This window comes from Camelus dromedarius, chromosome 2 (assembly GCF_036321535.1).
Source record: "Camelus dromedarius isolate mCamDro1 chromosome 2, mCamDro1.pat, whole genome shotgun sequence".
Taxonomy (NCBI): domain Eukaryota; kingdom Metazoa; phylum Chordata; class Mammalia; order Artiodactyla; family Camelidae; genus Camelus; species Camelus dromedarius.
In genome coordinates this window covers 82,324,304-82,468,482 of record NC_087437.1, presented here as the reverse complement: position 1 = coordinate 82,468,482, position 144,179 = coordinate 82,324,304, and the positions used below count along the sequence as shown (strand labels likewise).

Below are 144,179 nucleotides of genomic sequence, written 5' to 3'. Positions count from 1 at the left end.
CATTCGCTTGTCAATGAGAAGTTTGTTTATTTTGAATTTTCTATTGTTAGTTTTCTATAAAGCTTCTTACATATGTATGCCTTCTGTATAGTTTAAAGAATTTCTCTTAAGTATATATACAAGTAATTTATTTGGGATTTCTAGGGTATACATGTGTTCATTTAAAATTACAGGAAACATCATACATCTAGACAAAACCATTGCCACAGTGTACATTCATCAGCAATGTAAAAGAGTTTCCACTGATCCACATTCTCTCCAACCCTCAGTACTATCACATTTTCTTAGATTCTGCCAAGTATATGCATAAAAAATGGTATCTCATTTAGGTATCCCTTTATCTCATTTTCTTGGTTTGCTTTCCCTGGGTAAGTCTGAATATCTCATGTGTGTTTCCTTCACTATAATATGTGTATTCAAATCTTTTAAGTATTTTTCTATTGGCCTTTGTCTTTTTTTTTATTAATTTGTAAGCATTATTGGTATGTTTTTGAGGGTAATTCTTTGTCCTTTATGTGTGTTACAAACATCTACTATCAGTTTATATTCTGCCCTTTTACTTTAAGAAATCTTTTAATAAATATAAGTTGAAATCTTAATTCAATTAATTAGTCTTTTCTTTTATAATCAACATGTTATCTTCTCTAGAAAATAAATATTTTGAAGTATTCCTTTTCACATTTAATTCCCTAATCTACTTGAAGGTGATATGTGTGTGTGTGTGTGTGCGCGCGCGCGCATGTGCACACGTGTATATGGTTTGAGACAGAAATCTAATTTCCTTTTTTGCCATATAGGTAACTGACTCTTCAATCTCCACTTACAGGGAAGTCTCTACTTATAACAGTGACTTGGCTTTCTACTTTTGTCCTACATGAAAGTGCACATATGTGTGTTAATGGGCTCTGTATAATATTCTATTGGTTTATTTTTCTATTTCAGCACTAATATTTCACTGCCTTAGTTGCTACAGTTCTATAATAAGTATTGATATCTGGCTATTTCATATTCTTTACTTCTCTTATTGAAATATGCAGGGTTACTCACTACTACTTATTTTTCTTATGTAGATATGTATTGGTCATTTGTTATTCCATATAAATTTTAGAATAGGCTTGTCATATTCCATAAAAACCTTGTTGGAACTGTGATTGGAATTATATTGAACAGAGAATTGGGGGGAAATTAACACTCCAACAACATTGAATATTTCTATCCACGTATATAGGATATATCTCAATTTATTTGTATTTTTCCTATTATTATTCAGTAAAATTTTATTAAATTCTGCCTATAAATCTTGCAAAACTTTATTGGGTTAATCCCTAAGTTCTTTATAGTTATTTTAGCTACTGTATATATTGCCCCTTGAGTTTTCATTTTCTAAGTATTATTCCTAGGATACAGAAATGCAATTGACTTTTGAATACTGAATTTATATCAACCAACCAAATTAAACTCTTATGATTTTTAATAAATTATATCTGATTCTACCACATTTTTATATAGACACTCATATCATTTGTAAATATCAATTTTATTTCCTCCTTTCAACTTCATGCTTTATTTGCTTATTGCACTATGTAGTACTTCAAATACAATTTTTTCATATAAGTGGTATAGTATTACTATACAGTGCTTGGTTCCAAAGGAATGCCTCTTATACTTTCCAATTTTGGATTATGTTAATTTGTTTTTATGGATATGTTACCAGATTTAGGTAATACTCTTCCAATCTTACCTTTATTTTTGTTTATTTGATTCCATTTTCACTTTATGTGTTCTTTAAGTTCAGAATTTTTTAGACCAAAGAATTAATATAGGGACATACTCTAGATACAATCAATCTAAAAACTTCCATCATGGATTTTTTTTTAGTCCTTTCTTTACCTATGGAATATTATAATGTATGTGTTTCACTAAACATTTTATTATATTTATATGTAAAAGATTCATAAACAGCGTCACAAACTTAAAACGTCTATTCAGGTCTTCAGCCCATTTTTAAATCAGGGTTTTGGTGGTTTTTTTTTTTTTTTGATGCTGAGTTGTATGGCTACTTTGTATAATCTGGCTATTAATCATTATTAGCTGTATCATTTGCACATATCTTCTCCATTCAGTAAGCAGTCTTTTGGGTTTGTTTTTTTTTTTTGAGTTTCCTTCATTGTGCATAAACTTTTTAGTCTGATGTAGTCCATTTGTTTATTTTTGCTTTTGTTTCCCATTACTTGAGGAGATATATCCAAAAAATATTGCTAAGACCAATGTCAAAAAGTATATTGCCTATATTTTCTTCTAGAGGTTTCACAGTTTCAGGCCTTATATTTTAGAATTTAATCCATTTTGAGTTTATTTTTGTATATGGTGTATACTGTCTGGTTTGATTCTTTTGCAGGTAAATGTCCAGTTTTCTGTATACCATATATTGAAGAGGCTGTCTTTTCCCCATTGTATGTTTTTGCCTTCTTTGTCATAATAGATTCACTGACCATATAAGTGTGGGTTCATTTCTGGACTCTCTCTTCTTTTCCATTGTTCTATGTGTCCATTTTTATGTAAATACCATACTACTTTTGATTACTGATTACTGTACCTTTGTAATATAGTTTGTGTCTTCATTATTTTTCACCAGTGTCTTATAGTTTTCTGAAGTACAGGTCATTTACTTCCTTAGTTAGATTTATTCCTAGGTATTTTATTTTTTGATACAATTATAAATCAGATTATTTTCTGAATTTTTCTTTCTGATAGTTCATTGTTAATGTACAGAAATGCAATGGGTTTCTGTATATTAATTTTTGTATCCTGCAACTTTGCTGAATTCATTGATAAGTTCTAACAGTTTTTGGTGACATCCTTAGGATTTTCTATGTATAGTATCATGTTATCTGTAAACAATGATATTTTTACTTCTTCCTTTCCAATTTGGATTCTTTTTATTTTTCTTATCTGACTGCTGTGGCTAAATTTAAGTATACAATATAGTATTGTTAGCTATAGACACTATGCTCTATAGTGGATTTCCAGAACTTATATATCTTGTATACCTGAAGTTTATACCCTTTGAACATCACCTCCCCATTTCCCATTTCATGCCCCTTGGCAATTATTATTCTACTGTTTTTATGAGTTTTACTATTTTAGACTCCATATATAAATGAGATCATATAGTATTTGTCTTTATGTATCTGGCTTATTTCACTTAGCATAACGTCCTCCAGGTTTATCATGGTGGCAGGATTTCCTTCTTTTTAAGGCTGAATAATATTCCATTGTATACACATACCACATTTTCTTTATCCGTTTATCCATCAATGGACATTTAGGTTGTTTTGATTTATCTTCAATATTGTGAATAATGCTACAATAAACATGGGAGTGCAAATATCTTTTTGAGATCCTGATTTCAACTTTTTGGAGAAATACCCAGAAGTGGGCCTCCTGGATCATAAGGTAGCTCTAATTTTTTGAGGGATACTGTTTTCCATAATGGCTTTACAGCTGCAGTATACAAGAGTTCCTTCTTCTTCACATCCTTGCCAACAATTGCTATCTTTTTCTCTTTTAATAATTGCCATCCTCCTGTGTGCTCAGTATGCAGGAGAATGCAGGTTTCTGGCTACAGAGGGGCACATACACAGTGGTGGGTGTGCATATCAGCTCCCTATTAGGCTACAGATGAGGGGTCCTACAAGGCTCTAGGTGGGGCTCTTGGTGGAGACCTTGAGCAGATTATAGGATCTGTGGCCTATTGTTAAGATCCACTGGGTACTGTAACCCTATCCTTTTCTCTTTTCCTAGCCATCCATAGATTTCTTAGCCATGCCAATCCCTTCTGGGTAGAGTTAGATATAAGTGAGTCTCATGGGCAACATCCTACAAGGCTGGAGAAGCTGGGTGCACATTTTGTTCTCACTATTGCCCCTGGAAGAAATAAAGGACTGAAGCATTCTCTCTTGGTCCTGAGCTGTGCTCCTTGGGAGTGGGGTGACACGAATAAAGTAAAATTGTTTCTCAATGCATCTATTTTCAGATTTTATAATCCGCAAAGGTGCTATACCCCCAGTTTCCCATAAAAGTGTTGTCATCTCAGAGTGGTTGTTAAAATTAATGTTTCTATGGGAGGTATGAGTGCTGGAAACTGCTATATCTCCATTTTGCTGGCATCATTATTATTATAATGGATTATAATTTTATTTTAAATGAGTTAACCTATATTTTGTTTTAATTTTTGAGTTTTAATTTATAGTATACACATATCAGTAGATATAAGCTACTTAACAAAATAACTTCAGGGTCTTCAATAATTTTTAAAAGTGTAAGAGATCCTGAAATCAAAAAGTTTGAGAGCAAGTCATCTCATATAGAATACCCATCACTCAGGTAAAAACTAATAATAATCCCATAATATCATTAAATATTCCAGTTAGAAATTAGAAGAGAAGAAGTAAAACTGTCACTATTTGCAGATGGCATGATACTATATATAGAAAACCCTTAAGTCTCCACCAGAAAACTATGAGAACTAATAAATGAATTCAGCAAACTTGCAGGATATAAGAGTAATATACAGAAATTTATAGCTTTTTAATACACTAATAATAAACTATCAGATAGAAAAAGCAAGCACACTTTTGTTTATACCTAGGAATAAACTTAAGCTAATCTAAAAACTATAAAATACCGATGAAGTAAATTGAAGATGATATAAATAAATGTAAAGATATACCTTATGTTCACAGATTGGAAGAATTAATGTTGTTTAAATGTCCATACTATCCAAAGCAATCTACAGAGTTAATGTAATCCTTATCAAATATCAAGGACATTTTTCACCAAGCTATAAGAGATAATCCTAAAATTTATATGGAAACTCAAAAGTCCATAAATTGCCAAAGCAATCTTGAGAAAAAAGAACAAAGATGGAGGTATCATATGCCCTGACTTCAGACTATACTACAAAGCTACAGTAATCAAAACAGCATGATACTGTCATGAAAACAGACACATAGATCAATGGAACAGACTAGAGAGCCTAGGAATAGACCAACACACTCATGGTCAATTAATATATGACAAATGAGGCAAGAATATACAATGAAAAGGACAGTCTCTTCAGTAACTGGTACTATGAAAAGTGGATAATTACATATAGAAGAATGAGATTAGAATATTTTATCACACCATATATAAAAATAACTCAAAATGGATTAAAGACTTAAATGTAAGGCCAGAAACCATAAAACACCTAGAAGAAAACATAGGCAGAACATTCTTTGACATAAATTGTAATAGTATGTTTTACCATCTGTCTTCTAAGGCAAAGAAAAAAAAAGCAAAAATAAACAAATGTAATCTAGTTAAACTTAAAAGCTTTTGTACAGCAAAGGAAACCATCAACAAAACAAAAAGACAACATACTGAATGGGAGAAAATATTCACAAATGATGACTGATAAGGAGTAAATATCTAAAATATATAAACAGCTTACAACTCAATATTGAAAAACAAACAACCTGACAAAAAAAAAAAAAAAAGGTAGAAGACCTGAACAGATATGTTTCCAAAGAAAAGATACATATGGCCAATGGACACATGAAAACATGCTCAACATCACTAATCATCACAGAAATGTAAATCAGAACCACAATGAGATGTCACCTCACAGCTTTCTGGATGCCTATCATCATAAAGTCTACAAATTACAAGTATGGTGAGGACGTAGAACAAAAGGAATCCTAGTACACTGCTGGTAGGAATGTAAATTGGGGCTGCCACTAAGGAAAAGAGTATGGAGGTTCCTCAGAAAGCTAAAAATAGAACCACTATATAATTCAACAATTCAACTCCTGGATATATAACTAAAAAAAAACACATTAATTTGAAAAGATACATGCACCCCAATGTTCACAGCATTATTATTTATGATAGCCAAGATATGGAAGCAACCTAAGTATCAATCAACAATGAATGGATAAAGAAGATATGGTATATACAATGGAATATTAGTCTTAAAAAAGATTGAAATTTTGTCATTCACACAATATGGATGGACCTGGAGGATATTATGCTTAGTGAAATAAGTCAGACAGAGAAAGACAAATACTGTATGATACCACTTATATATGGTATCTAAAAATACAGCAAACTATTGAATAGAACAAAAGAGAAACAGATTCATAGATATTAGAGAACAAACTAGTGATTACCAGTGGGGAGCAGGAGGGAGGAAAGGGGCATGGGCATGGTAAGGGTAGGGGATTAAGAGGTACAAACTAATATGTATAAAATAAATAAGCTACAAGGATATGTTGTACAGCACAGAGAATATAGCCAATATTTTATAATAATTTTACATGGATTATAATCTATAAAAATATTTCATCACTATGTTGTACACCTGAAACGAATATGTTGTACATCAAGAATACTTCAATTATTAAAAAAACACTCTAGACAGTATTCAAATTTCCCCATTTACTATTTTTTTGCTTAAATCAGAATCTAAATTAGGTCTAAATGTCACAATATAAGCTTCTTTAGATCTATAAATTCACAATTTTTTTTCAGTTTATTTTTTGAAAAGATTTTTTTTTTCTGTACAGTTTTTGCAGTTTAGATTCAGTTAATTGCATCCCCACAGTATAATTTAACATGTCCCTCTACTCCATATATTTTTTGTCTAATATTTAGTTGTAGAAGCATGAGTACATTCAAATTGAATTTTTTTGGCAAAACATCTCAAAGGTATTGCAATGTAAAGGTTTTTTTTTTTTTATGATATTACTAGTCATTGGTGATCATTATCTAGATCTGTTAATTTGCTAGAGGTTGCAAAATGGTGATATAAAAACTCTGTTATTCCTTCTTTGGTTAGTAAATGGAGCACTTCCACAAAAATAAAGTTTTCCTCTTTATTTCCAAAAGGAATCCAGAATAATTGCAGGAAACTTGCTAATTCTATTTGGTCTCTCGTAGGCCCTCTTTGATCCATGGCTAAAAGAGAACATTTGTGATAGAAGTGGAGAATAATTCTCACAGCTAGAGTCAGTTAAAACCAATGCTGATGAACTTAACTCTCCTCTTCAGTTCAGTGATAGCAAAGTTGACTCCTGCCTCTGTAGTGGAAGGTAAGACAGGCAGGAGACCACAGAAAGAAACATCCTCTCACCAAAACATATGTGAAATGTTTTAAACTTAACACACTCTCAGAAAATCTATAAATTAAAAATCATGGTTTATTTGTACTTATGATTTCATTTTGTTGAAAGCTCTCTTTGTCCCTTAGGCACACAACTGAAAATCTGACATTACTTCTGTTGGTGTATATCATAATGAATTTTTTAAATTATTCTTTATAAAACCAGCAATTTCTCTGCCAGATCAGAAGAAGACCATTAACTTTTAAGAGACTGTTTAGCCCAAAAGCAGCAGAGTAAAAGTGAAATATCCTCAGAGCAGTAGATGCTGTTGGGGTTTCCTGCAAGACACTGGCTCATGTGACCCACACTGTCAAGCTCTGTCTGGTTGCACATTGCCCACATACCAGTGTACATTCTTCACACAGATGAAGTGTATTTTTCTTTCACTCAGCATAAATTGTCAGCATAAACCCAAGGCAGCATTATATATGTTATCAAAATTCTTCATTTCTTGGGAATAAACAACCAAGTATGAAACATGATTTTTTTTTTTTCTTTTTTGGCTTTCTCTGGTTTCTGCTGAAAACTTCAAAGAAGCTTAGCGGATATGTGAACTGTCATGATTCAAGGGGCACAGCATGTCAGGTTTATTCAAAAGCTGGTTGAGAATATTTGGTGGATTGATTCAGAAAAAGAGACTGAGGATGTATACTTCAGAGTAGACTGAGCATGCTTGTCACTAATTCATACCTGTACATCATTTTCTCCAATTCCAAAAAGGTGAACAAAACAATCCAAAGGGATAGCACAAAACATTAATTCAAAATGATAAACTTTAGCTCTTTAATTCTAAACATTCTGATTAGAAATGAAAGGATTTCAGACTACAAAGAAAATGGCCCATGTGGCTGAGACAGTCAAGACATTAACATTTGAAATATCGACACTCAAGTGTTTCATTTCATAAATTTCTGATGCTAAGAATGATTTAGGTGGTACTTTATAACTTATAAATAATTTTTATACACATTTTCTTAGTGAAAACTCACAAAATCCCCATGAACTTACTGTCTCCAAGGCCCATGCTCTTTCATTCAATCCCCACCAAGGTTCTATTTTTTTGCTGTTGTTCTTTAAGTATTTTAAGTATATAATCTCCTTGGTCTTGGATTTCCCAGCCTTCAGAACTGTGAGAAATAAATTTCTGTTGTTTGTAATCTACCCAGTCTGTGGCATTTTGTTATAGCAGCCTGAATAGACTAAGACATTGGGTAATGAGAAAAATGGCATCGCCGACAGAAAAAAGATGTTAGACTAAGATTTTTTCCACATACAAAACTATACATATTTTCATTTGAAGTCCTCTTCATTTAAAATTCAATTAATTAAAAATGATTCCTATAATCTAATCTTCACTAAATCTCACTTAGCCCAACTACATGATTGACATTCTTACTTGGATATCTTATAGGCATATCAATTTTATAATTCTGCTTAAGAGAGGCCTTAACTTCCACTCCCTGACAATTCTTCTTTTCTGAATCTTCTTCATCTCAGTAAATGGCATCCCTGTAGCCAACTGCTCAGGTGAAAAACCTAGAGTCATTCTTGATTCTTCTATTTCCTTCACCCCACTACCATCACTAAAACCACCTAAATCCATCAACAAATACTTTTGGCTATAACTGAAAAATATATTCCATTTCTGTTTACTTCTTTTTATTTATACTTGTTCAGCCTGATCTAAGTCAATGTTATTCCAACTTTCATGACTGCTAAAATCTCCTAGCTGGTTGTTTCTCTTCTACTCATGCTCCTCTATAATCCAAACCAAAACTAGAGTAAAACTAGCTTTAAAAACATGAAACAGATTTTTTTTCAAACTCTCACATCAAACTCTTCAGTAGATTCCTATTGAATTTTGAATAAAATCTAAATGACCCATTAGGTCTCAAATGGTCTGACACTGCCCTTATCTATGACTTCTCCCTCTTTTACCCCCTCACTGTCTATGCTTGTAGCACATTACCCTACTAGAATGGGCCAAAATCTTTCCCTCCTTGGGGGCTTTGCTTCTAGATCTCTGCATATCTGGCCCCTTCAAGACTCAGTCTCAGCTCAAATGGCACCTCCCCAACTGACATTCACTTGTAACTAGTCGTTTCCCCCCATCCTAGCCCAGCACTTTCTATTACAACATTTTATTTCTATTTATTTCATAGCATGCATAACTAAGTTAATGTATTTGGTTATTTGTCTGTTTCTGCCTCCTTACCCCAATGTCATCCCATGAAGTGGGGGATCTAGTCTGGTTCACTCCTCTATGCCTTGAGTTGTACCTGTAACACACTCAGTTCTCACTGAATGTTTGTTAAATGAGAAAAAGAGTAAAATCTCTCCTGTTTGTGTATATCAATATAATTCTGGCTATACAGAATCCCCATTTTGTGCTAGGCCTGAAGATGGGAAAATATGAGGGGAAATGTACATTTTTCTGTAAGGATAGCTAGAGATCCAGACTTGCATAATGGAAAACTTAATACCACAAAGGAAAACAAAAAAAGGGCGAATAAATAGTAAGAAATATTTGGAGATATTTGTGGAGAGTTATATCCTCATTTCACAGGCTCTGAGTGTATACACTGTCAGAAGAAGCCCATGCCACAGCCTGGTTCGTGTGCTACTGCTTCCGACAGAACGAGGAGAAAACCGGGCTTGTGGTCTAATATAGCAGGACTGATAGTTTAAGAGGCAGTAGGATTAATGCTTCCCATTATGACAGGGCTTCTCACCCTCAGATCCCAGAGGGTAGAGACCAAGGACCACATAACCACCAAGGCCAATGCTCTGACTTCTGGAGAATATTCAGGCCCCAGAGCGAGTAATGAGTTAGGCCTGGCAGACTGCATGTTACCCTGAGACGAGATGAAGAGAAAGAGAGCAGGGATGGATGAGTGCCCATGGGAAAAGAAGAGTATCCGCTCTCACACAAACTATTGTGCCCTCCATAACTGGGTTCAACAGAAATCTGGCAGCAAGAAAAGGGAACTGAAGGAAGCAAAAAAAACAGCAGACAATCCCCTCCTCTCCCATTCTTTAACTTTCCAGTGAGGAAATAAAATGCTGCTACCAGATGTACCATGTAATGACATTAATTATCTCATTCTGCCATTAACAAGAGAGAATCAATTCATATCATTAGCACGAGACCACCTAAGAAAAAGTAGCACATTGTAGTGATTATTAATTTAAACTCCAGATCCCATGCAAACCTGGACTCAAATGGTTTTATCACTTAGAGTCATGACACCTTTTATAATGGAGATACATTACTAACACTGTGTAAGATTGTGTAAGGAAAACTTAGCTGATTCAAGTGAAAAGTTTAATTCAGCCCCTGGAACATAGAACTTTCAATAAATAATAAAATATAAATAAAATATGAAACTACTATTATGCTATCTAATCTTTTTTCTCCCAATGGACAAAGCAAGCAGCCTAAATAACCATACACCTTCTCTACAAAGAGAGTCTATTGGATATTTTGAATTCAAAAGAAACTGAGGAACTAGAAAAAGTAACTGTTCTATATTTAAAATATGTGTAGGTCTAGAAATGCCCCCAACGTCAAGAATGAGCTGCAGAATTTAATTACTAAGAAAAATAACCAGTTATCAAATAAAGAATAAGTAATATAATTTTAGAATTAAAATAGAAACTTTTATCCTAATGCAATGTACTATTACTTTCCACTCACCAGTTTGAAAAGGAATAAAATGTTGAATGTTGATGACATTTAGTAATAATAGTGTATGAAGAAATAGGTACTCTTGTACACTGTTGTTGAAAGCATAAATAAATATAAATTCTCTGGAGGACAATTTCTCAATATGTGCCAAACACTCTAAAAATGTTTCCTCTTTGATCCAGTAATCCCATTTCTAGGAGTTTATCTTAAGAAAGTAACAGAGATGGCGGAGTAGGAAGATATCTGGGTTCACCTCTTCCCATGGGCACACCAAAATTACAGCTATTTATAGAGCAACTATCAATGAGAACAACCTAGCAGAAGACTAGCAGAAGAGATCTTCTACAACTGAAGATATAAAAAAGGAACCACAATGAGATGAGTAGGCAGGGCAGAGACATGGTATAGTCAAGACCCATACTCCCAGGTAGGCAACCCACAAACAGGAGAATTACCATTTAGAGATGCTTCCCTAGGAGTGAGGGCTCTGAGTCCCCACATCGGGCTCTCCAGTCTGGAGGACCTGCACCAAGAAGATGAAGCCCCAGAAAGTTTGGATTTGAATGCCAGTGGGACTTACTTTTCCAGAGGGCTGTGGGAAATGCAGATTCCACTCTTAAAGGACCCACACAAACTCTCACATACTCTGAGACCCAGGGCAGAAGCAGTAATTCAAAAGGAGCCTGGCTCAGACATACTTGCTGATCTTTCAGAGCCTCTCTTAGAGGCAGAAGGAAACTGGGACTCACACAGGGAACATAAACGCTGGCAACAGCCATTTTGGGGAGCTCATCTTACCACAAGGACGCTGATGCTTACAAGTGCCACTCTGTAATACTCACTTCTAGTAAATAAGCACTAGGACCCAGCCCCACTCACCAATCAGTCAGTACCTTGGGGGAGGCCTAAGCAGTCACCTGGGTGAGGACACAGCCACACTCACCTGCAGGTGGCTGCCACAGGACTCTTTGAGCACCCTGTCACCCCAAGACCTGACCCTACCCACCAGATGGACCAGTATCTGGCTCCATACACCAGTGGGATGGCACCAGCTTTGGGGTGCCCCAAATCCCACAGCAAGCCATGCCAGGAACCAGTCCCACCAGCCAGCAGGTTGACATCAGCCTGAGGATGCTCTTACATCATGGCCCCACTAACCAGCAGGCCAACACTAACTCCAGAACTCCAGGCCCCACAACCTGCACCATGGGATTGTGCTTTGCCCACCAGAGGGTCAGCATTAGCCCTGAGACTACCCAGGGCTCTATATCCAGCCGACTCAGGACATGGCCCTGTCTACCAGTGGCCCTGCACCAGGAATGGGATTCCTCTGGTCATACAGCCAGACATGCCAGGACCTGGTCCCATCCACCAGCTGAATCAGGGTCCAGCCACTCCTACCAAAGCACACACAAAGTCAGCTCACTACAACAGAAGGACCCATGCAGCCCACATAGAGGGCAACCAGAGAGCATATAACTCTGGTGACCAAAGGGAAGTGCACTGCTGGGCCCCATAGGCTGTCTCCTATATGTGGCCATATCTCCAAGATCAGGAAATGTAACCAGTCTACCTATACATAGAAACAAAAGTGAATAGGGCAAAGTGAGGCAACATAGGAGTATGTTCCAAATGATGGGACAAGATAAAACCCCAGAAGGACTAAGTTAAGTGGAGATAATCAATCTACCTAATAAAGAGTCCAAAGTATGGATCATAAAGATGCTCAAATAACTAAGGGGAAGAATGGATGAACACAGTGACTCTGTGAAGACTTAGAAAATATAAAGAATCAAAGAGTGCTGAAAATTGTAATAACTGAAATAAAAAATTTATAAGAAGTAATCAACAATAGATAAGGTGATACAAAGGAACAGATCAGTGTACTGGAAGACAGAGTAGTTCACCTAAGCTGAACAGAAAAAAAGAAAAAATTTTTTAAATGAGGTACATTTAAGAGACCTCTGGGACAACATCAAGTGTACCAACATTCACACTTAAAGGGCTCAAAGGAGAAGAGAGAAATAAAAGGGGCAGAGAATTTATTTGAAGACATAGTAGCTGAAAACTTCCCCAACTTGGGAAAGGAAACAGACATCCAGGTCCAGGAAACACAGAGAGTCCCAAACAGGATCAACTCGAAGAAGACCATAAGACACACTGTAAATAAAATTGGAAAAAAATAAAGAAAGAGAATATTAGAAGCTGCAAGGGGAATGCAACAAGTTATGTACAAGAGAACCTTCCCATAAGACTCAGCTGACTTTACAGCAGAAACTGTGCAAGCAAGAAAGTAGTGGTACAGTATATTTAAAGTGATGAAAGGGAAAAACCTACAACCAAGAATACTCTATCCAGCAAGGTTATCACTCAGATTTGAAGGAGAAACCTAAAGTTTTACAGACAAACAAGAGCTACAAGAGTTAAGCACCACTAAAGCAGCTTTACTAGAAATGTTAAAGCTTTTGAAAAATTCAACATCCATTTATAATATAATCACTTCACAAAGTGAGTATAGCAGGAACATACCTCAGCATAATAAAAGTCATATAAGACAAGCCCACAGCTAACATCATACTCAATGGTGAAAAGCTGGAAGCATTTCCTCTACAATCAGGAACTAGACAAGGATACTACCTCCTGTCACTTCTATTCAACATAGTTTTGGAAGTCCTAACCAAAGCAATCAGATAAGAAAAAGAAATAAAAGGAATACAAATTGGAAAGGAAGAAGTAAAACTGTTACTGTTTGTAGATAACATTATATTACAAAAAAAAAAAAAAAAAAAAAAACCTCAAGACACCACCAAAAAAGTGCTAGAATTCTTAAATGAATTTGGTAAAGTTGCAGGATGCAAAATTAATATACAGAAATCTGTTGCATTTCTATACACTAACAATGAAGTATCACAAAGAGAAATTAGGAAAACAACACCATTTACCATCACGTCAAAAATAATAAAATAACTATGACTACATCTAACTAAGGAGGTAAAAGACCTGTACTCAGAAAACTGTAAAACACTGATGAAAGAAATTGAAGACTGCACAAACAGATGGAAAGATATGCCATGTTCAAGGATTAGAAGAATGAATATTGTTAAGGTGACTGCACTACACAAGGCAATCTACAAATTCACTGCAGTCCTTACCAAAATATCAACAGCATTTTTCACAGAAGTAGATAAAATAATCCTAAAATATTTATGAAAACCCAAAAGACATCAAATAGCCAAAATAGTCTTAAGAAAGAAAAACAAAACTCCCTGATCTGAAACTATACCATGAAGCTACAATAATCAAAACAATGTGGGACTGGCCTAAAAACAGACACAAAGATCAATGGAACAGAATATAGTGCTTAGCAATGAACCCACACTTACATGGTCAATTAATCTACGACAAAGGAGGAAAGAACATACAATCCAGTAAATACAGACTCTTCAATAAATGATGTTGGGAAAACTGGACAGCTACATGCAAAAAAAAATCAATCTACTTTCTCACATCATATACAAAAATAAACTCAAAATGAGTTAAAGATTTGAATGTAAGACCTGAAACCTTAAAACTTCTAGAAGAAAATATAGTCAGTATACACTTTAACATCTGTCTTCATAATATTTTTTTTGGATATGCCTCTTCAGCAAGGGAAACAAAAGCAAAAAGAAACAAATGGGACTACACTGAATTAAACAGTTTTTTTATATTAATATTTAATATTTAATATTAATTAAACAGTTGGCACAGCAAAGGAAGCCAACAAAATGAAAAGACTACCTACTGAATGGGAGAAAATTATGTGCAAATGATATATCCAATAATGGATTAAAATCCAAAATATACAAAGAGCTCATACAACTCACCAACAAGAAAACAAACAACCCAATTTAAAAATGAGAAGAGGATCTGAATAGACATATTTCCAAACAAGACATACAGATGCCCAATGGCAAACACATACAAAGATGCTTTCTAATTACTAATCATCAGGGGAATGCAAATAAAGTCACAGTGAGGTATCATCTCACATGTGTTGGAACGGCTATCATCAAAAAGATAAGAAATGATAAGGGGTGATGTGTATATAGATAAAAGGGAATCCTCAGACACTGTTGGTACGAATATAAAGTGATGCAGCCATACTGCAAAACAGTATGGAAATTCCTCAAAAATTAAAAAAATAGAACTGCTATATGATCCAGTAATTCCAATTCTGGGTATTTATTTGAAGAAAACAAAAACACTAATTCAAGAAGATACATACACCCCTATGTTCATTACAGCATTATTTACAATAGCCAAGATATGGAAGCAACCCAAGCACTCATCAATAGATGAATGGATAAAGATGTTTATATATACATAAAACAAATGGACCACCTAGAGAATATTATGTTAAGTGAAATACATCAAAGACAAATATTGTATGACTTCACTTACATGTGGAATATAAAAAACAAATGAGCATATATAAATAAACAGAGTCATAGAAACACAGACAGATGGTTGCCAGTGGGGAGGGCGTGGGGGGAGGAGAGAAGTAAATGAGGGAGATTAAGAGGTACAAACTTTTAGTTACAAAATAAATGAGTCATAGGTATAAAATGTACAGTGTAGGAAATATAGTCAATAACTATGTAATATCTTTGTATGGTGACAGATGGTAACTAAACTTATAATGGTGATCATTTTGAAATGAATAGAAATATCAAATCACTGTGTTGTATAACAGGAACTAACACAGTGTTGTAGGTCAATAATACTTACAAAGAAACAAACTCATAGAAAGAGATCAGATTTGTGGTTACCAGAGGTGGGGAGTGGAGGGAGGTGGAATTGGATGAAGGTAATCAAAAGGTACAAATTTCCACTTATAAAACAAATAAGTACTAAGGATGTAATGTACAACATAAGAAATATAATTAACATTGTTTATGTTACACATGAAAGTTGTTAAGAGTAAATTCTAAGAGTTCTCATCACAAAGAAAAAAAATTTTTACATTAATTTTTTATCCATATGAGATGATAGATGTTCACTAAACTTACTCTGGTAATCATTTCATAATGTATCTAATTCAAATCACTATGCTGTACACTCTAAACTTATACAGTACTGTATGTCAATTATATCTCAATAAAAATGGGAAAAAACAAAATAAAAATAAATAAGAAGTAAAGAAGACATAAAAGGCATCATGATAACATTAAAATCAACATCCTAGTTGGGGAGGGTATAGCTAGCAGTAAGAGTGAGCACTTAGAATGCACGAGGTCCTGGGTTCAACCCCTAGTACTTCCATTAAAAAATAAATAAATCTAATTACTTCCCCCACCCCCCTCAAAATCAACATCCTAAAAATGTCAGTGGTTTTTGGATATTCATTTACAGTACTATCAACAGTCGTTTGCTTAACCTAGACCAGAACCAATTCTTCCTTTGTCTTATAAGCATAATAATGGCATACTATTAGTTTTTTTAATCCATTATTACTTGACCAAAATATTAGCTTGACTAAAATAACACATTAGAGAATATGATGTTGCAGCACTAACTGGGAATGATTCTTTGTGTCTCATTTTCAGTGTGTTTGTGAAGAAGTCACCTAGTCTTCTGAGACCATTTCTTCCCTTGCAAATGATAAAATGAGATACCAATACACTGAAAGTATACAAGTATAAAGCATGATGGTAGTGAGAGTATTTTGAAAACTTACCATTTTAACTACAAGATTTAATTTTAAACCAAAGTAGCAAGAAAAACTAGGGCAACTAGTAAATGAACATTTTTAATACTTGATATTGAAAATTGAATTCTTTTTTCAAACCAACCAGCAGTTTAAAAAGTGCTGTATTGTTTCCCATTATAATTCATGTCATCACTAACACCTAGAGCATAAAAGTCATCTGCCTCTTGCTTGCCTTGGGTTTTAGTGAGGTTGTGGTAGCCACTGAAAGAGAACTCAGAATTTGGCAATAAAAATCACTTTTCACTTGAGTTCTTTTCCTCCTTCCTTTCAAGTCAATGTGTGCTTAATGATTTTGATGCCATTTTGGATCAAACAGAATACTCTTTGAGCCAAATGTACAGCTTATTTCATAGTATGTTTAGAATCAGGTCTACACTGCCAAAGTGAGGGAGAAAGATGGATAAATCTGAGTAGTATAGACAGCTCCTTTGGAAACTTCTAAGCATAAAAATGTGCCTCATCTGTCTGGAATTACCTGAAATACCAGAAAGTGTTCATCTGTACACAAACATGGTTTCCTTCCTGACAAAGTCTTTGTGTTTCAGGAAATCAACTGTATCTGCATTCACTACCCACCATCCAGTTGGAATGTGTGGACCAAAATAACACATTAGAGAATATGGTGACATACTGCAGAAGAGTCTTCACTACCCCAGATTATGTGAGTTCTATATCTGTTGGAGGAAATGTCAAACAAGGTTTAAATACATTACAAGGCCATGCTTCAAACCAAAGCATACTGGAAAATGTACAAGATCTATTCAACAAGTATTTATTAATGTTTCTATATTAACTATACATACATCATATTAATAACAAGCTAATGTTTATTGTACACTTACATCAAGCCTCGTGCTAAATGCTTTATTCCATTTACTCCTACACAGTCTGGTGAGAGAGATATTATTATTTCTATGTCGAGTTGAGAAAACTTTGACAAATCAGGAAAGTCACACAAGTCCACATTTTCTAATACATGATTGAGCCCAAACTGGAACCCATGCAAACTGACTTCAGAGCCTCAGTTTTAAGCATTACACTTTACTACCTGTAGCAGTAGTAGGCAATGAGTGATCCACAAAGAAGTAAAAGACACAGTCCCACCGCCATGGAATTTGCCTTTTGGAACAAAGCAACTGTTTAGGGAGAATAGGCTAATAAGAGCTGGTCCATTTTGGGAAGGATCCAAATTTTCTGTATTTCCACAGTCAGTTTGCTAATAAATAGAAGGGTCACACACTTGTTATTGTTTGATCCAAAAACTCCCAATGACTGCTACTTTATGCCTCATTTTGAAAGGAAGGAGCATGACTTCCAATTTCAGGAAGATGGAATAGATACACCCTTCCTCATTCCTGTCACTAAGTACAACTAAAATCCCTGTACATTATATATAAAACAATATAAAAAGACTCTGACAGGTGGAGAGAAGAAGGAAAATGACTAGAACTTCAGGACAGAAGGAGTAACACAGAAGTTACTGGATTCTCTTTTCATCATATATATCCTATACGTGGAACTAAAGATGCCAGAAACCTAGAAAACCTAGAAATGCTGGTGATTACAGAAGGGAAAAAAAAGCTCCAATAAAAGTTCTCTCAGGCCAAAGCCCTGAGGAAGGAGCAAACAGCCAAGGCAAGAAGCTTTTAGACAATAACCACTCTATGCTAGAGAAACACACAGAAAAACTCTGGCTTCACCCTCACTATGACACAAAAGGCTAAGTGGGGAGCCTAGACTTCTACCCTTAACAGTAATTAGGTACCCTTCCCCTACCTCTCAGGGTGGTTTCAGACAAGGCCTGGTGGAAAATCAGGACTTTCACCATCACCCAGAGGTAACAAGTCCACCCTACAGCTAAGTCAGTGGAGGCCATATGGAAAGGTGAACTCCCTATCCACCCAGGGGTAATAAGTGATGTCCTCTCTCCCAAGTGTCAGTAAAACCCAAGTGGGGAACACAGACTTCAACCTCCACCTGGCACTAATGAAGAGGTGCAATCCTCCTTTCTTCTACCAAAGTGGTGTCCAAAAATCCTAGTTAAAGCAACATATATAATCAATCATTTATATCAATAAATGCCTACTTCAAGAAAAAAATCTCAAATAAAAAACTTAACTTTCAACTCTTCCAGAAGATTTAAAAGGAGGGAGTACTCCCAAACTCATTCTATGAAGCCACCATCACCCTGATACCAAAACCAGGCAAAGATACCACCAAAAAAGAGAATTACAGACCAATACCACTGATGAACATAGATGCAAAAATCCTTACCAAAATATTAGCAAATAGAATCTAACAGCACATAAAACAGATTATACATCATGATCAAGTGGGGTTCATCCCAGGAACACAAGGGTGGTTCAACATACACAAATCAATCAATGTAATACATCACATCAACAAAAGAAAGGACAAAAACCACATGAACCTCTCAATAGATGTAGAAAAAGCATTTGATTAAATTCAACACCCATTCATGATAAAAACTCTCACCAAGGTGGGTGTAGAGGGAGCATATCTCAACATAATAAAAGCTATATATGACAAAACTACAGCCAGCATAGTACTCAATGGTGAAAAACTCAAAAGCTTCCCACTAAAATCTGGGACAAGACAAGGATGCCCACTATCACCACTCCTATTTAACATAGTCTTGGAAGTCCTAGCTACAGCAATTAGGCAAGAGAGAGAAATAAAAGGAATCCAAACTGGAAAAGAAGAGGTAAAAGTGTCACTACATATATGCCTATGACATGTTACTATACACAGAAAACCCTAAAAGGTCCACACAAAAACTACTAGAGCTGATCGAAGAATTCAGCAAGGTAGCAGATTACAAGATTAACGTTCAAAAATCAGTTGCATTTCTTTACACTAACGATGAATCATTAGAAAAAGAAAGTAAAGAAACAATCCCCTTTAAAATAGCACCCAAAGTAATAAAATAACTAGGAATAAATCTAACCAAGGAGGTGAAAGAATTATACACAGAAAACTATAAACTATTGATAAAGGAAATTAAAGAAGACTTTAAAAAATGGAAAGATATCCCATGCTCTTGGATTGGAAGAATCAATATTGTTAAAATGGTCATACTGCCCAAGGCAATCTACAGATTTAATGTAATCCCTATCAAATCATCCAGGACATATTTCACAGAACTAGAACAAATCATAATAAAATTTATATGGAACCATCAAAGACCTAGAATTTCCAAACATTACTGAAGAAAAAGAAAGAGGCTGGAGGAATAACTCTCCCAGACTTCAGACAATACTACAGAGCTACAGTAATCAAGACAGCATGGTATTGGTACAAAAACAGACATATAGACCAACGGAACAGAATAGAGAGCCCAGAAATGAACCCACAGACTTTTGGTCAACTAATCTTCGACAAAGGAGGCAAGAATATACAATGGAATAAAGACAGTCTCTTCAGCGAATGGTGTTGGGAAAATTGGGCAGCAGCATGTAAATCAATGAAGCTAGAACACTCCCTTACACGATACACAAAAATAAACTCAAAATGCATCAAAGACTTAAACATAAGACAAGATATGATAAACCTCCTAGAAGAAAACATAGGCAAAACATTATCTGACATACATCTTAAAAATGTTCTCCTAGGGCAGTCTACCCAAGCAATAGAAACAAAAGCAAGAAGAAACAAATGGTACCTAATTAAACTTACAAGCTTCTGCACAGCAAAGAAAACCATAAGTAAAACAAAAAGACAACCTACGGAATAGGAAAAAATTTTTGCAAATGAAACCGACAAAGGCTTGATCTCCAGAATATATAAGCAGCTCATACGACTTAATAAGAAAAAAAACAAACAACCCAATCCAAAAATGGGGAAAAGACCTAAACAAGCAATTCTCCAAGAAAGAAATACAATTAATCAATAGGTACATGAAAAAATGTTCAATATTACTAATTATTAGAGAAATGCAAATCAAAACTACAATGAGGTATCACCTCACACCAGTCAGAATGGCCATCATTCAAAAGTCCACAAATGACAAATGCTGGAGAGGCTGTGGAGAAAAGGGAACCCTCCTACACTGCTGGTGGGAATGCAGTTTGGTGCAGCCACTGTGGAAAACAGTATGGAAATTCCTCAAAAGACTAGGAATAGACTTACCATATGACCCAGGAATCCCGCTCCTGGGCATATATCCAGAAGGAACCCTACTTCAGAATGACACCTGCACCCCAATGTTCATACCAGCACTATTTACAATAGCCAAGACATGGAGACAGCCTAAATGTCCATCAACAGAGAACTGGATAAAGAAGAGGTGGTATATTTATACAATGGAATACTACCTAGCCATAAAAACCAACAACATAACGCCATTTGCAGCAACATGGATGTTCCTGGAGAATGTCATTCTAAGTGAAGTAAGCCAGAAAGAGAAAGAAAAATACAATATGAGATCGCTCATATGTGGAATCTAAAAAAATAAATAAATAAATACAAAACAGAAATAGACTCATAGACATAGAATACAAACTTGTGGTTGCCAAGGGGGAGGGGGGTGGGAAGGGACAGACTGGGATTTCAAAATATAGAACAGATAAACAGGGTTATACTGTATAGCATGGGGAAATATATACAAGATCTTGTGGTAGCTCACAGCAAAAAAAAAGTGACAATGAATATATGTATGTTCATGTATAACTGAAAAATTGTGCTCTACACTGAAATTTGACACAACACTGTAAAATGATTACAACTCAATAAAATATGTTTAATAAAAACAAAACAAAAACACCTTTCCACTACAAGGAGCTAGGGAAAAAAAACCTAAGCCCAAAATTAGCAGAAGGAAGGAAATTTTAAGATAAAAGCAGAAATCAATGAAATAGAGAGTTGAAAAATGATAGAAAAGACTGACAAAACTAAGATTGGATTTTGAAAATATAGACAAAATTGAAAAACCTTTAGCTAGAATAAATCAAAAAAATAAGATAGTACTCAAATAAGTAAAATTACAAATGAGAGAGAAGATATTACAACTGATACCACAGAAATATATTATATAGTACATAGTATATAGTATAGGACAATTATACACCAACAAATTGGCAACCTAGAAGAAATGAATAAATTCCTAGAAACACAAAACCTACCAGGACTGAATGATGAATAAATAGAAGATGTGAACGGAATACTGAATAAGGCTATTTGGTCAATAACCAAAAATCTCCCAACAAGGAAAAGCCCATGACCAGATGGATTCACTAGAGAATTCTAGCAAACTTTAAAGAAGAATTAACGTCAATCCTTCTCAAACTCTTCCAAAAAATTGAAGAGGAGGGAATGCTTCCAAACTCATCCCATGAAGCTAGCATTACCCTGATAGCAGAGTCAGATAAGGATATCACAAGAAATGAAAATCACAGGCTAATATTCCTCATAAATATAAATGCAAAAATTCTCAACAAAACACTAGCAAACTAAATTCAACAGCATATTTGAATGGATCATACAGCATGACCAAGTGGAATTTATCCCTGGGATGCAAGGACATTTCAACATATGAAAATCAATCAACGTGATGCACTACATTAACTGAATAAAGGATAAAAATTACATAGTCATCTCAGTAAATGCAGATAAAGATTTGGCAAAATTAACATTCTCTTATGATAAAAACTCAATAAATTAGGTATAGAAGAAATGTACCTCAAAGTAATAAAAGCCATATATGACAAGCCCACAGCTAACATCTGGCTCGATGAAAAGTTGAAAGCTTGTTCTCTAAGATCAGAAACAAAGTAAGTGTGCTCACTCCTACCACCTCTATTCAACATAGTACTGAAAGTTTAGCCTGAGCAATTCAACAAGAAAGGAAACAAAAGGCATCAAAGTTAGAAAGAAAGAAGTAAAACTGTCTCTGTTTGCAGATGACAGGATCTTATGCATATAGAAAATCCTAAAGATTCTACCAAGACTCTAAGCACTAATAAATTCAGTAAAGTTGCAGGATACATAATCAATCTACAAAAATCAGTTCATTTCTATACACTACAATGAACTATCCAAAAAAGAATTTAAGAAAACAATTCCATTTACAATAGTACCAAAAAGAATAAAATACCTAGGAATAAACTTAACCAAGAAGGTGAAAAATGTGTACACTGAAAACTATAAAATACTGATAAAAGAAATTGAAGAAGACACAAATAAATGGGAAAATGTCCTGTACTTATGGTTTGGAAGAATGGGTATTATTAGAGTACACATAGTCTGAAAAGTCATCTACAGATTTAATATAATCCTTGTTAAAATTCTAATGTTATTTTTCACAGAAATAGAGAAAACAATCCTAAAATCCATATGAAACTACAAATGATCCCAAATAGTTAAAACAGTCTTGAATAAGAACTCTGAACAAACTTTTGAACAAGGTCATTGATGGAAGGTCACACTTCCTGATTTCAAAATATATTAGAAAGCTATAGAAATCAAAACTGGCATAAAAAGAGTATAGGCTAACGGAAGAGAAAAGATAGCCTAGAAATAAATTCATATATTTGTGGCCAACTGATTTTCAACAATTGTGCCAAGAATAACACTCTTCAATAAATACTGTTGGGAAAACTGGATATCTACATCCAGAGGAATGAAATTGGATCCATATTTCACACCATATACAAAAACAAATTCAAAATGGATTCCAGACTTAAATTTAAGACCCGATAGTATAAAACTCTAGAAGAAAACATAAGGAAAAAGCTTCTTGACATTGGTCTGTGCAATGATTATTTTTAGATATGCTCCCAAAAGCACAAACGACAAAAGTGAAAATAGACGAGTGGGATCACATCTAACTAAAACGCTTTTGCATAGCAAAGGAAACAGTCAACAGAGTGAAAAGGCAACCTACAGAACGAGGTGGGGGGGACTGCAAATAACACGTCTGATAAGGAACTAATATCCAAAATATATAAGCAACTCCTACAACTCAATAGCAAAATATAAAATGAAAGATAAACTGACGAAAATATGGGTAAAAGGCCTGAATAGACATTCCCCAAAAGAAAACATACAAATGGCCATCAAGTATAGAAAAAGTTGTTGAATATCACTAATCATCAGAGAAATGCGAATAGAAACAACAATGAGATATTACTTCAAACCTGTCAAGATGGCAATTACTTAAAAACAAAAAAATAACAAGTGTTAGCAAGGACGTGGAGAAAAGGGAACTCTGGCACAGTGATGGAGGGAACGTAAATGGGTACAGCCATTATGGAAAACAACAAGGAGGTTCTTCAAAAATTAAAAATAGACTACCTTATAATTTAGCAATCCCACTCTGGGTATATATCTAAAAGAAGCAAATTCAGTATCTCAAAGAGTATCAGCACTCCCATGTTCATTGTAGCACAATAGCCAAGATATGGAAATGACTTAAGTGTCTGTCAATGGATGAATGAATAGAGAAAATGTGATATATGTATATAATAGAATATTATTTAGCCTTAAAAAAAAAAAAAGAAATTCTACTATTTGTGTCAATGTTAAGTGAAATAAGCCAGACACACAAAGACAAATACTGCATGGTATCTCTTATATGAACAGCATAAAAAATTTAAACTCTTAAAAACAGAGGGTAGAATGATGATTGCCAAAGGTTAGGGGTATGGGGGAAACAGGATGTTGGTCAAAGGGTACAAAGTTTCAGTTTGAAAGATGATTAAGTTCTGGCAACCATTATAGCATGGTGACTAGTTAATACTGTAGTGCATGCTTGAAATGTGCCAAACAGAGTAGCGCTTAAGTGTTCTCACCACACCCACAAAAATGCTAAGTGTGAAGTTTATGGACATGTTTAATAGTTTCTAGACGTGACACTAAAAGTACAATTCATAAAAGGAAAAAACCGAGAAATTGGATCTCATTAAAAAAAATTTTCCTGTGAAAGACCTTGTGATAAGGATGTAAAGACAAGTTACAGACTAGGAGAAAACATTTGCAAACCACATATACAACAAAGAACTAGTATCTTTGATATATAGAGAACATCAAAATCCAGCAGTAAGACAAACAATCTAGTTAGAACAAGGGTAAAGGAGATAAAGACACATTCACTGAGAATGAAAGCCTCTGTCTCCAGGACGCCGGCACCACAGCGCGGCCCGGCTGACACAGGGCCTTTTTCTCCCCAGAATCTTGACGCCATACCTCCCAGCCCAGCCGGGACCATGTTCACCTGTACCTGTCGGTAAAGGAATGGCTGCTGCTCCTCAGCCCCCTCCTCCTCCTCCATCATCACAGCAAGCGGGCCCTGCGGCTGGAAGGCCCAGTAGGATTTTCCCGCCAGGGCACCAGGCCGCGCGGCAAAGTGGGAGACCGGTAGCCAAAGCGAGAAGGTGCCGACTGCTTGGCGCGTGCTCCCTGGCGGCGGCTGTGGGAAGGGTGCCTCGCGGCCAGCTGCTCCAGCCCCACCCCGGCGCCCTGGGGACTCCACACCCTGCTCAGTGCCCCGCTCAGTAGTTAACACAGTTCTTGGAAACGCGCGGGAGGGCGTGCGTGCGTGTGTCTGTAGGGACAGCAGTACACAACCCTTTGTAAATTCCATGCTGTTGTAACCTGGGTAGGCCTTGCAAAATGCAATGTGGGTTTTTATAATTCTGTCACTGTACAGTCAATAAGTCAGATGGGTAAATGCTTGATTTCTATCCCATTTAGTGAATAAACTGCTCACCCCATTAACACTGGGGAAAAAACGTACAGATGGCAAGTAAGCACAGGGAAAAAAATCAACATAATTAGTCAGTAGGTAAATGCAAATTAAAGCCACAAGGAGATATTACAATGGCTATTAGAATGGCTAAAATAAAAGAACAGTGACAACACGAAATGTTACTAAGGATACAAAGAAATTGGATCACTCATATTGCTGGTAGGAATATAAAATGGTACAGCCACTATGGCAAACAGTTTGGCAGTTTCTTCTAAAACTTAAAACACATTCACCACACAACCCAGCAGTTGGACTTTTGGGCATTTATCCCAGAGAAATAAACACTTATGCTCACTTGAAATCTCTATCTGAATTTTTATAGATTTATTTGTATTAACCAAAAACTGTTAACAGCCTAGATGCCCTTCAATAGGTGAATAGTTAGACTGTGGTACAATCATACCAAGAACTACTCAGGAGAAAAAAAAACCAAACCCGTTGATACACATGACAATCTCTCCAGAGGATTATGCTAAGTGAAAACGACTCTCCAGGGAATTCTGCTATATGAAAAGATTACATACTGTATGATTCCTTTCATATAACATTCTTGAAATAACAAAACTACAGAAATTAAAAACAAATTGTTTGTCAGGGATGCAAGAAGGGCTGGGGATGAGAAAGAAGTGGGCGTGGCTAAAAAAAGGGCAACATGAAGAATCTTTGTCATGATGTACATGTTCTGTATCTTATCATATCAATTTCAATTTTAATTTCCTGGCTATAATATCACAGTATAGTTTTGTAAGATGTTACCATTGGGGAAAACTGAATACAGGGTACATGAGATCTCCCTGATAATTTTTACAACCACTTGTGAATCTATAATTATCACAAAAACAAAAAGTTTAGAAAACAATAATGTTTTTAAAGGAAGGAGCCCAGCATTGAATTCAGAAGACCTTGTTTTTGTTCAGTATCACTACTCAGGAGCCTATGACTTTGAGTAAGTCTCTTCGACTTTCAGAACCATGGTTTTCTAATATGTAAAATGTGTAGATTAGATAAATTGACTTCTGAAATCAAGTTACAATTGTATGATTCTTTGATAGGTTTTTATTTCCTAGTAAAGAATGTATGCATAAAATACACCATTCTCCATACAACTGAAATGGAGTAGATGGGGATTATCTCAGATCTGGGAAAACAGGCACACCCAACTGTGGAGATCTTGCACTTGGGAAAGACCATTTGCTTGCTTATTAATGGACCAATCTCTGAAGTGTCCTCAACCCAGCCCAAGATAGCATTTCCCCATGTTAGAGATGAGAAACCGGTTTAAGATACAATTAGAAACTCTACCTTCTCAGCCTACCAGAAGATCAAATAAATATTTCCATTACAGAATTTTTTTTTTTTCACTTTTTCAGAAAGCCAAACTTTTCCCAAACGCTGTTTCACAGGGAGAGGAGATAACCCCCATATGTATGGCAGGTCCTTTAATTCACTCTAGCTTCTATATTGAGTTTGGCTTAGTTATCAGGACTAACATGTTTACATGACATTTGGAGCATGCTTCTACTGGTCTTCTGTCTGTCACCAGTTAATAAGACTCCAAAACAGTCTGGGTATAAATCCACTGCTCTTGCTGAAAGCTAGTCTATAATATATTATATTCACACAGTGGTTTTTATCAAGTTTTTTTTTCTATTAAAATCTAAAAGGTCTTCAAGGAACTTTAAAGAAACAAAATTATTATTTAAAAACCACACGACTTTTAAATTCACAAAGGTTTTTCTTAAAACAGTTATACTATTATCCTGAGTTCAAGTTGCATTGGTACTGCTATATACACACAAAATAATAGAGTGACATAATTCTGTGTGTATAATTCACACCTTGTAATACACACAAAACAATGGAATAATGAAAGTTTGGGAGTGTCCTCTTGTGATTCTAACTAATTGACTATGGAAATTATCCTATATGCTTAAATATAAAGCTGGGGTCCCTAAACCCTCCTACACTGCTGGTAGGAATGCAGTTTGGTGCAGCCACTGTGGAAAACAGTATGGAAATTCCTCAAAAGACTAGGAATAGACTTACCATATGACCCAGGAATCCCACTCCTGGGCATATATCCAGAAGGAACCCTACTTCAAAATGACACCTGCACTCCAATGTTCATACCAGCACTATTTACAATAGCCAAGACATGGAAACAGCCTAAATGTCCATCAACAGAGAACTGGATAAAGAAGAGGTGGTATATTTATACAATGGAATACTATTCAGCCATAAAAACTGACAACATAATGCCATTTGCAGCAACATGGATGTTCCTGGAGAATGTCATTCTAAGTGAAGTAAGCCAGAAAGAGAAAGAAAAATATCCTATGAGATCACTCATATGTAGAATCTAAAAAAAAAAAAAAAAACATAAATACAAAACAGAAACAGACTCATAGACACAGAATACAAACTTGTGGTTGCCAGGGGGGCAGGGGGTGGAAAGGGGCAGACTGGGATTTCAAAATGTAGAATAGATCAACAGGGTTATACTGTATAGCACAGGGAAATATATACAAGATCTTTGTGGTAGCTCACAGCAAAAAAAAAAAAAAAGTGACAATGAATATATGTATGCTCATGTATAACTGAAAAATTGTGCTCTACACTGAAATTTGACACAACATTGTAAAATGACTATAACTCAATAAAAAAAATGTTAAAAAAAAATAAAGCTGGGGTCTCTAGGCTGTTAAAAAAAAATACAATAGGTTATGGGAGACATACGAAGATCTTTGAAAGGTGTCATGCTTGAGTTCTCCTTGGGAGTTCAAAGAAAATGTGGAGTTAGAACTGGTTTGCATGCATTTTGGAAGTTATTAACTCACAAATTTTTATTGGAACCCTATTATATCCCAAGTACTGTCTGGATGCTGGAAGATGGTTTACAGACAAATAGGCAAGGAACGTAAGTCCTATGATAGAGGTAAGGACTAAATGCTAGAGGAGGACATAGGAAATTTTCTAACCCAAATTGGGTTAATTTTTATATGCATGTTATTGCTTTTTAAATCCAGAACCCCATACAAACAGGGACATCCACTGCCCCACACTGGGAATATCACATGGGCCCAAAGGTTTCCAAATGGAAACTGCTCATGTACCCAGAAATCATCTGTAAGTAACTGACAATTCAAATCCAGAGTGATTGGTGCCAAACAGGCTCGCTCACTTGTCAAGGCTGCTCCTGAGAGAGTAGAGGTGAGAATGGACCCATCACAAAATGGCTGACAGGCATTACAGGCTCAGCAAAAATCTGGCCCCAAAGGCCTCCCTGTGGAATGTTCTCCTACATAAATGAGCTCCTCCTTCTAGTGAGTCTGCTTTGTGAGTTGCTTTTCTTCTCCAGTAAACCAGGCCACGTGTGTTAAAGAATTGATCCTAAACTCTGTCACATGACATTGGAAACCCTACTGCACCTGCCTGCAAAACAGACTTCCTGGGTGATGTTGAAAAGGAAATAATAAGAAAATATGTGAAGATTTTCTCCCAAACTTACATAACACAAGAGACCAACCTTGTTGGAGGGAAACCAAGTATCCTCATGGACAGAGTGACCTTAGTTTCCCCATATAAACCCAACTTTCCCCACTGCAGACTGCTGGACTGTGTTAGTGTCTGGTTTGTCTGATTTGATTATGAGCCCCCTGGGCAAGAACTTTGTCTAATTCTATGTTCTCGACAGCACCTAGCCCATTTTTGGCACCACTAAATGCCAAAGAACACTCAATCTCTGTTAATGAATAATAAGATTGACTTCCCAACTCAACTTGATGAGGTTTCTGTCATTTTTATGCCAGTGTTCTTTCTGATTTGTATTTCATATTTGTGTCTGGAGAGCAAGTTCATGTGTTACTGAATCACCTCTGGACTGATCTTCTTTTCAGGAAATGTAGGCATGAGGTTGAATGTTTTTCAACCTCAAGTTTTGGGAACACAGATTGCTGAAATATGCTAGGCTACATGAAGGGGAAATGTTTCTGAAAGAATCACTTTTTTTTTTTCAGCAGTCATGGGGATCTCTGTGAGCCAAGGATGCAGACTGGTTAGCAGATGTGACCATAAAACCAGCAGTTCCCTACAATGCAAATATTTTACTCTATTTTCTCTGTTCCTAAGGAAAACAGTCAGTTTTTTGGTCTCTTAATATCTTTTTAACTGTACTTATTTAATTGTACTTATTTGCTCTAGTGCTTAATTAGTAATTAAGCTTCTGTTCATATCATGTCACCACATTGATTTATATAGACACAAATCAGGTATTACATATGAGATTTCACAACACAAACACAACAAAGGAATTTTCTAGGCAATCCCACCTTAACATAACTCAAGGTCAAAAATTTATCTTTCTAAAGAGAGGATACTTCCATTATATGATTTTTTTTCTTGCCATTTAGCATGGTTTGCTATTTTTTGTTAAAAGTTAGACATGATGTATTGAGTAATAGGAACTGAAGTAAATAGATCTTGAGTGTGAGGTTTTATGTTTAATCTACCTAGAAGTTGGGCTGTGTTCAACATTTTGTGTAGCTGTACATACTATAGGCTTCAAGTACCGCTACTGCCCTTACTTTTGCCACCTCTATTGTCTTTGAACTTCCCTAAGAATTCCTCAGAGACAGTCTATGTTTTGCAGCCCTTTTAGCTGTAAACTGTTAGTATTATACTGGAGCCCTGTTGGTGTCTATATGTGGGGAGGGGTGTAAGGTGTGGGGAAGGAAGAGCATTCCATACCTTAAAATGAAATCTTAGTCTTTCAGTCCACTTGTGTCACTGGCCTGTGAACTTCACCAATATTTCTTAGCTTTACTCCCCACATTAGGTGCAACAAGATGGCTAGAAAGAGCCAGAGTTAGGTACATGCCCTTCCCCAGATGGGTTAAGGCTCTTGTACAGTCTTATACCCTGAAGAAAGGGCTTTTGTTATGGTTAATATTCTGAGTGAGTTTTTAATTATTACTTTTTGCCCTACCCTGATAGAGGCACAGGGGATCTTTCTTGACTCGTTACCAAGAGGATCTGATGGGATTCCTGGGAGTAAACACCATGAAAGTGTGAGGGCTCCCATAAGACTGTATCCCCCAGGAGTTCCTCATTCTCATGCTAGTCCACAGTCAGCATCCAACGATTCATTAAAATCACTGTTTAATTTTTGCTTTAAGTTTATCAAGGTTCTAATGACTTCTGCTCCAGGTAGGCAGATCCTGGTTGTGAAATTCTGAATTTGTTTTGGTTTGGGAGTAGAGTTTGACCTGAGACTTCAGTTTTCTGCTGTGACCAAGAAAGGTCACTGGTTTTCAGTATGTTCATCTTTTTTCTTGTGAAGATAAGAGTAACAGCTTTCAAGATCTTCACATGTTGAAGCTGAACCATTAGATGATTTTTTATAGGTAAAAATTAATGTGATAAGGGAGTTGAAGTATTGCTACAAATAAGTGGGCTAAAATTATTTTGAATCCTCTCCAAAGTTTATTTCTATTAATAAAGTTAGGGGACTAAGACAATTGAAACGGGTAACAGTTTAGTGGAGCTTCCACAGATCCAATTTGGAATAATTGATGTGTTTTAATAAACAATGAGCAAAATAAATTATAATACATTAAATAAAAAAGAAACCCATTAGTTCATAAACATATCTCAAAATAATAATTTCAAGTGTTGGGGAGAGGGAGGATGAAAAGCTCTTTACAGAAAAATGATAAGTAATAAGTGTAGAAAATTATAAAATTGGAAAATCACCATTTTGCTGACACTAAGATAATGATTGATTCAAGCAATATGTATAAATGGATACAAAAACTATTTGAAGAAGAATCATTGGACAACAAATATTTATACACTCTTACAATATTACCCCACAGAGTACTTATTAATCACAAAAGAGTACCTACAAAATGAAGAAATCTAAGAGACACCACCTTAACCAAGGGATCAAACTCAATTTCTCAAACTAGGATACACTGACATCATCTACTTCCTGATATAAAAATATTCTTTATCAGAATCTAATTATGAGAAAATACTTATTTTAGCAATATTGTGCAAAACAACGATCAAGTCTCTTGAAAAATTTTAATGTCATGAAAGATAAAAATAGCTGGGAATTGTTGTACATTAAAGGAGGATGAAGAGATTTAATAACTAAATGCTGTGCATGACTCTTCATTAGATCCTGGAAGGCAGAGAATGAATTGTTATAAAGGATTTTACTGGGGCAACTTTGGAAATACGAACATGGACTGTGTTTAGATAAAAGCATCATATCAATGTTAAATTTTCTTATGACAGTTATATTGTGATTTGTGGGAGAATGTTCTTGTTTTAGGAGAGAACTGTTGAAGTACAGGGCTGAGTGTTATGATGTCTTAAATAAACTCTCACACAGGTGAATGTTAATAATGAGTCTGATTGAAGGGTCCTGTTTTGCAACTTTTCCATAGGTTTTATATCTTTCAAAACAAAAAGTAAATAAAATGAATGACAGTAGTAATTGGTATAGAATCAAATGCTATATCTTTGTGGGTGTCAGGCATCATACAGAGAAAAAATGAGACTTACCTTGGATCAGTAAATATATTGAAAATTTTTTTAGCATGCTATGTGTGAATTAATATTTTGCAAATGAGATCCAAGTTATAGTAAAATAATCAGCCAAATACACAGAAACATAATACAGTAAGTAGTCCAAAAACTCGTGGGTGGAAAAACTCTTGCAAAAGACAGAAATTTACAAGGGCTTTGGCAAACAGTGGTAAGAAATTAAAAGTAAAAGTTTTGGATGCAATAAACTCACATATACTCTATTTATTACTGCTTAAACATAAAAAAGCCAATAAAATGCTAACATCAAATATAAATAATTATACTAACATGCCCTCCTACCTTAATTAAGAGCTTTGCACAAAACTTTTATTCAAAATGCTGTCATTTCACTGTACTGGTTACTTTGACAACATGTGAGATAATGAAAGCGTACACTTAGTCTTGGCTCTTAAGCTTTCCTTAAACAGGGCACTTTCAAAGACACTGTCTCTCCTGCAAGTGATGGTAAAGTGATTAACATGATGGCAAAATCCAACATAAAGGTCAGACTGAGTATTGCTAACCGCTAGAAACTTTCATAAAGTGTGTCTGAGTAATGATTTAACATTCCATCATCACCTCCTCTACTCCTGCAGTGTGCCAAGGCCCCAGAAAAAGTTAGTCAATGTGCTCAGAGACAGGGCAGGAGAGAAACAAGGGGAGAGGGGGATTAAGTACCTCATCTATCTGGGATAAAGCAGTGGATGCTCTAGAAAAAGAAAAATCCTCTGTGTTGAGACATGTTTTATAAGTAGCTTCATCCCAATTAGTGTCATTTATAAACTATCTTTGCCCTGAGGAATTTCAGGGGCTTGATTTAAAAAAAAAAAAAAAAAACACCCTTCCTTAATAAGTAGCAAATACCACAGTCAGGACTGCAGTGTAGACATCCCTATAAGATATAATTAATGCACCTGACAATGAAATCTGGCCACATTCCCTCTCAAACTTCAAGAACAAGGAGTCTGTTTTTCAAGGGCTATGTCACAGCCAAAGAAAAGTATAATACATTTCAAGGTCAATTAGGGATACATAGAACAGAAAACAAAGTGGACGGTAAAGAGCCCCTGTCTCCCCAAACCTTGCCCTCTCTCACACGATCTTTGATGCTGGGAACTAGGAAGTGAGTAAGAGGCTGGGGAAATAGACAGACTAGAGCAGGAGTCATTCTCTTGCCTCGTTAAGACTTATTCTCCTTCCAACTCTCATTTTCTTCTTTTGAAACAGAAGTAGGATATTTGCATCTTAGAATCAGATGAGGGAAAAGAGAAGGGAAGGATGTGAGACTGGCTACAGGAAGAGCTAAAATTCCAGAATTTTTTTTCAATTCCTGCCCCAGCTAGAGAGGCTGCTACTCTGGGCTGCGTACAGAACCTGAAGACCAAACAGCATCAAGTTCTCCAGACATTTCTCTGATAGGAGTTACTGTGTCTCAAGACCCTAGGATAAAGCAAGGACTTTGGAGTCTGACAGTGTGAGGGTAAACCTCAGCTTTACTGTTACTTTTGCTTGCCTTGAAGTCATTTAACAAATCAGTCTCAGTATCTTCCATTAAGAAAAACTGGTGGTCAAGGGAGAGACTGAGGGAGAGATACTATTGACTGCTCTTAAACTGGTATGAGGACCAAATAAGATGGAGGATTAAGGGTTCACCATCATGTCTGACAGTTTTACGGGCTCAGGGAATGTTTTCAGTCACCGAGGAAGGGCAAGGATTGGTGTCTTCCTCTTGCAACTCTTCATAGAACCACAACATGGGTAATGGTAGTAGTGACATCCAGTCTATTCTGACTTCCTTTAATGTTAACCTAGCCACACTATGAACACCAGAAATAGACAAAGTTCCAAAGAAGATACCTGTCCTTAATATTCTTGTCCTGCTCCTTGCCAAATTAGCTTTCATATCCAGAATGCTTTTTCCACGCCTTCTTTCTAGTATGGGGGTTTCACGTGGCATGCCCCACACAACCCTCTCTGAGTCTTCACTCCCTTGGCAAACCTGCCTTCTACTTTCCCCAGATTCCCTGTGAAGATGTCACCTCTTACTCCTATAAATCATTCAGTGCTCTGAGGCTAAGTAAGTTCTGTTCTCTTTCCTTACTCTATTGACAAGATCTTTCAGTAACAAGGGATCACAGACTTGATGTTTAGAGAGCGGAGTTATTTTGCCACCTTAGAATTTTATTGTCTCACGTATTTTTCAAAATAAGTACAACTTGGTAAATTTTTCATTATTGGAAATAATATATCAAACAGTCTTTAAATACTGGTATATTCTTTGAAAGATATAATTGAAATTGTTCTAATTTAAGAAGAAAGAAAATACAGTAATTCAAGATTAAAAATAGGGAAAAAAATGAGCCTTGACCTAATGTAACTTCCAGATTAACCATTTCCCTACCACCAATTCATTCTTCCTAATTGTACATGATGATATGATAGCTGATGCTATTCTTATTCTCTGAAGTCCTCAGATTAAAAAAAAAATTCTTTGGGTAAGCAGACTATCAGTCCTTGTCAATAAACATGGTGACTTTATAGCTTTCTGAAAATATGTTTCAGTCATACATGTCTGGGCACACAGTTTGGAAAATTCAAATTAAATTTCCTAGTATTTAGTTCATTACAGAGTCCATGCTAATTGACTTAGGGAAATTGACTTTTCAGTACCTTACCAAGGTGGTCACATTCTTATGCTATGAGTTTCTCTTCACTAAAATTCATTAGTTTTCTACAAGTGTAGGGTTTTACAATTAGTGAGATCATAGCATTTTCTTTTTATATAGAGTTCCTTGGTCACAGTGGGCAATTTGAAGTGGATTTGGAAGACTCATTATTGCCTCTTTATTACCAGGTTTAAATTTATCTCCATTTAATGCTTTTTTCTGATACAGTTACTCTGTCAAACCCCCAGGGATATATCAGTTCATGATAATATCCTTCCTTTGCCCCACACTAAGACAGACATCCCCCCAAAATTATTCAAACTTAAATCTGACACATTTTTGTTACCTATAGTTGAGTATAACCTCGAGTGTCAAAATTTAAAACAAAAAGTCTCTGACACCTCTTACTATTTCCCATCTACTCCAGCAGCAACAACAAAAATGCACAGTAATCTAACTTCTGAATAAAGAACTCAAACTTCAGTTTAAATTGTTGCTGCTGTTTTAATGATATGCTAAGGCTCTCACAACATTATTTGCTGTCAAGGTGTCTTTGAAACTGCAATGAAACGTCTATTTTCAGAACAGCATATAAAATCTCTTTACAAGATCTTATAAGCTCATGACTTTCATCATTTACTCTGACTTTCCTCTTAAGACTGTGTATTAATGCAAAGAGGGGAAAAATGGAGCCTATTTTTTTTTTAATTTCCTGCCTATACACAGACTCAAAGTTTTCAAAGCAAAATGTCATGCAAGAAATAAAAGAAACACAAGAAACGTTCCCCTTGGCAATACTTTTCAGAGGCAAAGACTAAATGAATAGTAGCAAAGGTGGAAATAGCATGCCAAATATTTTTACATTTGTTGGAAAGTCTAAATAAAAAGATGGTCCCACAGTGAGCTTTACCACATTGAAATTCTGGGAGAAATCAGCAGGGAGAACATTCCTGGGGCTGGCACCCCTGGAGAGGACTCCCTTAAATTCTTCACAGCTGGACTCCAGGGACATGCAGTTGTTCTGTGTGCCAAGGACATGAAGGGAGAGGGAACTACCAAGCTGATTTCTGCAGAAACTGGTTCCCAATCCAAGTATGAAAATTACAGCCAAGACCCTGATTATCTGTCACTTTTCCCCTGTAATTTTGAATCAGTAATCATATTCCTCTGAAGACAGATGTTCATAAAATTATTGCCAACCACATTTTATTCAATCTTTAGTCATTAATTTGCTTAAATTTTCTAAACTGAGGGTATTTCAGTTATGTGGCTATTACACAAATTCAATAGCACTAAGAGCACTGATCAGTTTCCAAACTTCAGTCCTTTAGGAGGTGAATGACTACCTTCTTTCTTTAATTCTCCTGTAACTTTATCTTTAAGTCTTTTAGCTTGAAAATAGGGACCTTCTATTTTCAGGTGAGCTTTTTCTTTCTAATCAATATTTGCATGACCTCTAAATAAGCATTTGCATCCTCTATCTTCAACTCCCTTTAATTACTATTCTATATGAGTGCATTTATGCTTAATTACATATCTCTCATGACTTTATTACTTTTTAAATTCCTTAAGAATAGTGAGCATGTTCCTTACTATGAGCCGTAAGTGCCTAGGAACATGATATTTTTTGTAATTTACCCTAAGGTCTATTTGCTATTTAAAAGCTATCTGTGAGAAAGACAAATCACCTTTTGTACTCACTGAATGATGAAAGATTTTAACTATTTTAATGAAAAATGGTATCTTTAGTTATTAGGAATACTAGTATCTGTAATACAAAAATTAAGTTTATTAGTCACTACACCTTAATTTTAGGATAAGAATTGGTGGGTATTGTTTTGTCACCATCTGGTATTTTAATGTCTGTATGCCACTTTTGGTTTTATGAATGCTCTCATTTTAACATTTCCTCATCTGTGTTGGCTACTCTACTAAACTAAATTTCTACAAGGCAACCACGTATCACCTACCAGCTAGATGGAAATACTATTTAGAATGATACAGTTCCTGGGTACTACTAGAACATACACTCTACCTGATGTTTAAAGAGGAAATAAAAACATAGATACCTTTCACACTTTGCATGCTCTGCTGAGTTAAAGGAATTCCAGGATTGAGCTTCACTAACCTGCATGCTTTCCAGCAACATTGAGTATCCTCCTGTCTATCAGCCTCAGGAGCTAACATTCTGACACCTTCTCAGCAGAATTCAACTATAAATCCAATAAAAAAAAAAAAACCTAGCTAAGTAGGTCAGACTGCTGAGAGCCCTGGCATTAACTTTATTTCTGACTGGGCAAGGTTTCTCTACCATGGAACAATGACAGCGACATAATAAATCTACCTTGTTGCTTATAAAGTGATTTGATGAGAAATTTGGAGTATTTTTGATATCAGTTATTTTAACTTAAGCTCTGTAACTCTGTTTTCCTTCTCTCTCTTTCTGTCTCTCTCTCACATACACACACACACATTGATATTATTGAGAAATATGCCCATTCTTGATATGGCCTAAAAATGTTCAGAGTTTCAGTAATTCAGTGTCCTTTATTTTTTGACTAGAAGAGCAAAACTTATCACGTTAAACCTCATCTAAAAAGACAATATTGAAAGAATAGATCAGATTAAAAAAAATCCCCATCTGTATCCAGTATCTCTATATCTGTATCTAATATCTGTATCTAATATCTAATATCCCATCTGTATCTAATATCTCTATATCACCAATTTAAATCTCAAACTTAACTATCTTTCTGCCTCTATTTTAGTTGTCAAGTTGCCACACTCAAAATTTTCAGAAATGTTACCTCTTTCCATACAGTCAAATCCTATGAATTTCACTTTGAAGCTATAATTTGATTCCTTACCTCCTTTCCACTTATATCCCCTATTCCTCCCCAACGAATTGATCAACCCATCTCTAACCTCCTTAGTGCCAATATAGTTTTCATCCTGCAACCAGAGTTATGCTTGTAAAGCACAAACCTAATTAAGCTATTTTCTGTTCAAAAGCCTTCAATAGCTTCCCTCTACAGGCAGAACAGGTTTTTAAATTTTTTTTAACATGAAATTAAGGGCTGGCTCATGATTAACTTCAGTTCATCTCCTTGTTATTTTAAATGATGTCCAATATCATAATGTGATTAGGAATGCAGCTTTTAAATTAAAAAAAACCCTGGTTTTAAATTCCAACTCCAACATTTTCTCAGTTACCTTGGGAAATGGTTCTAAACCTTTCTCAGTCTCACACAAAATGGAAAGAAGAATACCTACCTTGTATATTTGTTGTGAGAATTAAATTAGATAACATATATGAATGCACAGAATGAATGTACATGGTAGTCATCATTGCTTTTTACTTTTTCAACTTTATTAATATACTCACCTCTGCCATATATACCTGAGGTGGCAAACAGATGGCATTACCCAAGCCAAACGTGAAAAAGTAGTTTCTCAAGCCCTAAGAAGGATTCTGATGCAAATCAAGATCAATAAGAAAGAATGCTGAACCAGATTAGCCATGGTGGCCATAGGAGAGAGTGTCAGTGGCACTGATACTACACACTACATTCTTGCCATTTGGAATGGGTGTTGTTTCTGTAACTCCTGTCTTCATGAGTTTATCCTCTTTGTTTCCTCTGCCTGGAGTGTTTGATGGTTCTTTTTCTCCTTCTACCTGTCAAAGTCTTAGTTATCATTTAAGACCCCCCCAAAATGCATAACCTTTGTCATAATCCTGCCCTTCCCATGTACAGCCAATTGCACTCTGCCTCTCTATTGCAGCCTCTTTTGAATTATAATTCACTGCATGCTTCTCAGGTTTCTGCACCTTGAAGGTAAAGACTATCACTCTTTTACCATCATTTGCCCTCCAGCACCTGGAGCAGTGCTTACAATAGGCCAATAGCAGCAACAACCAAAATTTATGGAGTCTTAACCATGTGCCAGACTTTGCTGTAAGTACTTTTTACATATGTTAACTCACTTACACACACATCCTAACAATAACTCTGGGTAGCTACATTATTCCTATTTATAAAAAAGGACAATGAGTTATAGAAAGCAAAATGACTTGCCTAAGGTTGTAAAAGTAGTAGCAGTCTATCTTCTTAACAACTGTTCTGTCCACCTTCTTAAAGTATATACTATGTTTACTGAATTGAATTATTAGGAACATTTTCTGTCTTGAACCATTGGAAATACATTTTGATGTCATTTACCTCATTTGAATATTCAGTTTGTAGACACAATGCGTGGCCAGTCACATTTTAAACGTCCACTCTAAAGGAAAGCCATTTTGCATATACAGAGAAATTGTGCTTGTAAATTTTGCAGTAGGGGCTTTGCTTGCTGAAATTCCATATCATCTACATGACATGTACACTTGAGTTCTAGCTGTTAATAGAACTGCTAGTGATGTTTTATTTCATGTTGACTTTTTTTTGTCAAATAAAAATTTTAAATCTCTGAAAAAATTTCACACGCACAAAATTTAATGTTGAAATTTTCCACTGTGAGATCACTGGAACTTGGCCAGAGTAGCAATCACATTGAGATGAAAAACTGTGTTCACAAGTGACAAATTAAGCCAGGGGAAACCAGGGATGTTTTAATCCCTCTGTCAGGCATGCAGATCCACACATGGGAACCTGAGGGGAGGAAGGGTGTCACATTTAACTTGGACTTTGCAACAACTTTCCCTTTCCTAATACGGGTATTTTCTTCTACCTATCGTGGGCCAAGTCTCAATAAGAGATCATGCTTTTGCACTTTCCCCCCAGAATTGAATAACCAAAGAAGAAGGTCTAGGTGGGACGTTTGCCACTTTCCTCCGGTTCCCTTGAGTCAGGTATGATGGTCTACTGAAGAGCTGTATAAAAACAGAACCAGGGATACTCCTGAATAAAAGGACAGATGTGAGATCACGGACTTACCTTGGTAGGGGAATTCAGCCAGAGCTTCCTTTATTCTAGCAGACAAGACTTTTTTGCCTGCATGAGCCTTCAGGAGACTCAGACAACACAAACTGGACGGCACACTGGAGGACATACCTTAGTTTACCATTACAATCACACAATATTGTGACGACAGTTGTGTTTCTTCATGACGGATATGTGTCCTGTAATTCAATTTACCCTTTTTATTTAATAAATGTCTATGTTTCACTTTTTATAATGTCCTACATTCGAAGGGCACCTGTAGTCCGAAAGATTCAATTAAAATAATCATGAGCCTTCAGAAGGTAACCAAACAGACTTGTTTAAATGAATTTGTATCCACTTAAATTGAGTCATATGTATTTTTCCTACACTTGAGATAAAACCAGTCACTCTTTAAGGCCTCCATGAGCAATGATCCTTGGAGCAGTACTGGCTTGTTATAGTGAGCCTTCTTCTCTCCCCTCCACCCACACAATCTTGTATTTGACCTATTACAGAAGTGTTGGACATCTTTGCCTTCTATAGTGCACTGACTCAGTAGGAAACAACTGCGTAAGTAAAATAAATTTGGCTTGATTTGGGAAGTGCTAGCTTGGTTTTTCCACCTTAAAAATATTTTATAACCACACTTTTGAGTTACTGTCTTACTTCCAGGCACTATCTTTCATCTAATTTCTTTCCATCTCAGCATGTTCTTACAAAGCACTTGAAAAAATCTTTTGTTGTTTTTTTTTTACTAGAAACTATGAAGAATTTTTACAGTTGGAGTGCTCTCTGCTTTGATGGCTACAGCTCTACATTTCCAGCTATTATCTCATTTGTCCACATGCCCTTTCCTGTTAGAAAAAGAGCAAGTGTATAAAAGAAGTACAAGTGACGTGGTGTCTCGGCATTTATGTTTACAGTTTCTGACCCTACTTAGTATATGGAATTGGTCTAGAACTTCAGGTAGCTGCTTCAAATATATATTAACTGGATGTAAGCCTGGTCATTCGGAAGCCCCACTCCTGTGAATCTTCACCTGGTGACATTTAAAAAAAATGATTACAAATGTTAACTTAAGATGATTAAATTATTAAAATGATTTTAAAATCTTAATAGCTTCATTAGAGTGTTCTTTCCGAAGTGAAAATTTTACTCCCTCTGAAAATTGCCAACTTTTGGGGAAGAATTTGCTAATTTGAAGCAAGATTTTGATCTAATGATAACTGGGAGAGAGATCCTATTCACTTATCTTTAACAGCAAGAATGGATTTCATTAACTAGTACGGTAAAGAAGAAGTTGAATTAAGAGTTCTACTTTCTTTTCTTAGTAGCTATTTAGTCTGGAAAATATTCCAATTTCTATCTTGTAGGCAACAATAACTATTTTCAGATTCACTTTTTACACATATAAAGGAAGTCATTGATGGGGACAGAATTAAGAACTATAAGATTTATACAGTATTTTCCCATATCCATCAAATTTTGTTTAATCTCCACTGTGCCAAGTAGAAAACAAGTACTAAGTGAAAATAAAATACTTAGTATTTATTAAATAAATGGATGGATTTATGTATTTAGATTTTAGTACAATCTATGTATTTATTTGAACCATGTTTATTCCTGATATATGTGGCTATTACTCAATCATAATTGATTCATTTAGTTGGAAAATGGCTTAAGTGACATTTCTAAATATTGTTTACATTGGTTTATATTGCCTGCCTATATTTGATTATTTTAGGCAGTTTTGTGGTAGAAGGTGGTAATTGTTCTCTTTAGTGTTTTCCCCAAATTATTCCCAGTAAATGCTTAATAAGTTTGCGCTTTTCTGCTCCCTTAGAAATAGATGGGGTCATTAACTTGTTTGGCTAATGGAATATGAACAGAAGTGGCATACGTTAATTCCCAACTGAAGCTATAAGGGCTAGTATCTTATTTGCCATGCTCTTTCTTTTCCTTTGCTGTAACAATTGACCACATTCCAGATAATATCTGCTTCATCAGCCTGTGTCCAACAGTGAGGACAAGGCAGATCAGAGCACTGATTCAATCTGCTGTGGATATAGAGGATGTTCTTTATTGTAGCATAAACTAACCCATTCTGAGACTGTGTTATCATGAAAACCAAAGGAAGAGTGTTTCTGGAATAAAGGATTGATTGACAGTGCGAAGTGTTAAAGAGTGGTTAACTACTGTAACAGTTAAAGAATGTCCACCGTATTTGGCTACAGGAAAGCCATTTAAATTTTTTTTTTAATTTCAATGAGAATAGTTTCTATAGAGTGATAAGTATGAAACCAGACTGCTATAGGTTCAGCAGTAAGGGAGAAGTGAGGAAATAGAAAGAGTAATTGTAGAAAACTCACAAAATTTTTCTGTGAAGACAAGGAGAAAAGTGAGTTAGTAACTGGAGGGAAATGTGGAATTCAGAAAGGCGGTTTTCCTTCAAGACAGAGACTTACGGCATGTTAAAGTGTTGATATGATGGAGGCAATAGAGAGTGAAAGGAGGAAAAGAGGAAATAATAAAAAGGAGCAGGGCCCTGACAAAGCAGAAAATGATGAAATCCAGGCAGAGGCATGAGACCCAGGAGAGAGGAGGAGAAAGGACCTTTCTTTCACCATAATAAGAGAGGAGGAACAAAGATTTGGTGGCACAAAGTTGGAAGAAGTGGAGACTTTGGATGGCTGAGAAGTCCAAAGTGGCATCAACTACTGAGGATAAGTGAGGAGATGGCAAATCCAAAATTTTGAGAATAGAAGTTTATGAAGAAGACAGAACATTTGTGTATGACTAGTGAAATATGGAAGTTCTGTTATTAAGACTCAGTAAGATACCACTTTCAACATAAAATCAAAGAACAGAGAGAAGTATGATGCCAGGTCAAAAATCAAGACTCATGTTTGAATTTTCAGGACAATTGAAAAACATTAACTTATTGTTTTATTGCCAATTAAATGAGCTGGAAACATTAAACTATCCTACTCTTAACTTCATATATTCTTTCTTCCAAATAGTTCTATAACATTCTTTTCAAAGTTATAAAATATTGCATTAAATTTCCAGTTTCCAGAAGGCAAAGTAGAGATCTTTACATTTTCTTCTGCTGCTTTTGAAAGTCATAACAAAACAACAAGAGTTAAAGAAACAGAACTATAAATCCTGTGCTTAATCAAATTCAAAGATATCAACAACGCTAAGTTATGATTACTTAAAGAAAAAAGAGGAATTATGAAAATCTTAGCAGAGAGAGGAAAAGTCAAATTTAGACACTTGTGTGTGGTGGAGGAGATGGAGAAAACTGAAAAATGTTAACCAATTCACCCCAAAGGATTTCACGAAAGGCTTGCCAATTAGAGGCATGGGGAATTTTTAAAAAGTGGAGGTTAGGTAGAAATCTGATAATATGGCTCTGAATGGTTGTATACTGAGTTTTTATGCCCCAAGTGTCCACTCCAACCTGCAGCATCAGATGACTGCCTCCATTCTACAAACTCTAGGAGCCAGGGGAATTTGTTTCAAAGAAATTGAGTCAGTAAACTTCAGAAACTGAAATTCCAAGCACACAAGAGGGCAAGCATAAGATCCTGGACTGAAGGAGAAAAGACTAAGTGTAAGTCTGCATAGTAACTACTAAGACTCCAGCCTATTTGTCAAACCTGCCTCCTGAGCATCAGCAGGAGGGCTCACAGCTCCCAGGCAGAAGGTTAGAGGTGCCAAAAATTGATATACAGACACAGAAGTTTGTAGCATCTGTAATGGAGATATCAGTTTCTCATCCAATTGTTTTAAAGGAAGCTCACCAGTTGGCATTCCACATCCATTCAGCGGAACTCCAATCAGCTATCACAGGTAAAACTTTTTTTAAAAGTTTAATATATAGTAAAATAAGGTAAGAGAATCACTGAGAAAGTAGGATTAAAATGCAAATTAAAAAGATATGAAAATTAGAGGATCGGCATCCAATCAATAATAATTGAGAGAAAAAACAATGGAGAGTAAATTATCAAAGAAACAACAGAAGAAAATATCCAGAATTGAAGGGCACGAAACCATAGATTAAAGAATTTAAGTATGCTGGAAACACTGAACATGGAAAGAACCACACCAAAAAAAAAAAAAAAAAAAATTTCAGAAAAATTCTAGTGTGCATATTTCCTCATTATGGTCTAGCTAATAAAAGTGTCAGTCTTGAGTATATACTAGTCAAAACTCTATTGTTCCCAATGAAGCCTCCTTTATCAGAAATAATTGTCTTCACTAATTATGATTCCTTCACCTACTCTAATGGTTCAATAGTTTTTGCTCTTATTCCATAATAAAAAGTTGGCTGTATAAAACCTTTCCAGACTATACTGGTCTCCCTGTCCAATCTTCTGAATCTCACACAAAACAAACTAAAATCTAATTCATTTATTTAGGTCTGGCATCAATAACTTGCTCTAACACCAATTAGTTGTCAAATTTTAAAACATCATAATTCTATGGTCACGTATTCAATCTAGAGAAGTTCTTCCAACTCTCAAACTAATTGACTTTGACTTCTGCAATCACTTACTTTTTTAAGAACTCTTATTTCTTGAGAAGGATATGAATCTTCTTTTTAGGTGAACTGCACATTCAAATTATATGTATTCAACCAGTTTCTTCAGCATCTTATTCAAAAAAGATGTGATGCTCCAAAAAAGGAATTGACTCCCCATTTTTCTTATTTAGAAAAATTGGACTTTCACTGACATTTCCAATAACAGAGACCCATTATCATTTGTAGAAAATACTTTTCCTCATATTTCTAAAATTATACTCTAAAATAGTGCATATCAAGCTTTGTCTGTTTCAAATTTAGCTACTTTCTATTAGTATCAGGTGAACACGAAAACCCTACCCACCAAAGAACATGGGAGAAAAGATGTTATTCATCTGTTACTTACTTGAGGGAATTCTAGGATATTTAACATAGAGATTTAGTAAAAATTACTGCCCTCAAGTCATCCTTTACTGATTTGTCTGACTGAGTTTTAATACCTGTGTAAGGGCTAAAAATGCATCTGTTACATCATAAGGTAACTGCCTGACATGAAATCTAGCAAGAAATCCTGTGTCTGAGACTTGATCTGCTGCTATTTATTTGATGGTTAAAGATGTCAGGATAAATCCTGTGGTTTATGTATATCACGTCCTGATTTTCAGTGACTAGAAATGAAATAACTTGGACTTTTTCTTTGATAATAATTAATTTAAAGAAAATTTCTAGAAATTCTCAAATGCCTGAATATCTGTCCCCCTTCTAAAAGAGATCTACTAAAATTAAAAGCATAAGTTTTGAAAACTAAGAAGCAGAGAGTCTACCATGTGACAGGATTTCAGTTTACTCTTGCATAATGAATGACTAAAAGAAAACACTGAATGAGTGGATAAGTTAAATTACATGAAGGCACTGTCCATCTGTTGGTAGCTCCACAGAATTCAGAGGTGATAGATCTTTCACCTAATATTCAATGTTTAAAAAAAGGAGTAAAAATGGTTAGAGGAGGAGATTATTAAGTATAACCCAAAGAGCCACAGCTTCACCAGTTGTCGAGTATAAATGATGTTTCTTTTACATAAGTGCCCAGCATTCTATTTTTCTTGGTAGACTCCAAATTTTGAAAGAATGACTTTAACCCCATCCCCACATAGGCCTCCTGAGATTTCAGACTGCCTCCATTTTCTTCCACTGTAGTCTCCTCACCCAGCTGCTTCAGTACTGCCTCTTCTTTCAGTTCCCTCTCTTCATCACAATGGTGCATAGCAATTTGCTGCTGGGGCTATACTAAGCCCCAGGTTTATCAGAGCTGCCCTGTGTTCTGTGACAAAGTGATCAGGTTAGATATGAGGCAGATGTTGTGAAGAAAAAAACATGATTTCCCAAGAATATGTTGCATTTTCATCTCCATAGCTTCAAACGAAGATAAATTTATCTAAGCCCTACCCAGCTTTAGCCTGAAACTCCTTTTTTATGGGCTCGAGAATACTTGATCAGGACTAAGGATAGGTTAAGGACCAAGTTTATCCTTTCCCTCTGTATTTCTTTTATACTTACCTTTTCTCCTTCTTAGACATTCCTGTACACACACTATTTCACTACCATTTACAAAAGCCCCTGTGTGTATCATATTCAAGCAAATTTTCTCAGGAGTTGATAGCCCAGACTTTTACAAACAGTATTCAGTTTGGATTGAGCTAAGACACTTTGACCTATACAAAAGGAGACAAGGGGGTAGATTCTGTTATGTGGTATTATGAGCTGAATTGTGTCTCTCCAAAATTTATACATTGAAAACCTAACCCCTAGTACCTAAGAATATGACTGCACTTGTAAATAAGGTCTTTAAAGAGGTAATTAAGTTAAATGAGGTCACTAGGATGGGCTCTAATCCAGTATGACTGATGCATTTATAAAAAGAGGAAATTAGGACACAGAAATGTTCCAAGGAAAGACCATGTGAAGACATGGGGAGAAGATAGCCATTTACAAGCCAAGGAGAGAGGTGTCAGAAAAAAACAATTCTGCCAACACCTTGGTCTCAGACTTCTAAGCCTCCACACAGTGAGAAAATAAACTCTGATTGTTTAAGCCACTCAGTGTATGGTACTTTGATATGGAAGCCCTAGGCAAACAAATCCATGTGGTATAAACTTTAAAAAGAGAAGAAGGAAATAAAAAAACAAATAAGCTGTTCCAAAAATGGGCAGAAGAACTAAACAAGCAATTCTCCAATAAAGACATACAAATGGCCAATAGGCACATGAAAAAATGCTCAATATTGCTAATTATCAGAGAAATGCAAATGAAAACTACAATGAGGTATCCCTTCACACCAGTCAGAATGGCCATCATTCAAAAGTCCACAAGCAAATGCTGGAGAGGGTGTGGAGAAGAGGCAACCCTCCTACACTGCTGGTGGGAATGTAGTTTGGTATAGCCATTATGGAAAACAGGATGGAGATGATTCCTCAAAAGACTAAAAATAGACTTACCATATGATCCAGCAATTTCACTTCTGTGCATATATCCAGAGGGAACCTTAATTCAAAAAGACACATGCACCCCAATGTTCATAGCAGCACTATTTACAATAGCGAAGACATGGAAACAACCTAAATGTCCATCGACAGATGACTAAATAAAGAAGGTGTGGTATATTTAAACAACAGAATACTACTCAGCCATAAAAAATAATAAAATAATGCCATTTGCAGCAACACGGATGGACCTGGAGATTATCATTCTAAGTGAAGTAAGCCAGAAAAAGAAAAATACCATATGATATCACTTATATGTGTAATCTAAAAAATGGACAAACGAATTTATTTACAAAACAGAAAAAGACTCACAGACATAGAAAACAAACTTATGATTACCAGTGGGGGTAAGGGTGTGGGAAGGGATAAACTGGGAGTTTGAGATTTGCAGATACTAATATATATATAATAGATAAACAAGTTCATACTATATAGCACAGGGAACTATATTCAATGTCTTGTGATAACCTATGGTGAAAAAGAATATGAAAATGAATATATGTATGTTCGTGTATGACTGAAGCATTATGCTGTACACCAGAAACTGACACAACATTATAAACTGACTATACTTCAATAAAAAAAAAAATATATATATATACACCATAAATAAATAAATAAAAGAGAAGAAGGAAAGAGGTGATACAGTATCTGACCCCTGGTAGATATATAAGGCAGAAAGAAGGAAGGTTAGTATAAACTTTATTCCTTTCTTAAGAAATATTGTTCTGTGTCTAAACATCTCAGTTTTAAGGGTATGGTTAGACAAAAATTCACAGAGCTGGAAAACACAGGAGACTTTTTTTTCCTATTTGTTTTTTCAATTAATGAAATGGAGGCTCAGAAAAGTTAGGCTCCAAGTTCAGTCAGTGTAAAAGGAAGCCAAGTACCTAATTCTAGGAATGGAGCACGGTTAAAAATTCAGAAAGAAATGCCTTACCATTTCCAGGAGTATGATAATTAGAAAGGGAGAGTATCTCAAAACATGTTGGCAGAATGGTATTAGCAAAAGAGCCTCACAAGATGGGTGGCAGCCCCATTTCTTTGAAAGCCAGCCACTCAAATGCTTCTAACATTTCCTTCTACTAGCCCCTTCCCTCCACTCACTTTCCCTTTACTCTAAACTTAAAAAGAAATATATATTCTATAAATGATATATATCTGAGAAAAGAAGAGTGACATGAGATGACTTTGGGTTGCCAAGCTTGAAGGCAACCTGGTTACTCATTTTGATCTGTACTCATCCTTGTTGGCAGAGATCATAACAAGACAATGTATTGGCAGGAGCTGTTTTTAGCTAGAGTAAGAGTGGATGAAGATTCTCCTCTAAATTTCTATACCAAGGGACATATTAGGAAGGAAAATCAAAACATTTTTAACACCGAAAAACCTTTTCACGGACTCTCAAAGTTAAATACAGAAGTCGCTGAATCAAGGTCACTTGTGTCTGCTCTGCCATTGTCTCAATTCTAGCTGCTTTGGGGCTTGATTCAAAAAGGAGGTTGTCAGATTTGGGCTCAGAGAACAAAAAGCGCCTTTGTTTTCCAGGAATGTTAGGCTGAGGTAATACATCACACTTACAGAGCCCTCCCCAAGTGGGGGAAATGTCAGGGTTTTACTAAGAAATAATTGCTTCTGAAATGATAAGAAGGGAAGTTACTCTTGCATAAGCATGGCTGTCCTGACTGGCTATAGTTTTTGTTTTTAGTTTGCTCTTTTAGGTCAGATGGGATAAATCATCATATTCGGACAGTTTAACTTTGTTCAGCTATAGTTTGATTTTCTGGTATACTAAATCTAAGTTAAGTGTTAGAATAAATTGGAGCCAAGCTTTACATTCAAGCAAAGTCATAAAACTCTACCATATTTAAAAATAAGGTAGTTGCTTACCAGCATAAAAAGACTGAGTATTGGTTTCATTTTCTATTGTTTCCTACAGGGAAGCATTGATATTAATGCCAAATTCCAAGAAAAAAAGAAACAAAATGAGTTTAATAGGAACATATGAATATATAATACTATAGAAATGTACCGAGTATGGTCACAAACAGCTGTCATTCCCTTAGGTTATACACATACTGTGTACATTACTGTAGCCATGTTAGGAAATGATAAATATAGAGCCAGTTCTCATGACTGACTTTGGATCTTTCCTCTCCTTCGGTTTGTACTGAGTCTAATCAAAGTCGGGTTCTAATCCCATTTCCCCTTGAATTGCTTCTGTGATTTAGAAAATATATCTTCCTTTCAAATCAAATCAGTTCTTAATTTTGTCCTCTTCCTTTCCTCTCTGCTTTCAGACTTTGTATTATTTTTGTTCCAAATCATTCATTCAGAAATGTAGTATGGATCTACTCTGCACACTAACACATGCATATAATTATAGACACGTGTGTATGTGTGCATGTGTGCATAAAGAACATAAAGAATCTTAAACTTATGAGAACTCAGCATATAAATTTCCAAACTTCTTTCAAGTCTTTTGCATAATACACAAGACTTTTCATGATTTGGCATCTTCCTACTAAGCCATTTTTTCTCTTCTGCTTCTTCCTCCTCTCATATTTTATACTGCAGAAACTCTGAGCTGATTATAGCACCTCTCTTCTGTTTGAACATGATCTACATCTTAACTGGAACAAATCTAAATGCTCTTTATCCGTGGGTTATTCCTCTGTCAGCCTTCAGTCTGAGTGCAATAGCCACATCCTCTGAGAAGCCTTCCATAAGCAATCTCTAGGGACTGAGACATTCCTTCTCTTAAGTTTTCATTCTTTGTCTCTCTCATCAAAAGTGTAACCTCCACAAAGGCAGTGACCATGACCAGGATCTTTATTACCTCTTTGTTTCCTCAGTCCCTAAGATAATTCCTAGCATACAATAGGTAGTCATAAACACCAGTTAATCAACTATCAAGGGAATAAACTCACTCAAAAGTAGTAACTGTTCAACTCAGAACACTGAAAGAATATATCCTCTGGTGAAATTCTTTCTGTATCCATGAGTTACTATCCCAGCTGATTCCTAACAGAGACTATGCTCTCCAACGCCTCTTTCAGAAAAAGCATTGCTCGAGAGAAAAAGATGTATTGAGACTTGGTACAAATTTATTGACAGAAATGATGGTATATAGAATGGATAGATGCAGTCAAAAATACAAGTGTTGCACTCAAGTCAGGATATACATTAAATTAAGGCTTATGAATTTGTCTAGGAATAGACATTGAGTTAGCCTTCATCTCTATGGTAAATGGATTGATTATAAGGCCAAAAAGTGGACATAAAATTGAATTTTTGGAACCCAACTGAACTAGATGCCTTGGAAATACTAATGAATTGATGTCTATAGTAGCAGCTTATAAAAACATGAATTAATTCTCTCACTAGTTTTTCTGCTACATGTTTCCTAAAGTCAAAATCAAGGTGTTGGCCAACTGGGTTGTTACCAAAAGACTGGGAATAAACCTCTTACAAGTTCATTCAGGTTGTAGGCAGAATTCAGCTTCCTTCAGATTAGGACTGAGGTTCTTGCTCCTTTGCTGGCTGTTAGCCAAGTCCTGTCCTTAGCTTTTAGAAGCTCCCCTGTAGGTCTTGCATGTGACTCCTGCATTTTAAAACACCAAAAGCATGTTGAATTGCTCTCACATTTGGATTCTTTTCTGATTCCTCCTTCCAACACCTTTCTTTTCTGCCTCTTGTGCTGCATGTCTCTTCTGCTTCCAATCAGAGAAATATCTCTGTTTTAAGGACTCATTTTATTAGATTGAGGAGATCTGGATACTCTGTTTTATGGTCTATAATCTCTATCACATTTGCAAAGTCCCATTTGCCATGTAATGTAAGAAACATTTTACAGGCTCTAAGAATTAGGAAACAGATGTATGGGGAGGCTACCATTCTGTCTACCACAGTATCAATTCAAAACTAGTGTTTTAAAATATCTATTGTCCCTTTATTTACAGGGGCAAAAGAAAAAACTAATTTCATATTAAAAGTGTACACTTTTAATTTTTTTCCTCTACTCCAAACAGGAAGGAAAACTTAAAATATTTCCTATGTTTTTGTTCTTTTTGTTCTTCTTCTGCAATTCTAGCTGGCTCATTCCTAGATCCAGATTTAAACATAGTACATCAGTAATTACGGAATTCTTCTCTGTGTGTTTGCTTCCTCAAGCATATATACAGAGATAAGAAGTTTGTTTATAAAATGTCCTTTCACAATTTACTGCTTGTGTGTTTCTCTTTGTTGGTTGTTAAACTGCCATGCATTAGGCAATAATACAAAATAAAATAGCTAAACCCTATGTATCTCTAAAATGTCACTAGTCTCCCAGACATGTGGTCCCCACTCCTTCAGGAATTGTTTGTATAAGCGTCTGTGGCAGAAATTAATTGCCAACCTGCTGAATTTATGGAAAAGAATGTTTTTGTCTAGATGTGTATCAACATTCCAGGGTCTAGTGGTGTTCCTCGAGGCTAGCACTGTGCTAAGCCCATAGTCAATGCATGTTTGGTGCTAATATATTTATAAAATTTAAAAATGAGGAAGAAATAAAGATCACGAATGGGATAACAGAAAGCAGAACAAATGAAAATTACATTTTCTTGGCTGTCATTAGAAAGACCTAAAATTAAATGTAAGATATCAACTCATATAGTCATTATAAAGTTAAAATTAAGTAATTTGTATTTATGTATTAACTTAATTTTTCTTTAAAAGAGTAACCTATGCCTTATGGGCAAGGCCTTTGAGACAAGTTTTAAATGTTAATATTTTCATTTTTTCTATCTTAAATTTGAACAAAAAGCTCCAACAGTGAGCTAAGCACTATACAGTATTAGCGGAGAATGAGCAAGACTGAATTTTACAGCACCTGGCTAGGGAAGATGCATGCTAATTTTAAAAAAGGAGCAGGGGAAGAAGCCAGGTCCCTTGAGGAAGGACACTGCAATACAATGGCAAGCATATACTTTAGAAATTTCCCCAGTCCTTCCTCAATAAGGCTTTTCTTGAGTAATTATAAACTGAGGAAACAGAATACATAGAAGTTTCTGAAGGGTGTTAGATACAAGGTCCAAGTAAACACTGAGTTAAATACCTAATGACACAAAGTGTGAAAAAAAAAAGGGCATTTCAGCAGGGACACTGCTTTCCATGGACTAGGGAGCCATAAGAAAAATATATATACTAAAAACCAATCTAGATACTAACTACTATATGTAAAATAGATAAACAACAAGGTTCTACTGCATAGCACAGAGTACTATATTCAGTATCTTTTAATAACATATAATGGAAAGAATATGAAAGGAATATATATATATATATATATACGTATAACTGAAACATTATGCTGTACACCAGAAATTGACACAACATCGTAAACAGACTATACTTCAATTAAAAATATTTTAAAAAGCAATCTAAAAAAGAATATGAAAACAAATATATGTATGTATATGCATGACTGGGACATGGTGCTGTACACCAGAAACTGACACATTGTAACTGGCTGTACTTCAATAATAAATAAATAAATAAATAATAAAAAATATAAATAAATAAATAAATATTAAAGACAAAATATTTTTTAAAAAGTAATCTAATAAATAACATTAAGTTCAGATACTGGGAGGTTAAGTATATAGTGTATTTATATGCCAGACAGAAATGATTGTTACAAATTTTAAAATGTGTGGTCTCATGACTGATAAATTTCAAATAATCTTTAATAAAAATATTCTCATATCTCCAGTTCTTTTGAAAGTACTATTTTGTCTCTCAAAACTTTAGACACTAGATATCATAATATCTATTTTCAACATCATTTATTTATTTATTCAACAAATATTTATTCATTGTTTAAAATATATCAGGCTCTTACAGTCTAGGTAGAAAGACCATACACCTAACAAATAAGTGAATCATGTAGTATCTTAGAAGGCAGTTAAGTGTTATGCAGAAAAGGAAAATTAAGCCAGGTTAAGGGGTGTTAGGAGTGCTAGGATGAAAAGGTGGGCTATACTTTTAAATAGAATGATTAGGGTGGGCCTCAATGTAAAGGTGACATTAGAGAGGCCAAGATGGCGGAGTAGAAGGAGCCAGAGCTCACTTTCTTTCATGAACACACCAAAATTGCAACTAACAACAGAACAATTATTGCTAAAAAAAGACTGGAACCTAATAGAAAAGATCTTCCATAACTGAAAACATAAAGAAGAAATCACAAGGAAATGGGTAGGAGGGCTGACTTGCAATATAATCAAATCCCCTACCTACCAGGTAGACGACCCAAACACTGGAGAATAATTACATTGCAGAGGTTCTCCCACGTAAGTGAGAGTTGAGAGCCCCACATCAGGCTCCCTAGCCCAGAGATTTGGCACTGAGAATAGAAGCCCCTAGAGTATTTGGCTTTGGAGGCCAGCAGGGCTTAACTGCAGGAGCTCCGTGGGACTTGGGGAAAAAGAGACTTCACTCTTAAAGGACACATGCAAAATCTTGCACCCACTGGGACCAAGGGCAAAAGCAGTAATTTCATAGGAGCCTGGGCCAGACCTATCAGCTGTTCTTGGAAGGTCTCCTGGGGAGGTGGCTTGGTGGGGACACCTGTGGCTCACCCTAGGGATATAGACATGGTGATGGGCAGATTAGGGAGTATTCATCTGCATGAACTTTCCTTCCTGGAGGCAGACATCTTGCTTGGGTCATTAGCACCAACACCTAGATCCACCCAACAACCATAGGATCCAGTGCTGGTACGACCCAGGCCAAATAACTAACTGGGTGGGTACACATACCCAACCATCAGCAGAAAGGCTGCCTAAAGACTTTCTGAGCCCACAGGTACCTCTAAATATGTCCCTACACACAGTCCCACCCATCAAAGGGCCAGGACCCACCTCCCCCCACCAGTGGGCAGGTAGCAATCAGCCTCTCCCACCAGGAAACCTGTAAGCCTCTAGATAAGCCTCACCAAATAGGGGGTAGACACCAGAAACAGGAAGACTACTATCCTGCAGCCAGTGGAATAAGTCCACAAATGCAGGCCAGACTCTACCCTCGGAGCAGCTAGCCTCTGGCCCATGAGTAACAAGAGGGAAGTGTACTGCTGTGACTCATAGGACATCTCCTACAGAGGGCCACTTCTTCAAGGTCAAGAAACATAACTAACCTACCACATACATAAAAATACAAATAGAAATTCAGACAAAATGAGGCAGCAGAGGAATATGTTTCAGACAAAGGAACAAAATAAAATCCCAGAAGAAGAACTAAGTGATATGGAGATAGGCAATCTACCCAAGGAAGAATTCAGACTAATGATCATAAAGATGATCAGAGAATTAGAAGAATGGGTGCATAGAGTGAGAAATTACAAGTTTCTAGCAAAGAGTTACAAAATAGAAATAACAACTTCCAACAAAGTGAAAAATACAATAACTTAAATGAACAATACAGCAAAAGGAACCAACAGTACACTAAATGAGGCAGAAAAATGGATCAGTGGGTTAGAAAACAGAGTAGTGGAAATCACTACTGCAAAACAGAAAAAAGAAAAAAATAATGCAAAAAAATGAGGACACTTTAAGAGACCTCTGAGACAATATCAAGTGCACTGATATTCACATTACAGGGGTCCCAGAGGGAGAAAAGAGAGAGAAAGGGATAGAGAACATATTTGAAGAGCTAACAGCTGAAAACTTCCCTAACTTGGGAAAGAAACAGTCACTCAAGTCAAGGAAGTGCAACGTCCCATACAGGATTAACCCTAAGAGGAATACAATGAGACATATGTCAATTAAAATGACAAAAATTAAAGCTACAGAGAGAATTTCAAAACTCCCAACAAACAAAATTCCAGGACTAGATGGCTTCATAGGAGAATACTACCAAATGTTTAGAGAAGAGTTAACTTATATTATTCTGAAACTATTACAAAAATTTGCAGAGGAAAGAATAGCTCCAAATTCATTCTGTGAGGCCACCGTCACCCCGATTCCAAAACCAGACAAAGATATCATTTGAAAAATTGTAGGCCAATATCACTGATGAACTTAGATGCAAAAATCCTCAAGAAAATACTAGCAAATTGATGCCAATAATACATTAAAAGGATCATATACCATGATCAAGTGGGATTTATCCCAGGGATTCAAGGATTTTTCAGTATCTGTAAATCAATCAATGTGATACACCACATTAACAAACTGAAAAATAAAATCCATATAATGATCTCAATAGATGCAGAAAAAGCTTTTGATAAATTTTATTATCCATTTATGATAAAAATCCTCCAGAAATTGGGCATAAGGGAACATACCTTAACATAATAAAGGCCACATATGACAAACCCACAGCTAACATCATACTCAATGGTGAAAAGCTGAAAGCATTTCCTCTAAGATCATGAACAAGACAAGGATGCCCACTATCGCCACATTTATTCAACATAGTTTTGGAAGTCTTAACCACAGCAATCAGAGAAAAAAAGGAAATAAAAGGAATCTAAACTGAAAAAGAAGAATTAAAGAAGTCACTGTTTGCAGATGACAAGATACTATATATAGAAAATCCTAAAATCGCCACCAGAAAATGACTAAAGCTCACCAATGGATTTGGTAAAACTGTAGGATAAAAACACATTTATTGTACCATCCAGCCAAGGGTACAAACATAAAACATTTCAAAATTTAAGGAGAATATGAAAACATCAGGCAATACCTAGAGTACTACTATAAATATAGCCTTTACCTATAGTAAAAATTAAGCCATTCAAACATTTTGGTCATCATCCCAGTCTTTCTTCCCACTTGGAGGCTTGGGCTCACCAGCTGACTTTGCCATGATAATCTGATTCACTCTAAGTATAGTGACTGCAGCATTAGTAGCCAGTTTGATAGCCCAGTATTTTCTCAGGTAAGTATCTTTAACGCCAGCTTTCAACATGTCCTTTACAGCAGGAACTTCAGCCTCAATATCTAATCCAACATTTTTACTTCCTTCTTGATGTACTGCATAAAGTTTAGAGATTATTTCATTGGCCTAAACTCCAGTTTTCTGCCAGTACCCAGGAAATAGCTTTGAATGTCTCAGCAAACTTTTTAATGGCATACTATTCAAGTCTCCATATGATGTGATCTGTTTGACTAACTCAACTTCTGTTGCTCCACCTCCAGGTACAAGATGTTTATCTCTTGTGAGAACTTTGAAAGTATTAATACCATCATCTACTGCTTTTTCTATATTATCCATCAGATTGTCTGTAGAGCCTCGAACCACTATGATAAAAATGGCACCATCTTCCTTTTTGTGCTTAAAAACAACCACCCGCATATCTCCAACTCTGATAGGTCAACATTGCCAGAATGTCATATTTCTTCAAGGACAAGAGGAGTCAACCTAGGAAGAGTAATAGCACCAACTGTTTTACATAGTCTACTGATACCCAATTTTGAGTTCTGCCTCACCAACATGATACTGTATTTGTTTGCAAAATGAAGAGTCATGTCTGACATGTAAAACAGTTGGTGCTACTATATATTCAAGAAATCAGTCAACTAAGTTATAAATAGTAAGTATTTCATTTGTGTCTTTTTTTCAGATTCCTCATATAAGTGATGTCATATGGCATTTAAAAAATTTTTGTTTATTTTTTATTGAAGTATAGTTGATTTACAGTGTTGTGTTAGTTTCAGGTGTACAGCAGAGTGATTCAGTTATATATATATATTTTTTTCTTTTTCAGATTCTTTTTCATTATAGGTTATTACAAGATATTGAATATTGTTACCCATGCCATGTAGTAGATCCTTGTTGTTTCTCTGTTTTATGTAGTAGTATGCATCTGTTAATCCCAAACTCCTAGTTTATCCCCATCCCCTTTCCCCTTTGGTAACCATGAGTTTGTTTTTGATGTCTGTGAATTTGTTTTTTAAATAAGTTCATTTGTATCATTTTTTAAGATTCCACATATAAGTGATATCATCTGATATTTGTCTTTGACTTACTTCATTTAGTGTGATAATCTCTAGGTCCATCCATGCTGCTACAAATGACATTATTATCAACTACTTGGAGAAGTTGTTTGTAACAATCAATGCAGTAGCTATTTTAAGTGAGCCAGAAGTACAGCATCCTGCTGCAAAAATGATCATAATAGCTTCTCACACACAAGAGCAAATCAAAACCACAGCTGATACTGGTGCAAATATAATAACAGGTGGCAAAGTGTCAGACATGATTCTTCATTTACTAAAATTCATCAATCCTTCAGCAGTCTTTATCAGTACCGTTCCCTTAGTGTCTGTTCTGCCATCAAAAGGACAAAAGTACACTGATATTTTTCCATCTTTGACAGCTGTTACATTACCTTTGGTTTCCTTCTTAAAAACCATGCCATGCAATACCGAAAAGGAATAGATACCAGAATTGAGAATTTTACAAACTCTGATGTCATCAACACTGAAATGGCAGGAATCAGGAAAAATAGATACATATGCCTGAGCAATAAGTGTGGCTGGAAACACTTTATTTACCATACTCTTTACTCATTATGGAACTATGGAGGAGAGATGACACTTCATCAACATCCTGAAGGTTTTTTGCAGAACAACATACCAAGTCAGGAAGAATCTCATAGGCTTTTCTGCAGGCTATTTTAAAACTTTCTATGACCTCTGAAACTCATAGGCCAACTCTCAGAAGCTCTTCAGCTAATTCCAAAAGAGCTCCAGCAAAAACCAGAACAAAATTTGTGCCATCTCCAACCTCTTGCTCTTGTGTGTGAGAAGCTATTATGATCATTTTTGCAGCAGGATGCTGTACTTCTGGCTCACTTAAAATAGCTACTGCATTGATTGTTACAAACAACTTCTCCAAGTAGTTGATAATAATGTCATTTGTAGCAGCATGGATGGACCTAGAGATTATCACACTAAATGAAGTAAGTCAAAGACAAATATCAGATGATATCACTTATATGTGGAATCTTAAAAAATGATACAAATGAACTTATTTAAAAAACAAATTCACAGACATCAAAAACAAACTCATGGTTACCAAAGGGGAAAGGGGATGGGGATAAACTAGGAGTTTGGGATTAACAGATGCATACTACTACATAAAACAGAGAAACAACAAGGATCTACTACATGGCATGGGTAACAATATTCAATATCTTATAATAACCTATAATGATAAAGAATCTGAAAAAGAAAAAATATATATATTTGTAACTGAATCACTCTGCTGTACACCTGAAACTAACACAACACTGTAAATCAACTATACTTCAATAAAAAATAAACAAACATTTTTAAACGCCATATGACATCACTTACATGAGGAATCTAAAAAAAAAGACACAAATGAAATACTTACTATTTATAACTTAGTTGACTGATTTCTTGAATATGTATAAGCATATTTGACTGTCCTTTATGATTGGATTAACCCATTCTGTTGATTCTTATTTTGTAGTTGGCTTTATTCCTTTGATAACTATGTAAGTTTAAAAAGCTAAAGCTCTCATCTGTTCCTAGAAACAATGATCAGTACATTTATGTAAACTAAAATATGTGCAGTATACTGTATATATGTATTTACATGCAATATAATATATATGTGCAGTTAAACTGTCTTCAGAGCTAAAGACACAAATAGACTGAAAGTGAGGGGGGAAAAATAATTTCTTGCAAATGTAAATGACAAGAAAGTGGAGGTAGCAACATTCAAATCAGATAAAGTATATTTGAAAAGAAAGACAGAAGGGCATTATAAAAAAGACAGAAGGGCATTATAAAGACAAATGGATCAATACAAGAAAAAGATATTACACTTTTTAATATGACTGCTTTTAATACAGGAGCAACTAAATGCATAAAACAAATATTAACACACATAAAAGGAGAAACTGACAATAATACAATAATACAATAATAGTAGGGGAGTTTAACATCCCATATACATCAATAGAATGACTATCCAGACAGAAAATCAGTAAGAAAACAGTGGTCTTAAGCAGACCAGTTGGAATTAATAAATGTCTATAGGACATTATATCCAACAACAGCAGAATACAGTTTTTGCAAGTGCATATAGAACGTTCTAGGATAGATCCTATGCTAGGACACTAAAGTCTCAACAAATTTAAGAGAAAAACAGTATCAAGCATTGTTTCCAATCACAATGGTAGGAAACTAGAAATCAGTCACAAGAAGAAAAATTGGAAAAACTCACATTTGGAGACTAAACACCATGCTAGTGGAAAAAAAAAAAAAACAGTCATTGAAGAATTCCAAGAGGAAGTCAGAAAATACCTCAAGACAAATAAAAATGGAAACATACTTTCCAAAATCTATGGAAGGCAGCAAATGTTCTAAGAGAGAAGTTTGCAGCAATACAGGCCTGCCTTAAGACACAAGAAAAATCTCAAATAAACAACCTAACCTGCTATCTAAAGGAATTAGAAAAAGGAACAATGAACAAGGCCCAAAGTCAGCAGAAAGAAAAAAATAATAAAGATCAATGAAACTGATTTGCTTTTTTTTTCTTTTTGAAAAAATAAACAAAATTGATAAACCTTTGCCAAGGTCATCCAGAAAAAAAAAGAGAGAGAAGTCATATAAAATAAGAAATGAAAGAGGACAAAAAACAACCAATATCACAGAGATACAAATATATATATAACCAAATACTATGAAAAATTATATCCAACAAATTGGACAACCTAGAAGAAATGGACACATTTCTAGGAATTTGGCCTTCTACAGATTGGACTTCCAGAAATTTTAGATTTCTACAATTTTAATTTCTAGAATTTCAAGACTAAATCAGAAATAAACAGACATTCTCAACAGGCCAATTACTAGTATTGAAACTGATTTGTAATAAAAACCTCTCAGGAAACTGAAATCCTGAACAGGATGGCTTCACAGGAGAATTATACCAGACATATAAAGAAGAGCTAATATCCATCTTTCCCAAGCTATTCCAAAAAATTGAAGAGCATGGAACATTCTCAAATTCATTCTACAACTCACCATTACTCTGATACCAAAACCAGACAAAGACACTACAAAAAAAAAAAAAAAAAAAAAAGGAAATTACGGGATTGTATCTCTGATGAACATAGATATAAAAATTATCAATAAAATACTAGCAAACTGAATTCACCAATATGTAAAAAGGATCATACATCATGATCAAGTGTGATTTATTCCAGGGATGCAAGAATGGTTCAATATCCACAAATTAATCCATGTGATATACCACATTACAAAAAGGATAAAAATTACATAATCATTTCAATAGACAGAGAAAAAAGCATTTGACAAAATTTAACACCCATTCATGATACAAATTCCCATTAAGCTGGTATAGAGAAAACATATCTCAATATAGGAAAGATCATTTCTGACAAATGCATAGCGAACATCATACTCAACAGTGAAAAGCTTAAAGCTTTCCTTTTAAATAAGAAACAAGACAAGGATGCCCATTCTCATCATTTCTATTCAACATAGTATTAAAAGTCTTAACTATAGCAATCAGACAAGTAAAAGAAATAAGAGGTATTCAAACTGGAAAGACAGAAATAAATTTGTCACTATTTGCAGATAGCATGATACTATATACAGAAAACCCATAAAGTCTCCACCAAAAAAAAACCCTTTTAGAATAAATGAATTCAGTAAAGTTGTAGAATACAAGATTAATATCCAGAAATGTGTTGCTTTTCTATACACTAATAATGAATTATCAGAAAGAGAAAGCAGAAAAAAAGACCATTTAAAATTGCATCAAAAACAATAAAATACTTAGGAGTAAACTTAAGCACAGGGTAAAAGACCAATACTGTAAAAACTATAAAACACTGATGAAGGAAACTGATGATGTTGTGAAGAAATGGAAAGATATCTGTGTTCCTTCCATGGGTTGGAAGAATTAATACTGATAAAATGGTCATACTACCCATAGCAATTTACAGATTTAATAAAATCTCTGTCAAAATACCTATGACATTTTTCACAAAACTAGAAAAAATAATTGTAAAATTTATATGAAATCACAAAAGATCCAGAATTGACAAAGTAATCTTGGGTAAAAAGAACAAATCTTGAGATAATTCACAAGTGGCCACATAGGAAGATCCTGACCTCATCTCTTCTTACAAACACATCAAAATTACAACTAATTACACAACAAAAATTACAGAGCAATTATTGATAAGTAAGACTGGAATCTCCAGAAAAGATCTTCTACAATTAAGTACAAGGAAGGAACAACAATGAGATGGAATGGAGGAGTGGAGTCACAGTTTGGTTAAGACCCATAACTTTGAGTGGTGATCCACAAACAGGAGAATAATTACAATTGCAGAGATTCTTCTCAAGGAGCAAGGGGTCTGAGCCACACATCAGGCTCTCCAAACTGGCAGTCCTGCACCAGGAAAACAAGCCCTGAGAACATCTGGCTTTGAAGGCTGGTGGGGCTTACTTTCAGAAGACCCAGAGGGCTGTGGGAAATAGACACTCCACTCTTAAAGGATACACACAAAATCTCACATGCTCTGGGGCCCAGATCAGAAGAAGTAATTTGAAAGAAGCCTGAGTCATACCCACCTGCTGATCTTGGAGAGGCTTTGAGAGAGGCAGGAGGAAACTGGAGGTAACACTGAGAACACAGACACTGGTGGTAGCCATTTTGGGGAGCTTATTCTACCATGTAGACACTGGTGCTCACCAGCACTAGTTTGGAATCTTCCCTCTAGCTTATTCAACTTAGGTCCAAGCCCTACCACACACTGACCCCAACAGAGTGGGACACCTCAGGCCAAGCAACAAACAAGGTGGGGACATAGCCCCACCTACCAACAGGCAGGCTCCCAAATGACTCTTTGAGACCACAACCACCTCTGGACACTGCCCTGTCCATCACAGGGCCCAGAACTCAGCTTCACATACCAGAGTGAAGGCACTAGACTCAGCTGAATGAGGAGCCCAAAGTGTCAGGGCCCTGAAGCCAGAAACCCCATGACCCAGCTCCATTCACCACTGGGTAGATAGCAGCCCAAGGACACAATGGGCACCAGCTGTGCCTACCTGGGGACTGACACCAGCCCCAAGATCTCTGCTTTCCTGAAGTACATTACCAATAGACCCAGCCCACCCACCAGCAGGCTGGCACCAGCCCCAGGATCCCACTGGCCCCCACCCCAATCACCAGCAGATCAAATCCAGCTCTGGGACACCTTGAACCCAACATCCAGTAGCCCCAGGATCTAGCTCTACTTATCAGCTGGCTGACAACAGCTTCAGGAACCCCTGGGCCTTGCCACTAGAGACCCTGGGATACATCTCCACCCACCAGTGAGCCATCAGTAGCCCTTGGATCACTTGGTCTCCAGCCCTGGCACCAACCCACCAACACCAGCTCTAAGAGACATTGGACTCCTCAGCCAGCTGCCTCACTAGGCCCACACGACCTTTCAGATATCTGAGACCTGCAGCCGGCCATATCAAGAACACTCCCACCCACCAGCAGGCTGAAGCTAGATCCAGGAACTCTGGTCCCTCAACTACCCACTCCAGAACCTGGCTCTGCTCACCAATGAGCCAAAACTACCCAAGGCCCCCTCCACAGCCAGCTATATCAAGACACAGCCCTACCAACCAGTGGTAGACAGAATCTGCTCAAGGCAGGGCATAGCAACCAACCCAGCCAGTGCCCAGCCATGCCTAGAGACCACCCATAGCAATCAGCCCACCAAAACAGAAAAACTCATGCAGCTTACATAAGGGATGTCCCTAGAGAATATATCTCTGGTGACCAGAGGGGAGTTCTAGGATGCAGAGGATACTCCTACAAAAAGTCACTTCTGCAAGATCAAGATCAGGTAGCATAACCAACCTACCAACAAAGAACAAAAACAGCATATTAGGCAAAATGAGATGACAGAAGAACATTTTCCAAATGAAGGAACAAGATTAAAAATCCCAAAGAACTAAATGAAGTGGAGATAGACAATCTATCCAACAAAAAGTTCAAAGAAACAGTTGCAAAGATGATCAAAGAACTAGGAGAAGAATGGATGAATAGAGTAAGAAGTTAGACTTTTTAACAAGTAGTTATAAAATATAAAGAAGAATCAAGCAATAAAATGAGTAAACTAAAAAATACACAGGAAGAAATCAACAGTAGATTAGTTGATACAGAAGAACATAGTGAGCTGAAAATCACTGAACCTGAATAATAGAAAAAGAAAGAAAGAAAAGAAAGGAAAGGAAAGGAAAAGAAAAGAAAGAAGAAAAAAGAAAAGAAAAAAAAAAGGAAAGAAAGAAAGAAAGAAGGAAGGAAGGAAAATCAGGACAGTTTAAGAAACTTCTAGGATAATAACAGACATAGTAACAGTCTTATTACGGAGGTCCTAGACGGTTAACAGAGATAGAAAGTAGCAGAGAATATATGTGAAGAAATATTAGCTGACATCTTTCCTAACCTGGGAAAGCAAACAAACACCCAAGTCTGGGAAGCACAGAGAGTCTCAATCAGGATCAACACAAAAAGGATGACAGAAAAGACACATTGTAATTAAAATGGCAAAAATTAAAGATAAAGAGAATATAGAAAGCAGCACAGGAAAAGCAACAAGTTCCATATAAGGAAGTTCCCTTAAGGCTACTTTTCAAATTGCAAGGGAAAGAACAGAAGAGGAAAGGAACAAAAAGAAACAAACAAACAAAAGAACTACAACATAATCCCAGAATAATGAACAAAATGGCAGTAAGTACATGCCTATTAATAATTACTTTAAATGTAAATAAACTAAGTGCTCCAGTCAAAAAACAGACAGCAGATAAACAGGTACAAAATAAAAAAGCATATATATATTGCCTACAAGAGACTCACTTCAGACCTAAAAAGATATACAGACTAAAAGTGAAGGGGTAGAAGAAGTTATTTCATGCAAATAGAAATCAAAATAAAGCTGGGTAGCAATACTTATATCAAAAAGATAGACTTTAAAATAAAGATGTAACAAGAGACAAGGTTATATAGTGATCCAGGAATAAATTCAAGAAAACAATTATAAATATATCTAATATAGGAGCACCTAAGTACATAGAGCAAATATTAACAGACATAAAGGGAGAAATTGAGAGTAATGCAATGACAGTAAGGGAATTTAACACTCCACTTACATCAATGAACAGAGCATCCAGACAGAGTATCAGTAAGGAAACACTGGCCTTAACTAACAAATGAGACCAGTGGAACTAACAGACAGACAGAGACAGACACAGAGAGAGAGACAGACAGACAGACAAAGATAAAGAAGATTTCATCCCAAAGCAGCAGAATACATATTCTTTTCAAGTTCACATGGAATATTTTTCAGGATAGATCACATGCTTGGCCACAAAACAAGTCTCCGTAAATTAAACAAAGCTGAAACCATATTGAGCATCCTTTCTGACCATAAATCTATGAGACTAGTAATTAATCAACTACAAAAAACTGAAGAAGAAAACAAAAACACAAGGAAGTTAAACAGTACACTACTAAACAAAAAATGAACCACTGAAGAAAGCAAAAAAGAAATTAAAAATACTCAGAGACAAATGAAAATGAAAACACAATTCAAAATATTTGGGACACAGCAAGCAGTTCAAAGAGTGGAGTTCACACCGATACAAGCCTATCTCAGGAAACAAAAAAAAACTCAAACAACCTAACCTTACACCTAAAAGAACTAGAAAAAGAATAACAAACAAAACCCAAGGTTAGCAGAAGGAAAGAAATCATAGAGCAGAAATACATGAAATAGTGTCTAAATAAATAATAGAAAAGATAAATGGGACTAAGATCTGGTTTTTTGAAAAGATAAACAAAATACATAAATGTTTAAGCAAGAGTCATCAAGAAAAATAAGAGAGAGAGCATAGAGCAATAAAATCAGAAATGAAATAGAAGTTACAACCAACACCACAGAAATACAAAGGATCATAAGAAATTACCACAAAAAATCATATGCCAATAAAATGGACAACTGAGAAGAATTAACAAAATCCTAGAAATGTTCAAGCTCCCCAGGCTAAACCAGGAAAAAACCAAAACAGAAAATATGATCAGATTTGTTACCAGTAAGGAAATGGAATTAGTAGTTTAAAAAACTCTGAACAAATAAAAGCCCAGGACCAGATGGATACATTGATGAATTCTACCAAACATTTTGAGAAGAGTTAACACCTATCCATCTCAAACTTTTCCATAATATTGTAGAGAAAGAAATTCTGTTCATTCTATGAAGCCAGAATCACCCTGGTACTAAAACCAGACAGACATATCACACAAAAAAAGAAAATCACAGGCCAATATCACTGATGACCAGAGACAAAAATCCTCAACACAATATTAGCAAACCAAATCCAACAATATGTAAAGGATTATGCACCATGATCAAGCAGGGTTTATTCCAAGGATGCAAAGATGGTTTGATATCTGTAAATCAATCAATGTGATACACCACATTAACACACTGAAGAATAAAAATCATAGGATAGTTTCAATAAATGTAGAAAAAGCTTTTGACAAAATTCACTATCCATTTATGATAAAAAAAGAAAAACTTTTCACAAAGTGGATATAAAAGGAACATACCTCATCACAAAACAGGCCAAATATGTTAAGCCCTCAGTTAACATCATACTCAATAGTGAAAAGCTGAAAGTACTTCCTCTAAGATCAGGAACAAGACAACAATCTTCATTCTCATCACTTTTATTCAACGTAGTACTGGAAGTCCTAGCTATAGCAGTAAGACAAAAAAAAAAAAGATAAATAAAAAGAATCCAAAATGCAAAGGAAGAATTAAAACTGTCACTATTTGCAGATGACATGATACTACATGTAGAAAATCCTATAGACACCATCAAAAAAATACTAGAGCTGATCAATGAATTTGGTAAAGTTGCATGATACAAAATTAATAATTAATGTAAATAAATCTGTTGTACTCCTGTACACTAACAACAAACTATCAGAAAGAGAAGTTAAGGAAACAATCTCATTTATAATCACATCAAAAAAAATACCTAGGAATAAATATAAGCAAATAAAAGACCTGTACTTGGAAAACTATTAAGACACTGATTAAAGCAATTAAAGATGATAAAAAGAGATGGAAAGATACATTATGTTCTTGGATTAGAAGAGTCAATGTTGTTAAAATGACCGTATTACCCAAGGCAATCTACAGATTCATTGCGATCCCTATCAAATTACCAAAGGCATTTTTCACAGAACCAGAACAAATAATCTTAAAATTTATTTGGAAATATCAAGGACCCTCAAATACCAAGAGAATCTTCAGAAAGAACAACAAAGCAAAAGTTATCATACTTCCTGACTTCAGACTATACTACAAAGGTACAGCAATCATTACAGCATGGTTTTGGCATAAAAACAGACACACAGATCAATGGAACAGAATAAAGAGCCCAGAAATAAGCCAACATACTTATGGCCAATTAATCTATGAGAAACGAAGTAAAAATTTACAATAGTGAAAAGCCAGTCCCTTCAATAAGTGGTGCTGGGGAAACTAGACAGCTACATATAAAAGAATGAAATTTGAAAAGTATCTCACCATATACAAAAATAAACTCAAAATATTTTAAAGATATAAATGTAAGACTGGAAACCATAAAATTTTTAGAAGAGAATATAGTCAGAACACTCTTCCACATAAATTGTAGCAATAATTTTTTGGATCTGCTTCCTAAGGCAAAAGAAACAAAAGCAAAATAAACAAATGGGATCTAATTAAACCTAAAAGCTACCCAGCAAATGAACTCATTGACAAAATAAAAAGACAACTTACTGAATGGGAGACAGTATTAGCAAATTATATAACTGATAAGTGGTTAATATCCAAAGTATGTAAATAACTCATACAACTCAATATCAAAGCCTGATTGAAAATAGGCAAAAGACCTGAATAGATATTTTCCAAAGAAGATATACTCGTGAACAACAGGCACTTGAAAAATGCTCAACATCACTTATCTTCAGAGAAATGCAAATCAAAACTACAGTGATATATCATCTCACACCTCTCTGAATGGCTATCATCAAAAAGACCAGAAATAATAAATGCTGGTGAGGTTGTGGAGAAAAGGGATCCCTTGCACACTGTTGGTGGGAATGTAAATTAGTGTAACCACTAAGGAAATCAGTGTGGACGTTCTTCAGAAAACCGAAAATAGAACTACCATATGAACTAGCAATTATACTCTTGGTTTATATCCAAAGAAAACAAAAATTCTAATTCAAAGAAAGATTCATGCACCCCAATCTTTATAGCAGCTTCATTTAACAATAGTCAAGATATAGAACTAATGTAAGTGTCCATCAACAGATGAAAGGATAAAGAAGATACACATACACACACAGAGACAATGGAACACCACACAGCCATATAAAAGACTGAATTTTGCCATTTGCAACAACATAAATCGTCCTGGAGGGTATTATGCTTAATGAAATAGGTCAGACATAGAAAGACAAATACTGCATGTTATCACTAATATGTAGAATATAAAAAATAAAATAAATATAACAAAACAGAAACACACTCACAGATATATAGAACAAACTAATGGTTACAAGTGGGGAGAGTGAAGTGGGTAGGGGCAAGATATGTGCAATGGATTGAGGTACAAATTACTATGTATAAAATTAATAAGTAACAAGGATATATTGTGAAGTACAGGAAAATATACCCATTATTTTGTGATAACTTTAAATGGGGTATAATCTATAAAAATACTGAATGACTATGTTGTACACCTGAAACTAATATAATACTATAAATCAAGTATACTTCAATTTTAATATTTCTAAATTCAAAAAATAAATTGTTAAAAAGAAAAAATGAGCAAGACCTTAAATAGATATTTGTCCAAAGATCTATCAGTTCCCAACTGGCTCATGAAAAGGAATTCATCACCATCTATCATTAACAAAATGCAAATCAAAACCATAATGAGATACCATTTCATGCCCACTGGGAGACTTCAATCAAGAAAATGTAAAGTAACAAGTATTGGAAAGGATGTAGAGAACTGGACTCCTCATAGATTGCTGATGGGAATGTATCATGGTGCAGTTGCTGTAGAAAACAGTTTTGCTATTCCTCCAAAAGCTAAATATAGAACTACCATGACCCCATTTCCACTTCTAGATATATTTTATTTCAAGAGAAATGAAAACATATGTCCACATAGCAACCTGGACACAAATTTTCATAGGAGCATAATAGCTGAAAGATAGAAATAACCCAAATGTTCATCTATGGACTAATAACTATAAACAAATTATGGTATATACAAACAATGGAATATTATTCAGCTACAAAAAGGAACAAAGTACTGTTACATGCACCAAGTTGGACAACCTCAAAAACATTATGGTCAGTGAAAGACGTCAGATACAAAAATCACATACTACATGATTTTTTTATATGATATACCCAGAATAAGCTAATCTATCAAGACATAAGGCCCATTAAAATTTACCAGGGGATAGACAGAAGAAATGGAGCATGATTACTGAAGATATTTGAAGTGTTTTATGGGATGATAAAAAAGTTTCAAAACTAAAAAGCACTGGTAGTTGTTCAACATTATGAATATACTAAATACTACTGCATTGTACCCTAACTACCACTGAATAGCACACTTTAAAATGGTTAATTGTATATTATGTAAATTTTATCTAAAACAAAAAACTTCCCCACAATAACACCAGAATAAGATAACTTTACAAAAAAGATTTAGGAAAAAAAATATATGGAACAAGTAATACCCATGTATCACAAACTACTTCATTGAATAAGGAGAAAAAATGTCCATTTTATTTTATAAGGCTAGAAAAAGCTTAATAACAAACCCCAAGTGGGACAATACAACTTAAGGGGATATTACAACAAACTAATTTTAAATATATGTTAATAGAGAAAAGAATACTAAGTTCAATACACCAGCTAATTAAAAATCTTCATCACAACTCTGAGTGCCTTAAAAAGGTTCATCCATTAACATGACACAACTAACAAAAGAATCAATGATCATGAAGAGGAATCAGTAAAAATTACCCAAACTAAAGCAGAAAAATTGAACAGAGTAAATTAAACAAGGAAAAAGAAAAGGACAGAACACCCCAGAGCTGTGGTACAAACCAAAAAGTATAAGCAAGTATAACTGAAATGTCAGAAAGAGAAGACAGAGAGATAGACAAAGAAATATTTAAAGAGGTTATGCTGAAAATTTTCCAAAATTATTGACAGTCACCAAACTACAATTTCAAAAAGCTCAAAAATACCAAAGAGGCTTTTTAAAAAGAAATTGACACCACATGATTTTTTTGCTCAAAACCAAACACAGAAAAGCCTGAAGGAAGTCAGAGAAAAAGCCATAGGGAAGATCTTTAGCCAAAATTCAGACTTCACATTAAAAACTATGAAAGCTGAAAACAATGGAGACATCTTTAAGATGCAAAAGACAAAAACTATTTACAAAGAATTTTATACACAGGGTAAACAGCATCAAAATGACAACTTCTGCTCCTCCAAGGACACAGTTAAGACAATGAAACAGCTAGATACAGAACAGAAGAAAATATTGCAAATTACATAGTTGATTAAGGACTTAGGTCTAGATTATATAAAGAACTCTCAAATTCACTGTTAAGAAACAATCCAATAAAAAATGGACAAAATAGACACAACCAATGAAAGCAAATTTATATAGCAAATAACCACATGAAAACTACACCCACAGTCATTTTTGAAATGCAAACTACAATGAGATAATGCTACATGTTTCTTACAATAGTTAAAATTATTTGACAATGTAAAGTGATAACAAGGATTTAACGCACCTGGAAATCTCATCTTATTAGTGGGAATGCAAAATAGTTCAGGATGAAAAATGGTTTGGGAGTTTATTATAAAGTTAAGTACAATTATCATATGACAACCTCCTTATGTTAACCCTAGAAAGTATACACTAATAATTTTATTTACAATCAGTAACAATGTGAAATAACCCAAATATTCCTCAACTGGGGAATGGGTTAAAAAAAGTGATATACCCACACAATAGACAACAACACAGCACTAAAATACATCGAATTACTGATACACACAGACAGTATGTACAGTTATAGCAGTTTTTCAAGTCCTGAGAAACACACCAACAGCTGCTAAGATACAGAATAATTCTATCACCCCTCTCAAATTCCCTGTACCACTCTGTAGTAAACTCAGTCTCACATTCAACCCCTAGTAATCACTAAACTGTTTTTTTAACTTCTGTAGTTTTGTCTTTGCAAGAATGTCATGTAATGAAAGCAAACAATATATAGCCCTTTGACTTCTTTCACCTAGTTAACTGTATTTGAAGATCATTTATCTTTTAGCAGTATTACATACACTTCCTCACTTTCTTTTTATATATTTTTCAAACTCTCTTTTCTCTTGGTTTCCATGATACACATACAGTTTTCCTTTGATCTCATGGTACTTTTTTTCAATCTCCTTTGCAAGATCCTTTCAGTATCAAACCTTTGCAATTAAACTTTAAGACTTTAGAAATCAGTCCTGAACTCATTTCTTCTATATTTATGGTCTCTCACTATGGTGACAATACTCATTTCCATGATTTTAAATGTTACCTATACGCTCGAGTCACAAATTTATATCTTTGTATCATAAACCCAGATGTACTCATCCAATGTATCCACACTTACTCTTTCCTCACCAGGGCACTGATAGGTGGAGCAGAACTGATTTGATTGGGAGTTTAGCATTCCTTTTTGGGGGGTTCAGCCAATTAAGCCCTCAGCTAGGTTCTGTGTTCTCCACTTTCCCCTCATAAGAGGTTAGAACTTCTTTTTATGACTCCAAGGAATCCCTCTAAAATGCTTAGTTTGTTTTCTGCACTCAGAGCGTCAACTGAACTTAACAATAGCCACCCAATTCTTAACGTTGTTTTAGTTTCCATTTCCCAAATGTTTCTCAAATGCCTGATACACGAGCCCAGCTAATGGATTTCCTTACCCTGTTATACCTTCCCAATGCACCATCAGTAAAACTTTCAACAACTAGATGGTCATGCCAGGGTCCTCTGTGCTCTACATGCTACCAGTGATGGAATCATCATTGTCAGATTCTAAGACAGTGTTTCACCTGCAGGATGCTCAACAGATGCCTTTGGAATCAATACTTGTAGAAAGCAGGTAAGAAAAGAGGGAGAAGCAGGGCCAACAACACTGTTAGTTAAACCTATGACAAGCTGTAGAACTAGATGCCTCTTAAAGGTCTGTCTCCTATTGGAACAAGATGGTCAGCCTTTTATTTGTCATTGGATGTACACACTCCCCCATACCAGAAGCAGTGTGACATTGTGTGATACGGCTTTCTGAAAAGATCCATAAAGGGACTGACAGATGAAGACTGTCTTCTATCAGTGCTCTCACAGCTAGGGCAACAAATCCTTCACTGAAGGGGGATCCATGTGGTCAATTTCAGTATCCACCACAATGTTCCAAACCAAACTCTTAAAATTCAACCAACAACCCCCTCCCCCAAATGTGATCCTTTTCCACTCTTCCCCATTTCAGGACTCCATCCAGCAATTCTAAAATTAGAAACCTAGGAGTCCTTCCTAATATCTTCTTTATTACCAACCACCCACAACATATATTACTATTAAATGTACACATTTTAACCTCCAGACTGTCTCAAATTCTCCCCACTTGTCTTTCTTTAACCACTGCCATCAACCCAGTCTAAGTCACAATCATCTCTCACCTGGAGAATCCCTAGACTCCTTGCTAGTCTTCCTGTTCCCTCTCTTGCCTTTTTTCAACATATTCTCCACATACAAGTCAACATAAACTTTGTGAAGTATAAACTGGATCACCTAACCCCGACTTCAAACCTTTAAGGGATTCGTATTGAATTTGGAATTGAATACTAACTTCTTCCCATCTTCCACTAGGCTTTGAGTGACTGGTATCCTCTTCAATCTCATCATGGGCCCCCCTCTCCATTACTCATAACTAGTTAGCCATACAGAATTCTTGCCGTTTCTAGAAGCTGCTAAAATTTTATTTCCCTGCCATAAATAAAACATTTTCCATTTTCTTCTAACCTCTGGTTTTTTGCCTGGCGAGTTGTTATCTTCAGGTTATCAACCTTAATCTTACCTTCTCAGAGAGCTCTTTATTGACCAGCAGTGACAATATATACATGTGTGACTGCTTAATATCTCTTCAATATTCTTTTATATTAATAGAAATTCTCAAAAGGTAGGTGATTCCTAAATTATAAATTCTGCCTCTCCAAGGCAGATATCAAAATTCAACTTCCCAGCTGTTGCAGCAGCTAGAATGCAGATCTGGCCAGAATCTGCCAGTCACTTGCACCAGAGTTAGCCTTCCACTGAGAAGGGACCAACGTGAGAAACCAGTCTCACCATGACTTGCCTTTCCAAAAGCAGGTGACAGAGATGACAAGCTCTTCAGAGAAGTAATTGTGGATATTCTGACAGCCCATCCTGAGCATTATTGGAGGACTGGAGGTTTGTTAAAGCTGCAGTTTGGGAGCCAAGGGATGGTGGCTAGCTGCTCTTGCTGCAGCAGCCCCCTTTATCGTGGATGGATATTGTTCTAGCTTCCTAATTTTCCCAAAAACTCAGTGAGACTTTTTTATATGTTGATAAATTCTTTTTCTACTAGAACCATCCACAGTGGATTCCATTCCAACCTAATACTTATAATCTCTCAACTAAGGCAAATCTGTTCTATTCTCTATCTTAAATCTCATTTTGTTTCCTTCATTGTATTAACACAACCTGCAATCATGTTTGTACATTGTTTATCTTCTCTACTAGATTATAAACTCCTTGAGGGCAGAGTTTCTGTATTTTTCATTCAGCATTTGAATGAGGTCCTTTTCTTGGTTCATTCAACAAACTATATGGAACCCTTTCTATGTGCAGACACTGACATGGTTAATAAGGAATATAGCATTAATAAGATGATTCTCCTCTCAAAGTGCTCAAATTTTAGTTGGAGGGTCATAGAAATCAATCACTGAAATCTAAATATGGCCAACACACTGATTAAAATTGTCAAGGGTTTATAAAAGTTTACCAAGGAGGAGCATTTAATACAATCTGTGGAAGTGAGATTAAGGAAAGACAAAGAATCAGGAGAGAGGAGGAAGAGTGTGAATTTCGGGAAGAATTCTTGGAAGATGTAATGCCCAAGCTTAAATGTGTGAGCAAGAGTCTGAGAGGTAAAAGGAGGGGGGATAGGGGCTGGTGTAGAAAAAGAGGATTCCAGGCAAAAGCAGAAGGTCCCACAGTAAAGAGCTACATGGTAGAGAAAGGAGGGCCCTTCACGAGAGAGGGGCAGGAAAGAAGGCACAAGGTATAGAAGAGGCCGGAAAGGAAGGCAAAAGCTGCATCAGGAATGGACGTGTGCTCCATTGAGGATTTCTAAAATTATACCTGAATATGGGAAAGGCTTAGAAGGGCATGTAAAAAAAAAATTAAACTAGGAGATTAGTTTGAGTTATTTTATTTTTCTTTCTTTCAACATTCCTTGTATCATCATTTTGTCAATTAACTGAGGTTGGTAAAAAATCCTTTTCCAACTATCTTCAACACATGTTAGTCATGCTTCTATTGTGTATTTCTCAGCACTGATTTATCATTTATATGATATTATAATGTGTACATCTGGGTGTATATATTTTATTTCTACATATAGACTACATTTCAGAAGTAGATGTTATGTGTTAATCTCTTCAGATCCACATGAACTTAAACTCCCCTGTAAGCATGCATCAGCATTTAACAAATGCTTATGGAAAGAATATGCCAAGATCATACTTAGGAAACGAATGTAAAAGGAACCTTTTGCTTTTCTATGAATGTTAATGTGTAATATGCACGTTAAAAGTTCAAAATATTTCACTGCAATCTAGTCTATTCTGTAGCCTGTGCCTGCAAAATATTTTTTAAGAATAAATTATCTAGGTCAATGGTACACATCAACTCACAGCCAGCTTCTGCTAATGATGAAGCAGAACTCAAAGACTGAAATTATGAAATGAATCGTGATTCATAATCCTATCAGTTCACATAAATTTCCCCTCCAGGGCCCAGACAAATCACTTGTCTAAGTGATCTTCTCACCTTTTAATTCTCAGTGAAAATGTCCTTAAGGCTCATACTCCAGGAGGAAGGAGGTTTCTCACGAGATCCTGACCAGTGTCATGCAAATGGAGAATGAAATGGGAACAGCAGAATGAAAAAAAGTTGGCTGGTTAAGAAAAGAAAGAACTTCCCAGCATCCCCTATTGATTCTTCACCCTACATAGACTCTGGATATACAACGCTCAAATAAAGACTAGTGAACAAGCTTTGATAAATGTTATCACCAACAATGCCAAGTATAGGCTGAATCTTCAGTGACTGCATCTCTGTAAAGCTTCTCTATCTTTGTTTCTCAGAGCCACATGGGCCTGTTCTGCTTTCAATGGGTTAATTACCAAGGAAACATTTTTCCTCTGTGGTCTAGACATAGAAATATCCAGATATTGTTTCCCTTGAAAGGCAGCCATCCTGCTGAATTTACTTGATCACCAATTCCCATGTTTTTCTAAGGCCAGATGGGGCTAAGCACAATTTTTGAAGATTTTTCTCTCTCCTTTTTTTCACCGATTAACAGCTTGTTTGTTTTCGATTGAGGACACTGCCAGGCAAACAGAAGAAAGGAGAAGAAAATTCCTTAATTTTTAAGGTGGGGAAATTCAAGAATGATGGATTAGCTGTAGCCAAGAGGAAACAATCCTTAGATCTAACAAATAAGTGTGGGGAAAAAAAGTTATTCAATATTACATAATTTTAGTCGTATGAGTACATTATGGGGATTTTGAGAATAATATTATTTTCTTAACTGAAACCCAAAGGTAGGTGTATGCTGTAATTACAGATAGGCAGAGAGCGAGAGAAAAACAGAAATCTCAACCTTTGAAAAAAATCTTAAGCCTGACATTGCTAACCATCTCTAGGACGTTGGATAAGTCACTTAACTTATTTGAACCTTTGTTTCTACACATATAAATTAAAAGACTTAGCTGATTTTTATATTCATGACCTTTCCTTCTTTAAAATTCTCTGACCTGCTGTGATTCTCAGCCAATAGAAATCCACCCAGGAAGAGCACGGATTCTCCTCCTCTGTGTCTCCCTCACCCCTCCAATGCTATTTGGAGACGCAATCTGCTTACGTCTGTGAGAGTTATATAATAAGTGGGAAGTGAAGACAGCTGAGCCTGCTCTGAAACCATGATAAATAGCCCCAATGTCCTGATTGAGCCTTCCCTATTGGAGGCCAAGGAACTCCATACAGACATGGGAAGGATTAACTGGTACTCCAGCTGAGTGCAAACTGGCACAAGCGCCAGGCACATGTAGGCCACGTGAGGTTACTCTGAGACATCTCCTTTCTGGGAGGACCTGGATTTCCCCTCTCCCATTACAGTGTCAGATTCCTGAGTCCCAGAGGCCCCCGGTGCAGCCACAACAAGCCAGGGTGCCAGACACAGTGGTAAGTAGCAGGAACCTAACCTTGACTGTATCAGGACTCACTCCAACTCTTAGTAACTCGGGCAGCTCACTTGGCCACCAGCACTGTTTTCTCCCAACTTTGCTAAAACAGCCAAGTCTGTGATTGCTGATGCCTGGTAGCGACATTTCCATTCTAGGCCAGGGACTATGAAAGATAACGCTTAAAAAATATAAAAGAGACAATATGATTAATGTTTTTGTTAAAAGTATTTGTTTTAGTGTTAAAACATCATTAAAGTGGCTGGAGGGATAGATAAATTTTGGGCACTCTGTGACTAAAGGGACGCACCACCCATGTCCCCAGCTGATGTGAGGCCAAACTCTTCAGATACCAGTTAACCATGTGGGAAGAATGAAGGCTGAAACTGCCAAATGACAAGAGTATCACCTCTCACAGGCCAAACCCCACACCAGAGAGGTGTACTGAGCCTTCCATGAAGTTACCGAGACTGGGCCTCTCGTTTCTTTCTGAAATGCGTGTTCCAACAGTGTTAGACACATTCTGGAAACAAGTACATTTCCAAATGATGAGTTCTGAGGTGAAGATTTGTCAGTCGTATGGTAATGTGGATAAAAAACAAATATTTGATGGTAAACTGCCTGGCTCTTAAAAAGACACTACAAAATTTGGTTTGACTGCAGATGAAGTTAATGATCAAGGTTTTGTGTCTAATTCATTGTCATAGAAGGGAAATAACCCTCCCTTATTTTTGTTTGTTTTTGCTTGCTGCATGTTAGAGGCCACATTAAAGCATACCAAAATAGCAATTCAGCCTTAGGGACAGATTTTTAATGCAAGACTCCTCATACCAGATTGCTCTCTTCCAACATCTGTTGGTATGCTTTCCAGCCTTATCTCCCCATCCAAAAAATAAAATAAAAAAGAGAGTTCAGGATCTAAACATACTTTAACTCTATCTCATTGAATAAAACCATTGAGTAAACACTATTCAAGTGTCCGGAGGGACTGATTACTTTTTGGCCTCTGTGACTTAAGGGATGTACCACCTGTGTCCCCAGCTGACATGAAGCCAAACTCTGCTCAGATACTGGTACTGAATTGGCAAATGACAGGAACATCGTCTCTCACAGGCCAAACCCTGCACCAGATAGTTACCCAGATTGGGCCTCTCATTTCTTTCTGAAATGCATGTTCCAATAGTAATTAGACACACTCTGGAAGCAAGGACATGTTTCTGAAGAGAGTTCAGGGGTGAAGACTTGTCAGTAGTATGGTGCTTTATGGTATTTTATTTTGTGATAATACCACAATTTATTAATCCATTTTACTCTTGGCAGGCACTCAGAGTTTTCAGTTTTTGACTATCATGAATAGAGTTACTAACATCATCTAATACATGGCTTTTGTTGAAGCTGTGTGCACGTTTCTGTCGGTATAGTTGTAGGTGGGATATGGTCTAGGATACCTTGTGAAGCTGTTTTCCAATGTGCGTGTATGAATTTGAACTCCCAGAAGTAGTGCCTCATAATGATTCCTGCTGCTTCCCATCCTCACTAGCCTCAGTATTCTCCATCCTCCTGTTACACATTCTAGTAGACACACAGTATTGTCACACGGGGGTTTCTAGTTTGCACCTCCCTGATAATGAATGAAGTTGATCCTCTTTGTAAATGTAATGGCTATTTGAATATCTTTTATTTTAAGCATTCTGCTCAAACCTGTTTATTTTCTACTGATTTAGATGCCTTTTTCTTATTCATTGGGAGGAGTTCTTTTTCATTGTGGATGCCAAGAACTTTGAGATTCTTACGGAGGTTCTTAATTTTGATATGAACTGAATAGTTATGACTTTTGTTTCATAAATAGTTCTTTACTATGCCCTGTTTAAAAGTCTCTGCCTCCTCCAAGATCATAATGATCATCACTTGAGTTTTCCTCTAAAAGCTTTACTATCTTTTACACTTAGGTATATAATTCATCTGCATTTGATTATTTTCTGTAGAATATGAGATAAAGTTCAAGCACATATTTTTTCATGGATATCCAGTTGACTCAGCATCATTTGTTCGAAAGAGTATTGTTTCTTTACTCTACTTTTTTCATATTTTTTAAATCATAACTTAAGTTTAAGTCAGTTTGTCTATCCTATTTCCAAAGCCACACTATTTTAGTTACTATGTATCATAGTAAATTTTGATATCTAGTGAAGTTAGCCCTTCATGTGAGTTCTTCTTTAAGAATGCTTTGTATACCCTTGGCCCTCTGCATTTCCAGTTTTCATTTAACAAGAAGCATGCTGATATTTTTAATTAGGATTACACTAAATCTGTAGACACATTAGGGCAGAATATCTTAACAATATTGAGTCTTCCATCCATGAACATGGACTATTCTCCATTTGTTTAGATTCCCTGTAATTTCTCTCTATAATGTTTTGTAGTTTGTAGAAGTATGCACATTTTTCATTACATTAGTTGCTAGGTGCATGGTTTTTGATGTTATAAATGATTTAATTTTTCATTTGCTTCTAGTATATAGTAATATTTGTAAAACTTTGTTAATATGTTTTATTCATTTTGCAATGTTAATGAAAAAATTTGGTTTATAATTTTTCTGTATTATTATGTATTTCTCAATTTTATAATCTTTGTTATGGTACCTCTTTGGTTAGGAAGTGTTCCCTCTTCTGTTCTCTGGAAGAATTTGTACAACACCGTTATGTCTTTCTTAAATGTTTGGAAGAATTCACCAGTGAAAGTATCTTGGCCTAATAATTTGATTATGAGACTGTTCTAACTAAGAATCAAAAATTTAATATGTCTGATTTTTTACATTTTTTATTTATTCTTATGGCAAGTTTACAAAAGCATGCAAATAAGTTGTTGGGTTTTTGAATTATTAATCCATCTCATCCAAATCATCAAATTTACTGGAGAAAATATTCATAATATCATTTCATTTGATGTATTATGATCTATATATTTTTTCTGAATATTGTTTTTCTTCATTAGTCTTGTCAGAAGTTTATCAACTTTATGGATTTAATCAAAGTATCAACACTTAATTTGTTGATTTTCCTCTTTTTTATTCTTAATTTCTGTGCTCTTTATTCTGTGTTTCTTAGTTTTTATTTGCTTTTTGTTCTCTAGTTTTGAGTTGTAAGTTTAAATAAATTGATTTTCAGTCTTTCTTCTTTTCCATTATACAGCTGACCCTTGAACAATGCAGGAGTTAGGGATGCCAACCCACAGTCAAATCTCCATGTAAAATTTTACAGCTGTTTTTCCAAATCTGCAGTTCTGCCTCCACAGATTCAAACAAACATGGATTGTGCAGTAACATTGAAAACAATCTGCATATATGTGGACCCACACAGTTCGAACTCATGTTGTTCAAGGGTCAGCTATATAGAAAATACTCTGACCACAGTGGAATTAATCTAGAGATCAGATACCATTATGGATCGAATTATACTGGAAATATATTAAAAATTTTATTGCAGTTTCTAAGCACTCCATTAACTACAGCAATATAATTTTTTGACATATTTCCATTATAATTCAGTTGAGATATATATAATGACATCATAAGTATTGTTTTATATATACAGTCAATAGTCATGTTTATTTGCCCACATATTTTACTCCTCTGGAGTTCATAAATTCCTCCTGTATTTCCACACTCTATCTGGAATCATTTTTCTACTTGAAAAAAGTCCACTTAGTTTTATAAAAGTGGGCTTGCTAGAGACAAATTCTCTTATTTTCGCTTTGACCAAAACTGTATTTCTATTTACAAAACAGTATTTCTTTATAAAATCGTAAGTTGGCAGTTATTTTCAATATTTAAAAATGTCACCCGTTTATCTTCTAGCTTCAATAATTTCTGTTGAGAGGTTATATATCAGTCAGTAATTTTTTAAAAGGCAGTTATTTTACATTTTTTCTCTTTGGGCTAGATTCTCATATTTTATAAAATACTTAGGTTTGGTTTTGTTTATCTTCAATTTGGGATTCCTAGACTTGCCCTAATCTCTCAGTCAACATCTTTTATCAGTTTTGTAAAACTTAAATATTGGTTTCCATGATTTTCTCTCTTTTTCCTTCTATGACTTCTATTATATGTACATGAGGCCTTAGATAATTCTACATATCTTTATTCACTTTTTTGCCAATGTTTTTCTATATTCTTAATTTTGTATATTTTTAATGACTTATCTTTCAATTCACATGTCCTATAAACTTCTCTCTCTAATCTTAAATACACCCATTGAGTTCTTAACTTTATATATCTTTTTGTTCTAGGTTGTCCATATATTACTTTTCTTTTTTTAAAGAGTATAATTTACTGAAGAAATTATCCATACTTTCATCTATTCTTTCCATCTTCTTCTCTAATTTATCAAATCTATTAATAACAGTTATTTCAGACCTTGGTTGGTAACTCCAATATCTAGATCATCTATTGGTCTCCTACTAGATTCCATCTTTTTCTTCTTGATCATCAATCATATTTTCATGTCTTTTTGTACGTATATAGTAATGTTTTATTGTGTGTCAGATACTGAGTGTAAAAGAAATGAAGAGGATCTGAATGATGTTATCTTTCACTAAAAAGGGTCACCACTTTCCTCTGTTACACAGCTTAGGTAAGAGGCTGATTATTCTATCTCATCAATAATTAATTTAGGCAAGAGCTGGATTGCAGAATAAGAATCAGCTTACGTATGTTTCAGACCACTTCCCTGGAAGTGGCCATATAAAGCTTACTGATAACAAGCCAAATTGGTCTCGATTCTGAGATTCTTTAGGATTTCCAGCCCTGTCATCCATAAATTTCCAGCTCAGCTCTTCAGCCTCCCATCTAGGCATCTTAGTCATCTAGTAAATGTCTTGACTGAGAAAGTAATGAAGTGACCTAAAAGCAGGCCCACTCTCCCTGGTATGTCTTAGAATTCACTCTGAGTTTCTGAAGCTTTTAGATTTCCTCTGCTATTTCTGATGCTGCTGTAGACCTCTAGAATTGAGCCAATGTCATAAGAGGTAAATTAGCCATGCATTTGAAGAAGCCTCTCAAGTTTCCAATTTGTCTCTCTTGCCTCCTACAACTGCTAAAACAACACAACATCACTTTGCTAGTTGTTTTTTTTTTTTCCTGAAAGTGCAAATCAAGCCCAATCTGTAGGCCATGCCATGAATCAAATTTCCCAAAGGGAAAAATTCTCAGGATCCAGCAAATGCCCCCAACGGAAAAAAATCAGCTCACCTCTGAAATTTCCCCCTCATTCTAGAGTCTTTAACTTCTTTCCCCCTGGGTAAATGGGATAGGCAAAGAGAAGAGGGCAATTGGTGGGGGGTGGGGGTGGGCAGGTTGGGGGAGTGACTAAACTGACTAGCCAAGTATTTTTCCAAATCTATTATGTAAACTAGATTCCAAGCCCTTGGAATATCAGATTCTAAGAATTAGTCATTTTGCATTTCAGCTACGGCCAGAAGAAACCAAGCTTTAACCCGAACAGGGTAAGGATGCTGTAAACAAAGGGCTTACAGAAATAAGAATAAATCAGGTTAATTCTTTCCTCATCGTCCTACAGCATTATGACTCCTGCCTATACTCAACTAAAATTTCACTCTCAAGTGTTCCCTCTCTAACTTACTCAATCTAATGAGCATTTTTCAAATTTTGCTTTTTATTTACCCTTCTACAGAACCTGATATAGTGTCCCAGAGACATCAGAATCTAGGGGCAATCATTAGTTAATTTACTTAGAAGGCACTACCTTTCTTATTGGTCTTTTCCACTTCTCATGGAAAAATACAGTACATATTACAGTCTTAGTTATATAGTTAATCAAGATTATGATTGCATCCCCAAACAAAACACACCATCACTATAACTTATATTAAATTTAAATATACCATAAGCATATTATTGCCTATAAAGCCTGCATAAATGTTACAGTTACAAAAAAGAGTGCACGTAATACTGAGGTGTTTTTTTTTTAAGCATACAGCTACAATGACCAAAACGTTTCCAGCTTGCTAATTCATTCTGGATCATGGTCATTAGTTCATGCTTTTTTCCCAAAGGTTTTTTTTTTTTTTTTTTGGTTTGTTTTTTGAGATGGGGGAGGTAATTTGGTTTATTTATTTATTTGTTAGAGGCACTGGGGATTGAACCCAGGACCTTGTGCATGCAAAGCACGTGCTCTACCACTAAGCTACGCCCTCCTCCCTCCCAAAGGTATTTATCATCATAACACAGGACAAATTGAACTCACTTAACAAAAGTTAAGACCATAGCACTTCTGGCTCTTTGACTATCAAAAATTAGCTTGTTAAGTACTTAGGTAGGATTGTTAGCAATACTGCAATTGCATTTGATATTTTGACACATAGCACAATATAACTGTTATAGGAAGAATAAGTTATTCTGAGCCCTGGGCATGTCTGAGTTGTGTTCAGATTTTAATAAATCCTTGACTCTAGTGTCAGAAAATAGAAATGGTATTGGTATGGCACCAACCTATATCATTTTTATATGCCAGCATAAATGCATAAACTTGAGACTACACAATATTTTTTCTAATTGTAGGTAACGTAGTAGATATTCCATAAATAAAAATGTTAGCCTTTTTTTTTTTTCATTACCCTATTTAAAGTCCACGTAGGATGTACCACACACTTCTTTGCCATGGCCTACAAAGACCACCATGGTCAGACTCTTGCCTATCTTTTTAATTTTACCTCTCCCCAAATATCCTGCACTTTATCTACTTTAAATTACTTGACATTAAAGATTCATAATGCTAATTATCATCATTATGCTTTAGCACAAATTATTTCTTCTACCTAGAATTTCTTTCTTCACCTTTTTTTCTTACAGAGTGAGAAACGTCACCTTCACTGTGAAATCTTTCCCGACCTCCTAAACACAGTTAGATACTTTCTTTTTCTTGTAGCATTCTATCCATACATGTATTACAGCCTCCATCTCATTACTCACTTTTGCATCCTTTAGGGAAGGGAAAATATTATAGACACGGTGACTTCCCTAATAACTATAGAGGCTATAGTTAGTAAATGTAGAAGAAACAAAGAGACAGAAGGAAGGAAGGAAAGAAAAGACTTTAAGCTTTAAATATGACCCCCAAGTTTTCCAGAGCCTAAATTTTCAATTAGTAAACCCATAGTAGTATTCATTGGAAGAGCAAAGAGTCCTTAAATATTCAAAATATTGTGCTTAACTTTCATGTAATGACTACACACACACACAAGGAATGTCGTTAGATTTTTCCATTCTGTAACCCAGTGCTGAAAGCTTTCAAAATGAATGGAGCTGGTGGGCAATTTCATTCTCTCTGATTTGATTATTTATCTTTCAGGGCAGGGAAAGTCAGACTCCTAGAAAATAAACAATGGATACATAATTACTTAGCCAATAAGTTGCCAAGTTAGGGCTTAAAACTGGTCTTCTGACTTCGAGTCTTGTCTTCTTTTTTACTATACCGGAGTTATCTTCTTTTATATGCTTGTTCCCTAGCCCCCCTCAGCATGTCCATTCCTAAAAGAGTTATACTCAGAGTGCTGGCTGACCATCTGCCTCTTTAAAAAGTTTTGTGGCTACATCCAAGTTCATTTTCCTGTCCATGAGGAGGTCAATTCCCCAGAAGTACAGGTTGGAGTCCAGATGTCTCTAGATGTCTGTGTGAGATCCAATGACTTGATGGATGAACTTCTAATTAAAATACACTTTAGCATTTGCTGGGTTTAAGTAAATTAGTATGAATTAAAGTTCAGTGTGGTGGTCATTAATGGTGTCTACCAAATATTTTTAGTTCTTCTGGGAAGTGTCCGTAGGGTTACACCTCTACCCTTGGTATGGCCATGTAAATAACTTTCGCCAATGAAATGTGAGCAGATGTGATTTGTGTTACTTCCAAGAAGAAGCTTTATGAATCAGTGTATGATTTGGGCCCTGCCTCCATTTTTTTTTTCTGACTTGACACTCTGGCAGTGTGGGCACGTAGCCTCTCCTATCCTGTTTCCTGATGGAAGACAATGATCTTCCGTCACACAAAAACCAACCTACAATAAATGTGTAATGCAAGCAAATGTTTTAAAATTATAAAATTTTAGAGTTGTTACCAAGCATAACTTAGATAATTTAGCCTACCTTAACTAGGACAAGTACTTTAAATATGTTATTCCAATTCAGCAGTAATGTTCAATGCCATAGGTCAATGGAGTCTTTTTGAATCTATGACATTTTGGTGTGGACTGCTCTTAACTAAGACTATTAAACAAAATTTTTCTGGGAAGGTATGTGTTGGTAATGTACTTTAAAAGCTCCATTTTTGGATTTAAACAGTTTTAAAGTGCTGACATCTTTTAATCAGTTTACAAATTTATTACATTTTACATATTTTAAAATATGGCAATAGGTTTTTTAATGAATCCTATGAAAAATTACATTAAACTATGATTATACCCAATTAAATAAAAATCAAAATAATGTCCACATTTGAGATCATGATACAAACTCTAAAAGCCTCAGGGATGGAGTATAATTGATGAAAAGGCAGAATGAAGACATAATGGTAAGCAAACTCACAGGAGTAACTTCAACTACCTTTCAGGCACACTATCCCTTTCTAAGTCACTTGAGATATACTGTTTTCATACTCTGGGAGGAAACAAAAAAAAAAGAAAACCACATTCATCATTCCTTCCAGGAAATAGCTCTGGAGATTCTCTCTGCTTGTGGCTACATCAGTTCTGTAACAGCTGGGTGTGTGGGTGGCGCACATCAGGTCTGCCAGTTTCCAAAGAGGAACCTGGGCCTCCTAAACTGTTACAGTACCTCCCAGCTTTGTGGGGGGTCTGTGGCTCCAGTCTATGCATTGGGATGGAGACGGGGTGGGGTGCATGCGGAAGGAGGGAAGCACCTGAGAACACATGCCTGGATTTTGTGGAGACCACCAGTGTGTAAACCACTTATGTGACAAGACCAATTCCAAAGGGAAGAGGAGTGACCATTTCCCCTTCAGTTCCAACAGCTGCAGCCCACCACACAGCTGCTACTCTGGGTTTAGGATAGAAGAAAAACAAAAGAGAAGTGGGACACTCTGTAGTGGTTTGGCTGCTTGGAAGTAGTAGGCAGAGAGTGTAAGGAAAGCCACCAAGAGAAGAGCAAAAGTCTTCTCTCCACAGACTTCTCTCCACATGCCCCGGACTGTTCAGTGTAGGCTGTTACACTCTTTGCTACCCCAACCAGTACCACAAAGGTTGACTTTTCTCTCATGCAAAAATCCTCTGTAGTCTGGAATTCTCTCCAAGCAACGGTGTCTTCTGTGGTGACTGTGTGATCCAGGCTTGCAGAGTCTCTGCTCCTCCCAGCTGCACAATCAAAAGCATGTAGCCCCCTTGGTCAGCATGGCAGTAGGAGAGAGAGCAGGAGAGTCCCACCACAGTCACAGGGACTATAAGTGATACATGTCACTGCTGCTCACGTTTCACTGGCCACCTCCAGTCACCACTAGGCAAAGCCTGGCTTCAAAGGGCATGAGACTGCAGTCCCTGTGTATCTGTAGTAAAATGCTCTACCACTGAGCTAGACCCCACCTCCACCCCTGTGTACTTGGAAGGGGATATTGATGAACATTAGAGCCAAGTGCCCTTACCCTCTGAAGCCCTAAAATGAAGTTCTAGGTACATGTAGCCACAGCTTTCCAAGAGAATGCACCTGCCCATTCTCTGATGTCTAATTGTCTTTGTACTCACATCTGGATTCTAGTTTTCCTTCCAAAGTGATAGAGAAGAGGGAAATACATAGAGTGTGTCTAGCCTGTGGAGTCTGAAAGCAGAGAGCTGGTTCCTAAAAGTCTGCAAAGGCAAAGGTAACCAAAAATGCATCACAGGCTATGGTTTTAAGCAGCTCCGCACCCTCCCCACCCCCGTAATGTAATGTTTGGTATAAGTACTGACTTGTGTCTCCCTGGGCTTTACCTTTCTGTCTCTTTTTTATGACTGACTTTTCTTATTTGTTTCTGGTTCCTGGGTATTGATTCTAGTGGAAGGGAGAGAGGTGGGGAGCTGGAGAGGCAGAAGGTAAGGGAGAGACAGAGAGAAAGACAAAGAAGAAAAGAGGGAGAGACAGAACAAAAGAAAAAGAAATTACCTTGTGAGATTATCAAGTTCTTTCAAAAACATCAGTTCATACGAGCTTCAAAACAGTCCTTAAAAGAACATATACATTCATCCCCAAGTTACCAGTGCAGAACTAAAACTCAGAAGGATACATAAAGTAAATTGAGGGCAGGAGAAGAAATAAATCTTAATCAGGGCAGTTTCCACTTATTTCAGGGCCTTTGGGAACTCCAAAGACAAGCAAGACCATGTTTTAACACAGGCCCAGTCTCTTCTGAATGCCAGATGTCACTTACCTTTTATCCCAGTGGTTATTTTATTTTTTGACATCGAGATTAGCTTTAAAAGCACTGCTTTCCCACCCCTGGTCTCCTCACCTGCCTTTAATCCACCAAAACTAAGTCTGAAAACTCAGATTAATTTGGATCTTAGCCACAGCATTTTCACGAATCCCCAAAAGCCTTCTATTCTGGCCCTTCCATGCCAACTCACGCCCCATGGGCACTCAACTGGTCGCATCTCAAATCCCCACAAATGGGGCTCCAGTTCAAACCAGCGCACTCCACGCACTCCACGATGGTTTGTCTTGCACCTTGAGCCACACCTTAGTGACTTCACGTAAGCACAGGAGGAAGGAGTGAAAGCCCTCCCTAGGGTGTGTGGGTCCAAGGGCACAACACTGAATGCTTCCTTCAGCCCAGAAATTAAAAGCCAGGCTTTTGAAACAGAGAGGCAAAGGCTCCCATTTGCCAAGTTACTACTTAGAAGAAGAATGTAGGCTTCCGGGAGAAGATGGAGTAGAAGGACGCTCGCAGGTCACCCTCTCCCACAAATACACCAAGACCCAAATCTACAGACCCACTCGGCCAACCAGAGCACCTGTGGAACTCCGACAGAACATCGCCCTCTTCAAAAGATAAAGACGCCAAAAATCTGGTAGGAGAAAAGGAAAAAAGAAAGAACAAAAGGCAAAGCAGCGCGGGATGGGTCCCGCGGGGAGGGAGCGGCAAAGGAGGACTGGCGCTCGCTCGCTGGGTCTCCCCTCTCCAACTGAGAGGCCAGCCGGGACGGAGGGGGAGCCTCCGAGGCTCGGATCTGTACAGAGGAGCCCTTGACTAACAGAACTAAGTTAAACGGGCACAGAGCGTCCCCCCGACACCCAGCCTGAGACGCGGCCGGCAGCCGCGGGCAGGGCCAGGCTGCACAAGCCGGGCGGAGGACGGAAGTGGCTGCACGGAGGCAGCCCCAGGGGAACGCAAGGGGCTGCGCGCCGTGGCTGTGGGTGCACAGGGCAGAACAACCTGGGCCCTCCATAAAACAGCAAGGTTGATGTGCTCTCAGGGGAAGGGTGCACACCCCCATCTCTGAAAACCCGCGGAAAGTTTTCGAGGTAAGAGAGGCGGGGCTCAGGCACAGCCGCCATATCCTCCACGCTGAGCACTCAGGCGGGGGCGAAACCTGCATCCGCACGGAAGGGCTTAGCAGCCTCAAAGGCCAGACTGAGACTGGCCTGCAGCCCGGGGCAGATAGGATCCTTCCATCCTGGTCCCTCAGAGAACTTGCTCCACAAAGACAAACAAGGAGCTGGGTTCTGGCTCGGAGCAGGGACAGGGCTGTCCCTCGGTCTTCCCCTAGCCCACCTGCGGAGCGCCGACCAGGGTGGAGCGCGCAGCCGCACAAGAGCGGAACTACCGGCGGCGCAGGTAGAGCGAGAGCAGCCCCCCGCCTTTCGGGCAGGAACACAGCCCCTGACTGAGGTGCTGGGAGGGGGCACGACCCGCCCTCCTACCTGGCCAGTCTGCAGCATCTGACTGCAGCATCCGGAGGGACAGCGACCCGCCCGCCCACAGCAGAGAGCGGCACCTGACCCAGTGTTAGGAGGAGGCGCGATCGGCTTGCCGACAGGTGCTAGGAGCAGCACAGAAGAGGGCGCCAACGGAGGGCCTCTGAAAACAGCAAGCTGAGCTTCCAAAACAGGACGAAGACAGAAAGACTTCACATTAAAAGCACACAGACTCCAGGAGAACACCGACAAACCCCCTCCCCCCCCCTTTTTTTTAATCTGTTTTTACCTGTTCTATTTTCTATTACTCTCTTAATCTTTACTTCTTAATTCATTTCTATTTCTCTTGGGTTTTGATGTCCTGCTATTGATTAGACACAGGTTTCAAATACATCTATTCATCTCCCCCCCCCCTTTTTTTTGTAAAGGTTTTAAAAGGACGTCTCAACCCGATTAATACTCTGCTTCAACTCACTCTTCTATTATTCATTATACACTGTTTTCAAACCCTCTTTCTCCCTTCTTTTAAAATTCTTTCTCTCTCTTTTTTTTTCTTTTTTTCCTAAGTTCTATTCCTAAATAGGCATCAGATAGATAAAATCCTTAAGGACCAAAATAAACAACTGATACTCCATAAACCACAGTGCCAAAGAGGTATGAGCAAGATGAAGAAGCAGAAAAACCTTTCCCAATTGAAAGAACAAGAGAAATCCCCTGAAAGAAAGATCAACAAAATAGACATCGATAGCCTACTAGATCAAGATTTCAAAAAAGGAGTGATCGAATTGCTGAAGGAATTAAAAGAGATAGTGTTTAGAGATATAAAATATGTCAAAAATGAAACTGAAGCTATAAAGAAGAGCCAAGTAGAATGGGTAAACTCATTGACAGAGATGAGAAATGATCTAATAGCTGTGCAAAGCTGACTAGATAATGCAGAGGAACGAATTAGTGATCTAGAAGACAGGGCAATAGAAAGCACCCATTCAGAAGAACTACAAGAGAAGCAAATAAAAAATAATGAAAATAGCATGAGGGACCTATGGGATAATATAAAGCATCCCAATCTTCGCATAATAGGGGTCCCAGAAGGAGAAGAAAGATCAAAGGGGATTGAAAAGGTTTTTGAAGAAATCATGACTGAAAACTTCCCAAACTTAAAGAAGGAATCAGATATCCAAGTACAGGAAGCTCAGAGGGTCCCAAACAGGAAGAACCCAAACAGACCCACACCAATACATATCATAATCAAGATGGCCAGAGTCAAGGATAAAGAAATGATTCTATAGGCAGCAAGAGAAAAGCAAAGAGTAAGTTACAAGGGAACCCCCATAAGGCTCTCAGCTGATTTCTCTACACAAACACTACAGGCCAGAAGGGAGTGGCAAGATATATTCAAAGCCCTGAATGAAAAAAAGATGCAGCCTAGGATCCTTTATCCAGCAAGGCTATCCTTGAGGATAGAAGGAGAAATAAAGAGTTTCACAGACAAAAAAAAGCTGCAGGAGTTTAGCAACACTAAACCCATGCCAAAAGAAATATTGAAAGGGCTATTCTAAATAGAAAAGCAGCAGGATGCTACAGAAATGAGAAACACACAACTGGAAAGGTGATAACTCATGAATTACAAATAAAGTAAACATGAAATTATAAAAGAAGACATACAAATCACTGAGAGTGGGAGAGGGAGGCAGGGAAATATAGAATATTTTTTTCTTTCTTTTTTAAATTTTGTTAACAGTAGGATGGGTTTGAGATCATGTTACTATCAGTTTAATAAAAACAGTTATAGTAATGGGTTGATAGATTTACAGAAAAGGGTAACCACAAGCCAAAAATTTACAAAGGAGTCACAAAAATTAAATAAAATCCATGATAATACAAAGGAAAATTACCAAACCACAAAAGGAAGAAGAAAGGAACAAAGAGGATATACCAATTCAACTGCAAAGATAAGTTCAAAATGGCAATAAACACACATCTATCATTAATTACTGTAAGTGTTAATGGACTAAATGCTCCAGTCAAAAGACACAGAGTGGCAGACTGGATAATAAAGCAAGAACCTTCAATATGCTGCATACAAGAGACCCACTTTAGGGAGAAGGACACATATAGATTGAGAGTGAAAGGATGGAAAAGGATATTCCATGCAAATGGAAAAGCCAAAACAGCAGGTGTTGCAGTACTGATTTCAGACAAAACAGACTTTAAAACAAAGGCCATAAAGAAAGATAAAGAAGGACATTTTATAATGATTAAAGGAGTGATACATGATGAGGATATTACACTCGTTAATATATATGCACCCAATATAGGAGCACCTAAGTACATACAAGAATTACTAACAGAGATAAAGGGGGATATTGATGGGAATACAATCATAGTTGGAGATTTTAACATTGCATTAACATCACTAGACAGATCTTCCAGACAGAAAATAAACAAGGCAACAGAGAAATTAAATACTACAATAGAAAAACTAGATTTGGTGGATATTTTCAGAGCATTACACCCCCCAAAAATAGGATATACATTCTTTTCAAGTGCACATGGAACATTTTCCAGGATCGATCATGTACTTGGGCACAAAAGAAACCTCAACAATTTTAAGAAGATAGAAATTATCTCAAGCATCTTTACTGACCACAATGCCATGAAACTGGAAATCAACAACAGAGAAACAAAGGAGAAAAAAAGGAAAGCATGGAGATTAAACAATATGTTATTGAAAAAACAATGGATCAATGAGGAAATCAAAGCTGAAATTAAAAAATACCTTGAGACAAATGATAATGAAAGCACAACCACTCAAAACCTATGGGACACAGCAAAGGCAGTGCTAAGAGGGAAGTTTATAGCGATACAGGCCTCCCTCAAAAAAGAAGAACAATCTCAAATAAACAATTTAACCCACCACCTGAATGAATTAGAAAAAGAAGAACAAAAAGCCCCAAAAAGCAGCAGAAGGAAGGGAATAATAAAGATCAGAGAGGAATTAAATACAATAGAGATTAAAAAGACCATAGAAAAAATCAACCAAACCAAAAGCTGGTTTTTTGAAAAAGTAAATAAAATCGACAAACCTCTGGCCAAACTCACAAAGAAGAAAAAAGAGAGAGCACAAATTAGCAAAATAAGAAGGGAAAATGGAGAAATTACAACAAACAAAATAGAAATACAGAATATCATACAAGAATATTATGAAAAACTATATGGAACCAAACTGGATAACCTAGAGGAGATGGACAAGTTTCTGGAAACATACTGTCCACCAAAACTGAATCAAGAAGAATCTGAACACTTGAACAATCCGATCACTAGAAAGGAAATAGAAATAGCAATTAAAAACCTCCCTACAAATAAAAGTCCAGGACCGGAAGGCTTCACCAGGGAATTCTACCAAACATACAAAGAAGAACTCATACCAGTCCTTCTCAAACTCTTCCAGACGATTGAAAAGGAGGGAATACTCCCAAACTCATTCTATGAAGCCACCATCACCCTGATACCAAAACCAGGCAAAGACACTACAGAAAAAGAGAACTATAGGCCAATATCACTGATGAACATAGACGCCAAAATCCTCACCAAAATTTTAGCAAATAGAATCCAACAACACATAAAAAAGATTATACATCATGACCAAGTGGGGTTCATCCCAGGGACACAAGTCTGGTTCAACATACGCAAATCAATCAGTGTAATACATCACATCAAAAAGAGAAAGGACAAAAACCACATGATCATCTCAATCGATGCAGAAAAAGCATTTGATAAAATTCAACACCCATTTATGATAAAAACTCTCACCAAAGTGGGTATAGAGGGAACATATCTCAACATAATAAAAGCTATATATGACAAACCTACAGCCAGCATAGTACTCAACAGTGAAAAACTCAAAAGCTTCCCACTAAAATCTGGGACAAGACAAGGATGCCCACTATCACCACTCCTATTCAACATAGTCCTGGAAGTCCCAGCCACAGCAGTCAGGCAAGAGAAAGAAATAAAAGGGATCCAAATTGGAAAAGAAGAGGTAAAAGTGTCATTATATGCTGATGACATGTTACTATATGTAGAAAACCCTCAAAGGTCCACACAAAAGCTACTAGAGCTGATTGAAGAATTCAGCAAGGTAGCAGGTTACAAAATTAACGTTCAAAAATCAGTTGCATTTCTTTACACTAACGATAAATCAACAGAAGAAAGTAAAGAAACAATCCCCTTTAAAATAGCACCCAAAGTAATAAAATATCTGGGAATAAATCTAACCAAGGAGGTGAAAGAATTATACACAGAAAACTATAAACCATTGATGAAGGAAATTAAAGAAGACTTTAAAAAATGGGAAGATATTCCATGCTCTTGGATTGGAAGAATCAGTATTGTTAAAATGGTCACACTGCCCAAGGCAATCTACAGATTTAATGCAATCCCTATCCAATTACCCAGGACATATTTCACAGAACTAGAAAAAATCATAATAAAATTCATATGGAACCATCAAAGACCTAGAATTGCCAAAGCATTACTGAAGAGAAAGAAAGAGGCTGGAGGAGTAACTCTCCCAGACTTCAGACAATACTATAGAGCTACAGTCATCAAGACAGCATGGTATTGGTACCAAAACAGGCATATAGACCAATGGAACAGAATACAGAGCCCAGAAATGAACCCACAAACTTTTGGTCAACTCATCTTTGACAAAGGAGGCAAGAATATACATTGGAATAAAGACAGTCTCTTCAGCAAATGGTGTTGGGAAAACTGGACAGCAGCATGTAAAACAATGAAGCTAGAACACTCCCTTACACCATATACAAAAATCAACTCAAAATGGATTAAAGACTTAAACATAAGACAAGATACAATAAACCTCCTAGAGGAAAACATAGGCAAAACATCATCTGACATACAATTAAAAAATTATCTCCTAGAAGAAATAAAAGCAAGAATAAACAAATGGGACCTAATGAAACTTACAAGCTTCTGCACAGCAAAGGAAACCAGAAATAAAACAAGAAGAAAACCTACGGAATGGGAGAAAATTTTTGCAAGTGAAACTGACAAAGGCTTGATCTCCAGAATATATAAGCAGCTCATATGACTCAATAAGAAAAAAATAAACAACCCAATCCAAAAATGGGCAAAAGACCTAAACAAGCAATTCTCCAAGGAAGACATACAAATGATCAAAAAGCACATGAAAAAATGCTCAGTATCACTAATTATCAGAGAAATGCAAATCAAAACTACAATGAGGTATCACCTCACACCAGTCAGAATGGCCATCATTCAAAAGTCCACAAATGACAAATGCTGGAGAGGCTGTGGAGAAAGGGGAACCCTCCTACACTGCTGGTGGGAATGCAGTTTGGTGCAGCCACTATGGAAAACAGTGTGGAGATTCCTCAAAAGACTAGGAATAGACTTACCACATGACCCAGGAATCCCACTCCTGGGCTTGTATCCAGAAGGAAATCTACTTCAGGATGACACCTGCACCCCAATGTTCATAGCAGCACTATTTACAATAGCCAAAACATGGAAACAGCCTAAATGTCCATCAACAGGTGACTGGATAAAGAAGAGGTGGTATATTTATACAATGGAATACTACTCAGCCATAAAAACTGACAACATAATGCCATTTGCAACAACATGGATGCTCCTGGAGGATGTCATTCTAAGTGAAGTAAGCCAGAAAGAGAAAGAAAAATACCATATGAGATTGCTCATATGTGGAATCTAAAAAACAAAAACAAACAAACAAAAACAAAGCGTAAATAAAGGACAGAAATAGACTCACAGACAGAGAATACAGACTTGTGGTTACCAGGGGGGTGGAGGGTGGGAAGGGATAGACTGGGATTTCAAAATTGTAGAATAGACTACACTGTATAGCACAGGGAAATATACACAAAAGGTTATGATAACTCACAGAGAAAAAAATGTGACAATGAGTGTGTATATGTCCATGAATAACTGAAAAATTGTGCTGAACACTGGAATTTGACACAACATTGTAAAATGATTATAAATCAATAAAAAATGTTAAAAAAAAAAAAAAGAAGAAGAAGAAGAATGTAAATTCCAGCAGTCCGGGGTGCCAATAGGGCTGCTGGAGTGTATGGGGACTTGCAGAGTGAGGCTGCAGCATCAGGATCGCTTGAAGAAAGGGCCAAGGAAGGGCAAGTACTCTGTGAGAGGAACAGAGGGAGTAGGAATGTGTCTCCTGAAGGCATGTGTGAGAACAAGCAGTTATTTTCCCCAGAGACATCTGTGAGACTCTCAAATTGTGCCTGTTAAAGGGCAGACAGAGAGAGAAAAGTGAATTACTGGAAAAAGCAGGTATCTCCCTGGGAGTTGTGAGGGCGGCAGAAAGACTGTCTACGTCTATTAGTCTTGGCAGCTGTCTATCTGTGAATCTGGCCCAGTCAGAGTTTCCAAGGCCCTGCTTCTGAAAAATGTGACAAGGGTTTAACGTGTACCAGAGACTACACAGGGCTCTGGTGTGAGAGGGGTCAGAGGAAACTGAGGTCCCAGCCTCAGTCCCTTAGCACATGGGAGTCACTTAGGTGGTGACGTCATGATTAGCTTGGCCTTTGCTTACAGACTGTAGTTCTCTGAAGACTCTAGGGGAATGTGTCTCAAATTGGAATGGAATCTCCATCTAAGTTTTGTGTTTCTCTCTACTGCATCCTGAGTAGTATTATGAAGTCCAGATCATGGGTGAGAACCTCCTCACTGACAAATGAGAGGCTTTTGGGCAAACACTTCTTCCATGCAACAGAGGGCAGATTTTCTGCCTGGAGCCATAGTACTTCCTCTCTGCTATTTAGTACTCTACAAGAAATACCTCTTTTCTTCATACTCCCCTGGTGCTGTCTTGTTTAGGAATGTCTTTGGTTGCAAGTAACAGAAAACCTACTTTACAGCAGCTCAAACAGATGCAGGTGTATTTTTCTCACATAACAAGATTTTGGATCTAGACAGCAGCTAGCATCTATTCAGAAGCTCGACGACACCAGGGAATTCTCTTATCTTTTCATTCATACTTGTTTTTTTCAGAGTCATAAGATGGCTGCTGATCAATGGAGGAATGGATAAAGTTGTGGTGTCCACGTGAATATACAACAGAGTATTATTCAGATTTAAAAAGGAAAGGAATCCTGCCATTTGCAACCATATAGAGGGACCTGGAAGACATTATGCTAAGTGAAGCAACCCAGACACAGGAAGAAAAATATTGCATGATCTCACTTCTACGTGGAGTCTACATAGAAGCAGAGAGTAGAACAGTGGTTACCAGGGGCAAGAAAGGATAGGGAGACATTGGTCAAAAGATGCAAAGGTGCAGTTCTGTGGGATAAACAAGTCTACAGATCCAATTTCCAGCATGACTATAGTTAGTAAGAGTACTGTATACTGGCAATTTGCTAGGATAGTACATTTCAGGTGCTCTGACAACAACAACAACAACAAAAGGATGGTAACTGTGTAAGGAGATGGATATGTTAATCAACTTGACTATATTAATCACTTCACTATGTATGGGTATATCAAAACATCATAATGTACACCTTAAATATATACAATTTTATTTTTTAAAGATGGTTGCTGCATCATTGGGTATTAGGTTGGTGTTCAAAGTAGCAAAAAGGGAGAAGGGCAGTGTCCACTGTGATAATCCCTATTCATCAGGACAGCGCTCCACTGGAATCCCCATCAGACCTCTGTGTGTGTCCCACTCATCAGATCTCTATCCCATAGCCACACTTGGCATGAAGGGAGCCTTGGGGGCCCAGAATTTAGCTGGACACCCTGCCAGCCTGAACAAAATCAGGCTTCTGTCAATTACAAAGAGGGAGGAGTTACTGGGAAGGCAACTAACAGTGGCTGCCACACCCTGTGCACAGCATTGATCAAATTGCATCAAAATGTTCTGTTTCTGTCTCTGTCTCCCCTCCCAACAGAATTAACAGCACTTGGCAGACCAAGGTACCCAGTCATTCTTGTATTCCCAACATCTGGCACATTGCCTGGCATAAAACAGACTTAATAAACGTAACTCAAACTCAAAAAAATATTGGCTGAATAGAGAGACAAAAGAACTGCATTTTGATTCATCTTTGTATGCAATTCTCTCTTTAAAGATAAAAGGAGATATTGATGTAAAAAGAAACATTAGTTATCCAAGAGATAGATATGCCAAGAAATTCGTGTATGATGCCACTTAAATGTACAACAGTTTCTAACACAAATACAATGGGGTAGGTAATAATAATACTAGCCACCACAATGGAAATTTTCATGCTCTATTATCTTTAATCCTAATATCTCCACAAGTATTACTTACCTCATCTTAAAGAAGCTGGGAAAGTGGCACAAAATCTAAGAGCTGCAAATGGTAGAACCAGAGTGTGAGCCCAAGTAGACCTATCTTTCTCCACTGTTCATCTGGCCTTCTGCATGAGAGTGTCCAGCACCCTCACTTTCTCAAGGGAAACACCAGTGCTGGGATGTCACATGAGGACTCCAACTAGAAATCGGGCTTCCTGTCTCCAAGGACACCTTTCCATCTTTACTCTCTGCCTCCCTCAACACTTCACTCAGTAGAGAGAGCAGTGGGCTGTACTTTTGAAGAACCAGTGGCGTTGCTGAGCATGGGGAAAGGATTATTGTTTTTTTCCAGCATCCATGATAAATCCAGAGAAGGAGAGAAGGGGAGAGAGCCAGAACACGGCAGGCTCCTCTCAAGCCAACCCTATGCAGCATGTAAACCTAGCCCTACAAGTAGGAGTAGAAACTTCTATGGACTCTTCTTTTCAGCAGCAATCTGATGCCATTAGGCTGAGGTATGTGTATGTGGCTTTGGAACACTAGACAAAGCATGTTGTGGACTTCCATCAACTCCAGTGAGACAGTACAAACAAGGATGAAATGGCTACATTTTGGCTGATGGCTTCAGGTTGCCCACACTGGTTCACAAGTGACTGCAGTCCCCTGGCCACCACCTCTTTCTCTAATTGATTAATCAAGCTTTGTGCCAAGAGCTTGGAGTCAGGGATGCCTCCGTGGGGAAAAGTGATATTTCAATCCTGACTTACCTAAAAGCCAGTATCATACAGCCTACAGTCTGTGAATGTGTCCAAGGCGTATCAGTTGCATCTCTCATGGCAAATACAATACAGATGAGGTTCTTCATCAAGAAATTAGAATCTAATTCAATAAAATCTACTCATGCAATTCAAGAACAGTTTTCTCTGAGGATTTCATGATGCCCAGGGGCTGTAAGACAAGCCCATCCAAGTAGCGTTCATGGCTTGTGCATTCCTAAAACATTCACTTCTGAGAATATGTGTACAAAAGAAAGGCAGAGTTAGAGGCAGAGAGAAACCTCAGATAAGTCACAGCAAACCAAAACTGGCTTTTAAGGATCTGTAATTCAGCAGCAAGATACACACTGAGATCTTATAATCCTTTGGATGAAATAAAGGGAATTCTCAATTATACTGGGGAAAAAAAAAACCCACTCCTGAGCTCTTCAGGCACAGAGACTGTAAATTTTGGCAGGGAACACTGATCTGAGATTTAAAGCCAGAATTATAAGCTCGAAATGAGAGAAAAGATGAACAAGGGTTGTCAGAAATAGAATCATTTTATGCTTCATATTTTCGCCAAGGTAACAATTATACATTTCAACAATGTTTCTGTAAATTGGTACCAAATGGATTACTCAGGAACCTCACATTTTGGTTTGATGAGAACAAGTATAACAATTGTTCAAATAAAGAGTACAGAGTTTACAATTGGGAAAGAATCAAAGAAAAACTTGTTGCCCTAGGCTGGGGGTCTCTCATGTACTAAGTGTCTCTTGTAGTTTTAACAGACTCTTTGCCCAAGTCCACGTGGCCAGGTGCTCCTGGGGCTGTACCTGGGACCTCCAGGGCAATTTCACTGAATCGTGGTTCCCCAGCTTGTTGTGGTCTGCAAATCTCTATCACGTCACTCTAAACCAGAGGTAAATCATGAAGTGGAACACCTGGGAACAGAATTGGTTGCCCCAAAATTCACTTATCAGAATCTCAGCAATCTGGGGTTCTTGGTGACAGCCAGGGAAGAGAACGGGGGTAGGCTGGGAGTAGAAGGCCCTAACTGGAGCTCTGTCACTGGTTACAACTGTTGGAATCACTATCATATACAAGTAAAATGATTGGTTTGGGGTTTCAGCACCCACTGCTGCATCCTTTTATTATTTATATAATATATATAATAAAGAGCATATTTATTATTCAAAAAACATGGTAGGTTATGGGAACAGAGGACAGAGGCTGGCCCAACAATGCCTCAGTCCCAATGAAACCTAATGAAACCATGACAAATGCCAATGGCAAAAGGCGTTGTGGGACTGCAGACACCACAAAGACTCTATGGAAAAAAACAACTTTTTAAAAAATTTTTTTTTCTTTTTTTTTAACTTTTTTTATTGAGTTATAGTCATTTTACAGTGTTGTGTCAAATTCCAGTGTAGAGCACAATTTTTCAGTTATACATGAATATACATATATTCATTGTCACTTTTTTTTTGCTGTGAGTTATCACAAGATCTTGTATATATTTCCCTTTGCTATACAGTATAATCTTGTTTATCTATTCTACATTTTGAAATCCCAGTCTGTCCCTTCCCACCCCCTGCACCCTTGGCAACCACAAGTTTGTATTCTATGTCTATGAGTCTATTTCTGTTTTGTATTTATGTTGTTTGTTTGGGTTTTTTTTTTTTTTTTTTAGATTCCACATATGAGTGATCTCATATGGTATTTTTCTTTCTCTTTCTGGCTTACTTCACTTAGAATAACATTCTCCAGGAACATCCATGTTGCTGCAAATGGCATTATGTTGTCGGGTTTTATGGCTAGATAGTATTCCATTTTATAAATATACCACCTCTTCTTTATCCAGTTCTCTGTTGATGGACATTTAGGCTGTTTCCATGTCTTGGCTATTGTAAACAGTGACACTGTGAACACTAGGGTGAAGGTATCATTTTGAAGTAGGGTTCCTTCTGGATATATGCCCAGGAGCAGGATTCCTGGGTCATATGGTAAGTCTATTCCTAGTCTTTTGAGGACTCTCCATACTGTTTTCCACAGTGGCTGCACCAAACTGCATTCCCACCAGCAGTGTAGGAGGGTTCCCTTTTCTCCACAGCCTCTCCAGCATTTGTCATTTGTGGACTTTTGAATGATGGCCATTCTGACTGGTGTGAGGTGATACCTCATTGTAGTTTTGATTTGCATTTCTCTGATAATTAGTGATATTGAGCATTTTTTCATGTGCTTTTTGATCATTTGTATGTCTTCCTTGGAGAATTGCTTGTTTAGGTCTTTTGCCCATTTTTGGATTAGGTTGTTTGTTTTAACTTCTTTTGAATTTTTTTTAACAGGAACATATGTGCTATTACAATCATTAAATGAGGACATTAAGAAGAACAACTGGACAAGGTTTTGCATCATTACAAGTAACAGAAGAATCTTCTTGTTGGTAAGTAAGCTTATTTTCCCTGGTTCATTTGTTATTTTCAAATTAAGGGCTAAATTCTCTTCTCTGCCAAACATGAAGGGAGATAGAAGAGAAAAACGATTGACAATTATCATGAAGTACTATATACTGTTAAGTACTTTCATATTGTAAGAACTTATCACAAATTAAATAATAAAGGCATATTAAGTATTATGAAAAACAAGTGTAATCTATAGCCTTCCCATGACACACTCTACACCTAACCCTAGGAGAACTAAACATGCCAGTCCTGCAGCCCTTACTCTGAGAATGCCACTCCATGGCCCACTACAATCAGTAGCCAGGGCTGGGCACAGCAGCAGAGGAATGAAAGTGTTAGAAATGGAAATAGACTCCCCATGCAGTTGAAAGCTAAGAAAGGGAAACTGTGATATGTACTTTGCAGGTCAGATTTCTCTTCCCTCACTCAAAATTACAGCAAACAGAATCATATCTGGGTAATAATAATCCACATTGCTGTAGCTCCTACAGTGTACAAAGAGCTTTTACCTATGGGATCTCATTGAAAGAGCAACTCACTCCACTCTCTAAACAGTTTCTAGAGAGAGAAAATGTATATGTCAAACAGAAGATGCCTTGTTCTCAAATTAAGGCTCTTCTTTATTGACAGTAGGTCAGCAAAAGCCCATGTGAGGTTCCAGAGGCAGATCCTCAGGCAGGACTCACTGACAAGCAGGGAATTTGGACAGGGAGGAAGGAGCAACCAAACAAAGGTGGGATTTCAGGCAGTCAGGCTTTAGCCTGATCCCTAAAGGGAGCTATGGAATATCAATTATGCTGCAGGGTTTATCCCAACCAGAGGGATGAGGGCTGGGGTTTCCTATTCCTGCACATACATTCACTGGCCATGGGTTCAGGGGGTGGTGGGGACAGGGAACATCAATCCTGAGCACTGCCTTCTGTCTGCACATGTGGGGCTCCAGGAGGGTGTCGCGATGAGGGCTGTTACAAGAAAACCCAGCACACAGAAGAGGGAAGCTCACAGACAAAGAAGAAGGGATTCCAGAGAATCCAGGCTGAATAATGATAAGACGCACTGTGAGTTTGGCTCTATGGACAACAGACTTAGAAAAACAGATTAAAAATTCAGAGTTCCATGCCAAAACTACTAAAACATAGGCAAAAAATGTCATGATCTAAGAGTGAAAGGTAGGAGGAGAACAACCAGGACCTCATAAAGCTCCTTGAGGGCAAAAGCCACAACTTAGGTCTCTGTGTCACTGGGTCCTCACCCCAAGCCTGGTACATGACAGCTACTCACTTTTATAGAAAAAATGGGTGTGTAGGACTGAGCAGCACTGAGCATGCTCACCCATCTCCTTGAGTAGTAGAAGGCTGGGGTCATGTATTGAGAGTCAAGATACACAACTCCCAAGGACCCACCAAGGCTAATCCATCCTGTGAAAAGAAATCTTAAAATAAAATGTCAAGGTATGTGTATATATTAGGTAGGACTAGAAATGTGTACTTTTGGAGCCCAGACTATCCTTATTCAAATTCAAACATAGAATAGATATTTACCTTTCTGATATGGTTTTCAGATTCCACATACCCTCCTATAAATTCTCCCTAACCCACTCACTTGTCTCAAGATACACTCTCCAGTTCTCCTTCTTTAGTGTGGGGTTTAGGTTCAAATGTAAATCCCTATGGAAAAAAACACTTTAATTTTAATTACAGTGATCAGTCATTTATACCTTAGTATGAATAAAAACTTCCAGAACAGAATTTTTATTAAAAGGTGTTGAGGAATGGAAGGGATCAATAAATGAAATGAAAAAAGAGCAGTGAACTTTTCTGAAGGCACATATCACCTCTTCACTGACCTGCCTTGGCCTGGCCTGGACTAAGCCAGGTGGCCGTCCCCTGTACCCACCTGTGGGCAGCAGGACCCAACTCCTCTCAAATTCAGGAGCTCAGACATCCTGTAACCCTCAACAGTTCTTCAATGAGCCCCAGGCACAGGCCTGTCTCCTCCTCAGTCTGGAGAATCACCTGAACATCACTAGATTCAGGAGAATAACTCAGCAAACCAAAATCTTAGAGAGCACAGACCGCAGACACATGACCCAGTCACAACTCCACAAGTCCTCAGTTGTGAGTCACAGAGGGAGTATGTCACAAACCTTAGCAAGTTATGTAACAATCTGGAACCTGAGAGTCATGGGATCAGGGTGTGCCACCAATTAGCTGTGTAACTTTAAGGCTTTGGTTTCCATAAATGTTGAGGAAAAAAAAAAGGAGAGGCAAGAGATATTGAGATATTGCATAATCAAAAAATTAAAAATACATTTAAAATTATGTTAAAAAATTTTTTTCATTTTAGGACTCCTAAGGGATTATAATGTTTTAAGTTGCACTGTGTATCTCTAGGAGGCAAAATAGAGTTCCATGTTTCCCAGATATAATTTATCTTGGAACCCTATTTTCAAATACCATTTCTAAGAACCAGTATTCCACCGGATGCAATTTGGGAACTGCTAGACTAAAAGATTCCCAAAGCCCTTTAAAGCAGTAACATTCTGCAATTTTACCCCATGAGTCTTTTCCTCTTTCCTCTAATCGTAGTAAGGACCTCCACTTAAGATTCTCAATATCCAAACTCTGCAAATTCCACAATACCAATTTTTTGCAACAGTGGTAATTATAACAATATGACAATAACTCATAATTATAATGTAACTGTTATTATAACACGGGGGAGGACTTAGGGGAGATGGAGCATATCCTCCTGTCATCACGCTTGCTTTCAGGAAACTCCGAGAGTACGGGTAACTGACAGTCTCCACTAGAAAATCTCTGAACATTCTGACCTTTGAGCTTGTTTTTCTTTCTTTCTTTCTTTCTTTTTTTTTAAGAAAGCTTAACGACACACAAAATAAACCCCCGGATGCCAGCACCACTTTGTTTAAGAAAATGACAAAATCCTTTGTTGTGCGTTAACAGTGTTGTAACTAATTAAGGGGGAAATTAGCTGCCAGGTTCCATGAAAAGACAAGGCTCAATTCCACTGACTTCATCTTTGCATCCATGAGAAGCAAGCTGATGGTCTGCTGCCTGTGTGGTGTTCAGCTCAGCCTCTGCCGACTGGGACTCATTAGCTAAGGGTTACAAATATGTAACCAATGCTTTTTCCAGATATTCCACCACAAAGTAAGTACCACAGTGTCCATCGCCTGCCTTGAGGGCCTGGGTCTGAGCCACTCAAGATGCTCCCTGCAGCTCGGCCTGCAGCACAGGATTTTCATTAGATTAGAGTTCCTTACATCCAAGCACATGCTGCTGTGGTATAAATGCTGCTCCTTTCTTCATGAGGAAGTGGGAAAGGGGACAAACACGCTAAATAAATAGCTACTTTTTAACTTTCATTTTCACTTTTTGGCTTTTTTAATGTTTAATAAACAACTGCATGTTCTACTTTCATTTTTCCTTAGGCTTGGGGAATTGAATAAAGCTTGCAAAAGCTTGTTCTCTTAATGGGAGTTTGTCCTGTTCTGTGATTCGGGAGGCTTATTCACAGGCAGCATTAATCGGAAGAGCCCTAGAACTGCTGACGCCCTGTGGGGCCCAGGAGAAAGAGATGTCCACGCAGACATTAGAGGCCGAACGATCACAGAAAGTTGCATATAACTCAAGAGCATGGTCTAAGTTTCACTGCTCTGGAACAAGGCAACCTACTGGCAAGCTCAAAGACAGGCGGGCAAGGGAGCCTCCTCTATAGTCTCACTTTGCCCTTAGAGACTTTCCTTTTAAGTCAGAGAGCAGTAGCCACTTTGCTGTCTAGACTGCTGCTTTTAAAATCTCTAAGTGTTCCTGGCCTCCCATTATCCCATCAGATTAAACTGGCCCCTTGAAAGAACTCAGAGAATGAGATCTGTCTAGGGAACATGATAGTGGGGAGTGGGAGGGGGCCTTGCCTGTACCTGAGTGATAGAGAATGGCAGGGACCATCCACCAGGGCTGCTCGCAGGACAGTCACATTCCACTGGCCCTGACTAACCCACCAGAGCGGGAAAGGAGTAGAAAAGCAAGCGTGTCAAGGAAGAATTCCAAAAGAGAGCTCGAAAGAGTTTACTGTCAGCCAACTTCACCAACTGCTCATAAGAGAACCCCAAGGAAAATCAGATTCCCTTCCAGCAAGCCCTACCCAGGGCCCCCATATACACTCCAATGAGAATTTGCCAGTCAAACAGGAAGCTATCCACACTCTCAACAGAAGATAAACCAAGAAAACAGTGAACCTCAATCACTTTAACTGTTTAGCTCTTCCATGTACCCTGCAGACAAAATACATGTTTCTTCCTCAGCAACCAGAGGTCCAATTCAGCTTTAGCCTTGGCCAATTCAGCTCAAGGAGAAATTCAAGCCCAGGGATAGTGACTTATTCAGTCCCCCTCAAAAGAGAGGAAGGACAATATAAACAGGATTAACCTCCTATATTTGGCTGTTAAGAGAGGTGAAAATTAAAAACAACAATACATGTGTGGGAGACATTGCAAGGAAATGAATCAACAAGGCAAATCCACTTGAGGACCCAGAAGCTTCTTCTAGCAAACTCGTGGAGAGGAAAGGAAATAAATAACGGAGTTGAGTAGCCTTGTTTTTCTCCTGCTGAGACTACCTTCTCAAATATCACCCACTCATCCTCTGTAGTGACAACTCCAAACCTTGGTGGTTCTGTAGTTTTGCCACAAACTTAATTTTTTGAGAGCCAAGAGCAGACAAAAACCTAACTGCACCTTTTCTTTTCTCTTCTTTTCTTTTCTTTTGAGAGAGCTTTGAATTCCTTTCACAGAAATTTTCTAAGGACAAAGTAAAGTAGGCTTGAAGATATAGGTGTTTTAAGAAAATCAGACTTCTCTACATCCAGGATATTTACCCCAAACTGCAGTTACATTTCAACAAATACCTACGTAAAATAAAATAAATCAAGAATCTTGAACTACTGGGACCAACAAAAACCTTAAAGGAACCCAAATGCATGACCTTAGGGGAAAAGCAAAGAGCTACTTAAATAAGCCTCATTTTAATGAACTGCAGCATAGCTGATTGTTGATGCACCCTCAGAACTGCATATTTATACTCCTGTCTGCTAGCAGAATAGGTGGCTGGGCTTTTGTTTTGCTTTATCCAAGTGGAATGCATTTCTCTAGGAGCACAGTGTATCTCAGACCTGCGTCTGGATAGAACCCAAGGAATGTGAGATCAGAGAGAGCCTGAAGTTACCAGATAATGGCCAACAGGCAATGAAGCTTTCGATTCTGTAAAATAAAGAACTGGACTAGATGAACTCTTAGGAGTTTTCCAGCTTGAACATTCTATGATTCCACCCCACATTCCATATTCATTGACAAACAAGGAAAATCTGATCTGGACTGGTGGTTTTTGAAATCTCACGATTCCATAAAGTACCAGGAAAATGTGGTCATTCCAGACATATTTAATTTGTGTGTACTTCATTCATCATTGCTGAGCCCTTCCCGAACATTCAACTGGAACTAGGGTTCAAGGACATTTGGAAAAAGACCACAGAAAGTTTCTGGCTATTGGGTTTGTGTTATATTAAGGGATATACTAAGGGAAAGACTACGTAAAGATTCTGAGCCATTCTTAACAGGTGACTCTTAACCTGAGGGTTGTAAGCATCTATACATGAAAACTCCAAGGAGAGTGAAGTCCTTGAGGGAAGAGCTTGGAAAGAGTTCAGAATGGTCGGTTTGCTTTTTCCAGCTATTATTAGTGATATTTTTGGTTGAGGCTTGCCATGTTAGGAAAATAAAAAAGGCTTTGTTTTCAAAAAATGAAATATATTTGAATAACAAGAAAAAGTTATACACCCACTTTTTTAAGGCTTAATTTAAATCCAGAAAATTTCCCTTTCACATATATAATTCTGTAATTTGACAAACACAGATGATCATGTGTAACTACCTACCACTATTATCAAGTTACAGAACAGTTCTATCAAACCAGAAGAATTCTCCCTCACCTCTCTGGAGTCAATCCCTCCCTCCTTGTCCAGCCAATGATAACCACCTATCTATTCTGTCCTTATGGTTTTGCCTTTGAAAGAATGTCATATCCATAGAATTATACAGTCATCAGCCTTATAAGCCTTGTTTCTTTCACTAGCACAATACATTTAAGATTCATCAACCTTGTTACACGTATCAATCGTGTGTTCTTTTTCATTGATGTGTAGTTTTCCATCACCTTGTTAGACCATAGGTGAGAGCCATTTGGGTTGTTTTCAGTTACTGGCAATTACAAATAAAGCCACTATAAACATTCCCATTCAGGTTTTTGGGTGATGTAGGTTTTAATACCTTGAGAATAAGTACTTATGGAATGAGATTGCTAGGTTTGTATACTAAGTGTATGTTTAACATTATAAGAAACTGCTGAACTGATTTCAAAAGTGGCTGAACCACTTAGCATTTCCATTGGCTTTGTACTAGAGTTCAAGTTTCTCTATATCCTTGCCCACACTTGGTATCATCAGTTTTTGTTTATATGTTTGTTTAAGCATTTCTAATTAATGTTCAGTGATATCTTACATGGTTTTAATTTGCACGTCCCAAATGACTAATTATGTTGAGCATGATTTCATGTGCTTATTTACCACCCATATATTTCATTGGTAAAGTGACAGTTCAGATCTTTTGCCTATTTTTAATTGGGTTATTTTCCTATTATTGCCTTTTCAGTGTTCCTTTATATTCTGGGTATAAGCCCTTTATCAGATATGCGATTTGAAAATATTTTCCCCTAGATTGTCTTTTCATTCTCCTAACAGTGAATTTGTAAGAGTTACAGGCGTACATTTGAAGCCCACAATTTAGGGTTGAAAGATAATGGAGCGATGATAAAGATTCACACCTCTTATATGATCTCCATCTTCTCTCAGAATGATTATCATGCTGCAGACACTAGCAAGAGGGGACTGAAACTTTCGATGTTTTAATAACTTTTAATAGGATATTCTGTTCTCTAAAAAGGAGCCTATAATTCTGTTAGAGGGGATATCATCCCCTGTGGCTAAGAAAAATGCAAGTATGAGGTGTACCTGTGAAGTAATGAAAGACTAGAAGAGGAGGTAGAAGATTGCAGACCCATGAAACATCTTAGTTTGAAAAAGAGAAGGAGATGGAATAGCACGTATCAAAGGACAGTGAACACACACCAATGTCAACAGGACTCCAGCATAGAGCAATATTGTGAGGACACGGACAGTTAATAGTTTCTACTGGGAGTTAACTTGAGTGCGTTAATAGATCACATCAGATTAACCCACTTTCCCTACTTTGGCAGGCAAAAAAAATGTAGATACAAAACATGCAATATCTGCATTTTACGAAGTATTCTTTCAATAGCCTGGTTGATAATATGGGGAAATGGGGATGAGATGATCATTCAGTTAATTGCATTTGTAATTTTTGAAGAGACACATGCAATGGGTTCATGTAAAGTTAGAGAGAGCTGGCCTTGATTCTCTCGTATCACATAATTTTATCAATGATTCATATAAAAATACGGGAGGTAGGCATTCTGAATTTGTAGAAAGATGGAAATGATAATAAATTCATACGTGATTATGTTTAATTTAGGGCCCAGTAAAAAGTAAAATCATCTTTACAAGTCAGGCTGAATATAATAAGAGGAGTTTTAAAGGAGATACATTTAAAGTTCTGCACTGAGGCCCAGAAAACAGTTTGAGTTCTGAGTAGTGAAGGGCTCAATATGAAGAGGTAAGGACATGACTTATGGCTTAAGTCAACAGTAAGCCTCCTATGAGTCAACAATGAAGTATGATGCCCTCAATTCCTAATATGCAATCTTGGGATTTACTGATTGAAGTTTATCATGTTAGAATGAGGAAGGATGGTACTTGTTTTGGGCACATCTGGAGTTTGTGTCCAATTTGGGACACTATCCTCCAGAGAGACTACAAACTGAAGCATGTTTCTAAGAGCAGTAGTCATCCAGATAATGTCAGCAATGACCATAAAAATGGGAGAGGGTGGACTTGTGAGGGAAAAAGTAAAGACTCTAGGGGCCAACAGTTGCTTACATAAAATAGTGAAAGATTTACAAGTGATTGACTTGCTGAAAATAACTCCAAAGGGGTTATAACTCTAAGACAATTCCAGAACCAAGACCAAGGGGAGAAAAGTTCTGGGAGGAGAAAATTTCTGAATAGCTGCTCAAATATGGAATGGATTGCTTTGAAAACTAGTAATTTTTCTTTTTTAAAAGGAGACATTCAAGAATAAGCCAGATTATCTCCAGGAGAGGATATTATAAAGGAGATTTAAAAATGCAATGAGTAGATGAATAAAATAACTATGAAGGTCTTATCCAACCTAATGAGTCTGTGTGTCAACAATCATATGATTCTTGTCTGAACTCTCACTTTTCAGAAACTTGGGGGAAGAAAAATGAAAATTAACAAATATGTGGAGGAAAATGGGACTCAGAGCTACAAAAGAATATTTGGAATCAATCTGGAAATGTTTCCAAGAAGTTGTATTTGGACAGTTTGGTTGTTTTTGAATTTTGTGTCAAACTGAAAATTAGATTTTAAGATTTTATGAGTTGCAGAGATATTGCATTTTTTACATGATTTCTTCTACTTGACATTCAAAAGAAATCATAAGCAACTGAAATGAAATTCATCAATAAATACAATGTTAAATAGGCAAGAATTTTTCACTAACTATAGTGGGAGCTGTTTAAAGTTTTGGTGAAACTAAAAAAAAGAAAAAAATATGCAGAAAGAAAAAAAATCTGTACTTCATAGCTGGGCTCAATATAGATCAACATAGTAATTAATTCCCCAGAATAATCAGGGGAATTTAGGTGAATGAGAATTATCTTAAATGGAGTAACAGGTTGCATACAATAGAACACAATAAACTGAAATAACAAAGAAAAATGTATAGGGATATACTGAGCAACAGCAAAAAACATGTATGGTAGGGAAACTGAAAATCACTGAAATCTTGTCGGTATGATTAATCACAAGCCTTCTCTAAAAAATGATCTACACTAAGTTTTGACAGGAAATCACCCTGGAATCAGTTTACTCTGGGTTCAGAGTTCAACCAGTTAAATGGCTAAAAACAAACAATCAATTCAGAAGCTGAAAAGTTCATGTGTTCTGGAGGTGGAAAATGACAGTGCCAGACACAAAGAAAATAATGAATTGAATTAAAATTTTCCAGTTTTCTATGATTCTTGGCAACACAACCAAACACCATTTAGTATAACATCTTGTGTTATGTATAACACACACACTTATACATACACAAACATATTATATATGTGTATATTTATATATACAAAAAACTTTTTTTCCTGTTATTCCTTTTTCCTTTACCCTCATCACTCACGTCTACATTGGGAATAAAAATGTAGAATTTTTACATGTATCTATAGGTCTCAGGTAGTAAGAAACTCTCATTCATGAGCTTTTAAAGTATAAATAATACCATGACTAGGATTTTGTAGTCATACAGGCTCTGTCTTTATAGCTCATGTGAAAATCCTAAAATTCCTTTCCAGGAATTTTTTTTTTTTTTTTTTTTTTTGGTTGTAATCAAGAGTTAGTCTGACACCCAAGCAAAAGAGGTGTCTGTGACAGTGGCATTTCTTTGACAATATATATATCTCTCTACCATCAAAGTGTCTTCATATTAGAAATGTTATCTTTCTTTATGGTTAAGCATAGTATTCCTCCTATAAATTTCTTTAACAACCAGAGTTCCGAGAGAAGAGGAAACTATTAAGAACTTATTTACAAAATAGAAACAGACTCACAAACATAGAGAACAAACTTGTGGTCACCAGTGGGGGAAGGGGGTGGGAAGGGATAAATTGCAAGTTTAAGATTTGCAGATACTAACCACTATATATAAAATAGATAAACAACAAGTTCATAATGTATAGCACAGGGAACTATATTCAATATCTTGTGTCACTTATGGTTAAAAAGAATATGAAAAATAATACGCATATGTTCCTGTATGACTGAAGTATTCTGCTGTACACCAGAAACTGACACAACATTGTAAACGGACTATACTTCAATAAAAATATTTTTAAAAAAATAAAAATAAAGACCAAGTTTCTATCAAAAAAAGTTTTTAAAACTGATTGCCAATGAATTTGTCTACATCTTTCCTACTCAGCAAGGAGACAGAAGAATGGAGGAACCCCAGATATACATCCCCATGGTCAAGGGGAAGAGGTAAAGGGGTCAGGAAGGAAAGGGTACGAGAAGGTGAACTCCACAGAACACATCTCTGACAAACCCCATTTCTCTGCTCACCTTTGCTTCAGTAGACCCTGGTTTTCATAATGACAGTTCCCAAGTCATCTAGCACAATGCAACTTGTTGGAGATGATTTTACCTTAGCAATGATCAAAATATGTTTTTTCAATACCATTAAAAAAAAAAAAAGACTGGATATCCTCATTTCAGGTTGTCTTCAGGAGAATACTAAAGAAACTCCCCCTGTTGATCAATTCATTTGTTTTTTAAGAAAATTAGGAAAACTGCATATTCATTAAAGCCCCTGCACTATTATAGATGAGACTCCATGTGGCTTTGTAGAAGAAATTCTCACAAATACCACCTCCTACATGAAGCCTTCTCTGATTTCACAAACTTGTTCCCTCTTCATCACATCTTCATGCTCTTCTAGGGCTCTGTAAGCCCTTCTCTTAGCACTTCCTTCATTCAAATGAATCATTCAGATTCATCAGTCCAGGTAGAGAGCAAACTGTTATGTTCCCAGCATCTATGCTAGTATTTGGCACAAGGATGGCACTTGATGACACTCTGACACAAGAATGATTAAATATGAAAATACTTGTTACAATATAAGTGCATGCTCCTTGCCTATCTCCTTAGACTATGAGCTCCTTGGCAAATACATTTAATTATAGGACAGGGCTGCCCAGCAGTGATGCTTTCTTCCAAGTATCTCCTTTTGGATTATCTGAAGTTATTTTTCCCTCATAACTCAGAAAATTTTAAATCTGTTACCTAACCCTTAATAATTAGTAGGTGGTGATCCTGTACCACTAGAAAGATAGATTAGATGACTTACTTGGAATTTTTCTTCTTCACAGAACGATTAACAAGTAAATATTACACTAACTGGCAATTCAGACTGCAGTTATAATGTCTTCTTTGTCATCACTGCCTTAACTTCATTCTTGTGAAACTATCAATGTGTTTGGGGAGGTCTCAGGGAAATGAACCAAATCTATTTAGCCAGAACAACTCAATCCTCCTTTCTTTTGAGTCCACGAGCTTTTGGTCTGTGGACCAATGTAGAAACCATTTCCCTCCTGCAAAGGAGCCTGGCTCTGCCAAGCCAAACAGCAGGCACAAAACCAAGTGGAGTGGGTGCCCTGGCTCTGCCTCCAGGCCCTACCTTTGACTGGCAACAGGCGTTTTCTCCCTCCTCCCTATGTCTTCCACAGGATGTTCACTGACCTCCTGTGGAAGTTCCAAATTCTCTTACAACTGCTCATGGAGGCCAGTTGGGTTTCTCTTGAACAGTTTAAATTTCTCAACCCTACCACCTAGTCATGAATAAATTCAGAGGTTATGAAAGTTCTGAAATCAATGGCTTCTCTTTTATAAAAAGAGGCTATCTTACTATGCAATCACTGACCAAAATAGCATATACTTTTTTTTTTTACTTAAAATAATTTAATTATTTGAAGTACCATCAGTTACAATGGGTCAATTTCAGGTGTACAGCATGTTTCAGTCATACATATAGTTTAAGTGCGAGTGAACGTCAGTGTTCAATTTGGGATAGTACTGGATTTAAGTACTTGTAGTAGGGCCGAAATACATATGCAATAACCCAGATACACACTACACCTTTTACTATTATCTGTAACTTATCTTTCTCTAGAACTCTGATTAAGGTAGGGGACAAAAAAAGCCCTTTTTCTCCAAGTTAAAATTATTTCCTTTGTGTTAATTCAGTCAGTTGTAAGTTTCTCACTTTTATAGGGATTCTCCCCAACTCTGCTTCACCTTCCAAAACTGGCACCTAGGTGCAGGGGAGGCTTACATACCCTTTACTGCTATTTTCTTCCCTTTCTAGTACATAGTGGTTGATCTGGTCTTGTCCCTAGGAATCCTTCTATGGTAACTGCTGAGATGAAACTGGGCTCTGGCATGGCAATACTTTAACTTCTGCTGATTCCCTGTCCTGATTTAGTGCTTAGGTGTCTCCTCCCCAAGGCATACAGAAATATTTAGATCCTCTAAAGGCCACATCCAGCCTATAGGTTACCAGCACATCAGGTCTAGTCTATTTGCCTTGACAGGCAGTTACTTACCTGGTTGGCACCGTAATGATCCAACAAATACAGGAAGAAAAATTCTATAAGGGGTTGGCTTCGACACTCTTTGTCTGAAAAGCAAGGAGCAAGCGCCCCCTACACCAGGAATTGCCCAAAATTATGTAGGTATTCCTGCTTCTTACTTCTACTTCTTGGGGTTTTCTCCAAGAGAGGAAAACTAGTACAAATATCTGACTTCTGGTTTCTCTTCCTCCTAACTTACCGTCTCCATGGGAAAACAAAACAAACCACAAAACAAAACACCTAAGTACCCTGATGGGAAATTTCCTTAAAACAGAATCCAACATTTCTTTACATGACTTATAATAACACTCTGTGAAGCAAGTGGGCCAGGCTTGGGTTTTGATATTTATAATGAAGGAGAATTAGAAATTTAATAAATCCTCTTCCTTCTCAAGAAAACTAAATTTCAAAACCATTATATAACCATGGACTCAAAATGTCATTTTTGAGACTCATTCCTGGGGCAAAAAACTTTACAGCTTAGCCTTAATAACAGGAAGCCTTCAGGAAAAGATGATTTAAAAAAAAATGAAAAACACAACTGTTACATATGTTTTAAATATTGATGTACTTTAGATGTCCTCCTGATAATATGAGAAACAACAGAAATATTATACTAAACCACACCTTCATTTTCTACAATGTGGTCTATTCCAGACAGTTGATAAGGAGACAAAGAAAGGCATGACAAACTCCAAGTAAGTATCATTTCTCTAAAATCATTTGTATGTGATGTTTTAAAGTAAAACTTGCAGTTTAAAAAAACAAACCCAACCAACACGTGTAGAGCATGCCATGTGTCATGCACTGGAGATCAAGAAATGAATAAAGATCAGTCATATCATTGTCATTTTCTTGCTTGTTCCCTGATATTATTCTTACTCCTTTTTAAAGGAGTCTCTCTGTCTTATACACACATACCCATAAAGAGCTTATATCTATATTCTATAGATAAGGCAAGGCAATGATAGTACTTTGCTGATTTTTAATTCTTATGACAAACTCTATGACAAGAAGAGAAAGTGTAAGCTCATACACAGATCATAAAATTGAGATTCAGTAAGTTTAGGTAACCTGTGCAAAGTCACTCATTAAGAAGTAATAACTTGAGATTTAAATCTAACTCCTTTGACACTAAGTAGGCTACTTCTTCCATGCACCATTTACATCTCTTTGTTACCAGAATCTCTCCAAGGAATGGTCTAATTTCCCCTCAAGGGCCCCAGGAACATGTAGTTCAGAAGCCTGCATATGCAAGCCTAAAGGAACAAAGCCAGACACCCTATGTTAGTATATTCTGCATACTGCTGCCTACCAAGCTTGATAATTGTTCCCTAGTATCCTTTTCTATACTAACAAAACTGTTTTAGGTAAGCACCTGCCCTCCCCATCCCCCTTTCCTGCAGCAGACACATCAAAGTCAAGGCAATCCATCACGGACCATGTGGACAAGGACAAGCCATAGGGATGGTGAAGCAACAAGGTCAGAGGGGTCCTGGAGCCTGATTCCGTGGAACCATACTGCCCATCTGAACTGCTTAACCCTAGACGGTTCATAAACAGAAATAAACTTCAATCTTGGTTAGCCACTTTTATTGTTGGTTTCTCTTAGACCAGCTGACCTTATACTTTAACTAATATGTTGACCTTCCCAATCACTCTTCAGCATATGTTCATATTTAGAAACTACTGACAGTTCTTCATTGCCTACAGAGTGGATACCCAAGCCTGGCTTTCAAGGGCTTTGACAATCAGGGACCCATCTACCTTCCCCTCCTTACTTCCACTACTTCTTTTCACTCCAGCCAGACTGATGGACTGCTTGTTTCTTGGACGTGCCTCCATTATCCCTCCCCCACAAAGACTCTTCCGATTCACTTTCTAACACCCACATCTTTCTTCCTATGTACTATTGACATTTCACTTTTGAATCCGCAGTATCCTTTGCCCAGAAAATGCTTAACAAAGATTCTTTTGTTGAAAAAGAGAAAGCAGAAGAGGTGATTAGAGGAAGAGGAAGAAAAGGAGGAGGAAGAGGAGGAAGATTTAAGAAGAAAAAGCAGAAGAAGGTGAAAATAGTGGAGAATGGGTGATTGTGTTTTGTTAATGACCATAATGGTGAAGTAGTACCAGTGATGGGTTCAAAAAAGAAACTGTAAAGCTATGAATGCGTGGAAGGAAGCCCTGTGGCCATAAGTATGTCTTGTATCTTTCATGAGCTTTCTATTTGTTTTTTATTCCTTGGGAAAGCAATTAGGCAAATAAGAAACATTAAGAAATTGGTTTCCATTCATTTACTGAGCTATTTTTTCCTCGTGTAGAGTAATTTGAATAAACCACAAATTAATTTTCTATCAATGGTGCCAAAACATTTTAGAGCACTTTGGGCTATTCAGAGTGGCTATTTGAAACTGTATTTATTTTTCAGGGCAATCTTATTGAAAGTGAAAATTCAGCATATTGGTATATTTAAAAGAAATGCCATCCTGTTTTCACTTAGGACTTTGTGTCTTGTTTTCCCCAAGTTGTATCTAGGCAGCATATTAAATTATCTCCCTTTTAAAGAAAACTTTATTTGTAATGTTGAAAAAGTTAAGGTAGGAAGAATTCACAAAAGAGTCCTATGAAAAAGTGTCAGTTCATTTGAAGGAAGATTGCATAAGGTAGTGGTTAACTAAATGTTATTAACCTCAACCAGAGTGTAAATAAGACTGAACCACTGGGATTTTACTTCTGACTTCAAGTTTCCATGTCTTATCCCCAAATCTGTATTTCTAAGCATTTCCAATATTCTTGATGGGTATTCCATCAAGGGTATTACTATACTGAATGAATATTTCCCAAAAGCAAAGGTAACAAGTGTTCCAGAGTAAAGTATTGTCTGTCCCTATATACAAAGAACAGGGTTCCCCCTGTTAAGCACTGGACCCAAAGCAACTGCTTGTGCAGTTTCCTTGGTATCAGGCATACCCAGAGGATAAATTTAGCCTGGAGATACTATGAGGCAGCTTGTGGGAGGGCCAGAGTGATCTTGCTTTCAGTGGCTAGAAAAAGGGCAAGACCTTTGGAGAGCAGGACTAAACCAACATGTTTTGATGTGTAGATACCAAAGTCAGTCACAATATCTTTAAATTGCGTTATTTGCATTCCACCTAGATACATTATCATCAAAAGCTGATTCAAGTCTGTATTTTCCAGGCCTCCTATATTGTACCATGAATTACAAATAAATTACAGATAAAAATCAGAGACAAATACCCGACACTCCCTTACAAGATTAAAACTATAATTCAAGATTTAATACCAACAATTCTTGCACTGATACATCAAGTACTTTTAGAGTAACAATGCTATCTTATACTTGTAACACATTTTGTATTTCACATTCATTATTTCATAGTGAGTTGTTTCTGTGATTATCTTGTTAAACTTTCGGAAAACGTGTGATTTCACATTGCCCATATTTTTATTTAATACATGTTTGATTCGACAAGCACTAATTGAATACCCACTGTCTTCCAAACTCATGTAACACTCTGAACACACTAAAGTTAACCAAAATTCTTCTGCATCACCACCTTAGACAAATGATCCATTTTATCACAAATCTCATGTCTATCACACTAATTAACTATACTTTCTTATATATTTTCAGTAAAAGAAAGAAGGTTAAGAACATACCTAAATCAGTCAAGCTTTGGATGACTAAGATTTTCTTTGGATATGATTCTATAAACTGGTGTAAGCTTACAAGCTTTTCTGTTTCAAGTAACTAACTGCCCATTTCAAATCACCAAACATCATAGAAGAGCTCTGATCTCATGTTCAATGTAGATGAGCAAAATTGTGTGGCAAGAAGGGATCAGTAACACCGCTTCTTTTCACACAAGGGAGCATTTTCCCCTGATACATTGGGTTTGCATTCATCTGCGGGTGGTTCCCATAGCCAGAAGCTATCCTTACAAGCCCTCAGCTTTTATAACTACTTGCTGCCCACTCTTCTTGTTCCACAGTCACGCCTTAATGTCTTTTAACCAACTTTTGTCTCCCAGTTGACCCTTTGCCAGGAATACACCCTAGTCTCATCTTTTTCTCCTAGATAAGCAAGCTGCTCTTCTCCACAGACAGTATGTCCAAACAATACCAATTTGTATTCCATGACTTTTCCAACAACCCACACCCTCTTAAATGGATGTTTTACTCATATGATCACGATGCTTTTGTTTCCATAGGATTCTCTGAATTGGAGAGTTTAGAGAGCAATGAGCAGTGCCCTGTTTTTCTGTTTTTTTGTTTTGTTTTGTTTTTAAATTGAAGTATAGTCAGTTTACAATGTTGTCAATTTCAGGTGTACAGCATAAAGTTTCAGTCATTCATATACATATATATGTTCATTTTCATATTCTTTTTCACTATATGTTCCTACAAGATACTGAATATAGTTCCCTGTGTGGTATAGTAGAAACTTGTTGTTTGTCTATTTTATATATGTTAGTACTTGCAAATTTCAAACTCCCAGTTTATCCCTTCCCACCTCCTTTCTCCTCTGGTAACCATGTTTGTTTTCTATGTCTGTGAGTCTGTTTCTGTTTTGTAAGTTTATTTGTGTCTTTTTTTTTTTTTTTTTTTTAGATTACACATACAAGTGATAGCATATGGTATTTGTCTTTCTCTTTCTGGCTTACTTCACTTAGAATGACGATCTCCAGGTCCACACATGTTGCTGCAAATGGCATTATTTTATTCTTTTTTATTGCCAAGTACTATTCCATTGTATAAATATACAGACATTTAGGTTGTTTCCATGTCTTGGCTATTGTATATAGTGCTGCTATGAACACTGGAGTGCATGTATCTCTTTCAATTAAGGTTCCCTCCGGATATATGCCCAGGAGTGGGATTGCTGGATAATATAGTAAGTCTATTTTTAGTCTTTTGAGGAATCTCCATACTGTTTTCCATAATGGCTGCACATTCCCACCAATGGTGTAGGATTTCCTTTTCTCCACAACTTCCCCAGCATTTATCATTTGTGGACTTTTTAATGATGCCAGTGACCTGGTTTTTAAATCATAGGCTTAAGAGCTAAGATTTGTTGGATGCTTGCATTGTGCTAGGTGTCATGATAGGACTCTCATTTAAGCTCCATCATAATTTTTGGAGGACCTTATTAATCTACAGTATGGATGAGGAAATATCCTCAGACAGTTAAATCGCTTGCCCAAATGGCTTGCTCATGGTAGGTAAAATGTAGACTTTAACCTACATCTTGTAGACTGGGCTCCATTCATGGTGCAGCCAGGAGACCAGGAGAATGTCTGTATCTGGTAATTCAACAGATGAAGTCTGTCATGGGGTATTTGTCCCAAAAGTCTTAGAAGGGCCCAAAGGGCAAGCATGGATGGGAATCAACCAGGAGTTTCCAACTATAAGAGGCTGCTATCATCCCCAGAGTTGGTTGGACAAAGGGAGGGAGGGATGTAACCAGAGCTCAGGAGTCGAAGACATGGTAGATGCTGGAAGCCAGCAGCTCAGACAATAGAAGTTTGGACCATGGAAGAACAAGCTGTCTGGCAGGGATTGGAGCTTTACAAGACACAGTCACAAGTAAAGATACCCCTGAAGCAGAGAGGTGGAAAGAAATACCCTGGATTACTCCTTCCTCTGTCCCTCATGTCTCCTGCCAGTGGCTCCCAGTGCCACTCCTAGGGAGAAGCTGATTGATGAAGGAGTCTTGGAAATAACAAGGATATCTTCTCTGCAGCACAGAGAGGGGAGCAGAGGAAAGACAGAAAATGGGTTTGATAATAAACAGGCAACAGTCTACCTGACTCCAAAACTCATACTGACTTCACCAAGACATGACTGCTGCCCTCCATGATTTGCATCCAGTACTGATAACTTAGTACAACCTGTGACTGAGACAGACTAGCCATCTACTTGTCAATGGAATAATGCCTCTTCTTCCTCCTAAGCACAGCCAAGCACCCTATACAGTGACCAGAACATAATGGGAACTCAGTGACTATTAGTGGATTTCTCCCTCTCTTTCAAATGTTGTATAAGTTCAAGTGATCTACGATAGTGAAAAAATAAACAAAAGGCATGGATATCAAGTAACTAAATATTAAAAAGAGACATAGTTCTTTCCTGTGATTCAAGGAAGTAAGAGAAGAGAATAATTTTTCAGTTTTGGCCTTTATGTGACATTATTTCACAAAATTCATTGCTAAGTGGCTCCATGGCTCAAATGACCACAAGTTCAAAATACAAGCCAAAAAGCTGTCTAGGTAGCCTGGGAGGCCTTAGTGGAGCTGACTGTCACTTACTACTCAGCCCCCACTTCCCTCCTCCCGAAGGGAAGAGAATGCCGATACCACTTTCAAGCCATTGAAGTCACTTGCTCAGCCTCTTCGTTATACCAGTTGATATTATTGTTGGAATTCATTACTTCTCAAGTGTCCTCTATTTAATCTATTTCACATTCATAAGGAATATGAAATCCAAAACCAGCATAGACTAAATTATACTCATTATTTGATCTTAAAAGTAATTCCTTAACATATGGAAGAGGAAACATTTGGGGAAAATGTCAATGGGTCTGGAGCATCAGAGTGACAAAGTTCCTAATGCTGGCTACTCCCCCAAACATATTTAATCCCTTCATTACAAAAATTACATGAGAAATTTCATAAGAACCATCTTACTAGCAGAATTCTAGGTATTTCCTGTTCCCAAGGGCAGAGAAATACTGCAAAATCAACATTTTTTAATGACATTTCAGTACTGTCTCTCTTGGCTGAAAACATAAAAAGCAAGAGACACATATAAAAATGAAAAAGGAAAAAAAGTTAAACATTTTGAGCCCTTAAATAGTTGATTTTTATGTTAAACCTTTAATCCAATTTGTACTATCCAACCAAGTCTGCCCATCCCTGGTGACAACATAATGAATAAATTAAAATAAATACTTCTGCTTCTTCTAAGTTTAATTCTTTCATGACTACTATAATAAGAAATAAATATTACCATTTCAGTGTGAATTCCAAGCACCACTTGATTGTTTGGCTGTTTGTATATTTTAAAATAAAATTCTATCTGCTACTGTTCATTTGGAATATAATCTTAGATAAGCTCGTTTGAACTAGTGGCAAATTCTAATGTTTATTGAAGTCTGTGAAATGAATTCATGTTGAATATGATCTTTTGGTCTGAAAGCCGAGTATCAAGCCAGCATAAACTTCAACTCTCCTGGCAGGAAAGTAAAGAATTTCTCTCAATTTCAGACCACCTCTCTGACTCTAAACCCCACCCCACAACACACACGCACACACATTTTTCTCCATCATATTACCCAGAAGACTACTATAAGAAGAGTGGACTGACTCTTGGTTCACTCTCAAATCAATTCTCCTGCCCCCTAGGCTGCTCTGTCACAAGGAGGTGCTGCCCCCTGCAGGCTGCATTCCCAGAGTTCTCAACTGAGTCTGGCTTCAGCCAAGGAGCAGCAACTGGTAGGGAGATTGGAAAGCCGGAGAAAAGAAAAAGCCTGGGCATTTCTACTTCAGGCTACATCTCCTGCACAGTTTCATGGCAGGAAATGCCAGCTACAGTTCAAAATTCCACTACATGACCCCAACCTTTGGGACCCTATAGAAATCATATTGCAATATGTAAATGCAGCAAATCAACATGTCGTACCCCTTAAAATTACATATAAGCCAATTATATTTCAATTAAAAAAATACCCTCCCTTTGTTTCTTTTATGACTTCCACTGCTGCCATTCTATCTCCTATTTTGTTTTGCCAAACTTCCATCGTATATATTCAATTTACCCTTTTAAATTCCTACCTTTTAAAATACTTTGAGTGGTTTCTACTTCCCTAGTTGGACACTAACATAAACAGCTTAAATCAAAGCTGACAAGAATTACAACCCACTTTTTCCTATAACCTCATATAGGTTTCAAAGAAACCAAAACCCTGAGAGAAAGTAAAAAGAGAAGAGAGAAGAGGGAATGAGGGGAGGGGAGGGGAGGGGAAGACTGGGAGGAGAATGGAGAAGGGGTGACAGGAGAGAACTCTTTCCCCATGTGCCTCACAGGGTTCAGTGTTCCTCTCTATAGAGACCACTATCTACAGAGTAATGCAGGGTTTTTTTGTCTCTTCATCTTTTACTCCAAAATGGAAGCAAGCCTGGCTGATATTGGTCATGATATTCCCCACTTTCACTGCAGATTCTCTTACTCTTCCCATAATCAGAGCAATCCAGCCCCCACAAGGTACCCCAGAATGTCATGTCTCACAGCAAAGACAGGAATAGTCTGTGGCTGGCTCATCCCTCTGAGGTTGTGTCAGAAGCTATTTTTGCTTTGCCCTTCCTCCTGGAGAAGATCTTGGAGGGGCTAAGAACTTTCAGAAACTTCAAGGGGAAGTTCAATTGCTTAAGGTGACAGCCTGATATCTTAGGGAGTACATCCCCAGGCCTGAGAAGCCTCACTACTGGCACTGCTAACCCTATGAACTCCAACATGCATGTCAAGAGAGCTGCCTCCAGAAGTTTCCCCAGCTTCCTGTCTGCAAGAGCATTCCTCCCCGACTCTGCATGTCACTTTCCACCTGAGCTCCGAGGAAGCTCTGTCAGCCAGAAATTCCAAAACCTGAATAGCCAGTTCTTTGGTCCTAGCTTCTCTGACAGGAATTGCAAACAGTCCCCTGAACTAAATAGGAGTAAGTCATGCTCATCAGCATTGCTCCCTCTTCCCATTTCAAAATGAAACAATAAAGACAGGGGATATCAAAAAATGTAAAAATTCCTCAGCTGCAATGAGTAATTAAGGAGTAGGGGGACACTGTAGAAAGTTACATAAGATCCAGTCTCTGACCTACATGTATGCCTGCATACTGAGGGAGAGGAACTTATAAACGCGAATGGGAAATGCTAATCCAGCTCTGTGTTCAGAGAGCTGTGGGCCAATAAGGAAGGGAGAAGCCAACCAGGCTGGGGAGGTGGGAAGGCCAGGCCTCTATCCTCACCCCTGCACTGGCAGACTTGTAGTGAACACTGAGGTTCACAGAATATCAGCATGTCTGATATTCACTTAAAATTTTCACTTATTTTAGCCATAGGGATTAAAGAACTCCATTACTCTTATTTTTCTGTTTTCTTCTGGGTTTTGTTGTCACGGATGTTATGTGTGTTCATTTTTCTTAAAATCCTGAGCTCTACTGAGAAATTCTAAGTATATTTACTGTGAACAAATGTTCTTACTACCCAAATTCCTTGCTGTGAGAAGTACTATCAAGTAGGAGGGGTAGTAGCTGGGGAAGAGAAGCTAATCCTGGGTTCATAGGCCTACTAATTATTTTTATATTTCTGTTTTATAAGGCTTTCATGAAATGCTCTGATTTCCTTTTTCCTGGGAGGCTTTTCCACTTTTTTTTTTTTTTAAATAAAGACATCAATTCTTATAACTTACTCCTGGCTCTGTTAATTAAATACAGTAGCATGAACATCCAGGCCTTGAAAGCCGACTGGCCCTAGTTTTTGACTAGTCGGGATAATCGCAAGATTTAGCACTCACAGACTAGTAGCTGCACTTTGATTCAATGACTTTTTGTTATTAATATTATTCCCATTGATGCTGCAAAATTCCATTGAAGGCATAATCTTTAACAAACACATAGCTAGAATGCTTTATTCCTTAGCTGCATGTACATTTAGCTTATGAGAAAGAATGATACTCACAGTAATGTGAGGAACTTCCGGAGGGGTCTCTATGAGCCTAGATTTCCATATTAGTCCTTTTTTGGGGGGAAAAACAAGTCTAGGTTGCATACTTGAAATGTTTTCAATCGGCAGCTTCACATGCCAAGCTAAATCCGCTTTCTACTTCCCTGGTCAAATCTCTGAGATTTGTAAGGACAGTGGACTTTTTCAACTGGTCAGCCCCTTTATGGAGTCAGATGTTCCTATCCTAAGCCCCAAGTCAGTTCACTTGTACAAAATTAGCTGCCTAAACCCTGGACAGTTTTCTGTCAGGTGGGTTTACGTGAGCTCAATCTCTATCATGCAACTAGGATTGGGGGGTTTAAAAAACCTTATCAGAGCCTAGTTTGGGACCCTGAGAGAGTGAGCCCATTCCTCATATTAAGACCTGTGCTACTAAATGTGTTACAAAAGTTAAAGATAGTAAGACATAAAACAAGGAAGAGGGTATAGCTAAGTGGTAGAGCCCATGCTTGATGTGCACGAGGCCCTGGGTTCAGTCCCCAGGGCCTCCCTTAATGAGGGAATGAATGAATGAATGAATAAATAAATAAATAAATAAAACAAACAGTTGCTATTATTATTAATAGTATTGTGTTTTAAGTGGGAAAAATAAACGGAATTCTATTAGATAACAGCACAACAGAGAAAAGAAAATCTGCAGGTGGGAACTTGAAGCAGACAATCTTGATGCTCAGGATTCACCCGGGTACCAGGGGAAATTCTATGGCCATGTTTTGGGAAGTCTCTGGACTTCCCTGGAAACACAAAGGACTCACTGTTGAAATGACACATTAAAAAGGCTCTGTGGTTGAAGAAGGGGTGCCTATCATGTAACTGTATACCTTTAGCCTCCAATTTGATAGAGTACAACAGTGGCTTTTTGCTACTTAAGAAGAAAAGGAATTCCCCACCGTTACTGATGGAGGGAATGAGGGCTTGCCGGAGTACAGAGAAAGCATGGCAGGAAACACAGGGCAGGACTCCCACTCCAGCTGCAACAAAAACCATGGTCAGGTCCCACAAGAAGGACTGACAGTTGTCACCCATCGGTCATGTTTAAATGACTGGCTAGTTGATGTTTAACTTCGTTTTTTTTTTTTTTTTTTTTCATTTGTTTTGCCTGACTTTTTAAAGCAACTTTCCTATTTGATTCTTAATTCTTTTTCTTATTGATCTTAATGGGTATTTCTAAAAACTATTTACAGAGATGTACAGAATTGTGGGCTGTGCATCTCAGAAAAGGATTATAAAGGGGAAAAGTGTGAGAGTGTTATACGACCTCCTTGCTCTTTTGGCCCTTCTGTCTGACAGCTGTGCATCATTTCAAATAGTTTTCCCAGGCACATGGCTCTGAACTCAGTTTAAACTCAATAAATGCTCCTGGAACCTCTGCTGAAATTAAGGACCCATTCTGCCCTCCTCCCATCAACAGCATTTTTTTTTTGAAAATGGATTATAATACTTTTCAGCTTTGATGAAAGCTTCCCATTATTACAGACTGGCATTTCTGATGTAGATTAACCAGCACTGGAATTATCCTTCTGCTCCCAGGACAGGTTCAGGTTTGACCTCTGTACAGAAGCTTACAATTTGGCAGCAGAAATGGCACCACTGAAAGAAGCGACCATGGACCACAGCAAATCATTAAATTATTTCCCCAGGGGCATTTCTGAATTTTCAAGTTTTAATGAGTCATTCACTCAATTAAGGTTGTTTACAATTGCAGAGGTTTCATTACTAATATGTAATCAAAAAATTAATTACCTCTATCAAACCTGTAGTTTCAAATGTGCCTAGGTTTCCTATCACAAGAAATAAGGCATTTCCTAGGCCAGTTTCTGTCCTATGTTTGGGAAGGGAGGGAAATCGAGATTGAGATGAAAAAGTTGTCAAAATGTCAAACTTGAAAATATAGTGGTCAGAGTGAAAAGCATTCAAGTGGAATATATTTAGCTATGTGGAAAAGTTCATTTCAGTATGTCAGAGATCTACTGGGAAGTTCAGGGCTAAAAAAAAATGGATAGACATTCAGGCCAAGGAGTGTCATGTATACTGTGAAGAACACATAAGACCATACATTAGCTGCACTTAGAGAACTTGAGGTCGCCTGGAAAAAGATCTAGCTCAGTCTTGAGTAAAACTGATTCCTTGTGGAAAACATAATAAACAAAAATGTTCCCACTGCATCAATAGCCATAAACATTGTCACTGAACTTTCAGGAAGTCCTTAGCAATATCTCCAAACATATACCTATTTCCCCTTTTACAGAAAGAATTAAGCAAAATTCCAACTGACAAGGTACTCTAATCCATCTCCCATCAGGTAAACCCAGGGTGACTCTACTATTAAATAAGTAGCTTAGAGGTGGGATGACTGAAGTGTGGTCCATGGTCCAGCAGCATCTGTGTCACCTGGGAACTAGGCAGAAACACAAATTCTAGGGCCTCACCCTGAACCTACTGAATCAGAAGCTCTGGGGTGGCCCAGCAATCTGTGTTACATGTTTGACAACCACTGGCCTACAGACACACACTCAGAGATTGCAAAGTAAAGGTGCTTCTACTTCTCTTCTCTGAAACTAGCTAAAAAGAACAATAAGGAACAAAAAGAAGGAAATTCCATTTTAAATGATAATAGCTACTATAATACCTTACCAAAAACTATGAGGAATACAGTAAGATTTGGACTCAACTAAGCATAATAGATGCATACCTTAACAGACCTCAGGCAGGGCATGGAATTCTACAAAGGAAAAAGATACAGCCCTAAGGCTCCTGACTAATGATTTCTTATTTGAAACATCAAGCTGTGGAGAATGACAAGAGGACCAAATGAGGAATAAGACAGGCACACCATCTCTGCAACTCATAGGGTGGCAATATAGCAAAGAGAGATGGTGGGTGACAACTGCATGCTGGCCAAGTAAAATTAATAAACACAAATTCCCAAAACATTGCTTCACTGCAAACCATGCAAACTGAATGGGGACATCCCTGAGGGAAGTAAGCAAAATTATATTCCCTGACAGAAATTTTTGGAAGAGCACTGAGACAACAGAACCATAATGAAACTACCTGCTGCCTCTGCTTACTCCCTCAGCTCTTTTCCAGGCTGCTGTTCAGCAAATAGCTAGTTTTGAAGGAATGGCCCCATTTAAAGATGAGAAAAATATAAGAAGGGGACTGGCATAAAACCAACATATATAGCTACTATAAGAAAAAAATGAAAAAAGTAAAATAAAAGAAGTACACAAAAATCACATATAACAATTACAGAAGGAACAGATCATTTCTTCAAATTATTTTAATTTTTCAGTATCACTGAAAAGTGAGTCTTTTTGAAAAATATTTCAAATAAGAGAGAATGGCTCAAAGAAGAAAAGCCAATAAAAGGATATTAAAAGTGAGCTGGCAGAACTCAGCAAGGAAATAGAAGAAACAGTCAACTTTATATCTGAATAAATCACATTAAGAAGCAGAAATTTTCATAATTGATACCACCAAAAATATAGACTCACTTGTGGAGGTCAGACTTGAGAAAATTAAGTAAAACGAACAAGATTAAAGAGTTAGAACTCATTAGAGAAAATAATTAAAAAGAAATTAAAATAGATATGAAAGACAAAAAAAGATCCCATATGTACATAAATGACGTTCCCTATTAAGAAAAGAAAACAAATTAGTAAAATTTAAAATTACATTAGAGGAAAATATTCACAGGTTGTGTTAATAAAGTTTGATCTAAGGGCAAAAAGTGTTAATTGAGTCCAAGAAGAAGATTTTATAATGATGAGGTATACAGTCTATAATGAAGATCTACTATGCTGAATCTTTATGCACCAAATAATATATCATCAAAATACATATGGCAAAAACTGAAAAAATACAAAAGATATAAATGAATAGTAATAGAAAACATGTATACAGTCTTTGACAGATAATATAGATTAAAAATAAGTACCAATAAAGAAAAAACTAAAAATACAATTAATAATGTGACTGTTTTACATACACACACATAAAAATCAAAGGGAGCAGTTTTTAAAGACACATGAAAAACATTAAAGTTGACAGCATAGGGAGGAGGGTGTATCTCAGCAGTAGAGTGCATACCTAGCATGCACGAGGTCCTGGGTTCAATCCCCAGTGCCTCCATTAAAAATAAAATAAATAAATAAACAAACAAACAAACAAACCTTAGAGTTGGCAATGTAATAGCTCCTAAAGAAAATCTCAGTAAGTTCTTCAATGTGAATTAGCATAGGCAATGTTTTCTAACCACAATGCATGACATTAGAAATTTCTAACAAAAATTAATCTAAATTGAACACTTTAAGCTTACACAATGCTATTTGTCAATTATATCTCAATAAAAAATAATAAATTAAAGCTAACACAACCACATTTTCAAGCAACACACCACCAAACAGGAAATCAAAACGTATAAAGCCAGATCAGGAGACGGACTGTGAAACTTCTTGGTTCCAATACTCAAACATGGCCACCAGGTTAAAGCTTCAGAAATAGCTAAAAAAAGAAAATAAGGAAATAAATAAAGGTACAAATAACACTGTTTATATATAAAATTGCTATCTGATGTACAAATAATAACTCATTTGAAATTTTAAGAGATGGAAAAATCTCATTTTCAATAGCAACTCTGTCAGAGACCAGTTAGCAAAGCTGAGTTATGACATATATTCAAATACAGAGACTTTAATAGAAGAACTAATTGTGAAGGTACTAGAATAGCTGAAAGAGAAAACAGGGAAAGGTGTTGCCCCCAAATTAGTAATAGCACAAAGCTGTTCATGTCTCTAGGCTGTAAGGTCAAAGGAAGAGAGTGGTCCTAGAGTCCAAGACCTGGGCCTCCCAAGGACACTGAGACTCTGACATGATAGCCTATTGGAAGTTGGGACTAAGGAGGGAGCTGGAGCCACAGAAGGAAACGAACTAGAGAAGCCACCAGGAGCAGAGGGATGGGAGAACCACCCTAGCTTCTTCTCTATTCCTTCTCTTCATTATCTTTTCTATGCCTACCCCTGGCCAAACTCAAATGGAAGCCAACTAGCAGGGTTAGAGGGTTTAGAGGGTGTCCTACCCTGTGAGTGCAAATCTAGGGGAAGGCAGAGAAATGGGCCTGAAAGCAGACAACAGACTAAGCACAGCAACCAAAAATTTTTTTTTAATTAAAAGAGAAAGAGGAAATTAGTTCCATTTCCCACCCTTTATTTAAAGGCTCTTAATAGGAAATGTGTTATGAGCAATACATGTGTTTAATTACTTTTAAATATGAAAAAAGCCAGGTATAACATATAAATAATTGTATAAATGATATATAATAAAAAGTGAGTTTCTCACTCCATACCTTCAAGTTCCTCTCCACAGAAGCCGCTTTAATTATTCTGTACATACTTGTGGAAAATATTCATACATATATATGAATATTTTTAAACGCCGACAAGCATAATATACAGATTCTTCCTTTGGTTTCTTTTTTACTTAACAATGTACATTGGAGAGCTTGTCATATTTCATTGTTTTATGTCTCCATCTGATGAAGAAATAGGCTGTTTCCAGGTATTTAGTGCTATTGACAATATATTATAAAGATAAGGAACGCTGATAAAACTTCTTGGCTATTGTCTTTACATGTCTGCTATCTGAAATTGACTCAGTAAGCATGTGTTGGGCCAGGGGCAATACAGCTAAAAGTAGGACCTAAGTGGGATATGGGATTTAAAAATTAAGTCACTGGAACATGAAGCTCATTTCATATATATCTCACAATCAGTGTTACTTGTGATTCATACCCATCTGTATGGGAGTGTTGAAAAGGACACGCAGATGTAATCAATATGTACGTCTTTACCCCCAAGGCAATTACACATACCAATGTTCTTAGGTTCCCCAAACTAAATAAAACCTGATCCTCTCTGTTTTGGCCAGGCCAAAACACTTGCCTCTGAAAACTGTCAGATTTTTGAGACACCTTGGCTGGATGACCTTGGACAAGGCCTTCATCTCTGTGACCCTTAGTTTCCTCACTATTAAAATGAGGGTGTCTATTCCATTCTCATAAATTTAACAATTCTGCTCTTCTCAGCTCTTACTAGTACATTTTCAAGAGCAAAGAAAAAGGCAATACTCCCTCTCCTTTTTCAAAAAAATAAGTTTCAGAGTTAAGAAAGAAATCTTGAGAACTCATTCCCTAATATTTTAGGATTTTTATATTGACCTCTTTCTGTAATCCCTGTATTCTCCCTTTGATCCTTGTGAAGCTTTATAGGTTCTTCAAATGTCTTCCCAGGAAAGAAATTAAGAGTAAACTATTGGACAGAGAGCATGAGGGTAAAACTGTTGGACACTATCATATATTTGGATTGCTACTGTTTTACTGTCTTCAAAAAGAATAAATTATAAGGAAGCCTTAAAATAAAAGTTCTATATGCAGTCAACAGCAGTTACATGACAGGCCATGTGATTAAGGCAGCAGAAATTGCCAAATTTCAGAAAAGATCATAGAAATTTCAAAATTAAAAGTTTTTACTGAGAATACATAGATCCCAATAGACTATCAGGCAAATTCTGAACATTTGGCTTTCTAGGCATTCTAAAGCTTTCAGACAAGTTCTGAAGAAAGTTGTTTAATTTCCAGTGACATGTAATTCAATTAATAAAAAATAAAACTAAGAATTTAATCAAATAGGAAATTAAGATAAAATTCTGGTATTCTTCAACACAGCTCAAAATTATTTTATCAGTTCTAAAGGTAAAACTGCCTAAATTACCAGGATTATGGTAAACAATGTTGTCATGACCTTAAACACTACTGCCAAAGGCAATCCTAAAGAATCTTTAGACTACGAATGTGAACAATACAAAGACTCAACTTTGGGATGTTGTAGAAAAGTGGTATGCAGAATTGCTGTTAACAATAAAATACTTGGTTTAAAATTATATCTACATTAAATATAGTGATTTTCCTAGAAACAGCACAATAAACATTTGCATTAAGGGAATGACAGTTAGCTTAGATATGTTCCAATAGCATATTACTGAGTTAGAAAGGCTAGAAAAAATACTGTGAAAACATAAGAGTTTGCAATCCCAAAGGAGCAATTCATTAAGTTAACCCAGGAGAGTCAAGAAAGTTTCTACATAACATGACAAATGTTAAATAAATTTTGAAGATGTAGATCCCCAGTAATAGAAGAGGGAAAGGACATTCCAGGAAGAGAGAGTGGCAGGTGCAGAGGCACCGAGGTATATTCAGAGAAAAAAAGAAAGTTTCATATGATTTCTGGAACATAATGTATATGGACAGTAAGGGGAAACCAGGCAGGAATTTAGGGTGGGACCATAATGTACTGTGGAGTCTGAGATATGCTCAAACACCCTGGCTTCTTTAATAACAAGCAACCATGCTGAACTATAGAACCATATGTTTTATCACAGCTCATTAATGATCATGTTATAGAGGAAACTGGAAAATAACTATTAGCTATGGCAATGACTCAAACATTCTTTTTCTATTTTAGTCTTCAGAGCACCAGCATGCAAGATGACACTTGAGAATATACTTTCTTTACACCATATTAATATAAGCAGAAGTCCAGCTCTTCCAGCATCTAAAAAACACTGAATTTTGGATTAAAAACTAATGGGATACATCATAAGTATAAACTGACTATACTTCAATTACAATTTTTTTAAATAAAAAAACTAATGGGATAAAAGTGGTTTTGTTAATGCTACATCTTGGAGAGTTCTACATTTTCACAGTGGTTAATGGAAGTACATGCATGAACATACATAGATAACACAGTACTAGTGAACCCCAGAGCTCTGAAGGTTCCAAAGCTCCTGAGCTTCTAAAAACCAAAAAGCAGCTCTGACTTTCTTAGAATCTGCATAGTTTCTCCAAATGTATTTCCCCCTTTCCCTACCTTACCAGTATATTTACTCTCACACCCTGGTTTTTGCCTAATTCTGCGCATATTCTATTCTCAACATCCTCTTCATCCAGTCTGCCCATTCATATTCTACCCATTTCTTCTCCCTCAGTTTAAGCATTACTGAGTATGTATAAAAAGCAAGAAATGTCTTTGATGGCATTTGGAGGTGATAAAACAAGAGGAATCAAACAAATATATATTGAACACCTGGAACACACTAATCACTGGGTAGAGTTTTAGATAATTAATTTTATGTAATCCCATGTCAAGAACTATCAGTGCTCTAGACTCTAGACCCAAACACTTGCCACTTTCCTGTCCACAGATTTGTCTTATGCAGCCCTGATTTCTCCCTCTCCTATCCCTAATATTGTGCTTTCACTAGATTTATTAGTATCCTTATGTTTCCTTATTTCCTCTGTAACAATTTTTTTCTTCAAACACTTCTTGTCCCTTACTAAAGCAAAACATTCCCCCTAGGAATCTCAAAGCCCTAAAAAAATATATATATAAAATTAAGGAATACCAAAAAAAAAAAAAAAAAAGCATCATTGCCATCATTATGAAAGCCTCTTCTGATTAGTTTTTTCACCTAACAAAAGGAGAAATTTTCAGGATCATTTTTCTAGTCCTTACCAGGTATTTAGTAGTAAATACTAAGAATTTTTGACAAGACACAGAAATAAAAGACACCAAATCAGAAAGGAAGAAATAAAATTGTCACTATTTGCATATGATACAATTTTATATATAAAAAAATCCCCAAGACTCAATCAAAAAACTGCAGGAACTATTCAGTATAGTTTAAGGATACAAAATCAATATATGGAAATCAACTGCATTTCTATATCCTAATAATGAAACACCTGAAAAGGAAAATCAAGAAAACTATCCCATTCACAATAGCATAAAAAAAAAATCCCATAGGAATAAATTTAACCAAGGAAGTGAAAGATCTATAAAATAAAACTACAGAGCTTTGCAGAAAAAAATTGAAGACAAATAAATGAAAGGAAATTACATGTTCATAAATCATGAGAATTACTATCACTAAAATAACCATACTACCTAAAGCCATCTATAGATTCAATGCAATCCCATCAAAATACCAATGGTATTCTTCACAGAAATAGGAAAAACAATCCTAAGATTTGTATGGAACCACAAAAGACCCCAAACAGCCAAAGCAATCCTAAAGAAAAAGAACAAAACAAGAGGTATCATACTTCCTGATTTCAAACTATACTACAAAGCTGTAATAGTATAAACACTATAGCACTAGCATAAAACACACACACAAACCACTGGAACATTATAGAGAGCCTAGAATTAAACCCCCTACCCATATACAGTTGATTAATATTCAACAAGGGAGTCAAGAACACCCAATGGGGAAAGGGTGGTCTCTTCGACAAGTAGTGTTGGGAAAACTGGCTAAATACCTGCAGAACAATGAATTTGGACCCCTATCTTACACTACTTACAAAAATTAACTCAAAACAGATCTAAGACTTAAACTTTAAGACCCAATACTATAAAACTCCTAAAAGAAAATGTAGAGAAAGAGCTCCTTGACATTGGTCTTGGCAATGTTTTTCTTTTTTTTTTTTTTGGTTATGACACCAACAGCACAGACAACAAAAGCAAAATCAACACAAATATGTGACTATGAAACTTAAAAGCTTCTGCACAGAAAAAGAAACAATTCACAAAATTAAGGCAATCTACAGAATGGGAGAACATTCTTACAAACTGTATACATATCAGATGAGGGGTTCTTATCTAAAATATACAAAGAACCCACACAACTCAGTAACAGAAACAAACAGATTTTAAAATGGGCAAAGGAACTAAATGGAATCTTTTTCAAAGATAGCCAAGTAGCCAACAGGCACATGAAAAGATGCTCAACATCACTAATCATCAGGGAAATGCAAATCAAAACCACAATGAGATATCACGTCACACCTATCAGAATGGCTATGATCAAGAAGACAACAGAAAGAGGAGAAAAGTGTACCCTTGTACACTGTTGGTGGGAATGTAAATTGGTTCAATCTCAATGGGAAAAAATATGGAGGTTTTCTCAAAAAATTAAAAATAGATCTATCATATTATTGAGCAATTTCACTTCTGGGTATATACTCAAAGGAAATGAGAGCAGTATTTTGAAGAAATATTGAATATTGCACTCCCATGTTTAGTGCAGTATTGTTCACAATAGCCAAGATACAGAAACAATCGAAATGCTCATCAACAGATGAATGAATAAAAAAGATGTTTTATATATATGTGTGTGTGTGTATGAATACTATATTCAGCCATGAGAAAGGAGAACATTCTGCCATTTGCAACAACATGGATGGACTTTCAATACATTATGCCAAGTGAAGTAAATCAGAAGGGGAAGACACATACTATATATTACCCATATGTGGAATCTCAAAAAGCCAAACTCATAATAACGGAGAGTAAAATGGTAGTTACCAAAGGATGGTGGTGTCGGGGAACAGGACAGATGTTAAGGGTAAAAACTTACAAGTAGTAAATAGGCCCTAGAAAGCTAATGCACAGAATATAGATAACGGTAGTATATTGTAATTATCAAACTTATTAAGAGAACAGAACTTAAATATTCCAACCACTAAAAAGAAAGCATAATTATATAACATGCTAGAGGTGGTAATTATCACTACAATGGCAATCATATTACTATATATAAATGTATCAAGTTAACATGTTGTACACCTTAAATTTACATAATATTATACATCAAATTTTTTCTATTAAGAAAAAGGAATTCCTCTAAAATTCACTTTTATCAATGCAAAACGACCCTAATTTCTTAGAAGTGATGACTCGGTCATTCCTTACTAAATTCAGGAAGATAACACTAAGCATCTAAGAAGCAAGGACACTCAAATCATAATATTACACTCGCAAGGCCAAGACAGTCATTAGTTCAAGTCTTTCAGACTCCAGCAATTTTTGCTGCTGGGTAAACTGACAAGTCACAGGGATTCATTCAAATTATGAATGAGACCCCAAGATATTAAAACTAATATCAAAGATCAGCTGGTTAGGGTCAAGGGCTTATTGAATTCAATTTCTGCATTTTGGATGATGAAACTGGGCCATCTTAAACTTCAAAAATGTGGTGAGTTAGGTCTTTAGAACACAAGTGTTTGTCAGACAAATCGTTTCAAGGACTTGGTTACAATACCCTGCTCAAACCCAGAATCTGCTCTCTAGAGAATTATTAAATTCTTTTCATTCTAGAGTAACATGAAAGCACATTTCAAAGGAAAAATATGAGTGCTAATAAAATCAGATAACAAATAGTTCTTTGGAGATGCTGGTGTGAACCATATAAATCTGCAGTATTTCTGCAACACACTGGCTGGTTGAGATGTCTGGCCTCACTTTGGTCACTGTCAACATGCTCCCTCCACTTTTCTCTCTTCTTAGGGACTGAAAGATAGCTGTGAGAAAATTTCCATATAAAAACCCCAAACTAGTCAAATATAGAAATTTGACCTAAAATTTATATCAAGTTTGAAGGCTGTTGGGCAACACAAAAGATCAAGCTGATAAAAGCAAGCACTGGCATAGAAGCAAAAATGAAAAACAAAGACATTTCCACACTCTCCACAGTCTCAAGAAATGAAAGCAGCTGAAATGAGAACAATCCTCCTTGCTTACCCTTCAGAGACAAAGCGGCAGGAAATTGTGAGATTCCTCCCAGAGCCCCACTTGCGAGGAAGCCCATTTAGCAAATGGTATGAGTTGTGGGATCTGTTGTTATTGGTTTCCTTCCCTGGGAACACAGCACACTGGGGATTCAGCTGTATCACAAAACAGTCTTCTGAACCCTCAGACTTGTCAAGTGCAGGCTGAGAACTACTCCTTATGGGTTTGCAAAGGGCCATAACTCTCCTCCTTGGCTCACTCATTCTTGGCACTATTGAGTTGCTAGGAGATAGCTTTTGAACCCATCAGTCAAGGTGTTCTGTGTTATAGGCCACCATTAACTAGCCCCATAACATCTGTTCTGTGTTTTTGTTGCCTAGGGAAACTGAAACCCTCAGAACCAAAATGACAGGCCAGGAATTAAGCCATGGAGAATCTTCAGGGAGAGAAGCACCCACAATACAGCCTCTGTCTTACTATTTGCCAAAATCAGGTCATGTTTTTCATTCTTGACAAAGATTCCTCTAAATACCAGGAGGAAGAAAAAGACTCCAAAATAAGGCACTATAACAGAAATATGAAAGTAGCAATTCCCAAATGTGTTATCTCTTAGGGGAGAAGAATTTTTTAATTATGTACAGCATCTAATATTTGTTGAGTGCCCGCTAACTGCCAAGCATTACTCTAAATATTTTACGTGTATTAACTTACTTAATCTCCACAATAACCCACAATAAATCAGTTGGTAGATAATCAGTATCAACTCTATTTTACAGGTGAGAGAACTGGTATGTCACGTCTGAAGTCTCAGAACTTAAACCAGCAGAGTTGTGACTTAAACCCATGTAGGCTGGCACCAGAAATCAGATTCTTCACCATTAGATCCTATCGCCTTTCATGCTTACTAAAGCATAGAAAGCCAAAGAAAGAAAGAAAAATCAAGTTCAGAGGTTTAAACACCTCCTGATTTTTTCATACTAATAACTGCTCCCCCAGGAATCTTTAAACAACCAATTTCTCTTCAGGACTCCATAGATGGGTGCGCAGGTGCACTAAAAAGTTCAGAAGGCATCTTTGGGTTTCTTCTCTTTCACAGACTCGGCAGTGCTGTGTCACAGCAGGCAGCAACAATGCTCACTGTGCTTCCTAGACTTGTGTGAATGTGAGGAGGAAGGAGTTAATCTGCAGCCAGAGCAACTGTTCTCCTGTTAATAAGCTATGTGAGTTAGGAATTGTCTCTTTGGTTCATTGCTGTATTAGGGTTCTTCAGAGAAACAAAACCAATGGAAGCTGCATATACATTGTATATATTAAAATATGCACATGCATATATATGGAAATTAATTAGAAGGAGTTGACTCACACAATTATGGAAGCTGAGAAGTCCCACAGTCTGTCTTCTACGAGCTGGAGACCCAGGAAAGTTGGTGGTGTAATTCTAGTACAAGTCCAAAGGCCTGAGAACCAGTGGAGCCAGTGGTATAAATCCCAATCCAAAGGCAAGAGAAGACTGATATCCCCATCTATCAGCCAGACAGAAAGCGAAAGAAGTGAATTTCTCCTTCCTCCACCTTTTTGTTCTATCTAGGTCCTCAGCAGATTGGATGATGCCCACTACGTACTGGGAAGGGTTATTCAGCCCTTGATTCAAATGCTAACCTCAGATACTCCAGAAGTAATGTTTAATCTGGGCATCCTGTGGCACAGCCAAGATGACACATAAAACTAACCATCACAACTGCCGTATCTCCAGTGCTAATAGAGTGCTTAACATACTGCATTCAGTCACTAATTCGGTGAGTAAATTGAGTCCTGTGTGTTTACATATCTCATGGATATTATATATGATTATCTGTGACTATATTTTGCACATAAAATTTTATGATGGAGAGGATTATCAGTGATTGTAAGTTCGCAGAAAACATCAACATTACACTTGGTGAAATGCCTAAACAGGAGCAGCCAAGATTGTGAACACTACCTTTTTAAGGAAAGAAGGAGTATCTGCTTAAATCTAACTGAAATAAGTCTGCCATAGATTGTAGATTTAATGGAAAATGGTAAAATATAATATAGATTTCTCTTTAAAGCATTTTTAATAAATTAGCGGCCCCAAATAAATTAGAGGCGCTCGTTATAATTTATATCTGCCAACTATTTATTAGAAAGATTTACTTTGGTAGGTATCATTTTTATGATACCATCTTTACTGCCAACAGAGTCTTGAAAAATATACTCAATTAAATAGGATAATGATTCCTATTGAAGACTGCACCAAAGTAGTCAAAAATATATCAGTTGTATTTCATCCAGAACAAAAACAGATTAAATTTACCTCATCCCTGGATGTGGTATTTGGCGCAAATCGCATTTTTGCAGGAGGGTGGAGTCTAAGATCAAAAACACCAGAAATATTATGCATTTAATGAAAGCCAATCTTCTGGCAACTAGGCTAAGCACTGTTCTGTCCTATTTCTGAGGAATTTTGGTCATATCCCAGATATCAAAGAATATTCTTTATTCTTACAGAACTATAGCCTCAAGAAAGATGGACACTATATTTGCAATAATGCTTCACTGAAATGCCATCTATGTTTCTTCATTTGCTGAAATAAAAGTACATATAAATAAACCAAGGAAAAACATTATACATGTAAATCCTTCACTTTAAAAATGAACACCATAGATGTCCTTCCAGAAAAAAAGAGGGTAATTATACCTGTCAAAACTAGCCAATCATTAATATTTTTAGAGCTGAAAGGGGACTTTGGAAATAATCTAGTCCCATCTTCTGGTTTTAGAAGTAAAGAGACTGGGGTACTAAAAGGTATGATTATTTATCCATAATCTCACAGCTACTGAAAAACAAAGCTGAGGTTAACACCCCAGTCTTCCATGCACAGTCCATTTTCCATTTTTCTCTGCTGTCTAGCTACAATGCTGCATTGTCCCACCCTTAGGAGATCTCATTCATTGGCTTGGTATACCCAGCCCCTGGTTGGGGTTCTGGGACTGCACTAAAGATACAATGCAGTGCCCTGGAAACCTGGGTCTCTCTATAGCTGTTACCAGCACTACCACCTGGACCTTAATGAGTGTGTGGATGTTTGGTTTTATTAAAGTTGTGTCATTTATTTGTGATACCCTCAGTCAGAAACACACCATGACCATGTTTATTTTGTGCCATTCTATAATAGAAAGAGTTCACCAAGACACTTACCTAAAAGGCATCTTTCAATTAAAATCATTTCAACTTTTTATATTTTTTTTTCCCCTGAGTAGCCAAGTTACTGTATTTATCCATTGTCTGAAAGGAAACCTCTCCTAGCACATTCCCCTCCATATACTTTTTCGACATCCTTTCTTCTTTGTAAATAATTTTTCATTTAATTCTCATGAAGCTTGTCAAATCAAAATAGAAGCTCGAAATACAAGCGCCAGAGAATCTATAGGTGATGTGAATTTGAGCTTAAAGAGAAGGAATCATACATGATAGAGTAGAGGAGGGAAGCTGGTCTTTGTAATTATCTGGAATCCCTCTTATTAAATACAATCACTACCATTTACATAATATGCCAAATCTTGTACTAAGCACTTTATGTGGAATTTCCTCCCTAAATTTTTCACAATATGTAATAAGTTCTAAAGAAGTTCTAAGAGGTAAGTCACACAGGAAGCAACAGAGCCAAGAGTTGAACCTAAGCTTTGTGAATCCAAGATCAAGGTCTTCATCTCTCAGAGTAGGTAGGTAGATAGGTAAATTAAAAAAAGAGGGCATATTCTATCCTTTGATAAAATTTAATTACCAGGAGCTGATGGGACATTGGAAAACTAAATGATCAATTTCAAATAGGCAATTTCAGAAGAAGTGCAAATGACTCTGAACATGAGAAAAGATGCTGAATCTCTCTCTTAATCAAGAAGATGCAAATTTAAGCAACAACGTATCATCTGTTTTTTTTATCCATCACTTTTGGATGCAGGAGTTAAAAATATTAACAGTATCTGGTTTAAGTGAAGATGCTGGTAAATGGGCTTTTCTCTCACGTGCTATTAATTTTGACTGACACCAGGTAAGCCTTTTTAGAGGAAATTGACACTTTCCATTTAGGAGGACATTGACATTTTGCACAGGAAGAAAAAAATTTAAATGAGTATGAAGGACAGTATTTTTTAAATGTTTAAATTTTCTCTCACATTTTTACTCTATGTAGTTCTGCTATCTTAATCATTTACAACAAGAATATAGTCAGATCATCCTTGTATAATTGAAAACATTTATTTAGACTAAAAGGTAGATCATGAGGATGCACTGCCTCTCATTTGCCATATTCTCTAACCATATCCTGTCTTCTCTTACTCTTGGAAGATTTGGGAGAGCCAGCTTCCCCTTCTCCTGTCAATCTGGGATGCTGTTATCACAGTTCCCTCATTCTGCCAACACTCAAAAGCCACAGCTGGCCCCTCCATGTGTGTTCTAAGTTGAAGGAAGTTATGAACCTTGTTACCTTTTCTACCGAAACATAGACTTACCTACAGCAGGCGCCCCTAGCAGTACCCATTTCTCTGCTGCTGCGACAAGGCAGGGTGGGATTTCAGGCATCTGACCTACATGGTGTCCATTCAAGGCCCGGGACCACCACATGCTTCAGGGAAAGGGCCCTGCACCCGCACCAGCATGCACCTGTGCTGCAGAGCTTGCTCCTTTCCACCTGCTGTGCTCTAGGTTTTGCAAGGACTATTTCTTGCTGCCTAATCTCATTTCCTCTGACTTAACCTCTTTCCTGTCAAGTACCTGCTCGCTCCTCCCTTCCTCTGGCACTCAATACCCTTGACCACCCTGTCTACAGTGTCCGCAAGACCCTCCTTCTCCCACAAGCTTTCTTGGTTACCCCTGCCCTTGAGGTCCTGCACAGCCTGGTATTCCAGACTTTGGGAGTTCAATGACCAGTAAGTTAAACAAAAAACAATGTGGAGAACTGGCAGAAGGCTGCCAAGTACCGATTTTGCCAAGCAGACCGTCAAAAAACAAGAAATACCATCTATTATCACCATCGTTTTTATTAAAGAAAGGCATTTTAACACTAAAAATGGGAAAAGGTCACAAGCTCAGAAAAATAGAAAATGTTTCTCAAAGAACAGCAATTAAGCAAACTTGGGGAGAGACTTGAGGTGGAAAAAGGGACACATGACCTGAAGGAGGAGGCTTGTTAGAAAACAGCCCAGCCTATCTGTCTAGTACAGAGGATCCTCTTGGAAATCAGGGCAAAGCTACTTTGAGCAGCCCACATGCCACACCTGCCCTCACATACATCTCAAGGTCATTTGAGCAAGTTCCCCTGCTGCCTAAGCTAAGGAATTATTGTAGCTGCTCTGCTCTCAGACAACTCCATCCTTCAAAATCTGGCTGGAGGCCACACTGCAAATACCGAGCAGGATGAAGCTCACCCACTCCTGGAGTTTGCTGTCCCTCAGCCAAAGGCACTACACAGACACTTCTTTATATTCTACAGCCTGGAATACCTTAAGCTGTCCTTGAAAAGAGTCTCTTAAAGTTCTGGTCATGCAGAAAGGCTGTGCAGGTGTGGGAGAGAGCCCAAGCAGAAGTACTTGGGTGAAACCAACAGTAGTATCAAATCATTTTATCACGGTCAGGTAACTGTCCATGAAAAGGGTTTTAAGGCAATAGCTGGTATGTGCTCCAGTATGAGACTCTAAAAGCCAGAAAGTATTTATGGATGTTTTTAGGTGAACACAGTTCTTGAAATGCAGGTTTTTCTCAGATTTGCTAAAACCCATTTTAATATTCAGCTTGATTACTCATCACAAATTTGTTCTAAAAAGGCTAAGTGGCTAAACGACTATTTTTTTTTTTTTAACTAAATGCTTCAGGTCCAACTGTTTTGAGCTAAATTACTAGCGGTAGAAATATCCTAACCCTCTCAGTCTTCAGGGCACAATATCCCATAGTTTTTATCAGGAATCAGTAAAAGGAAGTAGAAGGAATGGGGTTAGGCCAATGGCCAAAGCTGTAGTTATGGGAGAGAACTGGTACATTTCAATCCACACAAGGGGATCCAGAAAGGACAGACTGCATAGATGCCCCAGTTCCCCATGTACCATTTGGTAGTCAACCCATTGTCTTTCACCCAGGTTTACTGCTAAATAATACAGAAGTTGGAAAGAAATGTAACAAGCTGGTAACATGAAATGTGATGAGGTCAGGATACACACACTCACATGCCCACACAACATGTGACTTAGGAGTTTCTTCTATCACTGCGAACACGATTGCCATTTCTATCATCATCATTAATTAAAGTAAAATTCTTAAAACTTACTTCACCATTCATCTCTAGAGCTAAGCAGGATTATTCCAGGCTTTCGGCCCAAGTTTTCTAAAAGCCTAGCTGATTAAAAGGTATTAACATTTATATTTTGCCAACAATGATTATACTCATTGTTGGTGAGTGTTTATGTGATAACCAAGATGTAACAAGAGAGATGCAGAAAAGCATAGTAAACATAACATTCGTATATAAAGGGTACTTGTCAGCAACTAAAGTGTGTTTCCTCCTTGGCAAAGGAAAGGAAGTTAACTCATGGACTTCAAGGCACCTTCTAGGTCTAGTATTTTATGACTGTGATTAGCAGACAATTTTTCAGAAGGCACCAAATAAATAATGCAAGGTTCAAAATCCTTCAAAGGCTGATTATAAATTCTCAGCACTCCATTTTGTTTTTATCTTTTCTTCTTCCTGTTTTCTTTATCATGTACCCATTTCTCATTAATACTGCTAATCAAAGAGGAAAGAAAGAGAAGTTCTGTTAAGTCAAATTTGATGAAATCAAAAGCTGAATTTTTGAGATTACCCACAGAATTTTCCACATACTTCAATTTTTTGAAAATCTGTCTTTCTTCAGTGGCATTCAACAAGAAAGAGTTAGCTGTGGTTAAAACTCTGTTAAGCCTCAAGATTCCTTGGAAAAGCGTCTGGGAAGAAAAATGCCAGCAGAGAATGCAATCAACTTCTTTAGCTAGGGACCCCAACACAGCCGGCAATCTGGATATTTATGCTGTTTGTGATAAGAATGAAAGCAACCAATAGTCCTTTCTTTGAAAAACATAACATAACCAGAAGCCATGACTTGCAAGTTTATAGCAAGCTTACCTCCTTCAGTTCAGGAGTATTTTACCAACTGAATGTTACTTTTCACAAATGTAAAGTTAAATCAACAACTGTCTTGGCATTCATGACACTATAGGTGAAAGAGCCTATGAAATGTGGAATTAACTTTTCAGGTTTGAAACTGATACACCAAGTTTAAAAAAATAAAGCATTTGATAAATGTGGAATTAACTTTTCAGGTTTGAAACTGATACACCAAGTTTACAAAAATAAAGCATTTGATGAGTGTTTTGCCAGCTCATGTAAATTCCATTCCCAATCATTACTCTTGATTCCCTAAGTAAGGAAACAGAAAGAAAGAGTATAATATGTTCAGAACAGAACTGAATGCTATTTGGAATAGGGGTTAAATACACATATAACATACATTTATTTATTTACTGTTTATATTTATTGACATATAGATGATTTACAATATTGTGTGAGTGTCAGGTGTACAGCAAAGTGATTCAGTTATACAGATATTCTTTTTCAGATTCTTTTCCATTACAGGTTATTACAAGATATCGAATATAGTTCCCTGTGCTATACAGTAGGTCCTTGTTTATTTTATATATGGTAGTGTGTATCTGTTCATCACAAACTCCTAATTTATCTCTCCCCCAACTTTCCTTTTTGATAATCAAATTTGTTTTCTATGTCTGTGAGTCTATTTCTGTTTTGTAAATAAGTTCATTTGTATCACTTTTTTGGATTCCACATATTAGTGGTATAATATGATACTTGTCTTTCTCTGACTTCTTTTACTAAGTATGATCATCTCTAGGTCCAACGATGCTGCTACAAATCATTTACTTTTTACTATTACTTACTACTACCATCCTTACTATTATTAATATTGTACATTAGAGTTAAGTAGTTTACAAAGTGCTCTCACATATTTTTTTTCCCACTTTTACTTGACCTCCCTAATGCTTTGATGTAGATAAAATAGCAAGTATTCCAATACATTAATTTAGCATCTGTTCACCACCATGGGCAACACCACCACCACCACCACCACCACCACCATCAGTAGAGTGAGCACTTACTATTTGCCAAAGTCTACACTAAATGGTTTATGGGGATCATCTCTTTTAACCCTCACCACAACTCTGCAATTGGTGTTTTTTATCTCTGTTTTACAGATGAGAAAACATAGTTGGCTGGGGCCTGCAATCTGGGGCTTCTGAGTCCAAGTGCAGTGTTCTCGCCACATTGTTTTAATAATGGAGTTAAAAAAGAACAAAGAGAATGCTAAAGTTTCCAGTTCATTTCATATCAGTTTCCTTCAGACAAAAATAAAGCAAGAAAGGGACCATGAAAAGAAAGTTAAATTTGCAACCTCTTCCCAAAATAAATACTTACAAAAATGCAGCAGGCAAAAAATATTTGCCAAAATCTGGAGCTTTTGTAAATTGCAGTAAGGTTGCAATTCCACTATACTAGCAACTAAACAGAAAATTCTACTTTTAAACCTGCTACTGATCAAAAAAAAAAAAAAAAAACTATTTAAAAAGAAAATAAAGGACATTTTGTTAAAAACCCTAGCAGTGTGGGATGGCCTACCATGACTGATAAAGCTCTTCAGTTTCCAAAAACTACCCTGGTTGCAGCTTGGTCGGTCTTTGGCTATCAAATTCAATTTCCATTCAACAAGTATTTAACAAGTGCCTACTGCATGTTTGATGTTGAGGGATATAGTGGTGAACAGGACACTTACTGTTCCTGCCTTTCTGGAGACTATGAGCCAGAGGCAAAGACAGATGTAAGAGATTAATTATACTGTAGTAAGTTCCACAACAGAGAATTTACCCTGGTCTCGGCCGTCAGACGAACACTCTCTGAAAGAACGGCACTTAGATGAAATCTGAAGGAATGTCAGAGATAGTCTGTTGAAGAGGTGGTACGAGGACTTGGAGAAGAGAATCCGAGGAGCAGAAATGTGGTCACTCAAAACCACGGGAGGATATCTTCATCTTCCATGAGATGAAGGTCGTTTCCATAATCTATTTCAGGGTGAAAGTTCAGAGGAGCAGTGATTATATATATGACTATATAGTCTATCTTTAAAATATTTCCCTTACTCAGCCCAGAATTCCCACACTCTTAAAAAACTAGTCTATAACTCCTTCACTCTGGAAAGAAGGTGAAAGAAACATACTGATAGTGTTTCAGCTAATAGTGGTTTTAATCAATGTCAGGAAAAAAAAATAAGGTATTCATTTAAAAGGACATGAGAAGATAAAATGGAAATGAAAAAAGAAAGATGACTGGGGTAGGGATATAAATATAGAAAAGGAAAGAATGCCCTAAATGAAACAGAATCAGAGTAATAAAAATTAAAAATTTAATATGATGCACTGTCAGTTACCTGCATCTGACCTAAAGAATTCACAACTATTCATTATTCCAGATTATACTGCACTTAGGATCACAAGACTATACAGTGTAGATTTCCTTTCCTGTATTCTGCTTAAGTTTGTTAAGCTTGTAAACAAAAAGCAAATACACTAAAACTCTTAATTCTTTCCCTTTTCCTCATATAGTTTTCTAATTCATTCTGACACTCACACAAGCATCAGTTTTAGATTGATAAGGACACCAACTGACAGGATAAGAAAGCACCCCAAAGAGTACTAGGAAAGGAGGAAAATGAAGTTTTCCAGAAGCAATTCATGTGCTAAATATTCTCTAGCTGTCTAGTCAGATGCATATACCAATCTTTTCCACTCTGCTCTGTGCTTCAGAGGTTCACCTGCATCCAGGAGTTCACTTGGGCCTCCAGCTGGGTGTGGTCAATGGGAGGTACCCGGAGGATATCAGAGGATGGGAGGACAGGGAGATTGACATGCTTCACTATCCCTGGTTGGTTTTCATTAATCTCACCCACAACCTTAAAAACAGCCCCTTCATTAATTGCTCCTTGATGGCCTAAGTTGAATGTGCTGTCTCTTTCTTTGCCCCCAGCCTCCCAAACTGGAAAAAGTCTAGTTACACAGAAGTGCAATGCAAGCTTAGGGCAAGCAATGATAGACAAGGGGAAGGTATATTCACAAGATAGTATGTTAGAATAAGAAACCCATTTGGAAACATCTCTACAGTATGTCTATCAATTTTTCTCCTTTATCAAGAAGAGAGAAATAACACTATATTTCGAGGAGAAACAGCTAGAACCATTTTCAGGATAGCCATCAGGAGGAACTATTTGGAAGGAGTTGGTGATAGGTACACTGGACTTACCTGTAGCCTCCAAAAATAACAGAGCTTTCCAAATACCCATGCAAATCTCCAGTGCCCATTTCCCTCATCATCCTGGCTAAGGTATGCCCATCCAGGATGACCTCAGTGGCCTCATCCTAACTCTTCTTCCCCAAAATGAATATTTTATAAGAGTATCTAATAATCTGGCAAAAATTACATTAAGTTGTAGACCTCAGGCTGCTAATAATACAGGGGGAAAAGAAGACCTCCTTCTCTCTTTTACTACCACTGTAGTAAAATTCTACTGGCTTTCTCTTAGCTATATGCATTAGGATAATACAAATTAGCTAAAATGTCAGGTACTAACCAATAAGTGAATCTCTGATATGTTTAAACCAGTCACCAAATGTTTATCTCTGCTTCTTAGAGGAAAAATATGTTACACTATCCAAGGTAAAGCTGCTGATTTTAATTTCTGCCATCTTCCTGTGTGGCTCTAAGTAACAATGACAGCTAAATTATTTTTTCTCGACCTAAGAGTAATGTGTTGGGCTTCCTTTTTAATGACAACAATCTTTTTGTTGCCAAATGCTTCACGTCTTAAATAATAGCTTGAATCTTGGCTGCAATTATAAGATAAGATTTTTCTCATAACTTTCTCACAATGGATTTTCATCAGCTCCTTTATAAAGGAAATTAAAATTTGCCTTGAACTTCAAGTTCAAGTATCTGAAATTGGACACACCATTGGCACATTCAGACATGGTATTTTAAAAGGAATAAAATTTTCTTTATAGAGTTTTTCATAATATTTTATCTCTAAAGAAAAAGAGGAGGAAAATCTAACTGAAGTTAATGAATGATCGATACGGGTTGGATAGCGAAGTGACTCTAAAGTGTAGATAATAAATTTCCACAAACATAGGGTGCTAACCTCTAAATATGCCCAAAAGAAAATCTATTTACCTTTCAAAATTTCTCAGTAGTATCTGAGATCTAGACAAGATGCTTATAAGCAGGTTTGATGTAAAACAGTATCAACTGCCAGACAATAAAGGACACAACAGCTATGGGTTCCAAAGAGTGAGTGACACCCTCATTGCTCAGCACAGACAACACAACAATAGATATGGCCTA

At 36.8% G+C, this 144,179-nt stretch overlaps 1 non-coding gene and 1 pseudogene across 1 annotated transcript; both read right to left on the bottom strand.

Moving 5' to 3' along the window:
- Positions 1–55,434: 55,434 nt before the first annotated feature.
- On the bottom strand, positions 55,435–143,152 carry LOC105087791 (T-complex protein 1 subunit theta-like; annotated as a pseudogene).
- On the bottom strand, positions 81,488–81,560 carry TRNAA-UGC (transfer RNA alanine (anticodon UGC)). Its single transcript has one exon. It is a non-coding gene; the product is annotated as a tRNA-Ala (tRNA).
- Positions 143,153–144,179: the final 1,027 nt, after the last annotated feature.